This window comes from Malaclemys terrapin, chromosome 21 (assembly GCF_027887155.1).
Source record: "Malaclemys terrapin pileata isolate rMalTer1 chromosome 21, rMalTer1.hap1, whole genome shotgun sequence".
Lineage (NCBI taxonomy): Eukaryota > Metazoa > Chordata > Testudines > Emydidae > Malaclemys > Malaclemys terrapin.
Window position 1 is genome coordinate 13,687,037 of NC_071525.1, and position 134,926 is coordinate 13,821,962.

General features: G+C 55.6%; 4 protein-coding genes across 5 annotated transcripts; 1 reads left to right on the top strand and 3 right to left on the bottom strand.

Moving 5' to 3' along the window:
* The first annotated feature begins 408 nt into the window (after positions 1-408).
* Positions 409-36,484, top strand: KMT2B (lysine methyltransferase 2B). Its single transcript, XM_054010758.1, has 37 exons — positions 409-545; positions 6,579-6,654; positions 7,860-9,844; positions 16,541-16,639; positions 16,835-16,997; positions 17,492-17,738; positions 18,062-18,117; positions 20,981-21,229; positions 21,437-21,531; positions 21,990-22,088; positions 22,755-22,868; positions 23,128-23,274; positions 23,999-24,094; positions 24,212-24,329; positions 24,669-24,782; positions 25,158-25,342; positions 25,771-25,863; positions 25,978-26,085; positions 26,377-26,450; positions 26,570-26,691; positions 27,087-27,193; positions 27,431-27,568; positions 28,361-28,519; positions 28,745-28,865; positions 29,041-29,119; positions 29,678-29,832; positions 30,230-30,448; positions 30,737-32,120; positions 32,384-32,482; positions 32,574-32,671; positions 32,951-33,088; positions 33,266-33,340; positions 33,605-33,782; positions 34,040-34,147; positions 34,277-34,360; positions 34,651-34,780; positions 35,419-36,484. The coding sequence occupies exons 3-37, from the start codon at positions 7,967-7,969 to the stop codon at positions 35,692-35,694; spliced, it is 7,605 nt and encodes a 2,534-aa protein (XP_053866733.1). The 5' UTR covers positions 409-545; positions 6,579-6,654; positions 7,860-7,966; the 3' UTR covers positions 35,695-36,484.
* Positions 36,485-36,584: 100 nt separating this feature from the next.
* On the bottom strand, positions 36,585-40,591 carry IGFLR1 (IGF like family receptor 1). Its single transcript, XM_054010759.1, has 8 exons — positions 40,487-40,591; positions 39,912-40,127; positions 39,324-39,513; positions 39,018-39,123; positions 38,748-38,907; positions 38,491-38,595; positions 37,877-37,969; positions 36,585-37,803 (listed from the first exon to the last, which is right to left on the bottom strand). Exons 2-8 carry the CDS (start codon positions 40,084-40,086, stop codon positions 37,493-37,495), a joined length of 1,140 nt encoding a protein of 379 aa, XP_053866734.1. The 5' UTR covers positions 40,087-40,127; positions 40,487-40,591; the 3' UTR covers positions 36,585-37,492.
* Positions 40,592-45,814: 5,223 nt separating this feature from the next.
* On the bottom strand, positions 45,815-51,269 carry U2AF1L4 (U2 small nuclear RNA auxiliary factor 1 like 4). 2 transcript variants are annotated; one of them, XM_054010867.1, is made up of 8 exons: positions 51,220-51,269; positions 50,877-50,964; positions 50,613-50,679; positions 50,326-50,375; positions 49,901-49,999; positions 49,567-49,700; positions 47,074-47,169; positions 45,815-46,227 (listed from the first exon to the last, which is right to left on the bottom strand). In XM_054010867.1, exons 1-8 carry the CDS (start codon positions 51,261-51,263, stop codon positions 46,143-46,145), a joined length of 663 nt encoding a protein of 220 aa, XP_053866842.1. In that variant the 5' UTR covers positions 51,264-51,269; the 3' UTR covers positions 45,815-46,142. The 2 variants fall into 2 exon arrangements, with proteins under 2 accessions (XP_053866842.1, XP_053866843.1); XM_054010868.1 differs by lacking the exon at positions 49,901-49,999.
* An 8,552-nt stretch (positions 51,270-59,821) lies between these two features.
* Positions 59,822-77,679, bottom strand: LOC128827334 (IgGFc-binding protein-like). The gene is made up of 11 exons (XM_054011193.1): positions 77,667-77,679; positions 72,421-77,537; positions 70,802-71,378; positions 68,929-69,518; positions 66,818-67,385; positions 65,836-66,437; positions 64,711-65,284; positions 62,485-62,684; positions 61,616-61,996; positions 60,685-60,973; positions 59,822-60,334 (listed from the first exon to the last, which is right to left on the bottom strand). The coding sequence occupies exons 1-11, from the start codon at positions 77,677-77,679 to the stop codon at positions 60,324-60,326; spliced, it is 8,922 nt and encodes a 2,973-aa protein (XP_053867168.1). The 3' UTR covers positions 59,822-60,323.
* Positions 77,680-134,926: the final 57,247 nt, after the last annotated feature.

Below are 134,926 nucleotides of genomic sequence, written 5' to 3' on the forward strand. Positions count from 1 at the left end.
GTCCCGCGGCCGGGCCAGGAGGGGAACCGCAATGCCTGATGGGGGCTGTAGTCCCCGCCCCGCTTTGGCCAATGGGCGCCACCCCCGCCCGAACTCCATTCCCCAGGGAGCCCCACGGCCGGCCCGGGCAGTGAGCGGAGCCGCAATGCCTGCTGGGAGCTGTAGTCCCGGCCCCGCTGTGGCCAATGGGCACCGCCCCCGCCCGGACTCCATCCCCCATGGTGCCCCGCGGCCGGGCCGGGCTGTTATTGCGGCGGCCCCGCCCCCCCAGGCCAGGCCCCCCCCAGTGGTTAAAGATGGCGGCGGCGGCGGCTGCGGCGGGCGGCGGTGGCTCCGCCTGGGCTCGGGGCCGCTTCCCCGGGCGGCCGGGCGGGGGCCGCCCCCTGCCCCGGGCCGGGCTGCGCGCGCGCCTGCCCCTGCGCGGCGGGTCCAGCGGGGACGGGCCCGGCCTGGGGGACCCGGCGCTTCGGAGCCTTCTGGGCCTGGGCTGGAGCCTGCGCCGCCTGCGGGGCCTGTTGGGCGGGGGCAGCAGCGAGGAGGAGCCGGTGAGCGGTGGGGCTGGATGTGGGGGCAGGGAGTTGGGGGGCATGAGCTGTGGAGGGAGCTTGGGAGTGTTGGGGGAGGGGCAGGGAGTTGGGGGCATGAACTGTGGGGGGAGGGAGTTGGGTGGTTAGCTGGAGCGGGGGGTAGGGACTGGGGGGATTTGAATGGAGGAGTTGGGGGTTGGGGGGCTTGAGGTAGGAACTTGGGGGGTTGGGGCTGGGGAGAGCAGCTGAGCTTGGGTAAGTCTGGAGCTGCAGCCTGGAGGAGATGAACTGAGCTGGGGGTTGATGCGCCTTGGGGTAGGAACTTGGGGGGGGGGGGAAGCTGGGGGGATCCGATAGGAAGGGAACTGGGCCGGGCTGTGGGGAGAGGGCTGGAGCTGGGAGTCGGGTTGTAGCTGGGTAGTATGTGGGCATGCAGGAGAGGTTGGGGGATGTTCTGGGGCAGTAGGAGGTGGAGCTGGGGGGGAATGTTGGGGAAGCAGTTGGGTGGCTGGGAGTCTGGGGTGCTGCTGGGGCAGGGAGCTGAGGCCCCAGGGCGGGGGGGGGTGAGGTTGGGGAATGGGGTACTGGAACCCTAGGGCTGAGTGGGGACTGAACAGTTTCCGGAGAAACTGGGAAGTATAGGGAGAAGCTGCAGAGAGCATCTCTATGGGGAAAGGAGCTGGGGCCACAGGGCTGGAGGTGTGGGGAAGGTTGAGGGGTGGGAGATCATGGAGGGTCTGTGATTCTGGGGCAGGGGGCATCTTGGGGGTGAGCTGGGTGACCTGTGGGGGTGGGTCCCTGTGGGAGGGGTGTGCGGGTGCTGGTGGGAGAGGGGAAAGTTAGGGGGCTTGGTGGACTCTAGAGCTGGGTTGAGGGGGGACCCTATGTGGGGCTGGGGCAGTGTTGGGGTTCTGCTTGGGGGCAGAGGTTGCTGTTTGTGGGGCTAGGGAGTTGTGGGTTGCAGCCCCCCAATGTTTAGAGGGGTTTGACTGCTGCATGATAGGAGGTGGTACCTGGCCAGGGGAGCCCATCCTGAAGGAGTTCTGGGTGCCCCCTTGCCTGAACAGTTCTTTTGGGCTGGGGTGGGGCAGACAAGGGTCATTGGGGAGGAGCCCTGCCCCACATGGTGTGCGTTGGGAAGCAGGAGGCACACACAGTGCCCATTTCACCCTTGCTGACTGTAGCCAGCACTGGGCTGAGCTCATCCCGACTTTTCCATGCCCCCCTCTGGAGTTTGACTTCAGAGTCTGGGCGGCAACTGGCAACGCCACCCTCAGCAGCTTCCTGACCTGCCCCGGGCATGGCACCACTCGGAGCCCTCCCTGGAAAGTCGCTGTGATCCAGTCAAAAACAACAAGGAGTCTGGTGGCACCTTAAAGACTAACAGATTTATTTGGGCATAAGCTTTCCAGTCGTGATCCAGTCGGCATCTGCCCTGGGGTCACATTTGGTTCTTTGCCCGCCCCCTCCTCAGTGCATGGGGCCCCTCTTTGTGGGCACATACAGATAGTCTCCCCCTCTGGGTGGGCCTGTGTGCAGTGAAGGGTGGGAGGTTCCCCTGTCCTGAGGAACCTCTGTGAACTGCGTGATGGTGTGGCTAATGGCCGGCAAGGTGCCTTGTTTCGGGAGCGGGGCGAGTCTCTGGCACCAGCATTCTCACCCCTTGCCACGCCCCATGCTCCTCCTGCCCGGGGCTAGTATGGCATGGATGCGCTCTCACTGTGGGCAGGCTGGCTGGTGCTGGGAGGGCTGGGTTTGGCTCTGACCTGGCCTCCCATGCAGCGCGGCGTTGAGAGCCCTGCTGGCCACAGTCTTGCACGTGGGGCAAGAGCTGCGCTGGAATCAGGAGTCGAACCCCCTGCTTAGGGAACAGGTGGTTGGAGCACTGCCACTATGGAGACTTGGGGTCCAGCCCCGGCTCTGCCACTGGTCTGCTCCCCCTCCATACCTCAGTTTCCCCACCTTTCTAAGGGGGCTGCTGACTCTGCCCTCTTTGGAAAATGATTGAAGTTTATGGATGGAGATGTGGGGCTGTCCTGGCACATGGGGTTCCTGGCCTGAACAGGCCCTTCTTTGCTAGATGCTGAACGTGCTGATCTCTGCCCCGGAGCCCGAGTCATCACTCTTGTGGCTCTCCGTGTCCACTGGGCCAGGGAACTTGCCTTTCCTGTTTGGAGAGGAAAGCTCTGCGTCTCGCCTGGTCACGGGACTCCAGGAGCCCGGCCTTGGAGAAAGGTGCCAGCCTTGCCGGAGTGGGCAGCGTTTGGGGCTGGGCCAGCTGCGGTGAGGGCAGCCATCTGACAGGGATCCCACGGGGTGGGAGGGGGTCAGCGCTGGATCAGCCTGCCCTGCAGAATGGGTTGTCTGTCTTCTGTGGATATGGGGGAGCTGGGTGCCCCCAGCCCATGGGCCTCGGGTTGCCCGGTTGCAGGGGCCTTCGGACAGGGGAGTGCAGCTGTCTTCTGCAGGGGTTACTGAGAGATGAGACCCTTGACTTGCCTGGAGCCGCAGACTCCAGCAAAGGCACTTGGGATAAAGCCACTACAGACCTGGGGCCCAGTTGGAGCCGGTGCCCCCTAGAGGGGAAAGGTGCCATGACCCATATCTTTCCCCCCTGAGCCAGCCAGTCCCTGCCCTGGGACCCGCTCAGAGCCGGAGCCCCTAGAGGGAAAGCTCCCTGCTCCGTTCCCTGCTCCTGCTATTTCTTGGCTCCATTTCGCTGTAGTTCTGCCAGTGAAAGGTTCCTGACCTAGCTGGTGCTCTTTCAAGGGGCATGTGGAGGTGGCCGCCAGTCTCCTGCCCCACCAGCAAAGGGGCTGGTTCTGTTTCCTCCTGGGGCGGAGTTACCCATGTACCAGCAGGTGGTGTGGTCTCTTGGCACCCATCCCGAGGAGTTTGTCCAGCCGTAGCTTGGCCTTGCTCTCCTGTTGCCCAGTGAAACGCTGGGTGCATCTGACCTCAGGCAGGCCTCGGCTTCCCCAGCACACAGGTGAATGTTGTCAGTGCTGTCTGCTGCTTGGGGCGGCACGTGGAGAGGGAGAGCCTGGAGGTATGAGCCTGCACAGCCCTGCATGATTGTGGCAGGGACCCAGCAGTCCCCATGCTGTGTGCCCTTGAGCTGGCAAAGCAGCCCATTGTGCTGCCCATTGTGAAGTGCCCACAACAGAGGGGCAGCACCGCCTGACTGGCAGAGAGGAGTAGGCACCGCTATGCAGGGTTCACACCCCAGGGCTGCTTCTAGCTTCTCAGTGTACCTAACTGCTGGGGCTAGTTGAGCTGAAGCATGTTATGCTGGGATGGCTCGTCCAGTGCTGAGATGCAGCCACCTCTGGGGCGGGGCAGCTAGAGAACAATCGCACATAACTACACGAGGATGCCTTGTCCAGGACTGGACAATGAGATGCAGCCACCTCTGGGGGACGCTGGGAAATAGCCACACAGGGATGGCTCATCTGGCGCTGAGATGGGGCACCTGGGGAACAGTCTCTCATGGCCCCGCTGACATGTTGCTGCTTCTGGGGTGGGGTAGCTGGTACGGCTACACGATGATGAAGTGCTCGTGTCCTTGTGTGCCTGCCATGCTCTATTGTGAAGGCAGCTGCATCTAGCGCTGGGCAAGCCTCCCTGTGTGGTGGTGTATACAGCTGTTCCCCAGCTGCTCCGCCCTAGAGGCGGCTGCATCTCAGTGCTGGGGGAGTGTAATCCGTTAAGGCCCTTGCTATCCTTTGGTGCATCTATCAAAAGCTGCTAGTGAATGGGCAACATTTCTCTTTAGGCAGGGGATGCTCCCATCCCACTGGCTAGTTGTGTCCCCCCAGCACCGCCTGATCCCACATGGTCCTGGGTACGGTGGCATGGCAGCCGGTGTGTGCACAGCTAGGGGCAACGTGCCACCAGTTCCCAGACTCCGTGTGGGACCTTGGCCGGCGGCTGCATCTCTCTGTGCCTCAGTTTCCCCGTTCTGGGGCAGCGGCTCCCCTCGCTATGGATTGCAGACTGGCTGGGGCAGGGCTGTCTCTTGGGTGTCCGAGGGGCACTGATTGTGCCTGCCGCGGGGGTCCTATGGGCGGCGTCTCAGTGTGCAGTAAGGAAGCCGGGTGAGCCTGCGCAGGTACAGCAGGAAGCCAGCGAGCCGAAGTTACTTAGTGGTTAGTTGTCAAACCAATCTGATAGCTTTCTTTGATAGGATAACGAGCCTTGTGGATAAGGGTGAAGCGGTGGATGTGGTATACCTAGACTTTAGTAAGGCATTTGATACAGTCTCGCATGACATTCTTATCGATAAACTAGGCAAATACAATTTAGAAGGGGCTACTATAAGGTGGGTGCATAACTGGCTGGATAACCGTACTCAGAGAGTTGTTATTAATGGTTCCCAATCCTGCTGGAAAGGCATAACGAGTGGGGTACTGCAGGGGTCTGTTTTGGGACCGGCGCTGTTCAATATCTTCATCAACGACTTAGATATTGGCATAGAAAGTACGCTTATTAAGTTTGCGGATGATACCAAACTGGGAGGGATTGCAACTGCTTTGGAGGACAGGGTCATAATTCAAAATGTTCTGGACAAATTGGAGAAATGGGCTGAGGTAAACAGGATGAAGTTTAACAAAGACAAATGCAAAGTGCTCCACCTAGGAAGGAAAAATCAGTTTCACACATACAGAATGGGAAGAGACTGTCTAGGAAGGAGTACGGCAGAAAGGGATCTAGGGGTTATAGTGGACCACAAGCTAAATATGAGTCAACAGTGTGATGCTGTTGCAAAAAAAGCAAACATGATTCTGGGATGTATTAACAGGTGTGTTGTGAGCAAGACACGAGAAGTCATTCTTCCGCTCTGCTCTGCTCTTCTCAGGCCTCAGCTGGAGTATTGTGTCCAGTTCTGGGCACCGCATTTTAAAAAAGATGTGGAGAAATTGGAGCGGGTCCAGAGAAGAGCAACAAGAATGATTAAAGGTCTTGAGAACATGACCTATGAAGGAAGGCTGAAAGAATTGGGTTTGTTTAGTTTGGAAAAGAGAAGACTGAGAGGGGACATGATAGCAGTTTTCAGGTATTTAAAAGGGTGTCATAAGGAGGAGGGAGAAAACTTGTTCACCTTAGCCTCTAAGGATAGAACCAGAAGCAATGGGTTTAAACTGCAGCAAGGGAGGTCTAGGTTGGACATTAGGAAAAAGTTCCTAACTGTCAGGGTGGTTAAACACTGGAATAAATTGCCTAGGGAGGTTGTGGAATCTCCATCTCTGGAGATATTTAAGAGTAGGTTAGATAAATGTCTATCAGGGATGGTCTAGACAGTATTTGGTCCTGCCATGTGGGCAGGGGACTGGACTCGATGACCTCTCGAGGTCCCTTCCAGTCCTAGAATCTATGAATCTATGAATTAGTGCTGGGTGGGCTCCACTGCCTGCCCCACCCAGGGGCTTCTGGGAGCACGGCGGCTGGGCTGCTGGAGGAGGGATTGGTCCCAATGGCCTGTCCAGGCCTCACCCTGGGTACAATCCCACTGACAATGGGTGAAGCGCTCGCCCCATCTGGTGGCTTGAGGGAAGTCTGTGTCCCTGTGACAGGGAGCCCCCACCGCTGTAGCATGGAGCTGACCGGGCTCATCTCTTCTCCTCATGCTGGCCTGGCAGTGCCCCAGTGGCTCTTCCTGATCCTTCACTGTCCCATGGCGGGGCTGTGCAAGCCTCCCCGTCTGGGCACTTGCTTCCAGCTGTGTGGCATGTCAGTAGGTTGGGGCCAGTGGAAGGGGTGTGGGGGGATAGCTGCTGGGTGGGTGGGGCCTAAGGGGTGTGGGCATGGCCACCTCTAGTTGCTCCGAATAGGTGTGTTGGATGGGGTCTGGGGGGTATGGCTGGGGCCAGGTGGGTGGCGTCATCTTGGGGGGGAAATGGGAGGGTGGGACCTGGGCCTATGGGTGGGCCCAGCTTGGTGCTGCTTGGAATAGGTCTGTGTAGCAAGGGGTGGCTGGAGCTCATGTTGGGGGGCTGGAGCTTGGTACCCTCCATCTAACCACAGCCCCTTTCTGTTTTTCCCCCCCTGCAGGAAGAGTTCCAGGGCTTCCCTCCCGATGAGCCTGTCTCGCAGAGTTCCTTGCGCGCTGCCCTGCGCTCCCAGAGAGGTGAGGGCACCAGCCGGCCTGACCCCATGCGGATGTCCCCTCGATCTGGCACCGGGGAGGTGTCAGCACTGGTGTCCCGTGTCCTCAGCCTCCTGTCACATCTCCTGTGCCATGCTTCTTCACAGGGCCCTTGGGGTTCCCTAGCCCCCTTGGCTGGCACCACTGCAAAGGGCCTGGCTGTCTCTGGCTGCAACGGGGCTGCTGCTTGGACACTACCTCTGACCCACAGGGGTCAGCCTCGCAGCACAAGGCCTTGCATGAACACCGATCTTGTGCATTATAACGGTGTCTCTTGGGCTCCCCCTACCTACCGCCATAGGGTGGGTCCAGTTACACCAGCCATAGCTCATGCCTGCAGGGGACAGGGAATTGCTTCTCTTCTGCCTGAAACTGCTTGGCCACACCAGCTTCCTGCAGTGCCCAGGGCGCCTGGTCAGGGCGAGGGCCCCTCCTGGGGACGCAGTGCTGGCTCCAGCCAGTGAACGTGGGATTCACTTTGTCCAGTGCCCACAGCTCCTCGGCTTTCCGGCTCTGTGTTCGCAGCACATTTCCATCGTGGAACGGGAGGGAGAGATGTGTAGTGGGGGGTGGCTGGGAGGAGGGCTGCTGGACACGCTGGGGCTCTGCCGCTGACTCCTGGTGTCACCCTGAGCAGCTCACTGCTTCTCCCTGGGCCTCAGTTTTCCCATCTGTGGAATGGGGATAATCCACCTCTGGCTGTTCAGACTGTGAGCTCTTTAGGCAGGGCCTGTCTCTCGCTGTGTCTGTGCAGCACCTGGCACAATGGGGCTCTGGTCTCAGTGGGCAGGGCCTGTCTCTGTGTGTCTGGGCAGCGGCCGGCATGCTGAAAGAACCTCGCTCTAACTGCTATGGGGGTGTCTGTGCAGTGCCTGGCACAGTGAGGGGATCTCATCTCAGTTGGGGTGCCCTGGTACGAATGGGGTCCAGTCTCTCTACTGCAGGGCACACAGTGCCACCCCCAGTGGTAAGCCAGGTCTTGGTTGGGGTGATGGCTGCTGTCCCCCCAGGGTTAAGCCAGGCCTTGTGGTGATGGCTGCTGTCACCCCCCAGCATTGGGGGCCTGGGATGGAGTTGCCACATGTTAACCACCCTTGCTAGCTGATTGGCTGGGTGTACGGTGGTGCATGGGTGGGATCCCGAGTCCTAAACCCCCTGGTTCACCCCCCTCCCATTTCTCGTTGCAGGCGTGTCGCCCCAAGCCAGTGGCAGGAAGAAGAGGGACGTATCCCTGCTTGCAGTCCCCTCCAAGGCACCGGCCAAGCCAAGGAAGGGCGAGGCCCACCGGGAGCGCATGGTCAAGGCCCTGGCCGAGCTGCTCCAGAGATCTAGGCCCCCACTGGCCAGGCCCCCTCTGGGCGCCAACCCCACCCAAGCCACCAGGACGCCTTCTGAGCAGGACCCAGGGCCCTCTGAGGCCATGCCCCCTTCCCCATCCTCCAGCAGCCCCTCAAGGGGGCAGAGCCACGACCCCATGGTGCCCCACCGGCCGCGGGGCCGCCCCCGCGGCTCCTTCAAGAAGAAGCCGGGAGCCCCTCAGCGGGGTGCCAAGGCTCCCAGCACTGCCCCAGCGCCCCCCAGAAAGAGCCGGGGGCTGGCCTCAGGTGCCAGCCCGAGCTCCCGGAGGAAGGGCCCTGGGCGTGGGCGGAAGAAATTGCCCTTGCTGCTCAAGTTTGTCTCCAAAGCAAAACGGCTGAAGTCGGGGCGGGTGGCGTTGGCCCGTGCCGGGCTAAAGCCCCCCGTGGGCAGGAAGAGGGGCAGCAAGAGGAGGAAGAGCAGCCCACCAAGGAGGAGGGATGTTTTGCCGGGGGACTCCCCCACTCCCCCTGCCCCCCCTCCAGAGCAGCTGCCGCATGAGGCACCAGCCGAGCCGGCCTCTCCGACCCAAGCCCGGTGGAAGCGGCGGAGACGGGCGCGGTGGCCGGCCCGGCGCGAGGTCGCTGTGGAGGAGAGGCCGGCATCGCCCCTGTGTCCGGCCCAGGCAGAGGAGGAGTCAGCTGCCCCGGCCTCCATCGCCCAGTCCACACGGGCACAGTGTCTGAAACGGGGGCGGGGCCGGCCGCCCCTCACCCCCAGTCAGCGGGCCGAGCGGGTGGCAGCTGCCCAGCGGGAGGGGGCTGGCACGGTGGGTGAGGAGCCCCCTGGGCACAAAGCCACCTTCCTGAAGAACATCCGCCAGTTCATCATGCCCGTGGTGAGCGCCCGCTCCTGCCGCCTCATCCGTCCTCCCCGGCGCTTTATGGACGAGCCCCCCCGACGAGCCCCCCGGGCCAAGGCCCCTGAAATGGGGGGGCCACCCCGTGGGGAGCCCCTGGTCCCACAGCAAGCCCCTGGCCAGGAGGTGGGACCTGGCCAGCCCCCCCGCTCGCCTGACGAATACCCCTCCCCCCTCTCGTCACCCCCTCCTTCCCCTGGCCTTTCGCCCCCAGCTTCCCCTCCTCCCACCCTCCTTGGCAAGCGGCGCTCTATCCTGCGGGAGCCCACCTTCCGCTGGACCTCCCTCAGCACCTCGCCACCTCTGCCCCCTGAGGCGGGCAAGTCCCTCTTCCGGCTGCCCCCTGAGGAGCCCCACCTCTTCCCGCCTGGCCCCCTCCTTTCCCCTTCCCCGCCGGCCAGGCGGCCCCCACTGCTCCGGGCCCCTCAGTTCACCCCCAGCGAGGCTCACCTGAAGATCTACGAGTCACTGACAGTGTCGGCTGAGGAGCAGGAGCCTGTGTGCCTCAGCGAGGCTGGGAAGGACCCCCCACTGTCCCCTGTGCCCCGGCCAGAGCCCCCCTCTCCCCACTACGAGCCCGTGATGACCCGCAGTGGCAAGCGGCTGCTGGGCCGAACCAACCACCTGACCCTGCCCCTCTTTGGGGAGTCCCCCCAGCACCTGCCTGGCCCCCCGGACACGGAGCTGATCAAGATGGAGGACGTGGATGTGCCAGGCGTGGTGCGTAAGGTGGCCATCCGCCGCGTGGCCTCGCTGGCGAGCCATGAGTCCGAGGAGGAGGAGGGTTCTGGGTGCGAGGCCGAGGAGCAGGTTGCTGCGGCGCCCACCCGGGAGGAGGCAGCGCCGGCTGCACAGCCGGCCCAGCTGTCGGGCATGGACAAAGTTTACAGTCTGCTGACTCGTGCCAAGGTGCAGCTCTTCAAAATCGACCAGCAGCAGCTGCTCAGATTGGCCCCGGTGAGACCGAGACCCCCGTTCGGGGGGGGGGGGGGGGGGCGGCACTGGATCTCTGGGTGACTGGGGGGGGGGGGGGGGCTGCATATGCTGACCTGTCAGCCTGCCTTAATAACAGTGCTTCCCGTGGGGCTGAGCGGTGGGGTTGGGAGTCAGGCCTCCTGGGTTCTCTCCCCAGCTCTGGGAGGGGAGTGGGGTCAAGCAGTTAGAGCAGGGGCGCTGGGAGCCAGGACTCCTGGTTTCTTTTTCGAGTGCTTGCTCATGTCTATTCCAGTATGGGTGTGCATGTGTGACATGCACGGTCACTGTAAGGCTTTTTCCCCCCTAATCGCTAGTAGTATCCGTTGGGTCGACTCTGGTGCCCCCTGGAGTGGTGCCTCCATGGCGCAGTCGATAGGCACCTGCTGTCTCCTCAGTTGCTTCTTTCTGTCTAGAACAGTCTTCTCTTGCCCAGCAATAGATCCCCTCATGGTGGTCTTCCTGAAATAGATTGTAGATAAGTGTAAATAGTTCATTAGCATAAGTATAGTGCTAGTCATTTTTCTAGTAAGCACCCACCCTGGCCCCAGGGCGGAGTTCGAACAGTGCAGCATGCCAGGCACATGCCAGTTAGTGACCCTCACATGTGCTGTTTGAAGTGCACGGGAGAGGGTCTCATCCAGGGTAAGTGCCAGATCTGTAGGAACTTCAAACCAAGAACCCAAAAAGAGAGAGAGAATCGACTGAAGTTCCTACTTACGGAGATGGCACTCTGTCCTGCTTCAGAGTGGTGACTGGACCCGGCACTGAGCGCTCCCTTTCCCAGGAGCGTCCCTTCGGCTCCCCGGCACACTTCTCTGGCACCCAAGAAATCTGCACCGATGACACAGCACTGTTCCCCATTACCGGGCCCGAAAAGAAGTCTGATTGGGGGCATTGGGGGATGAGTGAGCTATAATGAACCACTGTCAACCGGGTGCAAAATAACCGGCCTATTGACGCCCCTCCCGGGGGTGGGGGACCTGTCAAGTCCAGTACCAAGGAGCTCCCCATGTAGGGTGAGCCAAGAAAAGGACACGAAGCTGGCAGCACCAGAGGCGTATGGGGCAGTGCAAAACCTCTTACCCCTCCAGGTAGCACTGTCTCCAAACTGGGGGCCTACAGGGACAAGTCAGGCCGCAGGGCCCAGCCTTAAGAGGGCAATCACCAGTCCTGGACGAGCCTGCGAAGATGGCGATGCACCGCCTTCCGTCTCACTTGTCGTTGGGAGACTCAGCAGCCAGGCCATGCTTGCTGCAGCGACGCCTTGCCTAGATGCCGGTCTCATCCCTGGCATCCGGCTAGTAGTTGCGGCGCCACTCCCTATCAAGGCAAAGTCATTTGGCACCATGAGGCACAGTGCCACCCTGGTCACCTAGGAGCCAGTCCTTGAGCTCCAAATCTCAGGCAGAGTCATGTGCCTTGCGAGGGACCAGACCTTGGGCACATCAGACCCCCCCAAGGGTATGGCCCAGGGACTTGTCCCACCAGCATGGGATACCGGCCAATGGCAGATGCTGGACCCCTTGGCCGCACATGGTCCAGGGCTCCCATGGGGGATGCTCCTTTTCGGCACTGTCAGAGACAAGGGCACCCCCTCCATCCCTGTTGGAAAGAGGATTGGTTCCTGGGGCTGCAATCAGGGATCCTCAAGTGACACCGGCAGGAGACTGCCAGGGCTGGAGGAGGACCAGGCACCGTGAACAGTCCAGATCACTTTTGTCACCCTCCCCTGACGAGGCAGTGGTGGGCATGGCTGTAGCCCCGACACAGGATGCCTACAAAGCCCACCAGGAGCTCCTGCGTTGGATGGCTCAGAACCTTAACCTCCAGAGAGAGGAGATTGTGGGGTCAGCCCAGCATTGGAGGACATTGACTGCTTCGGGGCCAGCAAGAATTGCCCTGCCCCTGAACGAGGCCATTCTGCAGCCCATGAGGGCCTTGTGGCAGACCCTGGCCTTTCTCCAGCCTACGGCCAAGTGGGTGGAGAGGAAGTATTTCCTCCCCCATAAGAGTTACGAATACCTTTATACTGGGCTCCTTGGTTGTCGCTGCAGCCGACAAGAAGGAGAGAAGAACAGGAGTACTTGTGGCACCTTAGAGACTAACAAATTTATTAGAGCATAAGCTTTCGTGGACTACAGCCCACTTCTTCGGATGCATATGGAATGGAACATATATTGAGGAGATGTATATATATACACATACAGAGAGCATAAACAGGTGGGAGTTGTCGCTTACAGACAACCCCCCAACCTAAAGCAAATACTCACCAGCAACCACACATCACTGAACAAAACCACTAACCCAGGAACCTATCCTTGTAACAAACCCCGATGCCAACTCTGTCCACATATCTATTCAAGTGACATCATCATAGGACCTAATCACATCAGCCATACCATCAGGGGCTCGTTCACCTGCACATCTACCAATGTGATATATGCCATCATGTGCCAGCAATGCCCCTCTGCCATGTACATTGGCCAAACCGGACACTCTCTACGCAAAAGAATTAATGGACACAAATCTGACATCAGGAATCAAAATACTCAAAAACCAGTGGGAGAACACTTTAACCTGTCTGGTCATTCAGTGACAGACCTGCGGGTGGCTATATTACAACAGAAAAACTTCAAAAACAAACTCCGAGAGACTGCTGAGCTAGAATTGATATGCAAACTAGACACAATCAACTCCGGTTTGAATAAGGACTGGGAATGGCTGAGCCATTACAAACATTGATTCTATCTCCCCTTGTAAGTATGCTCACACTTATCAAACTGTCTGTACTGGGCTATCTTGATTATCACTTCAAAAGTTTTTTTTCTCTTAATTAATTGGCCTCTCAGAGTTGGTAGACAATTCCCACCTGTTTATGCTCTCTGTATGTGTGTATATATATCTCCTCATTATATGTTCCATTCTATATGCATCCGAAGAAGTGGGCAGTAGCCCACGAAAGCTTATGCTCTAATAAATTTGTTAGTCTCTAAGGTGCCACAAGTACTCCTGGTCTTCTTTTTGCGGATACAGACTAACACGGCTGCTACTCTGAAAGAAGGAGAGAGGCGAGGGCAGCAGGGGGCCAAAGAGGCAAAGAAGTTGGACCTCCTGGGGAGGAAAATCTACTCCACAGGGGGCCTCCCGCTTAGGGTCACGAACCACCAGGCTCAGTTTAGCTCACGATTTTATTTCCTGGTCAGCGGTGCAGAAATTTAGAGAGCTCTTGCCCTCTGACTCTAGGGCTATGTCTACACGACACAGCTTTTAGTAACGTGGCTGTGTTGCTACAGCCATGCCGCTAAAAGTTGGGCTGTGGAGCCGCTGTTTGTCAGCTATCCTGCTGACAAAAAACTTCCACCCCCAATGAGCAGCGAGTGCGTTGTCGGCAGGAGAGCGCTTCTGCCGACAGTGTGCTGTTCACACTGGCACTAAACTTTTCTTTCTTTTTTTTTTTTTTTTTTAACAGCTCTGAAAGACAGAAGTTTTGTCGTTCAATTGCCAGTGTATATAGCCTAGAGCAGAATTTGCTGCCATGACTGAAGAGGGCAGGGCCATAGCCAAGGCATCCCTCTAGCTGGCCCTAGACGCAGACGCAGCGGCCTGGGTGATGGCTACTGAAGTTCTTGGCTTCAGTCATCAGGCCTCCCCCATGAATCCAGTCCTTATTTTCAGAACAAACTGATTCCCAGCTGCACAGCCTGAAAGATTCAAGGGTGACCATAAAAAGCAACAGAGGGTCCTGTGGCACCTTTAAGACTAACAGAAGTATTGGGAGCATAAGCTTTCGTGGGTAAGAACCTCACTTCTTCAGATGCAAGTAATGGAAATCTCCAGAGGCAGGTATAAATCAGTGTGGAGATAACGAGGTTAGTTCAATCAGGGAGGGTGAGGTGCTCTGCTAGCAGTTGAGGTGTGACCACCAAGGGAGGAGAAACTGTTTCTGTAGTTGGATAGCCATTCACAGTCTTTGTTTAATCCTGATCTGATGGTGTCAAATTTGCAAATGACCCGGAGCTCAGCAGTTTCTCTTTGGAGTCTGGTCCTGAAGTTTTTTTGCTGTAAGGTGGCTACCTTTACATCTGCTATTGTGTGGCCAGGGAGGTTGAAGTGTTCTCCTACAGGTTTTTGTATATTGCCATTCCTGATATCTGACTTGTGTCCATTTATCCTCTTGCGTAGTGACTGTCCAGTTTGGCCAATGTACATAGCAGAGGGGCATTGCTGGCACATGATGGCATATATAACATTGGTGGATGTGCAGGTGAATGAGCCGGTGATGTTGTAGCTGATCTGGTTAGGTCCTGTGATGGTGTTGCTGGTGTAGATATGTGGACAGAGTTGGCATCGAGGTTTGTTGCATGGGTTGGTTCCTGAGTTAGTCATTATGGTGCGGTGCGTGGTTGCTGGTGAGAATATGCTTAAGGTTGGCGAGTTGTCTGTGGGCGAGGACTGGCCTGCCTCCCAAGGTCTGTGAAAGTGAGGGATCGTTGTCCAGGATGGGTTGTTGATCACTGATGATGCGTTGGAGAGATTTAAGCTGGGGACTGTAGGTGATGGCCAGTGGAGTTCTGTTGGTTTCTTTTTTGGGCCTGTCTTGTAGCAGGAGGCTTCTGGGTACATGTCTGGCTCTGTTGATTTGTTTCTTTATTTCCTTGTGTGGGTATCGTAGTTTTGAGAATGCTTGGTGAAGATCTTGTAGGTGTTGGTCTCTGTCTGAGGGGTTGGAGCAGATGCGATTGTACCTCAGTGCTTGGCTGTAGACGATGGATCGTGTGGTGTGTCCGGGGTGGAAGCTGGAGGCATGAAGGTAGGCGTAGCGGTCGGATTTTCAGTATAGGGTGGTGTTAACGTGGCCATCGCTTATTTGTACGGTGGTGTCTAGGAAGTGGACCTCCCGTGTAGATTGGTCCAGGCTGAGGTTGATGGTGGGGTGGAAGCTGTTGAAATCATGGTGGAATTCTTCCAGGGTCTCCTTCCCATGGGTCCAGATGATGAAGATGTCATCAATGTAGCTTAGGTAGAGAAGGGGCGTGAGTGGACGAGAGCTGAGGAAGCGTTGTTCCAGGTCAGCCATAAAAATGTTGGCATATCATGGGGCCATGCGGGTGCCCATAGCGGTGCCACTGGTCTGGAGGTATATATTGTCACCAAATTTGAAATAATTGTGCGTGAGGATAAAGTCACAGAGCTCAGCAATAAGTTGTGCTGTGTCATCATCAGGGATACTGTTCCTGACAGCATGTATTCCATCTGTGTGTGGGATGTTTGTATAGAGCCTCTACATCCATGGTGGCTAGGATGGTGTTTTCTGGGAGGTCACCAATGCACTGTAGTTTTCTCAGGAAATCTGTGGAAATCTCTGGACGTTAGACGCAGGACTGGCTCGATCATTTTTGCCGCCCCAAGTGCAAAAAAAAAGCCACTCGGACTGTGCCGACCCAAGAATAGACGGAATGCCGCCCCAGGCACGTGCTTTCTCTGCTGGTGCCTGGAGCTGTCCCTGTTTAGAGGTGCTCTGGCCTTTTACATAGAAAGGACCAAACCCTTTTGAAAGTCCACCCAGTTATTTGTTGCTGTTGCAGAAAGGACGAAAGGCAGTGTGGTCTTGGCATGGAGGATCTCCTTCTGGATAATGTCCTGCATCTGCACATGCTATGGCCTGGCGAAGGTGGCTCCCCCCATGCTTAACAGCACACTCCACACGGTCCCAGGCCTCACCAGCAGCGTTCATGGCTCATGCTCTGGCTGTAGATATCTGCAAGGTGGTGACCTGGTCCTCTGTCCGCACATTAATGGGCAGTTCGCCCTCACCCAGCAGGCAAGGAATGATGCAGCCTTCGGGGCAGTGCTCTTTCACTCTGTCTCACAGGAACTCCGACCCCACCCATTGACAGAATGCGTGGGAGTCCCCTATGCTGGGATGGCCATGAGCAAGCACTGCAAGAAGAAGAGATGGTTACTAACCTTTCCGTAACTCCTGTTCTTCAAGATGTTGCTCACGTCCATCCCCCAACCCACCCACCTGCCCCTCTGTTGAAGTTGCTGCCTCCTCAGTTCCTTCTTGCCAGCAGTTGCCTATCTACCGTGCCATGGAGGTGCTACTCCAGGGGGCACCAGAGCCAAGCTGATGGATATCAGTAGGGGAAAAAGTCTTCCAGCGGCGATGCGCACAGGCCCATACTGGAATGGGCATGAGCAAGCACTCGAAAAACCACCGTTACGGGAAGGGCAGTAACTGTCTTTTTCTCCCCAGCTCTGGGAGGGGAAGTGTGTGTGTGTGTGTGTGTGTGTGTGTGGGGGGGGGGGGGGTTCTGTCCCTAACTTTGGGAGAGGGAATAAGTAGAGGCGGGGCTAGGAGCCAGAACTCCCGGGTTCTGTCCCCAGCTCTGGAAGAGGAGTGGCATCTATTAGAGCATGGGCGACGGGGGTGTAGCTGGGAGCCAGGACTCCTGGGTTCTATCCACGGCTCTAGGAATCCTGGCTCCCAGCCTTCTGCTTTAACCCACTAGACCCCACTCCTTTCCCACAGCAAGGGAGAGAACCCAGCAGTGCTGGGTACCCAATGCCTTAACCAAGCCCACCCACGCCTCAGAGCCAGGGACAGGTGTCTGGTGCTGGGTCCCTGTAGCTCTGGCTGTGCCATCATAGCTCCGTCTGTCTGTCTCCTGCCTGCAGCCATCACCCAGCGTCAAATCGGAGGAGACTGCAGAGGCTGTGCCAGGGGAGGCTGAGCCAGACCTGGCCAGCACGGACAGGAACGAGACCAGGAAACTGGTATGCTGGGCTGGGAGCTGGATCGCTACCACTGTGTGCGCGTGTCTGTGGGGGGGGAGGATATATCTTCTCCAGCCCTGCTCTGTATACCCGCTTCCAGTGGTTGGGGAGCGGAGCAGCCTCTTGGCCCCGTGATGCTCCCTGCAGGAGGGTTTCTCTTCCCCTGGTACCCACCCTGTCATGATGTCCCCGCAGGGCCAGGAGTCCCCAGTGCAGGGCCCCCGGATCAAGCATGTGTGCCGGCATGCGGCAGTGGCGCTGGGCCAGTCGCGTGCCATGGTGCCAGAGGACGTGCCCCGCCTGAGCGCCCTACCCCTGCGCGAGCGGGAGGAGATCGCTGCCTCACCGGCCGCCGAGGGTGAGTATGGAGGCAGTGCCCACTCCTCCGGGGCAGAGCTGGGGCACGGCCACCGGCCCAGCCGGGATGCGTGCCATGCAGGGCTGTCCCTGGGAGAGAGACTGTGAGTGACTCTTCCATCGCCATCAATGCTGGCCTTGAGGGGGCGCCAGGGGGTGGTGGGCTGCGTTGGGGGAGGGGCGGGTGGGGGCTGCGCTATGGGATGGCTTGGCAGGGTGTGTCATGCTGTGGGGGCGGGCTGGCAGGTCTCCGGGAGGGGCAGGAGGGGGTGGCTTGGCAGGGTGTGCCATGCTGCGGGGTCGGAGTGGAAGGGCTGGGGGGGGGGGTGCTGTGCTATGGGGTGGCTTGGCAGGGGATGCCATGCTGTGGGGGCAGGGTGGGAGGGCTTGGAGGGGGACGCTGGGCTACAGGGTGCTGTCCTGTAGGCAGCTCTATGCTGCACAGGGTGGGGCCCAGGGTGCCCCCCGGTAATCCCCCTGCTGTCTGCCCCGCAGAGACCTCCTCGGCCTCAGAGAGTGAGGGTGGGCGAGCACGACGGGGGAAGGTGGAGCCAGTGGCAGTGAAAGCCCCGCCCTCCACGCGCCGCCCTGCCACCCACCACCATCACTCAGGCAAGAAGAACCGCATGACCCGCTGCGGCAAGTGCAAGGGTTGTCTGAAGCTGCAGGACTGCGGGGCCTGTGTCAACTGCCTGGACAAGCCCAAGTTCGGGGGACCCAACACCAAGAAACAGTGCTGTGTGTGAGTGTCCCCGGGGCGGGGGGGCGGGGCGCCCGGCTGCCAGCCTGGCTTTGGGCAGGGAATGGGGCGTGGTGGTTAGAGTGGAGAGTTGGGGGCCAGGACTCCTCTGCCCCTGTGTGGCTTAAGGCAAGTCAGGTCACCTTGCCGGAGCTCCCTGTATAGTGCTCCCCCAAAGCACTGTGTGAATGCACTCGCTCCTCTGCTAGCTCCCCTGCACATCACATGTGATAGACGAAACACATACATACATACACCCTGCGTGTTGCTGCCCCCTCCTGCACCCGTGGCCCCCTCGCTCTGATTGGCTCTCTCTGCCCTGCCAGGTACCGCAAGTGCGATAAGATTGAGGCGCGCAAGATGGAGCGGCTCTCCAAGAAAGGTAATGCCAGTGCTGCTGCAGCCTGGGGGGCGGGGGGCATGGCCTGGGAGCCAGGACTCCTGGGTTCTCTCCCTGGCTCTACCAGTGTGTCTCTGAGTAACCTTTAGAGGGTCCTGGGGCTTGCCTGTGTGCTGCAGACCCCCTCTACCCTGGGTTTGTACCCTGAGCGCTGCAGGCAGTGTGTGTGGGGGGGGAGGGGTGGTCCTTTCTCTTCCCGCCCACTCTCATCTGGGGCCCATACCCCATTCTACTACAGCAAAACCGCCATGGCAGAGCCTGGAGCTCATCCTGAGGCTCTGAGCTGCATGTTCCAGGGACCTTCAGAGCTCCCCACCCTGCCCCCTGCAGCCCAGCGCCCCCTAGCATCGCCCTGGGGCATTGGCCCTGCCCCTGCTCCCTGCAGCGTGGAACCGCCAGTGGCTTAGGGGAGAGCAGCCTGCATGCTTGCCCCCTTCCCCTCCTCTTCTCCTCTCTTCCCCCCCCCCCCCCCCCCATGGGCCAGGCTGTGAATCTAGAAGCTGTCCTTGCAGAATTCTTGGATTTAGTGGATGTTGGTGCAGGGTGGGGTTGGAATGGAGCTGCAGTTCTCACTTGCTAGATCGCCAATGTCATCTTCATGTGTTTCGCAGAGAGGACCCTGTCCCCCTCAGGAGGGACACCCCTTGTTCTGCATATGTCTAACCTCCCCGGCTAGCTCCATTCCCCTGACCCTGTCCAGGAAATGCTCAGAGGTCGTAAGTAGCAAGGGCTGCAGTGGCATCTCATTAGAGTTCAGAGTTAACACAATGACAGTTAAGGTTCAGGGTTAACACAACCTGAGGTTGCCAGACTGTTATCATCATTCATGGATATTGGACTTGTTAGGGTTCAGAGTGAACACAGCAGCAAAGATGACACATGTTGATTAAGGTTCAGAGTTAACATAGTGTTGAAGTTGATGCATCTTTCTTAAGGTTCTGAGAACTTGCTGGCAAGGATGGTGCGTGAGTGGCCAGTCAGGGTTGGGGTTTACCTGGCCACGTGCACCACGCAATCCTTGTGAGGAAAGGCCCTGGGCACCCTGGCCCTGTGACACTGCTGGGCCCAGCGGGGCTGCGTGTCTTCACCAGGGCATGGCCAGGAAACTCACCAGAGGGTGTTTGCTCTGAGGCCAAGGATTGCTGAGCTTGGGGAGGCAGCGTGGCCTAGCGGATACAGCCCTGGGCTGGGACCCAGGAGACCTCTGCTCTGTTCCCAGCTCTGCCACTGGCCCGCTGGGTGAGTGGGTAAGTTGTCATCGCCCCGTGCCTCAGTTTCCCCACCGTGTGGGGTGCTTTGAGATCTGTGAATGGGGGCGTTGGAGGAGAGCTGGGTGTTCAGTGCTGCTGGGACCCCTTTGACTGCTTAGATTGTAGGGGCTGTTGCATCTGTGTGGCACCTGGCCTGTCAGGGGAGGGGGAAGCTTTTAAGATCGGGCAGGATCTGTGGGCGCTGCACCCGACCCATCCTGCTGTGGGTAGCCCAGCCCTCCCCACCTGTCCTGTGGCTGAGGAGGGAAACTGGCCCAGCCCCACCGCCTTGTCCTTTGTCCTCCCTCCCAGCTCACCCAGAGCCGGGCAGGGGGCCAAACCCAGCTCCGTGGGGCAGCAGCGAGCCTGCCAGGGGGTTCCCCTCCAGCACGGTGGGGCAGGGAGAGCTGGGGGGCAGGAGGAGGCTGCAGCAGGTACCTGGGGGGGAGCTGGGGAGGGGGCCTGAGCTGGGGGGCAGTCAGGCTGCTCTGTGCTGCTGTCAGTGGGGGAAGGCTCAAGGTGGGTGGGTGGGTCCCAGCCCCTTGGGGAGGGGGAGTGGAATGGGGGGGCTGCATGTACTTGGGGGAGGGGAAGGGGGAGATCTGTGTGTGGTTGTGAGCCATGTGTGGCGGGGGGGGGTTGAGAGAGAACGGGTGGGGTGGAGTCTGGTGCTGGGTGTGTAAATGGGGGAGGGGTGTTGAGGATGTGTGAATGCGGGGAGAGGGGAGTCCTGGGGTGTATATCAATGGGACAGGGGAGGGGAGCCCTGCAGGGCGTTGGAGGGGAGGAAGCTGTTCACAAAACCAGACCTGCTCCAGCATTAGGCTGGGAGCCAGGACTCCTGTGTTCTATCCTGTCCCTTCTCTCCCCCACTTCCCCATGTGGGGCCCCTGCCTCCTCTGTGCTCTGTCTGCAGGTCACAGGCTCCTGGGGCAGGGCCCATCCCTACAGCATCTGGGTCAGTGTTTGGGGTGGGGGTGGAGGGGGTGTACAGAGCCCAATGGGGTGGGGTGTGATCTCTGGTCCCAGCCCAGCATGCCGAGCATTCACTCGGGTGCCTGGTCCCATGGGGGGGTGAGGGGAGATCTTGAGTGTGGGAGGCAGGCATGAGCTGGGTGGTCGTGTTGGCTGGAGGTGGGTGCTGAGAGCAGCCACAGTGGGACAGTTCAGGAGGCTGCTGCATATGTGGTGCTCGGTGGGGTGGATGGGTCTGCGACCTCCTGAGAGGCGCCGGGCTGTGTGTGTGTGTGGGGGGGGGGGGGCTGCTGCAGCACTGCTGCGTATCAGTGTCTGGGGCCTGTCTGTGTCTCTGAGCTGCTCCCATGGCGCATGGGACCTGTCTGTGTTTTGGTTGCCCCCTGTGGTTTGTGTGGTTGTGGAGCTGGCGGTGGCGTGATGCTGTAGGGCTGTGTCTCTTGGCCACCCTGTGGTGGGACTGGTGCCTGCAGATCACACAGTGACAGGGCCAGCGGTGCCATGGGCCCCCTGCTTCAGTGTCTCTTGGCCGCCCACAGGTCGCATGGCGGTGGGGCTGGTGGCTCCATGGGGCTGGCGGTGCCATGGGCCCCATGTCTGTGTGTTTCTGCTGCCTGCAGGTCGCACGGTGGTGAAGCCGGTGGTAGCGCGGGACTCGGAGGACTCACAGGAGGAATTCCCGGCACCCTGGGAGCTGATGCTGGGTGCGACAGAGACAGCAGAGCAGGAGGCCCTGCTGCAGCGCAAGTCGGCCCGACGCTGTGTCAAGCAGAGACCCTCCTACGACATCTTTGAGTCCACAGACGACTCGGACGCCGAGCCCCGGCCCGGCTCCACCACACCCCGCAGGAAGCCCTCCCGCGACTCGGGTGAGCCGCCCTGCTGGGACCTCTGTCCCCCCTCCACCGCATAGGGGCTGGTTACCTTCTCCCCATGCCAGGTTGCTGGTTTCCCCCACCTGTGTATTGGGTGCCTGGCTCTGGCGTGCAAAGGGGCCAGGGCCAGGGAGGTGGCTGTGGCAGTGGGTGGGGGCTGGGGCTGGTTGGCCCTCTAACCATCTCTTTGCCCCCCCCCAGACCTGCTCCCCATGGAGGCAGAGGAGCAGAGCCGACCGCGGAGAACGCCGCTGCAGCCCGTCGTACAGCTCAAGGCGAGGAGGCGGTTGGAGAAGGTGAGGTGGCCCCGGCCACAGAGTGGGCAGTGTATGGGTTTGATGCCCCAACACCCCAGCACTGAAAGGACCCAGGCCCAGAGCAGAGGGAGAGGAGCTTGCATGGGGCACGGGGATCCCAGTTCCGCCACAATCATGGCTAGTTGTGGGTGGGCAGGCAGGGGTCTGCCAGGATGGAGAACCCCACCTTGTTCCATCCAGGCCTCCACATGACTGGTACAGCTCTCACTGGCTGGTTTCCTGCCCTATGAGCCAGCCACTCTCCTGTCTTGTGGCTGGATCGGGGCCAGCGCCCCCCAGAGTGGAAAGGCCCTGTGTCCCTTTCCCCACCCCTATGACCCAGCCAGTCCCCTGCCCTGGAGTCAGATGGGCGCTGGTGCCCCCTAGAGGGTGCAGGTCCCCTGCCTTCTCCTCCCCCCCCCCATCCCCCACACACACTGACTCCCTGCTCCCCCCAGGACACTCTCTCCTCCGGCTCATTCCCTTCCTTCCCCAACGGCTGGAACGGGAAGCAGAAATCCACTGACGGTGTCCACCGGCTACGCGTTGACTTCAAGGTGAGGGGGCAGCACTTCCTCGTCCCCAGCATCGGGCAGAATCCGCACCCAGTTTGGCCCCGCTGCGGGAGGGGGGTCCGCACTGGCTCCACACCTCGGAGCGAGCCTCCAGCCCCCTCCCCTTGAGGTGTTGACACAGGGCAGCTCAGTCCCACATGGGTGATGGGGCAAAGGAATGAAGCCCCTTTCTGCTGCCGGTGCCCCCCCGCCGGGCAGGGCTGGAGGAAGGGCTGGCAGGGGACTGGGGAATGGAGGTGATCAGGCCCCTCTGGGAGCTGGCAGGGTGCCACCCCCTCCCTCAGGTGTCCAGAGGGTCGCCATGCCCTGCCCCCCCTTCAGGTGTGCCCATTGGCTGTTCCTCACCCCATGGTTGCATTGGGGGTGGGGAGGCTGGTCCCTGTGCTGCCAGGGCCCTCGTGTGCCACTGCCCTCTGAGCTGGGGGGCGCCGCTGAGCCATGGGGTCGGCGTAGGGGAGTGTGAGTGAAATCTTCAGCCTTTGCCCCACGGTGTGACCGGGATCCTGTGGGAGGGGGGGGAGGGGGGTCCAGAGGGTGGCATGGCTCTGTGCCCCTGGCTGCTGCCCCAGCTTATGTGGTCCCAGCCAGCCGTCTGTGGGCAGGGCGAGAGGCTCACAGCTCTGGTGGGGTGGGCACTGTCTCTTGCAGGAGGACTGTGACTTGGAGAATGTGTGGCTGATGGGGGGGCTCAGCATCCTGACCTCTGTGTCCGTCACTGCCCAGCTCATGTGCCTGCTCTGCGCCAGCAAGGGTTTCCATGAGGTGAGCACGTGGCGCCCAGATGCCGGGGTTTTCTCCCTGCTCTGGGGGCAGGGGGTCTAGTTGTTAGAGCGGGCAGGGGGTGCTGGGTTCCTCCCGCTCTGGAGGTGGGGGGGTCTAATAGTTGGGGCGGGGGAGGGCTGGGAGCCCAGACACCAGTTTCCCTCCTCCTGGCTCTGAGGGCAGGGGGACTGGGATCCAGGACGCCTGGGTTCCCTCCCGCTCTGAGCGGAGCCATCTCATCGGCCCGTCCCCTCCCCAGCTGGTGTTCTGCCAGGTTTGCTGCGACCCCTTCCACGTGTTCTGCCTGGAGGAGGACGAGCAGCCGCAGCGGGAGCAGGAGGAGAACTGGTGCTGTCGTCGCTGCAAATTCTGCCATGTGTGCGGGCGCAAGAACAAGGTCTCCAAGGTAGGTGCCCTGGAAGAGGTTGGGGCCCTTCCCTCCAGGCAGCGTTAGCCTGTGCCCCAGAGTGGTGCTAGGGGGCACTGTACTGCAGGGAGCAGGGCAGGGGCTCTCCCTGGCAGTTGGGGCTGGCCCTGATGCCCTAGAACGGCGCTAGGGGGTGCTGTGCTACAGGGAGTGGGGTAGGAGCTCTCCCTGGCAGTCAGAGCTGGCCCCAATGCCCCAGGGCAGCGCTAGGGGGCGCTGTGCTGCAGGGGTTGTGGTGGCTCTCCCTGGCAGTTGGGGCTGGCTCTGATGCCCAGCGTTGAGGTCCGTCTTTCCCCTGCGCTGTACACCCACCACCTGAGTCCTCTGGGTTACATACAGTCCTTTGCCGCCAAAAGCCGGGTGTGAAGCCGTTAGTCTCCCCTTGGGTGATCCCATTCTGCTCCCTGAAATCCCCCACATTGGCAAAGTGACCAGGGCTCTGCTTTGGTTTTTGCCCAAACCTGGCAATGCTGGGCAGCAGGGACATGTCTTAGTGCCAGGTGAAGGGTCCCTGGGTGACCAGCCCTCTGCCCCACCCCAGAGGGAGCCGGACAAGGGGGCCCTGGGTGACCAGCCCCATTCCTCACCCCAGAGGCAACTGCATCTCAGTGCTGTCCATACCCGGGCAGCGGGGGGGAATTGAGGAGGGGAGCGTAATCCATCTGTCTCTCACACCTGCCTTCTCCTTTCTGCCCTGTCACAGCCACTACTGGAGTGCGAGCGCTGCCGCAACTGCTACCACCCAGCCTGCCTGGGCCCCAACTACCCCAGCAAGCCCATCCGCAAGAAGCGGGGCTGGGTGAGCGCAGGGGCAGGACCATGCCAGGGTGGGGAGGAAAGGGGTGGGGTCTATCCTGGGATTTGGGGGGGGTGGGGTAGGGGTTCCCCACACACTAATGCTTTTGTTGGCTCCTAGATCTGCTCTGCCTGCATCCGCTGCAAGAGCTGTGGGGCTGCCCCAGGGAAGAACTGGGACACGGAGTGGTCCCACGATTACAGCCTCTGCCCCCTCTGCTCCCTGCTCTATGACAAAGGTGTGTGGGGCGGGGAATGGGGCACGCGGGGCCTTTCCCCTCTAGGCGACGCAGGGTCCCATCCAGCCCCAGAGCAGGGACTGGCTGGCTCGGGGGGGGGGGGGGGGGTAATGGGGCGTGGGGCCTTTCCCCTCCAGGGGACACGGGCTCCCATCCAGCCCCAGGGCGGGGACTGGCTGGCTCAGGGGGGCAGGGAATGGGGCGTGGGGCCTTTCTCCTCCAGGGGGTGCTGGCTCCCATCTGGCCCCAGTGCAGGATGCTGGCTCGGGGTGGGGAATGGGGCCTGTTCCCTCTGGGGGTGCTGGCCCCGTGTGCAGCACTAACCCCTCTGCCCCCCAGGTAACTACTGCCCCATCTGCTCTCACTGCTACGAGGACAACGACTACGAGAGCAAGATGATGCAATGCGCTAAGTGCGAGCACTGGGTTCACGCCAAATGCGAGGGGCTATCAGGTCAGTCTGGGGACTTTGCCCAGCGAGCTGTGCTGGGTGTCGGGGCTGGCCCTGATGGCTGGGGAGAGCCCTGCAGCACAGCACCCCCTAGCGCCCCCATCCTGACCCCTGCAGCATAACGCTCCCCACAGTGCCCTCTAGTGCTGCCCTGGGGCATCGGGGCTGGCCCTGCTGGCTAGGGAGAGCCCTGCCCCCTTCATCACAGCACCCCCTAGTGTGTCCCCTCAGTATCTGCCGCACACCCCTTTTGCCTTGGCTGCCATCTAAGCCCTGGCCCTGCTTCACTGGTCATGGCTGGCCCATTCACTCCCTGCCCCGGGGATGGGAGGCTGCGTGGGGCTGGGGCTGCCTGACCTGCTCTGCTCTCTTCCCCAGACGAGGACTACGAGATCTTGTCCAGCCTGCCAGAGAGCGTGGTCTACACCTGCCGGCCCTGCTCTGGCAGTGACAAGGCCAAGTGGCGGGATGTCCTCACCTCGGAGCTCCGCAAGGGGCTGCGCAACGTGCTGCAGGGGATGCTGGCCTCCCAGCACGCCGAGCCCCTGCTGCAGTGCGCCCAGGTACGGCCCTGCGCCCCGGAGCCAGGAGAGACCTAAGCCCCTGGCTCCCAGCGCCTCCCCTCTAACCCACCAGTCCCCATTCCCCTCCCAGCACGCCTGGAATCCACAAGTCCCCTTACCCTTCCCAGCGGGGGGGATAGAACCCAGGTGTCCTGGCTCCTAGCCCCCCTTTCCCGTTAGTCCATGTTGTTGCAGTGACACTGTCTGGTGCGCCCCCCGCCACCCCTCCTCCCCCGGCAGCCGGCTGGGAGCTGATCGTGGGGGCGTGTTTTTGGGTGCCAGGCGCACAGGGCCCATGCCAGGCGGATCAGTCTCAGCCTGTGCGGGGGGATCCTGGTCTGGGGCAGGGAACAGACTCTGGGGGGAGCAGACCCTCCCCTGCCAGCGACCTGTGGCTTTCCGGGGTGCTGACCCCTGTCTCCCCGCAGTGCTGCCCGGACGATGGCGTGAAGGTGCACCGGCGACCCTGCAACCTGCGCACCGTCAGCAAGCTCTTCGAACAGGGCCACTACAGCTCCGTGGTGAGGGGGCCGTGCGGGGCACAGATGGGGGCAAGGGAGGTGGGGGGCGGTGGGCAGTGCGGGGCAGTGGTTAGGCCCTGACCCCACGGTCGCTCTCCCCCCCCCCCCCCCCAGCACGGGTTCAGCGAGGACGTGGTGGGCATCCTGCTGCAGCACCTGGAGGAGCGTGAGGGCCTCGAGGAGGAGCAGGGCGGTCCCTCTGTCAAGGCGCTCTACATTGAGGTACCGCAGGGGAGTACCAGGGGGCGCTGCACATGGCATGCACCCAGCATGGGAAGCGAGACAGGATTCCAGGTCAGCTGGGCCCCCTGTGGGTCCGGCTGGGGGGGCAGCAGCGGTGGGCAGGGCCCCAGGGGGTGGATGCTGGGGGGGTGGCAGCAGAGCCCCGTGGGGGTGACTCAGGGGCACAAGTAGTGGGTGGGGTCCCATGGGGGTGGCTGGGGGACCCTGTGAATGTGGCAAGCATTCCCCGGCACCCCTGTGCAGCCCCCACCACTCGGCTCTCTCCCGCAGCTCATGGCACGCTCGTTCAGCTGGTTCAATGCACAGGACGCCAAGCGCTGGCAGCGGCACAGCTGCCTTCCCAAGTGAGTACCGGGGGGAGGGGTGTGGGCAGCAGGGACCTCTTGGGGTTCTGGGAGGGCTTGCGGGACTCCCCTGCCCCCGGCTCCCCTGCCGTCACGCTCTTACTCTGCCCCCCCCCCAGTGGCATGCTGCCTGACGCCGTGCTGCCCCCCTCCTCCGACCACATGTATGCACAGTGGCGCCGGCCCGAGGAGCCCAGCGCCACCGAGAACGGCCAGCTGGCACCCGGAGCCATGGGCACCAGTGAGTACGGGGGAGCTGGGAGCCAGGACTCCTGGGTTCTGTTCCTGGCTCTGGGAGGGGAGGGGGTTACAGTGGGGGCTGGGAGCCAGGACTCCCATGTTCTCTCCACAGCACTGGGAGGGAAGTGGGGTCTAGTGGTTAGAGTGGGGGGAGGGAGGGGTGGTGGTGGCTGAGAGCCAGGACTCCTGGGATCTGGATCTGGCTCTGGGAGAGGAGTGGGGTCTGGTGGGTTAGATTGGGGGAGTGGGGGCTGGGAGTTGGGCCAGCTGCTGGGTGGGTAGGAAGGAACTCCGTGATCCCTCTCCATGTGTGTTGCTAGGGCCTTTCTCCTACCCCCCCATCCCCTCCCCGCCATCGGGTCTCCGCCCCAGCAGCTCTCACCCCTCTCCCTGCAGGTGGGAAGGACCAGGAGGTGGTGCTGGCGAAGCAGGGGCTGGGCAGTGGCGCTGAGGACAAGCGTCAGTGCGCCCTGTGCCTCCAGTACGGGGACGCCCCCTCCAAGGTAAGCCCTAGCCTGCACCAGGGCTGGGGGAGTCCTCAGCCCTTGAACGTATGGCCTTGGGCCACTGGGGATCCCGTGGGGCTCTGACACCTGGGTTCAGTCCCCTGCTCGGGGTGGGGGAAGTGGGGGCTAATGGTTAAAGTAGCGGGGGCTGGGACAGAACCCCATTTTTGCCCTTTGCTCCCCCTGCTGGCTGGTGGTGCTGACCCTGACCCCTCGCTCTCCACCCCTCCCCAGGATGCGGGACGGCTCCTGTACATCGGCCAGAACGAGTGGACCCACGTCAACTGCGCCATCTGGTCGGCTGAGGTCTTTGAGGAGAACGATGGGTCCCTGAAGAACGTGCACGCCGCTGTGGTGCGGGGGCGCCAGATGGTGAGGGGGCAGGGCCCTGCAGGAAGGGAGTCGGCCCTGGCTGGGTGAGGGGGCAGGGCTGAGGTGCTGGCAGGGCTATGGCGTGGGGGAGCGGGTGAGGACTGTGGCTCTCCCATTGAGGTGGGTGGCCTGTTTGCCGGGGGGGGCTAGGGCTGAGACTTTTTGGAGGGGGGCTGTCTGCGGGGTGGGGGGGGTGGGGGACAGTTGGGGTGGGCAGGGCTGAAGCTGCCGGGGCGGGCTGAAGCCGTGTGTGGGGAGGGGGGAGACGCGGGGCTGAGGCCGGGTGGGGCAGGGCCTGTCTGCCACCGGGGGGCGGGGGCAGGGCCTGTTGGCCGGTGGGGGGGTGGGGACAGGGCCTGTCTGTCATTGGGGGGGGGGGTGCGGGCTGAGGAGCCGGGGGGGGCAGGGCCTGTTGGCCGGTGGGGGGGTGGGGACAGGGCCTGTCTGTCATTGGGGTGCGGGCTGAGGAGCCGGGGGGGCGGGCAGGGCCTGTCTGCCACTGGGGGGTGTGGGCAGGGCCTGTTGGCCGGTGGGGGGGTGGGGACAGGGCCTGTCTGTCATTGGGGGGGGTGCGGGCTGAGGAGCCGGGGGGCGGGGGCAGGGCCTGTTGGCCGGTGGGGGGGTGGGGACAGGGCCTGTCTGTCATTGGGGGGGGGGGGCTGAGGAGCCGGGGGAGGGCAGGGCCTGTCTGCCACTGGGGGGTGTGGGCTGAGGCCGGGGGGACTGTTTCCCCTCTGCACTGGCACAGGCCAGGCTGCGAGCACTGCCCCCTTACCCCTGCTGTGCCCCCAGCGCTGCGAGCACTGCCAGCGCACTGGCGCCACGGTGGGCTGCTGCCTGTCGGCCTGTCTCAGCAATTACCACTTCATGTGCGCTCGCCTGCGCCGCTGCACCTTCCAGGAGGACAAGAAAGTTTTCTGCCAGAAGCACACGGACCTGCTGGATGGGACGGTGAGGGGCCACACCAGGGGCACCTGTGGGGCGGGGCTATGGGTTGTGAGCCAGGCGGGTTGGGCTATGAGGCGCTATCCCCACTGGAGATTGAGGGCTGGGGCCCCATGGTGTGTTTGCGGGGGTCCCTCTGGCTAGGCTGGCCCTGGCGGGGGTTCCCCGCTAAACGGCTCCCAGGCAAGGGCACACTGCCCAGCTGTTGACCCGTCCCCCTGCCCACCCCAGGAGATCGTCACCGAGGACGGGTTTGACGTGCTGCGCCGGGTCTACGTGGACTTCGAGGGCATCAGCTTCAAGAGGAAATTCATGGTTGGCCTCGAACCCGACACCGTCAACATGATGATTGGTGAGTGTGGGGGGGCTTCTCCCTTCTAGGGGGCGCCGGCTCTCATCCGGCCCCAGAGCAGAGGACTGGCTGACTGGGGTGGGGAATGGGGCATGTGGCCTCCCCCTCCACGGGGCGCCAGCTCTCATCTGGCCCCAGGTGTGTGCGGACACCCTCACTTTGTCTCCTATTCTAGGTTCCATCAAGATCGACAGTCTGGGGCTGCTGACGGACCTGTCGGAGTGCGAGGGACGTCTCTTCCCTGTCGGCTACCAGTGAGTATTTGGCCCCTGGTGCAGTGCTCCCCTGGCTCCCTACCATGCAGTGTGTGTGCTACAGAGGTGAACCCCCCCCCACCCTGGGGCTGCCTGTGTACCCCACCCCAATTTCCAGCCCCCCATTCCCCTCTTTGGGGGGCCAGGCGGGCGGCTGGGGCCATGCTGGAGCGGCCACGGGAGGGTTGAACTAGCAGCCCAAGGGAAGGGTGGCATGGATGCGTATGGTGCTGACCCAGCACCGTCTGAGCCAACGTGGAGACCCGTCTGGCCGCTCCTGCTGGGAGCACAGGTGTCCAGCCTGTGGGACGGTGCCCTGGCAGGCGCATTGCACTCACTGGCTGCACCATCTGGGAGGGGGCAGCCAGTGGGAGAAGTGTCCAAGGCATGGTGCAGCAATCTGGCCCGGCCACCTTTCGGGGAGGTGCTTTAGCCAGACACCTGCAGCTGGGCTTGGGGTCTCTGGCTTGTGTCGTCCCAGAGCTCAGGTGGCTCTGGGTGGTGCCAGGGCCCCCATGGCCATGCTCTGGCAGCTCACCAGCTGCCCTCTCCTGCTAGGTGCACCCGGCTGTACTGGAGCACGGTAGATGCCCGGAGGCGCTGCTGGTACAAGTGCCGAATCCTGGAGTGCCGGCCCCAGCTGAGCCAGAAGGAGCCAGACCTGCTGGGGGGGCTGGAGGAGAACCAGACCATCGCGCACAGTCCTGCCACAGGTGAGGGGTGAGGTGGGGGGGGCTGACCCTGTTGGGGTTGAGTGGGGGGCACTCTGCCACTACACAAGGGAGCTCTGTGGGCCCTGCACAAGCCAGGCCTGTTCTGGGCGGGGCGCTCCCTCCCTCGGGGGCGGGGCTGACCTTGGTGCACCAGCCCCTATGTCCTATCTGGGAGCCATCCTCTCACCCTGGCAGAGGATAAAAGACCCACTGCTGCTGCAGATAGGGGAGACTCCTTTCAGCTCAAAGTGTGGCGTTATGTGCGGCTGTTCCCCAGCAGCACTGCCCCAGAGGTGGCTGCATCTCCGCGCCAGGCACATGTCCTGGTGCTGTCTCCGGGGCCGTGCAGTCGGGGCTCCCTGCTCTAGCTAGCATGTTGTCTTTGCTCCCATTTCAGACTCTCACCTCGGGGACCCGCACCTCCTGGGCGCAGCACCTGCCATGCTGGCACCAGAGTGCCACTCACCTTCACGCAACCCAGGGCCCCTGCCTCCCCCCGAGTCAGCCACCGCCTCTGTGCCCCGCTCCCTGGCTGGAGCACGCATCAAAGTGCCCAACTACTCACCAACGCGCCGACCCCTGGCTGGGGTCTCCTCCCGGCCGCTGCCGTCACCCGGTAAGTGCCCTTGCCTGGCCGTGAGGGGCAGGGCCGGCTGCCCTATGAGGGGAGGGAGAAGGGTGGGCTGTTGCTTGTGGCCCGGCCTCTCAAAGGATTCTGGGAGACAAACACTGTGTGTAAGGGGGGGGGAGCTGTGGCCCAGGGGATTCTGGGATGCGCTGTGTGGGGTTTGGGATGGGGAGGGTGTTATTTTCTGGAGGCTGGTGGCCTGATCCTGTCTGGGAGGGGCATGCGGGGTGTCCCCCCACCCGGTGCCAGCGTCTAACCGCTCATCTCCCCTCCCAGGCAGCACGTCGTCCATGGCCCACCACATCCTGACAGTGGGCGACCCGGACTTCACACCACTGCGCCGCCCCCGGCGCCACAGCCCTCTCTCACCGCGCCCACCCCCCTGCCGGGCCCCCTCCCCCCCACGCCCCGCCAGGACTCGGCCGCCGGGCCCCACCTCTCTCAGGGCAGGAGCCGCTCCCCCAGGGAGCAGCCCACAGCACCCCCCTACCTCAGCCAGGCCCGGCCCACCTACCTCCCCCCCGGCGCTGCCCCCCGAACTGGCCTTCGATGAGCTCAATGTCTCGGACCTGGAGTTCGACGACAGCCTGCTGGATGAGACCTTCCACGAGGGGGGTGAGGGGCGGGGGCCTTGCTCCTCGCCCGGCCTGCCCCTGGCTGGCCCCAGCGACGAAGATGAAGAGGAAGAAGGGGCCGGGGGCACTGGGCACTACTTTCGCTTCCCCCCCACCGTGGTCACACGGGACCTGGACATGGCGCCGTACCCACTGGACCTGCCGCTGCCCCACATCGACCAGCTGGATGGGGTGGACGATGGGGAGGGCGAGGGGCGGGGTGCCAATGGCAAGAGGGTAGAGCCAGGAGTGGAGCAGGGGTCGGCTGGCCCCGCCCCCCCACCTGAGGACCTGCCCTCGGAGATCGTGGACTTCGTGCTGAAGAACCTGGGCGAGGGCAAGGCCCCGGAGCCCAGCGTGAATGGCAGCGAGGCAGGCCCCGCGCCTGAGCCGGCCCGTGCCTTGGGCTGGGTGCCAGGCAGCCCGGGGGTCCGGGTGCTGGGCCCCGAGGTGCCTGCCCCCCCCAAGCCTGGCTCCAAGGTCATCCTGGTCAACAAGCTGGGGCAGGTGTTTGTCAAGATGCAGGGTGGGGAGGAGACGCCGGCTGGGGGCAGCCTGGAGGGGCCGGGCGCCCCCGCCAAGCCAGGCCCAGCTCTGCCCCCGCAGCCCCCAGCCAGCCTGGGCACAGTGATCTTCCGCGCTGCAGCCCCGCTGGGCATGGCCAGGAGCCCAGTGCCCACCTGGACCATCCGAGCGCCAGTTCTCAGCATGGTGCCCATGGTGAATGTGCTGCAGCCATCAGGTGCTGGGGGGCAGCTCACCCTGGGCCCCTCAGCCCTGGTCACGCCCTCGCTGGGACTGACCCAGCCCTGCCTGCTGCAGCGCTTGGCCCTCAACTCAGGTCTGCTCCACCTGCCTGTCCCCCCGCCCCAGCCGCACCCCCACCAGTTCCCCAACAGTGCCAAGAGGGTTTCTGCCGTCGCTGGTGCCCCCCCCAAGAGGCCCAAGCTGGAGGAAGATGAGGAGCCGCTGCCCCCTGCGTTGCCAGCTGGTGCCCCTGACAGCCAGAGCAGGAACGGCTTCGCCGGCCCCCCGCAGGGCCCCGGGTAGGTGACCCCACCCCCCAAGCCGTGGGGAGCAGTGCATGCTGGGACATAGCCGCCCAGCACATGTCTCTTTGTAAGGGCGTGTCATGGGGTGCTTCAGCCCTGCCCCCCTGAGCTCTGCTGGTGCCCCTCAATCTCAACCCACAGCCCCTTCCTATCCCACCCCTGGGCTCCCCACAGTCTGCCCCGCTCTGCCAGGGCCCCTTAGTCCCAACCCACAGCCGCCACTGCCCCCTAAGCCCACTGCTGTGCTGGCGTTGCAGGCCCGGCCGGGTGCGGATGAAGACCCCCTCGGTGAAGAGCGTCCTGGACCTGGTGGCACTGAAGGAGCAGGCGGAGCTGAGCGATGGGGGCAGCACAGGGTGAGTGTGAGCCCTGCTGGCCCCCCACCCTGTCCCATCTTCCTGGCCGGTGGCCCATGTGTGCTGAGCTCCCTCTGACTGCCTCCTGCAGGTCACCCTCGGATCCCTCTCTGGCCCCGGAGTGCAGCCCCCGCATGCCGGATCCCAGCCTGGAGCCTCTGCCGGAGCCCACGTGGCATCGCTACACAGGTATTGCCTGGGCGGGCAGCGTGGGGCTGTGCAGCGGGATGAGGGGGCGCTGTGCCACGAGGAGCAAGGCAGAGGGAGCGGATGCTGTGGGGAGGTTGGGGCATCGTGCCATGCTCTGAGGGGGTTTGGGGGATGCCGTGCTGCAGGGCTTGGCTGGGGGGCAGAGTGGGGCCTGGGATTGGAGCAGGGTGCCCGTCCTTCATTGTGGAAGGTGTCTTGGAGATGTGAGCCAGGGCCAGCCGTCCTCCGCCCTGCCCCATCCTCACTCTCTGCCCCCAGGGGAGCTGTCGAGCTCTGATGAGGACACCCTGTACTGTGAGGATAAGGAGAACGAGGCGCCACCCAAGAGCCAGCCGCACCTATGTTTCGAGATCAGCAGTGAGGATGGGCTCAGCGTGCAGGCGGACAGTATCGATGGTACGGGGGTGGGTGGGCGCATGGGACACGGGACCTTTCCCCTCCAAGGGGGTGCTGGCTCTGAGCAGTCCCCAAGGGAGAGGACTGGCTGGCTTGGGGGCAGGGAGGGGCAGGACTTGGGGCTGTGGGAGTGCCAGGCAGCCCAGGGGCTTATGCTCTCCCCTGCTCTCTCCCCAGGTGCCTGGAAGGCCATGATTGAGAAGGTGCAGGAGGCACGAGCCAATGCCCGCCTCAAGCACCTGTCATTTGCTGGTGAGTGTGGGGAGCCTTGGCCTGGGGTCTTGTGGACTAGAGCAGGGAGGCTGGGAGCCAGGACTTCTGGGAGTGCAGTGGGGTATAGTGGTTAGAGCAGGCGGCGCTGGGAGCCAGGACTCCTGGGTTCTCTCCCTGGTTCTGGGCAGGAGTGGGGCTCGTGGTTAGAGCGGGGGTGGGGGAAAGGTGCTGGGCGCCAGGACTCCTGGGGAGGGGGCAGGGCTCATGGCCAAGCTGGTCTCTGATGCCTGGAGGTCTCCCCAGGCATGAACGGGGTGCGCCTGCTGGGCATGCACCATGATGCCGTCACCTTCCTGGTGGAGCAGCTGCACGGCGCCAAGTCCTGCCACAAGTACAAGTTCCGCTACCACCAGCACGAGGAGGAGGAGGAACCGCTGCCCCTGAACCCCAATGGCTGCGCCCGCGCTGAGGTCTACGTCAGGTGGGGCTGAGGAGACGTGTACCTGAGTGGGGCAGGTTCGGTCATGGGGGGTGGGGGTGGGGCGGGGGAGACACCTCAAACTAGGAATCCAGCCTTGGGGGTGGGGCTGGCGACCTGGCTGGTAGGAGGGTGAGGGGTCTGTCAGGAACGGGATGGGGGTTGGTGGGGGGTGCAGGGTTGATCCAGGCAGGGATGTGGGTGGGAATAGGGTAGGGGTCAATGGTGCTTTAATCCTGCCCTCCCACCCCCCCTCCCAGGAAATGCACCTTTGACATGTTCAACTTCCTGGCGTCACAGCATCGCACACTGCCTGAGGGCGGCACCTATGATGAGGAGGAGGATGAGGTGCAGCTGAAATCCACCAGGTAATGGTGCAGGGAGCCAGGATGCCTGGGTTCCCTCCCTGGCTTGGGGAGGGGCTAGGAGCCAGGACTCCTGGGTTCTGTGACCGGGCGGGTTCGGTTCTGATCCGCTCTGTCTCCTGCTCTCCCCAGACGAGCCACCAGCCTGGAGCTGCCCATGGCCATGCGCTTCCGGCACCTCAAGAGAACTTCCAAGGAGGCTGTGGGCGTGTACAGGTAATGGCCCCAGCCAATCCCAAGCCCTAGCATATGGCCCCGCTCTTACATGGCATGTACAGGGGGGCAGAGATGGGCATCTGGCTACAGCTGGTGCCCCCACTCACCCTGCTCCGTTTGCCCTGGGGATGCTCGCTGCTTGGCTCGCGCTGCCTGCCCCGCTCGGTGGGGCGTTTCCTTGTGGCGCTTGGCTAGCACTGCCTGCTCCCCCACCCCATGTTCTGCCTGTGATCCCAGGTCTGGCTCCTGCACTGACCTTGTGTTGTCTCGTGTCCCCGTCCCCCCCCAAGGTCGGCCATCCACGGACGCGGGCTGTTCTGCAAACGCACCATCGATGCGGGTGAGATGGTCATCGAGTACTCGGGCATCGTCATCCGCTCAGTGCTGACTGACAAGCGCGAGAAGTACTACGATGGCAAGGTGCGGGGGGGCTGGGCTGGGGGAGCTTTGCTGCGAAAGGCTCTATCTGCGGGGTGAGGGATGGTGGTGCTGGGGGGAGGTTGTCAGCGCTGGGGGAGCTGGTTGGGGACTGCTGGGGGGCTGGTCCATAGGGGCTGAGGGCAGGAGGGGAGCTGCTCTGTGGGGGTTGGTGCTGGGGGTCAGGTAGGTGGAGGCTGGGGCTCAGGTAGGTGGAGGCTGGGGCTGTGGGGGTTGCAGGGAGTGGGTTGCCAGCTTGTGGGGGCAGGAGCGGCTGTGGGGGTTGCTAGGGGCAGGTTGGCGGCTGGGGGGGATGGGTTGCTCGGGGTGGGTTGCCGCCTCAGGGAGGGGATGCTGGGGCTTGGTGCTGGGGGCAGGAGAGGGGCAGCTGGGTGGGGGCTGGTGGCCAGGGGGTTGCTGGGGGTGGGTTGCTGGTTCAGGGGATCAGGAGGGGTTGCTTCAGGGGGCAGGAGAGGGGTGGCTGGGGGGTGGGGAGGAGTGGCTGGGGAGGGCTGCTGGGGGCTGGTGCTGGGGGCAGGAGATGGGTGGCTGGGTGGAGGCTGGTGGCCGGGGGGGTTGCTGGCTCGGAGGCCCAGCAGCAGCCATGGGGCGCCCCGCGACCCATCCCCCCCCCCTTGCAGGGAATCGGCTGCTACATGTTCCGCATTGACGACTTTGATGTGGTGGACGCCACGATGCACGGCAACGCTGCCCGCTTCATCAACCACTCGTGCGAGCCCAACTGCTACTCGCGCGTCATCCACGTGGAGGGGCAGAAGCACATCGTGATCTTTGCCCTGCGGCGCATCTTCCGTGGCGAGGAGCTCACCTACGACTACAAGTTCCCCATCGAGGACGCTGGCTCCAAGCTGCCCTGCAACTGCGGGGCCAAGCGCTGCCGCCGGTTCCTCAATTAGCGCCCGCTGGTCTACCTGGGGCGCCCACCTTTGGAAGCTGGGATCAGCCCTCTCCAGAGCCCCCTGGTTTCCTGCTACCTCCCCCTGATCCTCTCCTTTTCCAGGCCCCCAGCAGCCCAGTGCTGGGCTTTTGGGGGGCAAGGGAGCCCAGCTGCTCGACACCCCCAGACACTGGCCTGGGGAGGAAGGGCCCCTAGTGTCAGTGCTGGGGGCAGGGCCCGGTGCCCCAGACTCCTCTGCTGTGATCTCCCCCTTTCCCCCCACCCACCCCCCGTTCCAGGGCAGCTTGTGGCTCCTGCCCCTCAATTGCCCCACTTGCCTGGGTGGGGAGGAGCAAGACTTGACTTGGGGCAGGCCCCTTGGGGAACACGGTCTTGCCCCCTTTTTCAGAGCCCATGTGGGCTGGGCTAGTGGGGTTTGCCCCAGAGCAGGGGAGCACAATGACCCCCCCCGCTGATCTGCACTAGCAGAGGCACGAGGTGTGTGTGTGTGTGTGTGTGTGTGTGTGTGTGGTGGCGGGGGGGGGGGTGAGTTTGTCCAGCCCCCACCTCCTGAGTCTGGACTCCCAGCTCTGGCCTGGGGCCTGCTTTCCTTTTTGTACGGGGAGGGTGTGAGTGGGGGGCGGGGGGCCAGGGCAGGCCCCCCAGTGGTCCCCCAACCCTGTAGATATTTGTACAGATGTTTCTAAACCTGTTTATTTTCTATGCACTTTTTTATTTAAAGCGGTGAGTCAGCCCCACGCCCCTGGCCCCGCCCCGTTGGTATAATTTTAAATAAATGGCCATTTTCACATGCTGCGCTCTTCCTTGGGTCAGTACGAGGGGAAGGGGGGATGCTGACATGAGTGGGGGGAAATGGGGTCTGGGCACACTGCCCCCTGCTGGGAAAGGCCTGCACCAGCTCCTGCCCCTGCTCTGTAGAAGGGCCTCCTCTTTTCCATTGGCTTATGCCTGGAGCAGGGGTAGCCACAGCTCCCTGCTGCTTCCCCAGCTGCCACCTCCTGGCTCTGGCCAAAGTCACCATTAACACAAGCAGGAGGATGCTGGGCGAGGGGGGTGGGACCTATTTCCATTCCTCCCTAGTCTCACGCTTCCAGGCAGCGTCCGTTCACTCCCGAGACACCTTCAGGGCTGGTGCCTGCTGCTCGGGCCAGGTTCATTGGAGGGACTGGCCCCATGTGCCATTATGTGCAGCTGTTCCCCACCCCAGAGGTGGCTGCATCTCAGTGCTGGGTGAGCTGTCCCCCTGGTTTGCTGCAGTGTGGCCGTTATCCAGATGCTCCTGTCCTGTGTCAGTTACTGTCTCCTGGGCTGGGCAGCAGTGTCAAGGTCTCCAATGTGGCTTTGGTGCCTCCTGCTGGCCTTTGATGTGACCGGCTGCACCAGGGGCTCTGAGACTAGGTTGGGGAGGGCAGCCCCTCTGGCTGATTGATCCTCAACCCTCCTCCAGTGTAGTTGCCAGGCCTGCTCTAACATCTGCCCCCAGCCACCTGGGAACCCAGGTGTCCTGGTCTTCAATGTAACTACACTCCTTGATGGTTCTTGGTGTACACCCCCCTCAGGGAGAGGCTAGCAGCTGAGAACCCAACTGCCCTGTGCTCTGTGATTCTTGTGGAGGAGGATAGATGGGAACCCCAGTGGCCTGCCCCCCCACCCTGGCCATGGGGAGGGGGGCTGTAGCAGTAAGGTGGCGCAGCTAGAGAGTGGAGGGCAGCATGAACAAGGTCCTGGCTTGTTTCCTTCCTGTGGTTGGCAGGGGGGTCTGAATGAGGGGTTGTGTGTCAGTCCAGGCAGGCAGCTCACACCCCCACCTGCACCCCTTCCAGCACCTGTAGGGCATCTTTGCGCCCCATGGCAGCCAGCAGCCCAGCCAGCTGCCCCAGTGTGGCATCGGGCTGGCGGGCAGCCACTGTCTCTAGGGTGGCGCGCAGGGGGCTGCGTGTGCTGCGCAGGGAATAGGCATAGTCAATCCACGTGGCTGAGAGGCCGTAACGGGCGGCCAGGTGCCGGGTGCCCCCCCCAGCCTTGCCCTCGGGGTCCAGCAGCATGATCAGCTCCTCCAGCACGTCCGCGTCGTCCAGCAGGTGCTGCAGTGGTGCCCCCCACAGGCCTATGGGGCACAGAGTGGGGGTGAGCTAGGACATGGGGAGGGGTGGGTGTAGGGGGAAGGGAGCCACACCTACCTGCATGGCCAGTGGTGGGTGCTATGGTGCCAGATGTCTCCTCTGCACTCTGGGGGTGAAGCAGCAGATGGGGCTTAGCCATGGGGCTGGAGGCTGGGGGGGCAGAAGGAGGAGGTGAGGGTTGGGGCCCTGGACCCCTAGCCCAAGGGGAGCACTGCGCAGCTACCAGAACCCTGCCCACTGCTCATGGAGCAGAGCTTCACACATGCACCGCCCCCCCCCACCCCCCCGCTAGGCCCCAGCTGCTGTCCAAGGAGCATTGCCCCTAGCATATGGGCTTCTAGTGCTTAGAGCAACCCTTCCCTGGGGGCAGGCCCCTCCCCTCTTCCAAGGAGCTCCTCCCAGAACAGATGTGTTAGTCTCTAAGGTGGCACAAGTACTCCTGTTCTTTTTCCCAGAACAGAGTAGACCCTGCCCCTTCCCAAGGGGGGCAGGCTCCTCCCAGCCTCTGCCTCAGGAGTTCAATGAAAATGGGAGTGGGGGACGGGGGAGGAGCCTGATGGGCAGTGGGTGGGACCTGCTCTCTGGGGGGGGGCCCTCAGTAGGGGGAGGGGCTTGATGGAGTTGGGGGTCTATTCCAGCACGGACAGCCGTGGGGCTGGTTGGTTACTCACCCTGGTGGGGGCACCAGCCACGCTGTGTCCAGACAATGAGAGCGAAGGCCCCAGCCAGCAGCACCAGTAGCAGCAGCATCAGAACAGCGACATACCCACCGTAGCCTGCAATGGGGGCGCCAGTGGGTCACGGGAACAGCGCCTGGCTACTCTGGCCGTGGCCAGCAGGGGGCACTGTGGGCACAGGGTGTGGGGGGAGCGCTCTGTGACTCCAGCCCCGGTCTGGCCCAGCAGGGGGCGCTGCAGACCCCACGTACCTGCCGTGTCGCTGCAGGATTCGGGCCCTCCAGGGGTCCCAGAGGTGGGGGCCGAAGCAGAGCCCGGGGCGTGGCCAGAGCCCCCCGGTACCTCTGAAGACATCGGGGAGGCCCCAGGCCAGCACGGGGGGAGGGAGGCAGGAGACTCGGCACCGGGAGCCTGAAAGGCAGAGTCATGCAATAGGGAATGAACACATCTGACACCCCCCGCCCAAGTCCGAATAGAACCCAGGAGTCCTGGCTCCCAGCCCCCCCCTCCCCGGCACCTACCTCCGCTGGTCTGTTGCAGTCGATGTTAGCCAGGAGCGCAGTGGGACACTGCTCGGCAGGGAAGCAGCACCGGGGCCGGCACCTCCCATCCGGCCCCTGCCGCTGCCTGCGGAGCCGAGAGCAGGCTTGTCAAACAGGGCAAAGAGCAGCGCCCCCTTCCCCCCCCCATGTGGAGAACCCAGGTGTCCTGGTGCCCAGCCCCCCAGCTCTCTAACCACTAGGCCCCACTCCTTCCCAGGCCCAGGAATTGAACCCAGCACCCTGACTCCCAGCCCCTGCTCTAGCCAAGGTGGGTCCCTGCCATACCCGGGGGGGCAGCACCGGGCATCCTGCAGGCGGGTGCAGGGGGTGAGCTCAGCGCCGGGCGGGCACTGGGAGCAGGGCTGGCACAGCAGGAATCGCCCATCGTTGAAGGATTTGGAGGGACACTCCTGGCTGGGAGTTGCGAAGCGGCCGCCTGTGTCCCTCATGCCGCAGTTCACAGTGAACTCCAGTCCTGGGGAGACCGTGGAGTGAGTCAGAGCCCCCGGACCCACACCCTGCACCCCACTGCACACCTCCTAGGGTCCCCAGCTGACCACCTGCCCCACAGCACAGTGCCCCCTGCCCTGCTCTCTGCAGCACGACGCCCCCCTACCCTGCACCCTGGGGCCCCCTGCTGACCACCTGCCCCACACCACAGCACTCCCTACCAAGCCCCCCATCCCACAGCATGGCACCCCCTGGTGAGCCCCTCGCCCCGCAGCATGGTGCTCCCTGGTGAGCCCCCCGCCACACAGCATGGCGCCCCCTGGTGAGCCCCCCGCCCCGCAGCATGGTGCCCCCTGGTGAGCCCCTCGCCCCGCAGCATGGCGCCCCCTGGTGAGCCCTCTCTGCTTCCCCCCCCCCACTCACCGTGCAGTGGGACATGGTTTGCGAGGCCGGTCTCACAGGGGACACAGGCCTGGGTCTTCTGGTGCCAGTACTGCAGGTGGCTGCACTTCTTGGACATGGAGTTCCGGGCCCTCGTGGAGGTGACAGGGGGCAGCAGGGCACTGGGCAGGAGGCAGAGCAGCAGGGGCAGCAGCATGGCAAGGACCGTGTGTGGGGAGGGCTGGGATGTGCTGGGACCTGGGAGAGGGGAGAATGTGGGGCGGGGCTGTAACCCCCACATCACAGCTACTCCCTCCCCCAGCCGCAGCCCCTGCCCTACTGATACCCCCCAGCTGACCCTGAGCCCAACCACCCCCTGCCAGCTGCCCATAACCCCCTAGCTCATGTCAACCCTCCCCACCTGTACTCCTTCCCCACAGGTCCCCTGGCTGCTTCAGCCCCTGCCCCAGTAATCAGACCCCTACAGCCTGTACCCCTCCCCCCCCCAGCTCACCCCTTTGGCCTGTACCCCTTCCCCACACACCCTCCATAATCCCACCAACTGTGCCCCCCCGATATCCCACCCTACCAGCCCCAGCTGTCCCCCAGGCTCTCACTCCTGCCCGGCGTGTGTATCCTCTTTCCTGCTGTTCCCCCACGTTCGTATGGGCTGGCGAGTTGCACGTGTGTTTGCTTCGCTGCTCACCTCTGTAAGGCATGTGGACTCTGTGGTGCTGCCTCCCCCCAGCCTGCCCCCCATTTCCCGTCTCCACCCTGCACACTTCCTGCCATCCTGAAAAACACTAGTCAGCTGAGGCAGATATAGCCAGTCAACTCAGCACTACTAACCGCATGGGGATTACCCAGCCAGTGCTGAGACGCAGCCACCACCAGACCGTGGCTGCTGGGGAATGGCTGTATGTAACACTGGACGGGACAGCGCATCTGGTGCTGTGATGCAGCCCCATCTGGGGTAGGGCAGCCAGGGAACAGCCACACATAACACCACATGGACAGCTTGCCCAGCCCTAGGTGACCAGACAGCAAGTGTGAAAAATCGGGACGGGGGTGGAGGGGTAATAGGAGCTTATATAAGAAAAAGCCCCCAAAATCGGGACTGTCCCTATAAAAGTGGGACATCTGGTCACCCTACCCGGCACTGAGATGCAGCCAGGTCTGGATTAGGGTAACTTGGAAACAGCTGCACGTAACACTGCACGGGGATGGCTCACCAGGTGCTGAGATGCAACTACCCCTGGGGCGGGGCAGCTGGGGAACGGCTGCGCGTAATGCCGCACAGGAATGGCTCACCCGGCACTGAGACATGGCCAGCTCTGAGGTTCTTGCAGCTGATGAATCTAGACAAAATACAGGGGATGAGAGTGCAGGAAAAGACAGTGACACTAAATGCTACAGAGTTCAGGGTGTGTGGGCAGGATTGAGAACTGGTGAGATGGTTCTTGGTAGAATGAAGTTCACTGATTGGAAAGCTTTCATGCCTATAATCCTGGGGGTGGTACTGTGCAGCTGTTCCCCGCCCTCAGAGGTGGCTGCATCTCAGTGTTGGGTGAGCTGTCCCTGTGTGGCGTTATGTGTGGCTGTTCCCTGGCTGTCCCATGCCAGCGGTGGCTGCATCTCAGCATTGGGCACGCCACCCCCCTGTGTCTGTTACAGTTCCTGTGGGAGAGAAAAGCTTTTTACCATCAGAATTTGGGATGCAGTTTATGGGGCAGGTGCAGAGGGAACATTTTTTGTCTTGTGAGCCCAGTTCTTTCCAAATCGCGCCACTGCTTGGGAGCTGAAAAAGCCAGAAGCTTCTTTTCCCTCTTTCTGTGAATCCAAAGCAGTTGGGAGAAGCTGAGAGCTACAAGTTCTACAAAGTCACAAGGCCAGCGTTCAACAGGGGTTTAAGAATCAAAAGGTGCAGATAGTCACCTCGTTGGAATGTCAGATTCCCAAGTTAAGTTTGTGATGTTGGCTGTGCCAGATGCCAGTCCATGCCCGGGCTGCAAGCATTAGCTAGGCCCTAACAGACTTGTAGCTGAAGCCCAGACCAGGTCACCTGTATGCTAGTTTCGCTCAGCATAGGTATTAGTCTAATGAGAATGGATTTAGTGTTTAGACTCTATGACATGCCTGTAAATTGCTGCCTGTGTTCATCTCACTTGCAATGTCGGTATGCCCGGCGAGAAGGAAAGACATGAGTTTTGCTTTAAAACTCTGAAAACGTTTTGCAATGCGAAGGATTGTCCCACCGGAGAACTGCTCTGTGCAGGGAAGCTCGGCTGGGGGCTTAGGATCTGAATGAAGGAAATCAAACAAACTCACAGGAACAATTTCCATCTGGGCTGGTTGACCTCGGACAGGGCCAGAGGCTGTAGCTGAAGCCAGAGCTCCCAGGGGGGTCCGCCCCAAAAGACAGATCACTACAACCTCAGTCACTCTTCAGATCCGCTGGTAACTCAGCGGTGTGTTGTTAGGAGAAAGTAAAGTAAATAGGGGAGAGACTAAAACAATAATAATCTTGCTTCTGGCTTTGCTTTTAAACAGGCTAAATAAGCAAGTAAGAGAATGTAAGTGAAAGCACAAGGCTGCACCCCACTCACCTTCCCCCCACAGCCGGTAGCCTTGAAGATAAGGGGCAAGGGGTTGCAATGGTTACCAAGTAGCTGGAGGGGAGGGGAGGGTGTAAGGAGGAGACGCGGAGTCTGCAAAAGAGTGACCATGACCAAAAGAATCCCTGCTCCGTACCCCTCCCATCAGGTACAAAAGAGACGGTCTTATCGACCCCCGGAATGGAACATGATCATGGATTGGAAGGGGTGGTCCTAGGGGAGGGGCACAAGTATAATTAAGTTTGCCAAGAAGGGGGGGGAAGAGGGGGTTAGGGGTTAGGAGAAGAAGGGGGTTCTAGAGGCATAGAGACCTGTAGTTGGGGGAGGGGAAGAGGAACACTCTCTCAACTGGCGCGAAGAGCTTCCTAACATGCTTGCTTGTTTAGCCCCAATAAACCCATCGAATTGCCTGCAGGCTGCGCTCTGGACTGTTACTTTCCAGCGAACTGCGTCTGGGAACTAAGAGGGAGGAGGGAGCTGGACCCCCACCAACATACGTTTGCTTGCTTAACTTGTAAATAACTCTTATTCCTAATTAATAGATGGCTGATCCTGTAATAAACTACAGGCATCGTCTTTGGGGGAAGATCTAGGCCAGTTGTTTTCAACCTTTTTTTCCCATCTCCAGACCTCTAAAAAAGTTTGAATGGCGGTGCGGCCCCCGTTGGAGAGTCTGCGGCCCACATGGGGTCCGCGGCCCACAGGCTGAAAACTGTTGCTCTAGGCCAGGGGTAGGCAACCTATGGCACGCATGCCAAAGGCGGCACACACAAGCGGATTTTCAGTGGCACTCACACTGCCCAGGTCCTGGCCACCGGTCCGGGGGGCTCTGCATTTTAATTTAATTTTAAATGAAGCTTTTAAAAACCTTATTTACTTTACATACAATAATAGTTTAGTTATATATTATAGACTTATAGAAAGAGACCTTCTAAAAACGTTAAAATGTATGACTGGCATGCGAAACTTAAAATTAGAGTGAATAAATGAAGACTTGGCACACCACTTCTGAAAGGTTGCGGACCTCTGCTCTAGGCTCCCATGGATCTGGGGTGCATGGTCTCTTGGGACTGGACGTGACCTGAACGTGTCAGTGATCACTAAGTCCAGCTTGTCTGGGTGGCGAGATGGACTGGAGAGCCCAAGGGGACTGTCTGGGACTCTATGCCATAGTCCAGGCATTCTCAACCATTACTGGCTCAGGGAAATCTAATTACAGACTATACCACCAGTCTGGGTGTATCTGCTCTGTGTGTGGGAGCCACTCCGGACAGTGTGACAGTTAAACACCCACCCTGCTGTTGTAGCAGCCCAGCTTTGTGACAAGTTTGGAGATCCGCTGCTGGGAAGCACTAGTTAAGAGCGAAGGTTTATAATTACCCGCCTCATTAGACCCCCAAACCCGGCTCATTGTGCCCCCAAACAGCCCCCGCAGTCCTATGTGAAGTTCACACTTACTGCAGCAGGTCGTTTTAAAGGCCAAAGGTTTTGATTCACGTCTGACTCCAGCCCATTGAAGGGCATTTTCTTGAAGAAAGAAGAAACCCTTGGAAAATATCGTGTTTGTGCCTGGAACTGCCCTTGCTACTCCTGGGGGGATTCGGCACCAAAAAATTAAAAATTCTGCACACAATATTTTAAAATTCTGCATATAAAATTCTACATAACCCAATATAATCACACCAGTTTCAATTATTTTTGGTCATTTATTTCAAAATACCTGTCAGCAAGTATGTCTGTAACAATACTTGAATCTTTTTTGTTGTCTGTAATGTTTTTTGACAAATAGATTCCTTACTAGGCATATTAATACAGAACTCTGAGTAATAATTCATTTAAACTACAACCCTGAACTGTATTTCCCGCCCCCCTCTGACACAGTGCAAAGGCTCGGGGGAGTCAGGGGTAACGGAGGAGCTGAGGGAGAGGGAAGTAAATTGCTGGGAAGAAGCCTGCATGTGAACTTGGGTTTTTTGCGGGGGTGGAGGGAGGGACTGGTAGGGAGCTTCCCCCAGACAGACCCTGAGCCTCTCCCATTCAGTCAGGCACATCTGCCCCTGTCCCCATGTGTCCCTCCACCCCCACTCAGACACCCACTACCCTCATCCCCAAGTGGCCCTGCACCCCCTCCCACTGTCCCTATGTGGCTTTGTACTCCCTCCCCCATCCCTGTGTCTCTGTCCCCCCACCCAGCCACTCCCATCCCTATGTAGCTCTGCACCCCTCCCTCATCACCATATGTCTCTGCACTTCCCTCCCCCGCATGGCCCTGCGCCTCCATTCCCATTGAGCTCCTGCCCCAATCTGTCCTCCCCATTAGCTCCTGTGAGCCCATCTGACCCCCCAGCACCCCACGCTGTCTGTCTCCCCATAGCCCCTGTCTTCTGGCCTGACAGGCACTGTGAAGAAGGCAGGCGCTTACTCTTCCTTCACTGGTGGGGAGCTGCAGCTTTGTCCCAGCGCCACAGTGCCCTATAGTGGGCAAAAGTCAGAACTGCAGCAACATTTCAGCAGAAGCTTTTTTCTGCTCAAAAATTTAGAAATCTGCAGGACTTGTTAATTATGAGCACACGCAGTAGCGCAGAATTCCCCCAGGAGTAACTTGGCAGCGTAACATGAGCCCAGCGTAAAAAGCATGGATGCAGAAACAAGGAAACGCAGCAGGCCCGGTTTTCTAACATTGTTAAAAAGGTCAAAATTCAGACGCTGATTCACTGGTTGTGCCGCTCTACAGCTGGGTAAATAACCAGGCACAGAGATGGGCAGCATCCTGCTTAGCCAAAGGAAGCACCAGGTTCGGCGGGAAGGTCAGACGTAGCTGCAAGACAACACATTTTACAGGAACGAACCTCATTTCGGGACCGGAACTCAACAAGACAAATGCAAACCACGACTCAGTTCCCCTCCTGCGCTCCCTGCAACACGGCACCCCTTGCCCTGCTGTGTGCTATGGCTCCCCCCCACAGCACAGTGCCCCCCCCCACTCCCCGCAGCAGTGTCCCCTGCCCTGCAGCACAGCATGCCCCCTGCTATGCCCCCCACCCCACAGCACGTGTCCTCTGCCAAGCCCCCTGACCAGCTCCCCGCAGCACGGTGCCCCCCACGCCGCTGCCCTGCAGAATGGCGCAGCCTGCCAAGCCCCCAACCCCACTCCCCGCAGCACAGCACCCTTGCCATGCCTCCAACCCCGCAGCACAGTGCCCCAACCCTGCTCCCTGCAGCACAGCACCCCCTACTGGTCCCCTGCCCCGCTCCCCATGGCACGGTGCCTCCTGCTGCCAATCAATGTAATCCCTAGTCCATGCTGCACCCAGAGTGAATGAGACGGGGTGGGGTGGATCATGTCTAGTTTATTCCAGCTCTCATCATTACATCCCACACGGGGGGAGGGACAAAGTTCAGACCATCACTCCCTGAGCAGTCCTCCCCGGATGCCTGGGTCCTACCGACTCCGCAGCCAGGGAGAGGCCCCCCCCAGTACACTCATGGGCTACGCAGGGTTAGACTACTAGCAGAATGTAAATAGAGAGGGGACTTAGGGATCCCCAAACCCGCCCACCGTGGGGACTCCAGCAGCCGCACTTCCGCTGGGTCTATGGCAGGTCAGGTGACTGGTGGCTGGCGGGGGGCTAGGTGAAGCAAGGAGCCTGGGGAGAGGTCAGAAGCGTCCATAGCGATGGTCGGGCGAGCGCTGGCGTTTCTTGCCACGGGGCCGGTCGTAGGAACGCGAGGGGGACGGGCCCCTGGGAGAGAGAACAGAGTCAGCATGGCCATGGCTGGCCCCCAGGGGGCGCTGCGTCACCCCCCGGCCCCTAGAGTTCCCCCAGGGGGCGCTGCGTCACCCCCCGGTCCCCCAGGGGGCGCTGCGTCACCCCCCGGCCCCTAGAGCTCCCCTGGGCCCCCAGGGAGCGCTGCGTCACCCCCCGGCCCCTAGAGCTCCCCTGGCCCCCCAGGGGGCGCTGCGTCACCCCCCGGCCCCTAGAGCTCCCCAGGGGGCGCTGCGTCACCCCCCGGCCCCTAGAGCTCCCCAGGGGGCGCTGCGTCACCCCCCGGCACCTAGAGCTCCCCCGGCCCCCCAGGGGCGCTGCGTCACCCCCCAGCCCCTAGAGCTCCCCTGGGCCCCCAGGGGGTGCTGTGTCACCCCTCAGCCCCTAGAGCTTCCCTGGGCCCCCAGGGGGCCCTGCGTCACCCCCCCCCCCCGCGCCCCTAGAGCTCCCTTGGGCCCCCAGGGAGCACTGTGTCAACCCCTGGCCCCGAGAGCTCCCCCGGGCCCCCAGGGGCACTGCATCACCCCCCGGCCCTGAGAGCTGCCCCGGCCCCCCAGGGGCGCTGCGTCACCCCCGGCCCCGAGAGCTCCCCCTGGGGGACACTGCCCCCAGCTCCTATACCTCCCCCACCCCCGTCATCATTCACCCAGCACCCCGACCTCTGCTACCCATTCTGCCCCAGCACCCCCCAACCTCATTTGTACAGCCCATGGACTTCCCTACCCTGCCCCCACAGGACCCCTGCGCCCCCCGCTCTGGGAGAGCAGCTGCCCCCACCCTCCAGTCACCCCCCAGGGGCCCAGGCCCCTTGCCCCCACTTACCGCCCGCGCTGGCTCCGCCCGTAGAGCTGCCGGCGCAGCTGCCGGGATATGGGCCGCAGGTGCATGAAGTTGCAGAACCCGCCGCGTGTGCACTCTCTGGGGGGCAGAGAGCAAGGGGGTGAGGGCCGCCAATGGGGGCACCTCGTGCTGGCCAAGGGGCACTGACCCTGAAGGGTTAACGGGACCAGGGCACCTGGCAGGTGCCTGCCAGGGGAGAGGAATCCCTGAGGCTCCACGTTCCCTCAAAACTGCGCAGTCGCACAGCTGCCTATTAAGCACCGTGCAGGTGCTTAGGGCTGTGGTGGGGAGAGATGCCTCTTCCCAAGGCCCGGCCCTGCCACGGCACCCCTACCCAAAGCCCAGACCTGCCACGACATCCCTCCCCCGGGCCTGACCTGCCACGGCACCCCTCCCCCACCCCAGACCTGCCACGACACCCCTCCCCCACCCTGCCACGGCACCCCTCCCCAAAGCCCAGACCTGCCACGACATCCCTCCCCCTCCCCCGCCCTGCCACGGCACCCCTCCCCAAAGCCCAGACCTGCCACGACATCCCTCCCCCAGGCCAGTCCTGCCACGGCACCCCTCCCCAAAGCCCAGACACCCCTCCCCCGCCCCAGACCTGCCACGGCACCTCTCCCCGGGCCCAGACCTGCCACGGCACCCCTCTCCCGGCCCAGTCCTGAACCTGCCCGCCCCTCCCCAGGCCCAGTCCTGCCACGGCACCCCTCCCCAAAGCCCAGTCGTGCCACGGCGCCTCTCCCCAAAGCCGAGACCTGCCACGGCACCTCTCCCCCGGCCCAGTCCTGCCATGGCACCTCTCCCGAAAGCCCAGACCTGCCACGGCACCGCTCCCCCGGCCCAGACCTGCCACGGCACCCCTCCCCCAGCCCAGACCTGAACCTGCCCACTCCTCCCCGGGCCCAGTCTGGCCACGGCACCTCTCTCCCGGCCCAGTCCCGCCACGGCATCCCTCCCCAAAGCCCAGTCCTGCCACAGCACCTCTCCCAAAAGCCCAGACCTGCCACGGCATCCCTCCCCCGGCCCAGTCCTGCCATGGCACCTCTTCCCAAAGCCGAGACCTGCCACGGCACCTTTCCCCAAAGCCCAGTCCTGAACCTGCCCACCCCGGCCCCAAACCTGCCGCTAGTAACAGGCGCCACTCCCCCAGCCCAGCCCCGAACCTGCCGCAATCGGGGGACAGGCACCGCTCCCCCAGCCCAGTCCTGAACCTGCCGCAGCCCGGGGACAGTCCTGAACCTGCCCGCCCCAGCCCAGCCCCAAACCTGCCACATTCAGGGGACAAGTGCCTTCCCCAGCCCTGACCCAGCTCAGAACCTGCCACATCCGGGGGAGAGCCGCCTTCCCCAGCCCTGACCCAGTCCCGAACCTGCCACAGCTGGGAGACAGGCGCCACTTCCCCAGCCCAGTGCTGAACCTGCCGCGGCCGGGGGACAGGTGACCCACCCCTGGCCCAGCCCAGCCCCTAACCTGCTGAGGCTGGGGGACAGGCGCCCCAGCCCCGCCTGGCCTGGACCTGCTGTGGCTGGGGGAGAGGCGCCTCTCCCCCCCAGCCCAGGTGCTGCTGCTGGGAGAGAGAGATGGGGTGAGGGGGGAGTCTTCTCTCCCCACTGTAGCCCCAGGGAGCCCCAGTGCACCCCAAATCCCTCATCTCCAGCTCCACCCCAGAGCCCATACCCCCAGCCGGAGCCCTCACCCCCCCCGCATCCCAACCCTCGGCCCCAGCCCTGAGCCCCTCCCGCACTCCGAATCTCTCGGCCCAGCCCCGAGCCCCCTCCCGCACTCCGAATCCTTCGGCCCCGGCCAGAGCCCTCACCCCCTCCCGTACTCCGAATCCCTCGGCCCCAGCCCCGAGCCCTCACTCCCTCCCGCACTCCGAATCCCTCGGCACCAGCCCCGAGCCCTCACCCCTCCCGCACTCCGAATCCCTCGGCCCCAGCCCCTCACCCCCTCCCGCACTCCGAATCCCTCGGCCCCAGCCGGAGCCCTCACCCCCTCCCGCACTCCGAATCCCTCAGCCCCAGCCGGAGCCCTCACCCCCTCCCACACTCCGAATCCCTCGGCCCCGGCCAGAGCCCCCTCCCGCACTCTGAATCCCTCGGCCCCAGCCCCGAGCCCCCCTCCCGCACTCCAAACAGGTGCACCAACACGGAGGTGATGTGTTACAAAATTCATTCCGCACATGGGTGGGAAAAATGAGAGGGAACACTGCCAAGGGTTAATGGGGCCCAGGCGCCCAATGGGTACTAGCTGGGGAAGGGAGGTCCCCGCGGGGTTAAGAGGACCGGGGAGCCTGGTGGGTACTGGCCTGGGGAGAGGGGGGTCCCTGAGGAGTTAGAGGGCTGGGGTGACCGGCAGGTACCTTCCTGGGGAGAGGTGATCCCGAGGGATTATGGGGCCAGAAAGGAGGATCCCCAAGGGGTTAACAAGGGCAGAGTCCCAGAGGTGCCACCCCTGTGCCTAGTCACTTACCCCATCTCGTACTGACGGCAGCAGGACTCGCGGAAGTCGGTGACTGGGGACAGCTCGGCCCGCACGGCCTGGCCATTGAACCAGCGATTGTTCAGCTCCCCCACGGCCCGCTCGGCGTCCTCCTCCCGCCGGAACTGGGGAGGTACGAGAGTCAAAAGGGCCTGCCTCTAGGGGGCGCTGGCCCCAATCTGGCCCCATGGTGGGTACTGGCTGGCTCAGGAGGGTGGGAGGAATGGGGCACAGGGCCTTTCCCCTCTAGGGGGCGCTGGCCCCAATCCGGCCCCAGGGCAGGTACTTGCTGGCTTGGGAGGCAGAGAGTGGAGCTGGGGGTTACCTTGACATAGACGTTGCCGACCAGGTGGTCTCCAAGGTTGTCACAAACATTCATCTCCTCAATCTCCCCATACTTCTCCTCCAGTTCCATGAAGACCTCCTGGCGCAGGGACAGAATGAGCTTCATGGGGTGAATACACACAGAGACGGCTCGCCTGGCCATGGGCAGCTGGGGAACCGCCACACATAACGCTGCACAGGGATGGCTTGCCTGGCCCTGGGATGCAGCCACCTCTGGGGCAGGGCAGCTGGGGAACAGCCGCACAGTGATACCACGTAAGGATGGCTTGCCTGATGTGAGATGCAGTCACTATTTCTGGCTTCTATTCCCAGCTCTGAGGGGAGGGGAGTTTTGTGGTTGTGGAGTGGGGGGACCTGGGAGCCAGGACTCCTGGGTTCTATCCTAGCTTGCTTTCAGTGACTTACCTCAAAGAAATTGTCATAATGCTCCTGCACTTCCACATCGCTGACATGACCTGGAGGAGAGAGACATGGACTCACTGCTGTCGGACATTGGGCAAGCTGCATGCGGTACCCCCTGTGCCTCCTGTCACCAGGAGTGAGGGGCGTCTCCAGAGGCCACGAGCTTCCTCACAAGCAAGGCAGTGCCCAGGAGCATGGACGGAGACCTGGGCGTTAAGGGCTGGGAGGCTGTGCACTTCCCCAGACAGTGTCCCATGCAGCTGGGCCAGGAGGGGGTAGCGGGTACTCACAGTGCGAGCCGTCTGCCGACTGGGCCGTGTTCTGGGGGTTCCGATACAGATTCAGCAGCACGATGGTCTACAAACAGAGATGCAGACACAATGAGGTGTCCGTGTTCCCCAGCTGCCCCTCGCCCAAAGGTGGCTGTGTCCCAGTGTCAGGTGAGCGGTCCCCATGTAGCGTTATGTGTGGCTGTTCCCCACCTGCCTCGCCCCAGAGGTGGCTGAATCCTGATCCCCAGACGCTGCGCCCCGGAGCCCCATTGCCAGGCTCACCTGGCTGAAGGTGGGTCTGTTGTGGAGGCGGGAACACCTGTCTCCGTGCCGACAAGCCCCGATCTTAAAGTAAAAAGAGCAGTTAACCCTGGAAAAGGGCCAGAGACGTTTAGTGAGCAAGGGGCTGGCAATGCCAGCAACCCCCAGAGTGCCTGGGACCCATGGGTCCTGACTCCCAACGCAGGGAGAGAACCCAGGAGTCCTGACTCCCAACCCCCGAGCCAGGGAGAGAACCCAGGAGTCCTGACTCCCAGACCCGCCTCCCCCTTAACCCCCTCCCCGAGCCAAGGAGAGAACCCAGGAGTCCTGGTCATCTGACCTTTGCCCCCCTCCCCCCACTCACTTGTCTTTCTCGGTGCCGAAGATGGAGGCCAGGTATTCGGCCATCTTCCCTCTTCCACCCGCCCCGGGTCACGCTGGGAGTTGTAGTCCCCACCCCCAATAGATCCCCCTCCACAGACTGGGCTGCTTGACTTGTACTGAACATGCGCACCCGGAACGAGCATGCTCAGTAACACCTGCTGAAGCCGTTGCCCTCGCTCTGCCCTTACTTGGAGTGGGCGGGGGGATGGGCTGGGTCTGGGGTGGAAACTGGATGGGGGCGTGAAGCAGCTGGAGGCAGGGTGGGGAGGGGGGAACCGGACCCAGGGGTTCAGCCCAGGGAGGAGGCACTGCCAGAGGGTGGCAGGGGGAAAAGCCCCAGCACAGGGGTGCAGGGCACCTGCCAGGTTTGCAAAAATAGAATGCAAGCAGGTTTTTTTTTAATTTCCCCTCTCCCAGGCCAGCACGTCACAGCACCCGCTGCTCAGGGCTGCGCTGTGCAGGGCGCCTCCCAACCATGGCACCCTGGGCAGTCCAGTTGCCCGCCCCTAAGGTGTGTTTCTTTTGGTAACAAGCATGGGGAGGGGGGAGCGTGGCCCTTCTGGCCCCCCCGGTTCCAGCGCCCTGGCTGAGACACACCGTCGCAGTGTTTTAAGCAATCTGAAAATGTTTTTGTTGCAGCCCATGCGTCTGGGTCCTCAGACCGCTATGGGTAGCGCACCCTGGGCCCGGGAACATCCCCACCATAGGCGCCGACTCCATGCCCAGAGCACCCACAGGGAAAATTTAGTGGGTGCTCTGCACCCACTGGCAGCCAAGCTCCTCCTCCCCATGCACCACATCCCCACTCCTCTGCTGTTTGGCAGCATGCTGGGAGGGAGGGGGAGGAGCGGGAACGTGGCGCGCTCAGGGAAGGAGGTGGGGATTTGGGGAAGGAGTTGGAATAGGGGCAGGGAGGGGATGGAGTGGGGGCAGGACCAGAGGGTGGTCGCGAACCCATCGGCGGGAGCAGAAGTTGGCGCATACGATCCCCACTGTAATGTCAGGAAGGTGAGGGAGACAACGCTGAATCTGGATGTGCAGCTCTCCTGAGAACATGTGTAACCATAAGTGTGCACACGGGGTGTGCTGGGTGTACCCAGGCACACCCTAATGCCCACGGGCTGGATCTGGCCCCTCGGGGCTTTGGATCCGGCCCGCGGGATTTGCCCCCCCGTGGTGCCGCAGGCCCCGCGCCGCTCTCAGAAGCGGCCGGCATGGCACCACGTCCCTGGAGGGGTGGGAGCAGAGGGCTCCTTGCGTTGCTCCAGGCACTGCATCCGGCAGCGCCCATTGGCCGGGAACGGGGAACCGCGGCCAATGGGAACTTCAGGGGAGGTACCTGGAGGCCATGGCAAGGGCAGCGCACGGAGCCCTGTACCCCCGCCCCCAGGGGCCACGCAGGGATGTGGTGAGCGGCGCGGCGTGGGGCCAGGGCAGGCTACCAGGAAGCACGCCGCTGCCACCCCGAGCTGCTTTAGGTAGCGGCGCCGGGCCAGAGCCCGAACCCCTCCTGCACCCCGCCACCCAACCCCCTGCCCTGAGCCCCCTGCCTGCACCCCATACTCCTCTTGCACCCCAACCTCCTGCCTTGAGCCCCCTTCCTGCACCCTGCACTCCTCCTGCACCCCAACTCCCTGCCCTGAGCTCCCTGATGCACCCTGCACCCCCATGCACTCCAACTCCCTGCCCTGAGCCCCTTATCACACCCCACACCCCTCCTGTACCCCCAACCCCCTGCCCTAAGACCCCTGCCTGCACCTCACACCCCAACTCCCTACCCTGAGCCCCCTCCTGCATTCCGCATCCCTCCTGAACCCTAACCCCCTGCCCTGAGCCCCCTCCTGCATTCCGCATCCCTCCTGAACCCCAACCCCCTTCCCTGAGCCCCCTCATACACCCTGCACCCCTCCTCTGCCCCAATCCCTTGCCCTGAGCCCCTTCCTGCACATAGCACCCCCTCCCACACCCTGCACCCCAACCTTTATGAAGTTTGCCTTAAAATAAATAAATAAATAAATAAAATTCCATGGCTGCACACCCTAATGAAAAGTGCTGTGCACACCTATGTGTGTAACACCAACAGACCCTGGTTGTTATTGGGCAGGATTGAACCTGGAGCCTAGTGTATGAGCCTCTATGCATGAGCTAACAGCCAGCTCTTAGCTAAGGCTGTAGAGCAAACTCATTTTCTCTCTCTCTCTCTCTCTGTAAGTCAGCAGTTCCCAAATTGGGGATCAGGACCCCTCAGGGGGTCATGAGGTTATTACATGCATGCACTTTGCATCCAGCATTTATAATAATGTTAAATATATAAAAATGTGTTTTTAATGTATAAGGGGGTCGCACTCAGAGGCTTGCGGTGTGAAAGGGGTCACTAGTACAAAAGCTTGAGAATCACTGTGCTAAGTGGTGTCAGTGCCACTAGATAGGACAGAGCACCACACCCAGGAGGTGTGTGGGTTACACACATACAGCAGAACTGCAGAGTTACGGAAGGGAGGGGGAGGGGTTCATAACTCTGGTTCTTTCAAAAGTTTACAACTGAACATTGGCCTAATGCAGCTCTGAAACTTTACTATGCAGAAGTAACCATCTTCATTGAAATGAAACAAGCACAGGCAGTTTCCTTACCCTGTCAAGTCTTTTTTTAAACTTGCCCTTTATTTTTAGTAGTTTAACACAGCACTGCACTGGATTGGCTTTTTTTTTTTTTTGGTCTCTTCTGCTGCTGCCGGTTGCGTATTGCTGGTTCCCTCTGAGGTGTGTGGTTGACTGGTCAGTTTGTAACTCTGAGGGTCGATTGTAGTAAAAGGGTAGGTTTACATCACGTGTGGTGATAGCCCCCTGCTATCCTAGCCCCCTGCTCCACACCCAGCAGCTCTGCCGGTGCCTCTCAATCCTGGTCTGCAGCCCCGGCTATCACAGCCCTGGACTCCTCCCCCCCAACCAGCTCTGTTGGTGCCTCTCACTCCAGACCCACAGTCCACTGCTATCCCAGTCCTGGGCTCCATCCCCCACCCCCAGCTTTGCTGGAGGCCCTCAATTCTGACCCATATCCCTCTGCTGTCCAGCTCTGGGTTCCCCCACAACTCTGCCAGTGCCCCCAAAAGCCTGACTGAGCACCGTCTCCACACATTTCAGGGGCTGGAGTCCTGCTCTAATCCTGTGCCATTGACAGGGGATGTGGGGCGATGTTGAGTAACAGGAACATTGAGGCCTGTTGCTGACAGGGTCTCACTGCATCCCCGCAGTCTGACCCCAGCCAAGGCCATCAAAGAGTGGGCAGGAGGCCAGCTGTGAGTGCTGGGCTCTGGAGCTGGCTGGGGGCTGGCAGGGAATGCAGAAGAGGGATTTGTGGGGAAGGATGGTGTGTGGATCTGGGGGGGGGTCACAGGAGGGCAGGTCTGAGGGGGAGCTGAGGACATGTTCGGGGAGATGTTTCAGAGTAGCAACTGTGTTAGTCTGTATCCGCAAAAAGAACAGGAGTACTTGGGGCACCTTAGAGACTAACAAATTAGGAGATGGGTACCTGTGAGGGTGCAGCAATGGTTGGGTTTTGCCAGCAGGTGGCGATAACACTCTGTCTGCAGCACCCAGCTGGGTGCAAAGAGAAGCCAGGGAGAGCTCTGCAAAGGTTGGGGGTGTGTGTGTGTGTGTTTGTCTAGGGGGGCGAGAACAGGTGTGAGGGCTCAGAGGAGCCTGGTTTTTGAAGCAGAGAGAAGAAAACAGGATTTTAGAACCAGAACGGGCTGGGCTGTTCTGAGAGACAGAGCAAAACCCCACTGGAGTTTCATTCAGGAAACTTCCAAGGGGCGTCTTTAACCACCTCCTCCAGGAGCCATTCGGTGCCCATGGAGCAGAGAGATTTCTGGGGAAGCCCTCAGCCCTGCAAACCAGCCGGGATTCGCAGGGTCCCAGTGCAGAGACAGCTTGTGCCAACTAGATCACAAACACCCACTGGCCAGAGTACCAGCTATTCTGTTCCCACTTGTTTTTGTTGCACCAACAGTCCCTTCCCACCAGGGAATCTCCCGTCTCAGGGCAGCATCAGGCACTACAAGCAGGTGACCTGGCAGGAGCCTAGGGATGGCCAGCCTGGGTCAGCCCAGGGAGGTTTGGGGGTAGGGGTTGGTGTCTGAGGTACATGCTGGGGGAGCCCCAGGTGTGGGTTTGGGGTTATTTCCTTGTTTCACCCCCCGACAGGTGACCAGGTTTCTTTGTTTGTAGGACGCTCCTTTGCTTTCGCATCGCGATTCTCCAGGATTCACCCCCCCAGGTTCCAGGGCAGACGCTTCCTTCCCCTCCCTGGAAAGACAAACCAAGCACATTTCTAGCTGGGATAGGTGGTTAAGAGGAGGGGTCAGGGGTGGGATAGTCCCAGAGTGAGCAGTGGGGCCAGTTGTTCTGTGGGCCGTTGGGTAGCAGGTTTGGTTGAGGGTCCAGAACTTCTCCTGCCTCCAGCTGGCAGCCCACACTTAACAACCTCACCTGGCCCCTCCCTAGTCCATTGTCCTCCAGCTGGTCACACCCAGCCTGCTTCCTGTGGAGGGTGTGTGACAGGTTTCCCCCGGGGTGCCACCTGGAACTGGGGTACCACTGAACCTCTGATCCACCAGCCTGGGCTCCCTCTCGCACTGTGCTGCTGTGCCAAGCCGCAAAGCCCTCTCTGGCCTGCACTTTCACCAGCATTCACACAGGTAGGGACACACCCAGCTGCAGTGACATGCAGGTGTGGAAGTGGAGAAAGGGATGTGAATATAGAAATCTTAGTTTCTAGAAATAGAATAAGAGTCAGGCTAAGAAGTCAGGCTGACACTGGCTCTAATAACGAGATTTGAAAGCAAGGCCTAGGCAGAGAAGCAGATGAGAACAGACTGTAAGAGTTACTGTTTTGACTTTGTCTTAGATAAGAATGGAATGGAGACTGTAGCAGAAAAATAATGAGAAAGGTGAGATATCAGAGAGAAGTATGTATAACAAAATGGCTTGTTGCTTATTCTTGTATGTGAAAAAGGTATAAAAGCTTGCTCTAATTGTTTATCTTTAGAGACCTACTTTGGGAGGGGAAACTCTGCCCGTATGTACTCTCCCGACTAACTAAAGTTGCTTGAAAATAAACTGCCCCTGGCTTGTTGCTTTAACCCCAGAGAGTGAGAACTCGTTTTTCTCCCACATAGGCTCTCTAACCACCAGATTCCCAGCCTGGGACCCCAGAGCAGTGCCGTCCTGCTCTGGTTTAATACCCGGTCCGCCTCTCCCTCAATATGAAGAGAACAATGCACACTTGTGGTAACCATGCAGAGATTTTACCCAAGCACTCCAGTCAAAGCTCAGTGGTTTAGATTAAAACAAAAACAAGTTTATTAACTACAAACAATAGATTTTAAGAGATAGCAAACAGATCCAAGCAGATTACGTTGCAAATAAACAAAAAATGCAAACTAAGCTTAATATATTACATAGATTGGATGTGAAAAGCAGATTCTCACTCTAACTGATGGTACAGGACATTTGTAGATTCTTAAGGCACAAGCTACACTTGCTTTGCAGATTGGAATCCCTGGGTGTTTCATACACAGGCAGAAATCCCTTTAGCCTGGGTCCAGCACTTCCCCCACTTCAGTCTTTGTTCCTCAGGTGTTTCCAGGAGTCTTCTTGTGTGGGGAGTGAAGAACCACAGATGATGTTACTCCCTGCCTTATATAGCTTTAGCATATAGTGGGAACCTTTTGTTTCAGACGTCTGATGAAGTGGGTATTCACCCACGAAAGCTTATGCTCCAATACTTCTGTTAGTCTATAAGGTGCCACAGGACTCTTTGTTGCTTTTTACAAGCTGTTAACATTACATAGCACATGTGCTTTCGGTACAAGGTCGCATTTTGCCTCTTATATTGAGGGCCTGCTGGTTTAGTGTGAGAGATCACACACACAGGGCTGGGCAATGGAATTCTGCTTGGGCAGCCATGGTAAGCCACAGTTTTTTGGCTTCTTTAACCTTCATAACATGTGGGAATGGTTTCAAACAGCAGCACCCTTATTTCCCATACCAAGCACCCATTGGGTTGGCCATTTAAAAGGAGAGGCTGCGGTTTTCGGGTTAACGTGCAGCACAAACCCAACTAAACCCCGCCTCACACCCATTTCTCTGGGATGATCGCTTCACCCCTCCTCCCATTGCGTGGCTAACAGCGGGGATGATTTCCGCCACAGCAGCAGGAACGGTCACCTCTGAATGTCCCCTTAATAAAATTCCCTTCTTTCAACCAGGTGACCATGAATGATATCACTCTCCGGAGGAGAACACAGAGAGATGACGAACAGATGTTGCTTGACTGCTTTATTTTCTTGTGACCATCTCCACCTTCATTTGTGTTTCCTCGGTGTCACTGAACCGATGTCCTTTTGTTAATCAACTTGTCATATTTTAGTTTTCAGAGTAGCAGTCGTGTTAGTCTGTATCCGCAAAAAGAACAGGAGTACTTGTGGCACCTTAGAGACTAACAAATTTATTAGAGCATAAGCTTTCGTGGACTACAGCCCACTTCTTCGGATGCATCCACGAAAGCTTATGCTCTACTAAATTTGTTAGTCTCTAAGGTGCCACAAGTACTCATATTTTAGTCTAAACCAACCCAGTGCTGCCTTGGAATGGGAGTGATGGTTAATTCCAGTCAACATGGTCTCTTCCAACCTCAATCTTCTAAGAGTCTATGATCTTTTCTAAATTCCTCACTGTGCTCCAACGTTTCAAGGGGTTCTGGGGCTTCACCCTTCATCTTTCTGCTCCTCAGCCTCGAAGCGTTCAGCAGTCACATCATTCCCGTCACAGATTCATAGAGTCCATGGTCAGAAAGGTCCACTGTGGTCATCTAGGCTGACCTCTTGTACAGCACAGGCCAGAGAACTGTTCCCAGATAACCCCTAGAGCAGGTCTTTCAGAAACATCACCTATCGAGTTAAAAATTGTCACTGATGGCGAATCCACCACTACCCTTGGGAAATTGTTCCAATGGCTAATTACTCTCACCATTACAAATTTCCACCTTAGTTCCAGTCTTTATTTATTGAGCTTCAACTTCCAGCCATTGGATCATGTTAGACTGAAGAGCCCACTATTAAATATTTGTTCCCCATGTAGGTACTGCAATCGAATCACCCCTTAGCCTTCTCTTTGTTAAGCTAACTAGAGTGAGCGCGTTGAGTCCATCACTATAAGGGAGGTTTTCAATCACTGCTCCCTTTAGGACATGTATTTACTATCGCAGGCCATGGCTATACCTGCTTGTGCCCTGATGTGCCTGGGGCAGCCGTCACTGAAAACATCAATGGCAGGGCAGACTGCAAAAAGGAGAGCAGATTCTCCCAAGACTGGTGGGTCACACTGAAATTAAACTCCCCAACCAGTCACACACTGTGCTCCTGATCCCCCTCACTGGTTATTGAGAATCTGAAAAAAGAACTCACCCAGCCCCCTTCATTGCATTCCAGTTCTCTGGCTCCCAATCAGCACCTAGGTCCAGTACAGTGAGGAGTTAGTTAAAAAACTCTGCTCACTATACTAAACTTTTAAACTCCTGGTTGGATGCTTTGTGAACAGATCTGCTCACGGGATTATTGTGGGGCAGGTCTTTGGCCTGTGTTATCCAGGAGGTCAGACTAGATGGTCACAATGCTCCCTTCTGGCCTCGGACTTTGTGACCCTATGAATCTGCCTCCTGGCATAAGCTTTCCCTCCTTATTCAATACATTTCCCTGAATTTCCTTCTACGATGCCCAGGGGTCAGTGTGATATTGCTTTTCACCAGTCCATCCATCGCTCCATCCTTTGGGCTGGTCTACACTGAGGGGGGGTCGTCGATGTAAGATACGCAACTTCAGCTACGGGAATAGCGTAGCTGAAGTCGACGTATCTTATTTCGACTTACCTCGGGTCCTCACGGCACGGGATTGATGGCTGCGGCTCCCCCGTCGACTCCGCTACCGCCACTCGCCCTGGTGGAGTTCCGGAGTCGACGGGAGCGCGTTCGGGGATCGATATATCGCATCTAGACGAGACGCGATATATTGATCCCCAATAGATTGATTACTACCCGCCGATTCGGCGGGTAGTCTGGACGTACCCTTTGGTGCATCTACCTATTGTTCCATCCACCATCCACTGCTCTCTCTTTCTCTCTATTTATCTATTCAGAGAGCAGGATGGGGGCTGAGTAGGGGGCTCCAGGCTGCAGAGAGCAGGGCAGCGGGGGTCAGAAGGAGACTGTTTGTCTATTTAGCCACATGCAAAGAGAAATGGCTAACTAACTAAGATGTAGGTGGGAGAAAAATAACGACACAGAAGCAAATCCAAAGCCTTTGCCAGAAGCATTTATTGATTCATAGATTCTTAGAGCGCTTTCAGTTGAATTCAGGATTCTCCTTCACTTACTGTCCCAAAGTGTTGCTGTGCATCTGTGTGTTAAACACCTGTTGCACCCCACCCCAGAGGAGGCTGCATCTCAGTGCTGGGCAAGCCATCCCCGTGCGGCTGTTCTCAGTTGCCCCACCCCAGAGGAGGCTGCATCTCAGCGCTGGGCGAGCCATCCCCATGCAGCTGTTCCCAGCTGCCCCACCCCAGAGGTGGCTGCATCTCAGTGCTGGGCTAACCATCCTTGTGAAGCATCGCTGTGCGGCTGTTCGCCAGCTGCCTCCCCAGAGGTGGCTGCATCTCAGTGGCAGGTACAGCGACCTCAACATAAATAATTTGCATAACACTTTGAGACAAAAAGGGGCTTGGTAATATTAGTAAAAAACACAGAGAGTTTTGAAATCAGGCATTAATTTGCAATCTAGACTAAGATCTTCAGCTGGTGGAACTCCATTGCTGGGTCTACGCTGATTAACAGCAGCTGAGGACATCCACCGCCATAGCGTTTAAACAGCATCTCTGCATTGCAAGCAATCCACAAAGTCAGCTGCTCTGCACAGGGATCTAGGGAAGGGAATTTAGTGCTTGTGCTAAGCTGGGATCCGTTGTGTCTTAGAGCCTGGTGGATTTCCCGAGGGCGACCTGAATCCTTAGAGGGCTTCAGAAATTCGTATCTCAGTCGTAATCTAAAAAAAAAAAAAGGGTGGGGGAAAGGTTAAATAAAGCAACCACTTAACTTCCTCTTCGTTTGAGAGTCAAAAATTCTGCTATTCTAAAAATACAGGGCTAGATGGGCCCATGGTCTGAAGTGGGGCCATGGTGGGGGGGATACTAGGCCCACTGATCTGATCTGGGGTGGCGATGGGGGTTGGGGGAACAATACGAGGGTAGATGGGCCCATGGATGGCAGGGTGGAGGTGGGATACCAGGTTAGATGGGCCCATTGATCTGATCTGGGGCAGGAGATACCAATCTGGGACACTGGCCCCTTAGCTCCTTTGGACACAGGCTCTTGGTTCTGCTCTGCCCCACGTACCATCCTGGGGGTTCTCGGAGAATCTCCAGTAGCTGAGGACCTCGCCGATGTTGTCCAGGACTGTCCCATCGGGCAGGCGCAGGTCGTCGGCACTGTTCCCGTTGTAGTTCCCGCAGGCGGCTTGCACCTTCCTGGCAAGCTTCCCATTAATTCTCACGGTCACGTCCCCACTGGTGCTGAAGAGAACCCGCAGTGCCGAGCCCTGGGCCACGGTCACCACATTCCCTGCCCGGCTCACTGACACGATTCTGGAGGGCCTGGCCGGGAGCCGCACAGGGCGCCCATTCACCTGGAACATACAAATGGAGAGGTCACTGCCAGAGATGCCAGACAGACAAAGAGAGGGGATAGAGAAACACCTCAGACTGTGGATAGAGAGTCTGCGTCGGGTGGGTACAGAGACAGACACTGTAAGTGCCAGGGATGGAGGGATGGATGGACAGACATTGCAGATGGCATGGATGAATGGATGGACACTGTAAGTGCAAGAGTTGGATGGACGGATAGACATTGTAGATGGATGGATGGATGGATGGATGGACACTGTAAGTGCTAGGGATGGATGGGTGGATGGATACTCCAGGTACAATAGACAGATGGATGGTTAGATGGATAGACAGATGCTATAAGTGTTATGGATGGATGGACACTAGGTGCTATGGATGGATGGAAGGGTGGCTGGCCATTGTACGTGGCATGGACGGTGATGGGAGATACAACAGATGGTTAGATGGATGGACAGATGCTATAAATGCAATGGATGGAAGGATGAATGGATGGGAGATACAATAGAGGGATGGTTAGATGCTATTGATAGATGGATGGATGGACAATGTAGGTGATATGGCAGATGGATGGACAGACACTGTAGGGGCAATAGTCAGACAGACTGACAGGCCCCCATTGGCACCTCCCCAGCATTCCCCCTTACCAAGACTCTGCCGTTGCGGTTGACCAGGATGGTGAGCTTGTGAAAGTAGACGGTGATGGCCGTGACTCTGGGTGCACGGCACTTTTTGCAGGTCTGGAACTCTACCACCACCCGGAACCAGCTGGGGGCCCTGGTGTCGATGAGCGAGGAGATCTCATAGGTGCCATCCAGGGGCACCTTCCCTGAGACCCCATCGTAAGAGGTGAAGACGTCGCCTCGGGTGACGGTGCAGTTCCCGTCCCGTCTCACACAGCCCCATCGGCCTTGGCTCAGCTCGCAGAGTTCCCCTGCTGGGCACTGGAATGACTGGCACACCACCCCACCTCTTGGGATGCACCTGCACCGCTGCCGGCACCGTGCCGTGAGCACCCTCTCACCTGGCTGCCAGGAGAGACAGATACATGGTCGGACAGAGAGCAGACTCCGGGGTTCTATCTCCAGCTCTGGGAGGCGGGTGGGGGCTGGTGCTTAGAGCGCGGGAGAGGGGGCTGGGAGCCAGGATTCTTGGGTTCTGGGAGGGGAGTGGGGTCTAGTGGGTTAGACCAGGGGGGCTGGGAGTCAGGACTCCTGGGTTCTAACCCCAGCTCTGGGAATATCCAGAATGAAATGTTACTTCCTTTCTGATTTCATAATAGCAGCTTCAGACTGAAGGATTCCAACGTTAGGGTATTTGAGCTATCCATCCCCATTCACACCCCTCCATCTCCCCACAGCCCCCTATCTCTCTCTGTTCCCCTCTCACACATCAGTCCTGTGCTGAACCCCTGGTTCCCCAGCTCTGTGTGGGGCAGCCGTGGATTCTCATTTGGGTCCTTCTCTGCCTCCAGATGCCTACCGCACTGGGCTTGCCCTGTCGGGCAAGGGCTCACCTTGTAATACCTGCCCTTGCGGAAGCAGTGGCAGTGCCGAATGGAGACGCATTCGTTGCCGGCCCTGAAATAGCCTTTGTTGCACTGGCACCCTTCAGCGCAGATCTTGGGGCACTTGGTGATGTTGGCCACTCCTTTGCAGCCACTGGAGCAGGGGTTGGCACAGAGTTTGTAATGGCTGTTGGCTGGGCAGTTCATGGCTAGAGGGGAAGAGAGGAGAATAGAGAGGGTTAGTGCATAGAGGATGGATGGGGAGGGAATGAACAGTAGGAGGATGGAGAAGGGGTTTTATAAGAGTGTCCTCTTTCTGCGACTCTTGGATGAATGGGTGGATGGATGGACAGATACTGCTGATGGATGGAAGGATGGAGGAGGGGATGGACGGAGATACTGAGGATGGATGGATGGAGGAAAGGAGCAGTGGAGATATTGCAGATGGATGGATGGGGATACTGCTAGATGGATGGAGGCAGGGATGGATGGATGAATGGATAGATACTGCTGATGGATGAGGAAGGGATGAATGGATGGACAGAGATGCTGATGGATGGATGGAGGAAGGGATGAATGGATGGATAGAGATACTGCTCATGGATGGATGGAGGGATGGATAGCTAAACAGAGATACTGCTGATGAAGGAATGACAGAGATACTGTAGATTGATGGATAGATGGACAGACAGACATACTAGGATGGATGGAAGAAGGGATGGGTGGATGGATGGACAGAGATTCTGGATGGATGGATGGAGATACTGTGGATGGATGGATGCATGGATGCAGCAGATACTGCTGATGGATGGATGGAGGGATGAATGGATGAATAGATACTGTGGATAGATGGATGGATGGTCAGAGACTGCAGATGGATGGATGGAGGTATGGATGGGTGGACAGCTACTGTGGATGGATGGTTGGACGGACAGAGATATTGCAAATAAAGGGATAGATGGATGAATTGGTGGATAGATGGAAAGAAAGCTATTGTGGGTGGCTAACTGGACGTATACTGCAAACGCATAAAAGGATGAGGACAGAGATATCATGGATGGTGGAATAGATACTGTGAACGGATGGGTGGATAAATACTGTGGATGGAAGGATCTGTGGAAAGATAGATCCTGAACAGGGATGGAGGGACTGAGAGAGAGATTTCAAACAGATGGATGGATGAATGTGGAGGGAAGGATACTGAGGAAGGACGGATGGACAGTTGGGTATAGATATAGATATTGTAAGTAGATGAATGCTGTGGATGGAGTGGAAGGAGAGAGATATAGATTCTGAAGAGAGGTGGATGCTGTGAATGGATGGACCAAGAAAGAAGTGGATGGAGGGATGCAGAGACAAGCTGTGACGAAGTTGGGAATTTTTGTCATGTTTTACATGACTAGTGTGCGTGCACCTCAGTTTCCCTGTGTGCTGCATGTTTAACAAGGTGGTGGGAGAGAGTTTGTTGTTGCAGAGGACCAGGTGTGACCTCGCCTATCAGCCGGGACCCCCAGACAATGGCCTGGAGATGGGAAACCCTAACAACTGGTGACCTGGTGACTAAGAGGCCCACCCCAGCTTGGCAGTCAGCCAGTTCAGGCCAGTGGGAGGACAATGGGCTGAGGAGAGAGGACCCCGGTGACCTGACCAACCAGTTCCAGCCAGAAGGGAACAAAGAACTGAAGAGAGAGGGCCCCAGCGACCTGTTTACCTGGACAGAAGACAAAGGATGGGGAGGAGCTGTTGGGGCTGGTGATATCCAATGCCTAGCTGGACTGGAAAGAGAGCAGGCAGAGCCTACCTGGATGCGGGAGAGACTTAGATGTGCTGTGCTGAAGGAGGCCAGGCCTGAGGGCCCTGAGAGTTTCCTGTGCTGTGTTCAGACACTCAATAAACCCTCCTGTTTTACGCTGGCTGAGAGTCGCTCCGGTCTAGAGAACAGGGTGGCATTATTCCCTCTGGGAGTGGAGGCCTCGGGGATCCAGAGCGAGTGGACTCCCTGAGGGGGCCAACGGTAAGAAACAGGCGTGCTATGGCTCAGAGAGGTGCGGTTCCAGGAGGTGGAGGGGCTTAACCCCCGAGAGAGAGTGGACCCCCGAAAAGGGCATTGCAATAAAGGGGGTATCCCCGAGGTACCATACGGGGCCAAGAGTGGGCACGACCTGTGAGTCTGTGACACAAGCAGAGGGATATCGAGGAGGGATGGACTGGGTTTCAGCCATGGGCAACACTTACGGCAGAACTTCTTGGTCCTCCAGGGCTTGATCTTGACACCAGCGGCCTGGCAGGCAGTGACGTAGCTGTGGATGGACCTGCACATCAGCCGCCGGTTCCCCCCAGCTTTACACAAGTCGTGCACACAGTTGTTGAAGAAGACGGTGGGGTTGAGGGTGGAGTAGCAGGCACTGAAAGGTCCATAGGGTGCCCGGATGATGCCGCAGTAGTTGTTGTGGACGTAGCTTGCCTTCCGGGACTCCTGGCAGGCGGGGCAGACCAGGCTGGCACAGCCGTGGTCACACACCGCCCCGGGGACTTTCACCCTCCAGGAGACACCCAAGTCCCGCAGGTCTCGGGCCAGGTGGCCGTTGGGCCGCAGGAGATCGTCGTGTGGTTTGCCATTGTAGTTGCCACACAGGCCACAGGTCTGGCTACGGTAGCTCTTGGGCACAGTGATGGCCAAATAGTAGTTCAGGTCAAAGGAGATGTGCAGGCCAAATTTGGTGTGCAACACCACATTGGCACCATGGTAGTAAACACGCACCAAGCCACTCTCCAGCTGGAAGGGAAGGTAGTAGGAGATGCCATCCACCTGGGGCAGGGGAGGGGAGAGAGTGGGTTTAATAGGAACTGTGGCATTTACTGTGTAAGGCAGCTACTGCCTATGATAGGTCCTCTTACATATCCTTCCATCCATCCCATTCCCCTTGTCCATCCATCCATCCATCCATCCATTCACACCCCCCTTGGCTGTCCAGCCATCTACCTTCTCCATCCCATCCCCCTCGTCCGTCCACCCATCCACCTTATCCATCTTGCCACCAATTCACCCACTCACCTTATCCATCCATCCACACACATTCCCTTCCTTCCATCCACCAGTATCCACCCACCCAATGATCTGTATCGATTCATCCATTAATATCCATTTATGCATCTCCTTATCCACCCATTAATCCACCTATTCACCAGTCTAGTATCTATCTCTCCACCCTTCTCTCTCTGCATCCCCTTATCCTTCCACCTATCACCCTCCTGCATCCCTCCACCCCTCTTCCCCATCCCGCCTTTCCCTCATGCCCTGCCACCTTTGGCAGCCAATCAGAGACAGAGGCTCCCCAAGAGCCCTATGTGCGCTCTTACCAGGACAATGCCGTTCCTGTTCCGCACTAATGTGAATGTGCGTCTGTAGACGATGATGGACACAGTGTTGGTGACAGCAGCTTTGCTCCTGCCCAGCCGTTCATTCTTCACGTGGATGGCAAAGGAAGGCAGGTAGCCCTTTCGGACACAACTCTTGGCAAGGACGTAGGTGCAGTTGCCTTGAAAATCGAAGGGGAAGCCGTCGAAGGTCAGGTAGTGGGGGTCACCAGCGGCATGGCATGTGCCAGTCCTGGGCACCACTGGGTGGCACTTCTGTATGCCGTCCACTACCCGGCACTCCTCGTTGGGGCCGCAGGAGAAATGGTGGCATTCCACGATCCCTCCGGCCTGGCATGAACACTTCTGCTTGCAGAAGCCGTTGGGGTAGAAGGTCTCGCCTGGCTTGTAGTAGAAGCCCCGGTGGACGCAGCCGCACTGGGAGAGGGGGACGCACTGTTCACCGCTCAGCACAAAGCCTTCGTCGCACACGCAGCCCTCCCGGCACTTGCTGGGACAGCGGGTCGGGACATAGAGACTGCGGCAGGTGGCTGGACAGCTGCTGGAGCACATCTCGTAGTGGCTGTTCTGGGGGCAGGGTGGCCCTACGAGGAACATCAGAGGGATGTGGATGTCCCAGCTTCCTAGTGCTGACCCTGACCCCTATTCCCGTGATCCTCTCTCCATCTCCTCTATGCTCCCAAACTCTCTTCCCCTCTTTTCCATCCCCCAACAACCCATCCCCTCCTCCCACATGTCCCTGCCCCTCTCCCACCCAACCAGAGACTGGAGAGAGGACCTGCCCCTTGGATCCCACCCCATCCCTGGGCGGCTGGGACCATGGAAGTGTCACCAGCTGGCTTGTCCGTGGGAATGTATTTATACAGAGTGCTCAGTGGGAATCAAACCTGGGACCCTTGGATCTAAAAGCACGAGCCCCAGGGGTGAGGGAAGAGATGACACACCATGCAGTGGGCACACTCACGGCAGAATTTATTGGTCCTCCACTCATAGACCTTGATACCAGCTGCTTGGCAGGCTGCAGCGTAGCAGGCGAGGATGTGGCAGACCACAGTCTGGTTGTCCTTGTGGGAACAGCGGTCGAAGATGCAGTCTTTGAAGTACCCCTCTGGGTTCACCTTGTTGTGGCACTTCTTGAATGGGCCATCCCTGGCCAGGAGGAGCCCGCACTCTTTCTTGCCCTTTCTATGCTGCTTCTCCACCCTCGCTATGTCCATGCAGTCTTCCTTCTCCATCTCCATGCAGCCTGGGATGTCCCGGACCTTCCAGCTCCTTCCAAAGTCCGATGGGGTGGGCGCTGGCAGCAGGTTGCTCATGGTCATGTCATTGGCATCTTCCCCATCAAAATTGCCACACAGGCCACACACTGAGCGGCCATAGGTGGCTGGCACCTTCACCCGGATGTGGTTCTGGCCATCAAAGGTCACTGTTAGGCCAAAGGCCGTCTTCACTACTATGTCCCAGCCCCGGTGGTAGGCAGAGATCTTGTCATAGTCGATATTGTAGGGGAGGTTGATCTGCAGGCCGTTCAGCTGTGGAGGGTAGCAGTGGGATACAAGAGGAGAGAGAATACTCCAGGATTAAAACTGATCTCTGGCCATGGAAACATCTTTAGCCCAGGAGAAAACACCCTTCGGTGTCTAGGTGAATACAGATCCCGCTCAGTGGGCACAGGACCGAGACTGGAACATCTTGTACATCTTTGACTCACAGAGCCTAATCCAGAGTCCTAAGTATTTAGTCAGTAGTTTTTATTAATTACTCATGATTCATTCCTTACTCAGGAGTTACTCATTCCCTACTCACTACCTACTTATTCCTTACCCCTTAGTAACTAAGGGATGGGCAAACTTTTTGGCCTGAGGGCCACATCTGGGTATGGAAATTGTATGGCGGGCATGAATGCTCACGAAATTAACAATTAATGTTCAAACAAGGACATAAGAACATAAGAACGGCCCTACTGGGTCAGACCAAAGGTCCATCTAGCCCAGAATCCTGTCTTCTGACAGTGGCCAGTGACAGATGCCCCAGAGGGAATGAACAGAACAGGTAATCATCAAGTGATCCATCCCCTATCGCTCATTCCCAGCTTCCGGCAAACAGAGGCTAGGGACACCATCCCTGCCCATCCTGGCTGATAGCCATTGATGGACCTATCCTCCATGAATTTATCTAGTTCTTTTTTGAACCCTGTTATGGTCTTGGTCTTCACAACATCCTCTGGCAAGGCGTTCCACAGATTGACTGTGTGTTGTGTGAAGAAATGCTTCCTTTTATTTGTTTTAAACCTGCTGCCTTTTAATTTCATTTGGTGACCCATAGTTCTTGTGTTATGAGAAGTAGTAAACCACACTTCCTTATCTTAACAACACAAGTTTGTTTCAAAATCAACACTATTAAAATAATTCTGTTGAACAATGCGCTGTTAGAAAATTACATTACTGAGCTGTTTGTTGATTACTCACTCCTTACTCAGTAGTTACTCATTACCTACTAAGAAGTTATAACTTCCTTGCTCCTTACTCAGTATTTGTGCCTTATGCTTTCCTTACTCAGTATTCACTACTTACTAAGAAGTTATGCCTTCATCAATGTTTATGCCTTACTTTGTACTTACTCACCTCTTACTCTGTAGTTACTACTTCCTTTCTCCTTATTCAGTACTTACTCATTCTTTCTCAGTATTTACTTGCTATTTACTCATTCATTATCCATGACTTACTCATTCCCCACTAGTTGCTCAGTAGTAAATTCATTTCTTGATCCTTTGTCAGTATTTATTCACTTGCTCACTCCTTACTCAACACTTGTTCCTTATTTAGTAGCTACTCGTTACATATTCCTTACCCACTACTTATTCAATACTTATTAGCTACTCGCTAATAACTCTTTACTCATTCCTTACTCAGTAGTTTCTCTTTACTCATTCTTTATTCTGTATGTATTCACTCTTTACTGGGTAGTACTCCTTGATGTCAAAAGAAGGTGCCTGCATCTGCGCAGCTGCATGCAGTGACTGCACACTTACCCTGCAACAACTGCACACTTACCCTGCAGTGACTGCACACTTACCCGGACCTTTCCGTGGATAATGACAAGCTTCACTCCGTAGACCTGGATCTCTACCACCTTGGTGCCAGAGCCATTCTTGCTGCCCTTCCTCTGGTACTGCACCAGGACCTGGAACTTCACCAGGTTGGAGTTCTTGTGGCACAAGCCAGCCAGGAGGTAGACACAAGTGCCGCGGAAGTCGTAGTGCAGCCCGTCGAAGGTGATGTAGTGCGACTCCCCCAGGGCGGAGCAGGTTCCGTAGCGGGTGGGGTAGCAGCTCCGGATGCCGTTGGCCACCCGGCACTCCTCACCCTCCTGGCACCGGGAGATCTGGCAGGTGACCTTCCTGCTGTGCAGGTTGCACTGGCACTTCTGCCGGCACGTCTTATCCCCCCAGAAATGCTCTCCGGGGGCGTAGAGACGCCCCTTGTGGATGCAGCCGCAGCGCCCCTTGGGGATGCACTGACCCCCGTCCAGCATGTAGCCCTGCTTGCACTGGCAGGTCTCCATGCAGGGCAAGCGGCACTTGTCCAGGGATGCAAAGTCGTTACACGTGGAAGGGCAGGCAGAGCCACAGAGCTGGTACTGGCTGTTCTCTGGGCAGGGCAGAGCTGTCAAAGGGACAGGACACCAGCGTCAGTGGTTACTGCTCCCTAACAAAGCCATGGCCACTGGAGTCTCTGCTGCATTATACGCGTGCCCCGGGGTCTTCTTCTGCTGTGCAAACACAGGCCTGGGCCTCCTGTGCTAAAGTGGAATTGCTCTCTGTTGACAGCAGTATGGGGGGTATGACACACAGCTGTTCAAATCTGATTCCATCCAGCAGTGGGTGCGGGCACACACACACACACACACACACAGACCAGATGCAACACATCCTGCGGGAGGTGGTAGTTATTACACATGCACACTGCAGACAGTATATTCATCCATCCAACTAGTTACAGTCCATCTCCATCCACAGCATACATCTAACCGCCCTTCTGCAATATCTATCCATCCATCTTCCATCTGTCTCCATCTCTCCATCCATCCGTGGTATCTATCATCCAGTCTATCCAGGTATCTTCCATTTGTCTCTATCTATGTGTTCACCTCTCCATCCATCCATGGTATCCACCCATCCATCTAATAGATGTGTCTGTCCATATATGCATCTACTCTGTCTATCCACCCTTCTATAGGACCTATACCTATCCTTCCATCCAGACATTAACACCACATTCCATCATATTGGGACCCAGAGCCCCATGCTGGTGGAAACCCAACAAAATGCACCCATTGGACAGAACACCCATGTCCTCAGCCCTTCCCCACACTCCCAGCACTCAATGATATGGCTGCCCATGGCCCCAGGGCCGGTGGAAGGATGTTTCGCACCCTAGGTGAAACTTCCACCTTGCACCCCCCCATCCCCGAGCCCCCGCCCTGAGGCGCCCCCCCCCGCGGCAGCTCCCCCCTCTGCCCTGAGGCAGCTCCCCACCCCCTCACCCTGAGGCACCCCCCTCGCCCCAGCTCACCCCTGCCCCGCCTCCTCCCCGAGAACGCCGTGGCTGCTTCACTTCTCCCGCCTCCCAGGCTTGCGGCGCCAATCAGAGCTGGGAGAAGTGAAGCAGCAACGGCGTGCTCGGGGAGGAGGCGGGGCAGGGGTGAGCTGGGGTGGGGAGTTCCCCTGCGTGCCCCCCCCCTTGCTGCAGGCGGCCCTACCTGCGCTCCACTGCCCCAGCTCCCTCCGCCTAAATGCCAGCGGCGACCAGGGCAGCCAAAGATCCAGCTGCCGCAGTCACTGCTGAAGAAAATGGCGCCCCCCAAATCCTAGCACCTTAGGCAACAGCCTAGGTCGCCTAAATGGTTGCACCGGCCCTGCATGGCCCCATCTCCTCTCATTACTCACGGCAGCCGGCCTGCTTCCTCCAGTCTTTCACCACTGCGCCCTCCCGTTGGCAGGCGTCCGCGTAAGTCTTGAGCGCCCGGCACAGGATCTGCTTGTAGCCATCGTAGGTGCAGAGGTCGGCCACGCAGTCATCCAGGAAGGCTTTGGGGTTGATCAAAGCATGGCAACGCCGGAAGGGGCCATTTTGGGCTGTCTTGGTGATCAGACCACAGTAGGCCTCTCCGCGGTAGTGCCTCACCAACTCCGGTGAGCAGCCCCCACACTTCCCCTTGCAGGCATGCCGGCACTGTCTGTCACCATCCTCCACCTTCCAGCTCTTGCCAAACTCCAAGGCATTGGCAGCTGGGTGCCCCGAGGGGGTGAGGAAGTCATCACTGGGGTCCCCATTGTAGTTGCCACACAGGCCACACAGCCGGCCCAGGAAGGCCTTGGTGACTTTGACCACCAGATAGTAGTTCCAGTCGTAGTAGACCTTCAGGCCAAACTCAGCCTCCACGACCAGCTGGCCTCCCCGTTGGTGGAGCCAGAGCTTCCCGTCGTGCAGGGAGACAGGCAGGCGGGTCCGCTGGCCGTTCACCTGGGGAGGGTTAAGGGAACAGCCTCCATCATGCTAAATGCCGAACACCAGGCTGAGGGGAAGAGCAGCCTTGTGGCTAAGGCCTTGGCTGGGGTCTTTGGAAACCTGAGTTCAAGTCCCACCTGTGTCACTAGGGCTTTCCCTCAGCATTGGCTTGGGAGCTGGGCTAGGCCTCAGCAATGTTGATTCCTGGCTCTGTCCCTTGTACTAGGGTGGGATTTTTTCCCACCACCCTTTACAAGGGATCTGGATGCCAATTTCCCTTGGGAACCAGGCAGCCTACCTGGCAGAACTCAGCCATAATCTCCCAGTGCCAGGACCTCCTCCACTGGAGCATCTAGGCCCCTCGCAAGCATTAACGGATCTAACTTCACAACCCCTGGGAGAGAGAGCAGGGCCATTATCCACAGAATACATGGATCAAACAGAGAATCTGTGGCACAGCAGGGAATTGTAAACCAAGATCTCCTACCTTGTATGCTAGCGCTGCAACATCCTCCCATTTCTGTTCAGCTTGTGAGATCTTGGGGGGCAGGGAGTGTCTCTCGCTGTGAGTCTGGGCAGTGCCTGGCACAACAGGGCCCTGATCTCAGGAGGGGCAGGGACTGTGTCCTGCTGTCTGGGCAGTGTCTGGCAAAAAAGGGTGGCTACTGGATGCATCTGATCCAGGGCCGGCTCCAGGCACCAGCTTAACAAGCAGGTGCTTGAGGCGGCCAAGGGAGAGGGGCGGCACCTGCGGCAATTCAGGGGCGGCAGGTCCCTCACTCCCTCTAGGAGCGAAGAACCTGCCGCTGAACTGCTGCCGCCGCCAATTGCGGCTTTTTTTTTTTTTTTTTTTTGCTTGGGGCAGCAGAAATGCTGGAGCTGGCCCTGATCTGATCCACTCTGTTATAGTCAGTGGAACCTGATTCTCCACTCGCACACAAAGGTGTAACTCCATTAGCTCCAGTGGAGTCACTCCGGATTTACATTGGGTGAGTGAGAAGTGACTTAGCCCCATTGACCCCAATGGCATGGCTGTGGGTTGCACTGAGTTCCTTACCCTGGCGAGCCCATACTCGTACTTGACCATGGTGATGTTGTAGTGGTAGGCCTTGACGGTGACCTGGCTGACGAAGGAGACCCGTGTGTTGCCGCGCTTCTGGCTCTTGGCGATGATGTGGAAGGCAGGGAGCTTGGGCTTATGGCTGCAGGTCTTGACCACAGTGTAGCTGCAGGTGCCATGGAAGTCGTAGCTGTGCCCGTCAAAGGTGTGGTAGTGGGGGTGGCCTGAGGCCCAGCAGATGGGCTGGGAGCGCGATGCTGGGACGCACTGGGGCCAACCACCTGCCACCTCGCACACCATCCCTTTGCTGCACTGGACAGTGTCGCAGGACTTGTGGGTTGGCACGCACTTGGGCCAGCCGTTCACCACCTGGCACAAAGTGCCTGGTTTGCAATACACACCATCACAGGAGGGTTTTTTTGGCACGCACTTGGGCCATCCATTCACCATCTGGCACACGGTACCTGGTTTGCAACGGATGCTGGCACAGGAGGGTTTCCTTGGCACACACTGGGGCCAACCATCCACCATCTGACACAAGGTATCCGGTTTGCAGAGGATGGTTTCACAGGAGGGTTTCTTTGGCACACACTGCGGCCAGCCGTTCACAATATGGCACACAGTACCTGGTTTGCAACGGATGCTGTCGCAGGAGAGCTTCTTTGGCACACACAGAGGCCAGCTGTCCACCATCTGGCACACGGTGCCTGGTTTGCAATGCACACTGTCACAGGAGGGTTTCTTCGGCACGCACTTGGGCCAGCCGCCTACCATCCGGCACACGGTACCTGGTTTGCAACGGATGCCATCACAGGAGGGTTTCCTTGGCACACACTGGGGCCAACCGTCCACCATCTGACACAAAGTATCTGGTTTGCAACGGATGTTCTCACAGGAGGGTTTCTTCTGCACACACTTGGGCCAACCATCCAGCATCCGGCACACGGTACCTGGTTTGCAACGGATGCCATCACAGGAGGGTTTCTTTGGCATGCACTTGGGCCAGCCATCCACCATCTGGCACACGGTGCCCGGTTTGCAGGCAGTTTCAGCACAAGACGGTGGAGACAATGGGGCAGCTCTGAAAAATCGCATACACTTGGGCCAGCCATCGATGGCCTTACACACAGTCCCTTCCTTGCAATGTACTCCCTCACAGGCTGGTGGGGTGTGCACACACTCTGGCTGGCCATTCACCAGTTTGCACACAGTGCCCTGTTTGCACTTGAAGTGGTGGCAGGATGGCACTGGGACACAACTGGGCCAGCCGTGAACGATCTCGCACACAGTCCCTGGTGGGCACTGGAAATTCAGGCAGGATGGTGGCACGGGAACACACCTGGGGCCATCCTTCCCCATCTCGCACATGGTCCCTTCTTGGCACAAAAAGGCAGCACATGATGAAGGCGGGGAGGAGACACACATGGGCCAGCCTTGAAGCATCTCACACACCATGCCCTCTTTACAATGGGTGTTCTGACAGGACGGCACAGGGAGGCAGTTGGGCCAGCCGTTTACCATCTTGCACGCTGTTCCTTCTTTGCACTGGATTTCTTTGCAGGATGGTGGGATGTGGACACACTTGGGCCAACCATCATCAAGCTTGCACACAGTCCCCTCTTTGCAGCGGGTGTTCTGGCAGGATGGCACAGGGACACACTTGGGCCAGTCACCTTCCTCCCGGCAGAGGGTCCCTTCTTTGCAATGGGTATTCTGGCAGGATGGTACAGAGACACATTTTGGCCAACCATCTTCAACCTTGCACACAGTCCCCTTTTTGCACTGTGTGTTCTGGCAGGACGGCACAGGGACACACCTAGGCGAGCCATCTACTATGCTGCAAAAAGTCCCCTTTTCGCAGTGGGTGTTCTGGCAGGATGGCACAGGGACACACCTGGGCCAGCCATCTGTATCTTTGCACACTGTGCCCTTTTTGCACTGGGTGTTTTGGCAGGACGGCACAGGGACACACCTGGGCCAGCCATCTGTATCTTTGCACACTGTGCCCTTTTTGCACTGGGTGTTTTGGCAGGACGGCACAGGGACACACCTAGGCGAGCCATCTACTATGCTGCAAAAAGTCCCCTTTTTGCACTGGGTGTTTTGGCAGGATGGCACAGGGATACACTTGGGCCAGCCGTCTACGACCTGGCACATGGTTCCCTTTTTGCACTGGATGTTCTGGCAAGATGGCACAGGGACACACCTGGGCCAGCCATCTACTATGCTGCAAAAAGACCCCTTTTTGCAGTGGGTGTTCTGGCAGGATGGCACGGTGACACACTTGGGCCAGCCATCTATGATCTGGCAAACTGTGCCCTTTTTGCATTGGGTATTCTGGCAGGATGGCATGGGGACACACCTAGGCGAGCCATCTACTATGCTGCAAAAAGTCCCCTTTTTGCAGTGGGTGTTCTGGCAGGATGGCACAGGGATGCACTTGGGCCAGCCATCTATATCTTTGCACACTGTGCCCTTTTTGCAATGGGTGTTCTGGCAGGATGGCACAGGGATGCACTTGGGCCAGCCATCTATATCTTTGCACACTGTGCCCTTTTTGCAGTGGGTGTTCTGGCAGGACGGCACAGGGACGCACTTGGGCCAGCCATCTATATCTTTGCACACTGTGCCCTTTTTGCAGTGGGTGTTCTGGCAGGATGGCACAGGGATGCACTTGGGCCAGCCATCTATATCTTTGCACACTGTGCCCTTTTTGCAGTGGGTGTTCTGGCAGGATGGCACAGGGACACACTTGGGCCAGCCATCTATATCTTTGCACACTGTTCCCTTTTTGCAGTGGGTGTTCTGGCAGGATGGCACAGGGACGCACTTGGGCCAGCCATCTATATCTTTGCACACTGTGCCCTTTTTGCAGTGGGTGTTATGGCAGGATGGCACAGGGACGCACTTGGGCCAGCCATCTATATCTTTGCACACTGTGCCCTTTTTGCAGTGGGTGTTATGGCAGGATGGCACAGGGATGCACTTGGGCCAGCCATCTATATCTTTGCACACTGTGCCCTTTTTGCAATGGGTGTTATGGCAGGATGGCACAGGGACGCACTTGGGCCAGCCATCTATATCTTTGCACACTGTGCCCTTTTTGCAATGGGTGTTATGGCAGGATGGCACAGTGACGCACTTGGGCCAGCCATCTATATCTTTGCACACTGTGCCCTTTTTGCAATGGGTGTTCTGGCAGGATGGCATGGGGACACACCTAGGCGAGCCATCTACTATGCTGCAAAAAGTCCCCTTTTTGCAGTGGGTGTTCTGGCAGGATGGCACAGGGACACACTTGGGCCAGCCATCTATATCTTTGCACACTGTGCCCTTTTTGCAGTGGGTGTTCTGGCAGGATGGCACAGGGACGCACTTGGGCCAGCCATTTACGACCTGGCACATGGTCCCCTCCTTGCAGTGGGTATTCTGGCAGGATGGCACAGGGATGCACTTGGGCCAGCCATCTACGACCTGGCACACGGTCCCCCTTTTGCAGTGGGTGTTCTGACAGGATGGCACAGGGATGCACTTGGGCCAGCCATCTATGATTTGGCACATGGTACCCTTTTTGCAATGAGTGTTCTGGCAGGATGGCACAGGGACACACTTGGGCCAGCCATCTATGACCTGGCACACGGTGCCCTCTTTGCAGAGTGTGTCATGGCAGGATGGCACAGGGATGCACTTGGGCCAGCCATATATCATGTGGCATACAGTTCCCTTTTTGCAGTGGGTGTTCTGGCAGGATGGCACAGGGACACATTTGGGCCAGCCATCTTTATCTTTGCACACTGTGCCCTTTTTGCAATGGGTGTTATGGCAGGATGGCACAGGGATGCACTTGGGCCAGCCATCTATATCTTTGCACACTGTGCCCTTTTTGCAATGGGTGTTATGGCAGGATGGCACAGGGATGCACTTGGGCCAGCCATCTATATCTTTGCACACTGTGCCCTTTTTGCAGTGGGTGTTCTGGCAGGATGGCACAGGGATGCACTTGGGCCAGCCATCTATATCTTTGCACACTGTGCCCTTTTTGCAGTGGGTGTTCTGGCAGGATGGCACAGGGATGCACTTGGGCCAGCCATCTATATCTTTGCACACTGTGCCCTTTTTGCAGTGGGTGTTCTGGCAGGATGGCACAGGGACGCACTTGGGCCAGCCATCTATATCTTTGCACACTGTGCCCTTTTTGCAGTGGGTGTTATGACAGGATGGCACAGGGACGCACTTGGGCCAGCCATTTACGACCTGGCACATGGTCCCCTCCTTGCAGTGGGTATTCTGGCAGGATGGCACAGGGATGCACTTGGGCCAGCCATCTACGACCTGACACACGGTTCCCTTTTTGCAGTGGGTGTTCTGGCAGGATGGCACAGGGACGCACTTGGGCCAGCTGTCTATCACCTGGCACATGGTCCCCTCCTTGCAGTGGGTATTCTGGCAGGTCGGCACAGGGATGCACTTGGGCCAGCCGTCTATGACCTGGCACATGGTCCCCTCCTTGCAGTGGGTGTTCTGGCAGGTCGGCACAGGGATGCACTTGGGCCAGCCGTCTATGACCTGGCACATGGTCCCCTCCTTGCAGTGGGTCTTCTGGCAGGATGGCACAGGGACACACTTCGGCCAGCCATCTACGACCTGGCACATGGTCCCTTTTTTGCAGTGGATGTTCTGGCAGGATGGCATGGGAACACATTTAGGCCAGCCATCTATGATATTGCACACTGTCCCTTCCTTGCAATGGGTGTTCTTGCAGGATGGTACAGGGATGCACTTGGGCCCACTGTCTGCCATCTGGCAAAAGGTCCCGTCCTTGCAATGAGTGTTCTGGCAGGATGGCACAGGGACACAGCTGGGCCAGCCATTCTGAAGTTTGCACACAGTCCCCTTTTTGCATTTGATGTGATGGCAGGACGGCGGGCTGGGGACGCACCTGGGCCAGCCGTGTACAATATTGCAAGTAGTCCCTTCTTTGCAGTACACTGAGTTGCAGGTTCGAAAGTCAGGGATGCAATCTGGCTCTCCATTCTTGTCGATGCACTGGTGCCCCCTTCGGCACTGCACCCCACTGCAGGGATCTGGGTGCTTGGGATGCTCGAGACTAGCAGCTGAGGAAGAAAAATACACACAATCATGCTCATGGCAAGACCTGTCACTTGGGTGGTATCTAGCGGGAGCTGGAAACGAAGCTGGTTTCTGCGAACAGCAGTGTGAGACAGGACGGCACAGGTACCCACCTGGGCCAGTCATCTATGGCATTGCACATAGGCAGCCTGCATCTGTCCCCATTATTTGACTCTAATTAAGCCTGCGTGTCTGTCACGGAGGTCATGGGAGCATGGGTGGCACATCTAATAAGCAGGGGAAGGCTGTGCCTCCACAAACACCCCCGCGTGGCCCTTCTTGCTGTTTGTTGGCCCCAGCCCAGGCAGGCTGCTCCTCTTCCAGGAAGGGAAGCCTGCTGGGGCTGGGGCTTGGGTGGCTGGGACTTGGAGTAGCTGGGACTGGGAGGGCCCCTGGCCCAGGGGCTGCGCTGCTCAGTGCTCCAGGGCTGGGGGGGGGCACATGCCACCCGCCTGCCCAGTGCTCCGCGGCTGGGGGCTGTGCGGTGTCTGGTGCTCTGAGGCTGGGGGGGTGGGCCGCCGGCCTGGTGCTTTGGGTTGGGGGAGGTGCATGCCCGCCCAGCGTTCCGGGGCTGGCGGCCACCTGCCTGTCCAGTGATCCAGGGCTCAGGGCTGCAGGGAGTGTGTCTGGGCTTGGGGGGGAAGGAGGAGGGAGGGACGGGGCCTCAGGTGGGAAGGGGTGGGCCAGCCCGGGGGCTAGCCTCCCCAAGCCACTAGTTCACCCACCGCCCATGCACGCAAGTCATGGATTTCATGACTTTCCGTGACCTCTGTGACTTCTGCAGCCAGTGTGGCTGGCTAAGGGGCTGCCTGAGCTGGGCAACCTCTGGGCCAGCAGCAACAGCAGTTTGGGTGTGGGAGGGGGCTCAGGGCTGGGGCAGGGTGTTGGGGTGCAAGGCAGCACTTACCTGGGGGTGGCGGGGGAGAAGCTCCCCGGCTCCCACTGGCATGTCCCTGCAGCTCCTAGGCGGAGGAGTCAGAGGGCTTCGCGCACTGCCCACGCCTGCAAGTGCTGCCCCTGCAGCCCCCATTGGCTGCGGTTCCCAGCCAATGGGAGCTGCGGAACTGGCGCTTGTGGTGGGAGCAGCATGCAGAGCCCCCCTGGCTTCCCCTCCCTCGAGGAGCATCAGGGACATCAGTGGGAGCCAGGAAGTTCTCCCCCTCAGATAAGCATTGCCCCCACCCCAACACCCTGCCCAGCCCTGAACCCCCTCTCCTCCCAGCACCTGTGGGGGGTCCTGGGTTGTGTGCCACTGCCCGTCCCCCACCAGCACCAGTGGGGGTCCCGGGTCACGTGCTGCCGCCTGCCTCCCCCCAGCACCAGCGGGGATCCCGGGCCACCCCTGCCCAGCACCCGAGGCCCCCTGGCCCAAGTTTTATTTAGGGGTATATAGTAAAAGTCATGGACAGGTCATGGGTTGTGAATTTTTGTTCACTGCCCGTGACCTGTCCATGATTTGTACTAAAAATACCCATGACTAAAATGCAGTCTTAACTCCAATATGTAATACATCAAGGGGATAAATGTCTGGGAGGGGGAAGATCTATGAAACTGAAGGAGAACATTGGCACAAGAACCAATGTGGAGAAACTGGCCATGGCTGGAAATTTTAACCACTAAAGGAGAGAGGCTGTGGAACAGCCTCCCACTAGGAATTGTGGGGGCTGTGATCCAGGAACTTCTTGATTCCAGCTGGTGGGGGACCCTAGAGTTTCACAGTCAGAGGTATGCATATTGAGTTTACCAAAAGGTGGCATGTGAGGTCTCTACCAAGACCCCCAAAACCACTGGTCATCTTAGTTGTTGCGAAATGTATGTATGGATCATGTTTAAGGAATTACATATCTGTGCTGAAAATGATGTTCTGAAAGCCTGTGAAATATGGAAGGGCCCCATGTTATGAGAGAATTGGACTTGACATAATGTGGTTGTGTATTGAGCAACCATTACTTGGAAGTGAGAACACCATGGAGTCAGGAATAATTTGGCCTTTGTCTAAGTAGTGCAGACAAAACAGCTGCACAGATTCAGTGTTGCTAACAAGGATAGGGGATGGATAGCTCAGTGGTTTGAGCATTGGCCTGCTAAACCCAGGGTTATAAGTTAAATCATTGAGGGGGCCACTTAGGGATCTAGGGCAAAATCAGTACTTGGTCCTGCTAGTGAAGGCAGGGGGCTGGACTTGATGACCTTTAGGGGGTTGGACTAGATGACCTCCTGAGGTCCCTTCCAACCCTGATATTCTGTGATAGATAAAGTAACAGATTCACAGGAAAGGAAGGGAATGTGAATAGCTGACCGTGAATTTGGGTGTCTCTGACTATGAGTGCTTTTGTTTGGGAGTTGCTTTACTGATAAGTAGAATGATTAGTTATTTTTGGTGTTGCTAGGGAAATTGTAAACCTATTAGGGGTTATTATAAGTTATGTGCTTGGCTTTGAACAACCTCTACAAAGATTAGAGTGTGTACTTGGGAGAAGTTTGGAGAGAGATTTCAGCAAGCTAGGAGACTGGCATCCAACTCCCCAGCGGCTAGGAGGAAGGCTGGCCACGGAAACCTGCTGCTGACCACTCCACACCTCCTCAGATTTGGGATAACTATAGCTGGGGTGCTCTAGAGCAATGGTTCCCAAACTTTAACAACCTGTGAACCCCTTTCACCAAAATGTCAAGTCTCACAAACCCCCTCCTAAAAATGAATATTTCCAGGGATTTTCTCTTTTACCTGAGTATAAATGATAAAAGCAGTGATCTTGGAAATATAAAATTTGTTTTTATGACATGCATATTACACACTATTATTAATTATTATTTATCATTACACTATTTTTATTACATTATTAAAACGGCAACACTCTTCTAGGATCTCACTTTCATAGCTTGTATCACTTTGAATAAGCCTGTTATAAGACAAGGCTCCTATGTTTCATCAAGAAGTATCAGATGTGAAACAGCATGAAGGTATCTAAGAAGCCAACTCAAGAGTTCCTCTTACACAAGCATTCAGGTCTTGAGCAGTTCAGGCAAACAATGCATGTTTCAACAAAGCTTAAACTTGTTCTTCATAATAATTTAAAAACAATGCTAGCAGCCTATTTAATTTTAAAAACAGCAAAAAATATCCACCTCCCTTTCCATTTCATATAAGGGGTCTTGAAGTTTAAATCTCCTCAGTGTAATCGAGATGCTTGCTTTGATCTGCTTAGCTCTTGGAAGTCCAGGGGCTCCGGGCTGCTGGTCTGTCCACCATTAGGGATTTTTTCCCCGAGAACTCCCTGTAACATTTTGTGAACCCCCAGGGGTTCACGAACCCCAGTTTGGGAACCACTGCTCTAGAGTAATGTTATTTTTTATGTATGCTTTAGACCCAATAAAAACAAGGACTTGGGGGTGAAAGCACTCTTGTGTGTACCAATCATTTATCAGACGGAGGAGCTGTGTCCCCAGTGATTTATGTCCCGAAACTGCCGGGAAACAAAGATTACCATAGTTTTGGGTTCAGAAAACCCTGGGTAACACCAAGAGGGCGATAAACACGCTTCTGTCAGGTAGGAGGGAAAGATGCTTCTTTCTCTCTGGCTGGCCATTATTGGATCGGGGTTTGTCCACTGTCTACAGACCCAGCTGAGTGCTAATAAAAAGATTGTGGAATCGACAGGAAAGTCATGAGTAAAGACAATGGTTTGGGGGGCTATGACCCTGATACACCCTGGATCTTTTCCACTGGAGAGGTGAGCTGACAGAATGGAAAATCACAGCCAAGTCTGTCTTTAAGATGCTGGCAGGATTTTGGGTAAGCTTTGCCCTATGAGACACAACAGTAACTAGTTCATAGATTCATAGATTCCAAGGCCAGATGGGACAATTGAGACCATCTAGTCTGAACTCCTATGTCCCACAGACCAGAGAGTTACCCCCAAATAATACCTAGAGTAGATCTGTTAGAAAAACATCCAATCTTGAGTTAAAAATGGTCACTGATGGAGAATCCGCCATGCCCCTTGGTAAGCTGTTCCCATGGTTAATTATTCTCACTGTCAAGAATTTACCCTTATTTCCAGTCTGAATCTGTTTAGCTTCAGCTTCCAGGCACTGGATCGTGTCAGACCTTTCTCTGCTAGATTGAAGAGCCCATTATTAAATATTTGTTTCCCATGTAGGTACTTATAGATGGCAATCAAATCACTCCTTAACCTTCTCTGTGTTAAGTGAAATGGATCGAGCTCTTTGAGTCTATCACTATAAGGCATGTTTACTAATCCTTTAATCATTCTCGTGGCTCTTCTCTGAACCCTCTCCAGTTTATCAACCTCCTTCTTGCAAAGTGGGCTCCAGGACTGGACACAGGATTCCAGCATCGATCACACTACAGCCAAATACAGAAGTAAAATAACCTCTCTGCTCCTACTCAGGAGTCCCCCATTTATGCATCCCAGGATCTCATTAGCACTTTTGGCCACAGTGTCGCACTGGGAGCCAGGGTTCAGCTGATTATCCTCCAGGAGAAGTAAGTCTAGTTATGCAAGTCTGAAATGATCTGAAATGTGTGTTAGGTTTTTCTTTTGTATGTAACCATCTGTTTCCAATATTTCTACTTGCTGTCATTTGAATGTCAGTGCTTTGTTAAATAATCTTGTTTCCACTATAAACATATCTATGTGCTGTTTGCAGCATTGGTCCCAGGATATGAGAGAGATAAGATGGATGAAGTACTATCTTTGATTGCACCAACTTCTGGTGGGGGCAAATACAAGATTTTGAGCTTCCCAGAGCAGAAGATGAACTCTATGAAGCTCAAAAGAGTGTCTCGTCCACCAACAGAAGTTGGTCCCGTGAAAGATATTACATCACCCACCATGCCGCATAGACTTTAAGGTCAGAAGGGACCATTGTGATCATCTAGTCTGACCTCCTGCACGCTGCAGCTGACAGAACCTCACCCACCCACCCTTGTAGACACAATTTATAGATTCATAGATTCTAGAACTGTAAGAGACCTCGAGAGGTCATCGAGTCCAGTCCCCTGCCCGCATGGCAGGACCAAATACTGTCTAGACCATCCCTGATAGACATTTATTTAACCTACTCTTAAATATCTCCAGAGATGGAGATTCCACAACCTCCCTAGGCAATTTATTCCAGTGTTTAACCATCCTGACAGTTAGGAACTTTTTCCTAATGTCCAACCTAGACCTCCCTTGCTGCAGTTTAAACCCATTGCTTCTTGTTCTATCCTTAGAGGCTAAGGTGAACAAGTTTTCTCCCTCCTCCTTATGACACCCTTTTAAATACCTGAAAACTGCTATCATGTCCCCTCTCAGTCTTCTCTTTTCCAAACTAAACAAACCCAATTCTTTCAGCCTTCCTTCATAGGTCATGTTCTCAAGACCTTTAATCATTCTTGTGGCTCTTCTCTGGACCCTTTCCAATTTCTCCACATCTTTTTTAAAATGCGGTGCCCAGAACTGGACACAATACTCCAGCTGAGGCCTAACCAGAGCAGAGTAGAGCGGAAGAATGACTTCTCGTGTCTTGCTCACAACATACCTGTTAATACATCCCAGAATCATGTTTGCTTTTTTTGCAACAGCATCACACTGTTGACTCATATTTAGCTTGTGGTCCACTATAACCCCTAGATCCCTTTCTGCCGTACTCCTTCCTAGACAGTCTCTTCCCATTCTGTATGTGTGAAACTGATTTTTTCTTCCTAAGTGGAGCACTTTGCATTTGTCTTTGTTAAACTTCATCCTGTTTAACTCAGACCATTTCTCCAATTTGTCCAGACCATTTTGAATTATGACCCTGTCCTCCAAAGCAGTTGCAATCCCTCCCAGTTTGGTATCATCTACAAACTTAATAAGCGTACTTTCTATGCCAATATCTAAGTCGTTGATGAAGATATTGAACAAAGCCGGTCCCAAAACAGACCCCTGCGGTACCCCACTCGTTATGCCTTTCCAGCAGGATTGGGAGCCATTAATAACAACTCTCTGAGTACGGTTATCCAGCCAGTTATGCACCCACCTTATAGTAGCCCCATCTAAACTGTATTTGCCTAGTTTATCGATAAGAATATCATGCGAGACCGTATCAAATGCCTTACTAAAGTCTAGGTATACCACATCCACAGCTTCACCCTTATCCACAAGGCTCGTTATCCTATCAAAGAAAGCTATCAGATTGGTTTGACATGATTTGTTCTTTACAAATCCATGCTGGCTGTTCCCTATCACCTTACCACCTTTCAAGTGTTTGCAGATGATTTCCTTAATTACTTGCTCCATTATCTTCCCTGGCACAGAAGTTAAACTAACTGGTCTGTAGTTTCCTGGGTTGTTTTTATTTCCTTTTTTATAGATGGGCACTATATTTGCCCTTTTCCAGTCTTCTGGAATCTCTCCCGTCTCCCATGATTTTCCAAAGATAATAGCTAGAGGCTCAGATACCTCCTCTATTAGCTCCTTGAGTATTCTAGGATGCATTTCATCAGGCCCTGGTGACTTGCAGGCATCTAACTTTTCTAAGTGATTTTTAACTTGTTCTTTTTTTATTTTATCTGCTAAACCTACCCCCTTCCCATTAGCATTCACTACGTTAGGCATTCCTTCAAACTTCTCCGTGAAGACCAAAACAAAGAAGTCATTAAGCATCTCTGCCTTTTCCAAGTTTCCTGTTACTGTTTCTCCCTCTTCACTAATCAGTGGGCCTACCCTGTCTTTGGTCTTCCTCTTGCTTCTAATGTATTGATAAAAAGTCTTCTTGTTTCCCTTTATTCCCAACTGACCCCTAACTTCTGGCTGAGTTACTGATGTCCTCAAATCATGTTTAAAGACTTCAAGTGACAGAGAATCCGCCATTTACACTAGTTCAAACCATCAAGTGACCCATGCCCCATACTGCAGGGGAAGGCAACCCCCCCCCAGAGTATCTGCCAATGTGACCTGGGGGGAAATTCCTTCCCAACCCCAAATCTGGTGATCAGTTAGACCCTGATCATATGGGTGAGACCCACCAGCCAGACACCTGGGAAAGAATTCTCTGTTGTAACTCAGAGACCTCCCCATTTAGTGTCCCATCACTGGCTGTTGGAGACATCTACTGCTAGCAGTCACCAACGGGCTACATGCCATTATAGGCAGTCTCATCACACCATCTCCTCCATAAACTTATCAAACTCTGGCTTGAAGCCAATTAGGTTTTTTTGCCCCCACTGCTCCCCTTGCTCCAGAACTTCACTTCAAACCTTTGCCTAATTTCAACCCTAAACTTTCTGATGGCCAGTTGATATCCCTTTGCTCTGTGTCTGTTTCACATGTAAGTGCAGTGTGTTCCGTGAGGCAGTGATGGGAGGTGTAACTGGTAAACTGGAGTGTACTGGTCCTTTGGGAGCAGTGGCTCAGGGAGCACCTGGGGGAGCAGGGGGACTCTCGGCAGACTTGGGGGTTGGTGTGCCCTATTGCTGATTGAAGAGAGGCAGTGGGGCCTGTGTAGGCCGAGAAGAGGGTGCTTGCATTGCCCACAGCTGGGAGAGTCGGGTAGCTGGCCTATGGCCAGAGACGACGTGTAACTCTTGATGGTGGTGGGGCACAATTCTGGGGTGGCACATAACCACCCCACACATTGCCTCTGGGCTGAGGAGCAGCAGCAGAGCCAGGAGCACCAGGACAGTGGTTAGTGAGCATCTCATGCAGATGGGCTCCATGGGCAGGGGTCAGCTCCAAGGGTCCGGCATGGGGCTCCTTCAGGGGAGAGGCAAGAGCATGTCAGGGCAGCTCAGAGCTGTGCTGCTCGCCCTGTCTGAGGGGCGCCTGGCCATGCAGAGGCAGCCTAGCTCAGGGGGCAGGGCAGGAAGGGCTGCTGGGCAGCCAGTCAGCATCCCATTTCCTACAGCGCAGAGGCAAGGGGCCCAAGTGGGCTGGGTGGCTCCCACCAACTTCTGATCTGCCAGCTCCTGGCAGGAGGTGACGGTTTTGGGGCACACCCCTCAGTTTGAAAACCACTGTGCTAAATGGAAAGCAAAAATCTGCGGGGGAGGCATGTGGCCTGGCGTGCCTCCCTCCCCCACACATTTCCTCTGCCTAGGGCAGGCATCATTTATTTCGTTTCGGAGAGATCTTGACAAATTTATGAGTGGGACTGCAGGACGGGGCTGCTTGTCATGGTGGGGGGCAGGGCTTGGCAGCATTGGGGGTCCCTTCTGGTTTATGTCTGATGTTCCTAGACTCTCATGCTTCAGGGCTTCAGACAGTCACCTGCAGGGGTTGGGAAGGCATCCACCCCCATCTCTATTCTGGGTTATGATTTTTCTCCTGTCTCTGAAGCACAGGGGACAGCCACAGCTGGAAAGGGGACACCAGGCTGCATGGACCAGTGCTCTGCAGTGGCACCCAGCATTCTCTCCTCGAGTGTTTGGCTGGCTGGTTCTCACCCACATGCTCAGGGTCTGGCTGATCACCATAGGTGGGCTAAAGAAGGCTCAGATTGGCAGGGATCTGGGGGGATTTTTCACCTTCCTCTACAGTGTGGGGGGCGGGTCGCTTGCCAGGTTATCTGCATATTTCTCACTTAATCATTGCCCTGCTATTGGTGGACCTTGGTCCCTCCTGTTCTCTGCCTGTAGCACATCATAGTCTCGTCTCCTGTGAGGTGTAACTTCGGTCTCATTTTGGTGATTGGGTTGAGCGTGGGGGTGCTGGGGGATGTTGGGGTACTGTGATGTACAGGTGGTGAGGCCAGTTGATCTTGTACCCCCCTGTGGCCTTCAACTCTATGGCTCCAGGATTCTCTATATCAGTGGCTCTCAACCTTTCCAGTCTACTGTACCCCTTTCAGGAGTCTGATTTGTCTTTCAAGTTTCACCTCACTTGAAAACTACTTGCAGACATAAAAATACAAAACTGTCACAGACACACTAATACTGAAAAATTGCTTCCTTTCTCCTTTTTACCATATAATTATAAATAGAGCTGTCGATTAATCACAGTTAACTCAGGTAATTAACTCAAAAATTAATCATGATTCATTGCAGTTTTAATTGCACCGCTAAACAACAGAATACCAATTGAAATGCATTAAATATTTTTGGATGTTCTACATTTTCAAATACAGTAAAAGCTTTGTTATTCGGCATGTTGGGGGAATGGGGGGTGCCGGTAAGTCAAAAATTCCGGTTAACTAAGAGGGATGGAGTTTGGGTGCAGGAGGGGGCTGGGGTGTGGGAGGGGGTGCGGGGCGTGGGCTCTGGGAGGGTGTTTGGGTGCAGGAGGGGGCTCAGGGTACGGGGTTGGGTGTGGGAGGGGTTTCAGGGTGCCAGATCTGGGTGGTGCTCACCTTGGGCGACATATCCTGCTGCTCCTAGGTGGTGTGGCTTCCTGGCCAATGGGAGCTGCGGAGACAGTGCTCGGGGTGGGGGCAGCGCACGGAGCACCCGTGGCCGTTCCTCCTCCCAGGAGCAGCAGGGACATGTCACCACTTCTGAGGAGCCACGCAGAGCAGATAGGGAGCCCCGCGACAACCAGACTTTTAATGGATATCAGAAATGCCGGTTTCTAGAGCTTTCCAGTTGGTAAAGTGCCAGATAACACAGCTTTGACTGTATATTGATTTCAATTACAACACAGAATCTGAGTGTACGCTGCTCACTTTATATTATTTGTGATTCCAAATATTTGCACTGTAAAAGTGATAAATAAAAGAAATAGTATTTTTCAATTCACCTCATACAAGTACTGTAGTGCGATCTGTTTATCATGAAAGTGCAACTTACAAATGTAGAATTTTTTGTTACATAACTGCACTTAAAACCAAAACACTGTAAAACGTTAGAGCCTATAAATCCACTCAGTCCTTCTTCTTGTTCAGCCAATCGGTAAGACAAACGAGTTTGTTTACATTTACGGGAGTGTAGCGTAAGCCTCAAAGGGCTTAAAACAGCCCAGGAGAGGCCTGTGGCTGGGAGCAAGCAGTTCCCAGGCTGATTGGGGAAGCAGGCTCAGCTGTGGCCACGCCCCAATCAGGGCTCAGAGGGCCCTTATAAGAGGGCAGTGGGCCAGGAGCAGAGTCAGTCTCTCTCTGTCTCTAGAGAGAGAAGGGCCTGGCTCCTGGGAAGCTGAACAGGGTACCTGAGTGGGGCAGGGCTGGGGAATAGAGCTGGGGCGCTCCCGACCGGAAAAGCCCCAGGCTGCGGCCTTGTTAAAGGCCAGAAAGGTACTAGGGTGCAGCCCAGGGTAGGCAGACGCAGCCGGTCCAAATCCCCCTTGCCTATGATGAGTGGCTTGTACACAGCAGTCTGCTCCAGTGAATGGGGGCTAGATGGTGACTGGCAGTAGCCTGATAATGGGTGGGGGTTCCCCTGGGTGGGGAGACCCAGAGAGTGGGTGTACTGCCAGGGGGCAGTGCCTGAGGACAAGGGGCACCGGGTCTGGGAGGGACATGAGGGCCAGCGGCAGCGAGGCACCAGCCTGCAGCGGGTGCTCTGGGTCAAAAGAGCTAATTCCCAGGATGACTGACAGGAGGCACCGCAGGGGTGAGTCTCGCCCCCATTTCAGGGAGATAATGTTGCTCACCTCTTATTTACAATGTCACTTGAAAGTGAGAACAGGTGTTCGCATGGCACTTTTGTAGCTGGTGTTGCAAGGTATTTATGTGCCAGATATACTAACCATTCGTATGCCCCTTCATGCTTCTGCCACCATTCCAGAGGATATGCTTCCAGGGGTGGCAGGTTTGTATAATTTTTGGTGGTGCACAGAACGGGTTAAAGTTCCACGTGCCCCTCCTCCCCCCACCTTGTAAGCAGATATATATATTTTTAAAATGTAAAAATGGACTGGAAACAGCAAACATTTAACAGTTTCCCTATATTGACCAATGTGGGGGTGTGGCTGGGGGTGAGGGCTCTGGGTTGTGGGAGGGGATTTAGGGCTAAGGCAAAGGGTTGGGGTGTGGGGGATGAGGGCTCTGGCTGGGGGTGAGGGGTTTGGGGGGGCTCAGGGCTAGGGCAGAGGGTTGGGGTATGGGGGTGAGGGGTGCAGGGTGGGGCTAGGGATGAGGGGTTCATGGTGCAGGAGGGGGCTTAGGGCTAGGGCAGAGGGTTGGGCTCTGGGGTGGGGCAGGGCTGGGAATGAGGAGTTTGGGGTGCAGGCAGGCTGTCCCAGAGAGGACTCCACAGTCCCCCGAGCCCTCTTTCTCTCCCCTCCCCCACCCCGGCAGCACACTCACCCGGCACCAGCACTACATACTACTAGATGCCGGGCCCCGCTCAGGTCCAGGAAGCCCCGCCACCTCCCCTATGGTGGATGCCGGGGAAGGGGTGGGAAGGCTGCCATCATGTGCGTGCCTCCTCCCCTCCGCAGGTGGCGGCTGTGCCTCCACCACCTCAGCCTGCCGCCGGCACCACTCCCTTTTGTAGGTAGCGGCCGGCGAGGGAATGCAGCATGGAGCAGCAGGGCAGCTGCCCACTGCCCTGGGACACTCCAGGGAAGGCATGCGGGGCAGCAGGCAGGGCTGAGGGAGAAACCTGGCCCCAAACATTGGTGGAGCTGGGCTCCCATGACCTGAATTTGCTGGAGCACGGGCACCACGGGCCCATATAACTCGCTGCCCGCATGCTTCCATGCTGATGATGCTCATTAAAAAAACATGCGTTAATGAAATTTGTGACTGAACTCCTTGGTGGAGAATTGTATGTCCCCTGCTCTGTTTTACCTGCATTCTGCCATATTACATGTTCTAGCAGGCTTGGATGATGACTCGGCACGTGTTTGTTTCAAGAACACTTTAACTGCAGATTTGACAAAACGCAGAAGGTACTAATATGAGATTTCTAAAGATAGCTACAGCACTCGACCCAAGGTTTAAGAATCGGAAGTGCCTTCCAAAATCTGAGAGGGACGAGGTGTGGAGCATGCTTTCAGAAGTCTTAAAAGAGCAACACTCTGATGTGGGAAAACTACAGAACCTGAACCACCAAAAAAAATATAATCAACCTTCTGCTGGTGGCATCTGACTCAGATGATGAAAATGAACATGCGTTGGTCCACACTGCTTTGGATCATTGTCAAGCAGAACCCATCAGCAGCATGGACGCGTGTCCCCTGGAATGGTGGTTGAAGCATGAAGGGACATATGTATCTTTACGTATCTGGCACATGAATACCTTGCAATGCTGGCTACAACAGTGCCATGTGAACGCCTGTTCTCACTTTCAGATGACATTGAAACAAAAAGCAGGCAGCATTATCTCCTGTAAATGTAAACAAACTTGTTTGTCTGAGCGACTGGCTGAAGTAGGACTGAATGGACCTGTAGGCTCTAAAGTTTTACATTGTTTTATTTTTTTGTACATAATTCTACATTTGTAAGGTCAACTTTCATGGCAAAGAGATTGCACTACACTACTTGTATTAGATGAATTGAAAAATACTATTTCTTGTTTTTTTAACAGTGCAAATATTTGTAATAAAAATAAATATAAAATGAGCATGGTACACTTTGTATTCTGTGTTGTAATTTTGAAAGCAATATATTTGAAAATGTAGAAAACATCCAAAAATATTTAAATGGTGTTCTATCATTAACAGCGTGATTAATCATGTCATTAATCACAATTAATTTTTTTAATCACTTGACAGCCCTAATTATAAAATAAACCATTTGGAATATAAATATTGTACTTCCATTTCAATGTATAGTATATAGAGCAGTATAAACAAGTCCGTCTCTGTATGAAACTTTAGTTTGTACTGACTTCGCTAGTGCTTTTTATGTAGTCTGTTGTAAAATTAGGCAAGTATCTAGATGAGTTGATGTGTCCCCTGGAAGACCTCTGCATACCCCCAGGGCTACATGTACCCCTGGTTGAGAACCACTGCTCCATATGATCCTAAACTGGAGTCACTCTCTTTGACAGCAGATGGGCTATGTCTTTACCGGTGTGGCACCCTATTGAGATCCAGAGGCGATGGAGGGCAAAAGGGAGGCTGAGGGAAGGCAGGAGCATGTGCTGGGGGTGGGGGAGGGGGGGAGGAGATAAGGATGGCCATATTGGGTCAGACCCATGGCCCATCTAGCTCAGCATCCTGACAGTGGCCAGTGCCAGATGCTTCAGAGGGAATGAACAGAACAGGCAATCATCAAGTGATCCAGCCTGCCCTCCACACCTAGCTTCTGGCAGTCCGAGGCAAGTGACAGCTGAAGCACGGTGTTGCATCCCTGACTCTTCTGGCTAATAGCCATTGACAGACCTTAGCACATTCCTTTTTGAACCCAGTTATACTTTATACCCTCCACAACATCCCTGGCAATGAATTCCACCTGTTCTCCCCTCAGCTTCCCTCCTGCCCCCACATACCCTTGCTCCCCCCTCAACCAATTGTGCATTGTGTGAAGAAATACGTTTGTTTGTTTGTTTGTTTTAAACCTGCTGCTAGTAATTTAATCAGGTGACCCAGGTTCTTGTGTTACATGAAGAGGTAAATAAATAACACTTCCTGATTTACTTTCTCTACACCATTTGTGATTTTTATAGACCTCAATCATATTCTCCCCCTCCCCTTAGTCGTCTCTTTTCCAAGCTGAAAAGTCCCAGATTTATTAATCTCTCTTCATATGGAAGCTGTTCCAAACCCCTCATAATTTCTGCTGCCCTTCTCTGTACTTTTTCCAATTCTATTTCTAATATGTCTTTTCAGAGATGGGGCGACCAGAACTGCACAGAGAATTCCAGGTGTGGGCGCACCATGGATTTATATAGTGGCATTATATTTACTGTCCTTTTTTCCTAACATGCTGCTAATTCTTTTGACTGCTGCTACACATTGAGTGGATGTTTTCAGAGAACTATCCACAGTGACTCCAAGATCTTTCTTGAGCAGTAACAGCTAATTTAGACCCCATCATTTTATATGTAGAATTGGGATTATGTTTTCCAATATGCATTACTGTGCATTTATCAACATTGAATTTCATCTGCCATTTTGTTGCCCAGTCACCCAGTTTTGTGAGATCCCTTTGTAACTCTTCACAGTCTGCTTTGGACTCAACTGTCTTGAGTAATTTTGTATCATCTTCAAACTTGGCTACCTCACTGTTTACTCCTTTTTCCAGTTCATTTATGAATATGTTGAACAGTACTGGTCCCACCACAGACCACTGGAAGGAGCCACCACTATTTGCCTCTCTCCATACTGAAAACTGACAATTTATTCCTACCCTTTGTTTCCTGTCTTTAGGGGGCAGGAGGGAGACTGAGGGGGCAGGGGGATGTGGGAGGCAGGAGGAAGGCTGGGAGGGGAGCAGGGGGTTGTGGGAGGAGCAGGGGGATGTGAGGGTAAGAGGGAGGCTGAGGGGGGAGCAGGGGAGTGTGGGAGGCAGGAAGGAGGCTGAGGGGGGAGCAGGTGGGTGTGGGGGGCCAGAGGGAGGCTGAGGGGGATCAGGAGAGTGTGGGGGTGGGAGGGAGGCTGAGGGGGAGCAGAGGGATGGGGGCTGAAGGGAGGTGGAATGGGATGGGGCAGGAGGGCAGCTGAGGGGGGAATGGGGATGTGGGGGGAAGGAGGAAGGCTGGGAGGGAGCAGGGGGATGTGGGGGCAGGAGGGAGGCTGAGGGGGAGCAGGGGGATATGGGGACAGGAGCGAGGCTGAGGGGGAAGGGGGATGTGGGAGGCAGGGGGATGTGGGAGGCAGGAGGGAGGGAGGCAGGGGGATGTGGGAGGCGGGAGGCAGGCTGGGAGGGGGAGCAGGGGGTTGTGGGAGGCAGGAGGGAGGCTGAGGGGGGAGCAGGAGGTTGTGGGAGGCTGAGGAGGGCAGGGGGGTGTGGGAGGCAGGAGGGAAGCTGAGGGGGGAGCAGGGAGATATGGGGACAGGAGCAAGGCTGAGGGGGCAGGGGTATGTGGGGACAGGAGCGAGGATGAGGGGGCGGGGGATGTAGGAGGCAGGAGGGAGGCTGAGGGGGAGCAGGGGGATGGGGGCAGGAGGGAGGCTGAGGGGAATATGGTGGGCAAGAGGGAGGCTGAGGAGCAGGGGGATGTGGGGGCAGAAGGGAGGCAGAGTGGGATAGGAGCAGGAGGGAGCCTGAGGGGGAAGCAGATAAATCTGGGGGGCAGGAGGGAGACTGAGCGGGAAGGAAGGGTGTCCTAGTTGGGGGGCATGCTGGGGAGAGAGGTAGGGGGTAGAGGGGAGCTGTGTCATGGCAGGTGAGGGGGTCCTTTAGCCAGTGCAGGAGGAAGGGGTGGGGACCCCAGGTACAATGGTGCCTGGTAACTTATTCTAATGAATTGTGAGAGTGGGGAGCATCCCCCCATATATAGCACCTTCTCCCCCTCTCGTATACAGCACATCCCCCAAGCACACAGCATGTCCCCCCCATGTACACAGATCCTCCCACCAGGTATACAACACCTGACCCCTCCTGTATTCAGCACATTCCCCCAAGCACACGGCATGTCCTCCGCCATGTGCACAGATCCTCCCCCCACTGCAGGTACACAGCACCTGATCCCCTCCCCCCTGTATACAACACATCCCCCCCAGCTAGGGCCCTAACAAATTCACATTCCATTTTGGTAAATTTTGCAGTCACAGTTTCAGATATTTAAAACTGAAATGTCTCGGTGTTGTAACCATGGGGGTCCTGATCCAAAAGGTCGCAAGGCTATTGGAGGGAGGTTGCAGTATTGCCACCCTGGTGCTGCCTTCAGAGCTGGGCAGTGGGAAAGCGGCAGCTGCTGGCTGGGAGCCCAGCTCTGAAGGCAGCACCGCTGCCAGCAGCAGCGCAGAAGTGAGAGTGGCATGCTATGGAATTGCCACCCTTACTTCTATATGTCCGCCAGCAACAACCACGGTGCTTCCTGCAGCCAGGGGAGGTTCCCGGAGGTGGCCCAGGCGTGGCCTGTGCAGGGGAAGAGGAAGTCCAATCCCTCCTCAGCCCAGCCGGGACTAGCAGCTGGAGCCCAGTAGGAGCCCCTGGCTGGGGTTCCCCCAGCCCTGCCCCTCACTGGCTCTGGCCCCATCACTCAGGGGTTAAAGGAGCCTTGGGCTGGCAGTGTATGTGTGTGCGCATGGGGGGGTGACCACAGTGCTCTCCCCATCCATGGTGCCCTGGGCGGCTGCCCACATCATCCACCCGTAAGGCTAGCCCTGACAACACCCCCATATCATGCCACCCTCACTTCTGCGCTGCTGCTGACAGCAGCACTGCCTTCAGAGCTGGGTGCCCGGCCAGCAGCCACTGCTCTCCAGCTGCCCAGCTCTGAAGGCAGCACAGAAGTAAGGGTGGCAATACTGCGAACCCCCTAAAATAGACAGATTTCATGGAGGAGACCAGATTTCACAGTCCATGACATTTTTCATGGCCATGAATTTGGTAGATCCTTACCACCAGAACATGGCATAACCCCATATACACAGGCCCTCCCCCCCAGACACATAGCATATGCCCCCCTGTGTACAGCACGAACCCCCATCCTGTATACAGCACCTAGCCCACAGTTCAACTCACCGCAGAGGAGAGCGAGCCAGGCCCAGAGCAGTAGCGTCCGGATGGGCCCCATTTCTGCAACAAACAAGGACAATAAAAAATGGGAACTGGAAAAGAAAGGACTAGAAAGAGACTGACAGCCTCCACTCTAACCACTAGACCCCACTCCCCTCCCAGAGCCCAGGAGTCCTAACCCCCAGCCCCTCCCTGCTCTAACCACTAGGCCCCTCTCCCCTCCCAGGGTTGGAGATAGAACCCAGGAGCCTTGGCACCCAGCACCCCCATGCTTTAACCACGTGACTGGACTTACCTCGTCAGGGCCATCTGGTTGAAACCTCATCTGGATTGTCAGGCTTTTGTACTATCCGCATATGGGGGTCCAGCCAATGGCACAAGGGACATGCCCACTTGGCACCCTCCAGCAATAGTTCATCTCCAGCCCCTTTCAGGGTGGGTGGTGCCTCCTGCTCATTGGCTGCTCAGAGACTCGGTAGGCGGGAATGGTGGGATGGATCCTTCTGGAGAGCCTGTAGGACCCGCCCAGTGCTGTGCTGAAGTACTGCCAGCTGCCACATGGGGGCAGCCATGAGTGCTGGGTGCAGGATGTATCCGTATCTATCTATCTATTGTATGGCCATTCTGCCATCCCTATTGACTAACATTCATTCTCAGAGTGCCCAACGCCTCATTACCATGAAGACAACGGTGAGAAGAATGTCATGCTGGGACCCAAGGGCCATTCCCCAGCAAAGAGGGCTCTGGGTAGCTGGGAAATCAGCTCCCGAGTGGGGTGAAAGCCCCATCACTCAGGATATTAAGCACTAGGACTGTGTAGAACCATGAGGAGCAGCCTGTCAGGAATCATCGGGCCTTGGTTGAAGTTGATTTGCATTCATCTTTTGGCAAATCTCTTTTGCCACTGAGTGCCAGTGGGACCTAGTGGCAATGACACTGCGCTGGGGGGCAGGGCTCCTGGATTCTGTTCCTGGCTTTGCCATTGATGTACTGTGGGACCTTGGGCAGGCCTCTCCCCCTCTTTGTCCCACTTCCTGCCTCCTTTGTCTATCTATATTGTGAGCTTTTGGGGGCAGGGACTGCCTCTCATGTGTCTGGTCAGTACCTGGTACAACAGGGACCTGATCTCAACTGAGGCAGGGACTGTCTCTTGTGTTTGTGCAGCATCTGGCACAATAGGGCCCTGATCTCAGGTGACAGTTAAATCCTGCTCTGGAGATGTTTCTAACGGCAGAATTGAGAATAGAAGCCAGGAGTCCTGATTCCCAGGTCTCAGTGCTAACCACTACACCCCACTCCTCTTCCACAGCTAGAGATATAACCCAGGAGTCCTGACTCCCAGTTCCCCCTGCTCTGACCCACTAGACCCAACTCCCCTCCCAGATCTGGGAGCAGATATCAGGCTGTTGTCAATATCATGAACCCTTCTGAAAAGCATGGCCCATTATGACATGAATGTGCACTCAGTGCCAGCTGGTTGGAGTGTGGTATGTGGGATATGGTGCTTTGTTTGAATGGCTGTGACCCAGAATGGAGCTACCCAGACTGATTTTATCCATTCAGCATTGGGTCAACTCTACACTATTGCTTCTGCCTTTTCTTCTGATAATTGCTGAGCAAAGGAACAGCCGGGACTTAATCATTTTCCAGGACGCAATGCTCCCTATTTATTAGTGAAAAGTGTGATTGTATAAAAACACAAAACTGAGCCAGAAAATGCTGGTTGAAATTTTTTTTTTCCAGGCTGGGGATTTGTGCATCAAAACATTGCAAGACAGATAAGAACAAGGGGGAGGGATAGCTCAGTGGTTTGAGCATTGGCCTGCTAAACCCAGGGTTGTGAGTTCAATCCTTGAGGGGGCCACTTGGGGATCTGGGGCAAAATCAGTACTTGGTCCTGCTAGTGAAGGCAGGGGGCTGGACTCGATGACCTTTCAAGGTCCTTTCCAGTTCTAGGAGATGGGATAAGAATGGCCATACTGGGTCAGACCAAAGGTCCATCTAGCCCAGTATCCCGTCTTCCAACAGTGGCCAATGCCAGGTGCCCCAGCAGGAATGGACAGAACAGGTAATCATCAAGTGATCCATTCCCTGTCACCCATTCCCAGCTTCTGGCAAACAGAGGTTAGGGACACCTGCTCATTCTGGCTAATAGCCACTGATGGACCTAGCCTCCATGAATTCATCTAGTTCTTTTTTGAACCCTTTTATAGTCTTGGCCTTCACAACATCCTCTGGCAAAGAGGTTGACTGTGCGTTGTGTGAAGAAATACTTCCTTTTGTTTCTTTTAAACCTGCTACCTATTAATTTCATTTGGTGATCCCTAGTTCTTGTGTTTTGAGACAGTAAATAACACTTCCTTATTTACTTTCTCCGCACCAGTCATGATTTTATAGACCTCTATCATATCCCCCCTTAGTTGTCTCTTTTCCAAGCTGAAAAGTCCAAGTCTTATTAATCTCTCCTCATAGGGAAGCTGTTCCATACCCCTAATAATTTTTGTTGCCCTTTTCCAATTCCAATAAATCTTTTTTGAGATGGGGTGACCACATCTGCACGCAGTATTCAAGATGTGGGCGTACCATAGATTTATATAGAGGCAGGATGATATTTTCTGTCTCATTATCTCTCCCTTCTTAATAAATCCCAACACTCTGTTTGCTTTTTTGACTGCAGCTGCACATTGAGTGGATTTTTTTCAGAGAACTATCCACAATGACTCCAAGATCTCTCTCGAGTGGCAACAGCTAATTTAGACCCCATCATTTTATATTGTGACAGACCCAGACCAGTGGGGTACAGGAGTCTGGTAGAGGGCAAAGATACTGGTCACTGGATGAGTAGTTTTCTGTTCCCTGAGTGACCAGAGAAGGGGCTGCACTAGAGTAATCAGGAACCTGCTAGAACCAGTTAAGGCAGGCAGGCTAATTAGGACATCTGGAGCCAATTAAGAAGAAGCTGCTAGAATCAATTCATAGAATCATAGAATCATAGAATATCAGAGTTGGAAGGGACCTCAAGAGGTCATCTAGTCCAACCCCCTGCTCAAAGCAGGACCAATTCCCAGCTAAATCTTCCCAGCCAGGGCTTTGTCAAGCCGGGCCTTAAAAACCTCCAAGGAAGGAGACTCCACCACTTCCCTAGGTAACGCATTCCAGTGTTTCACCACCCTCCTAGTGAAATAGTTTTTCCTGATATCCAACCTGGACCTCCCCCAACTTGAGACCATTGCTCCTTGTTCTGTCATCTGCCACCACTGAGAACAGCCGAGCTCCATCCCCTTTGGAACCCCCCTTCAGGTAGTTGAAGGCTGCTATCAAATCCCCCCTCATTCTTCTCTTCTGGAGACTAAACAATCCCAGTTCCCTCAGCCTCTCCTCATAAGTCATGTGATCCAGACCCCTAATCATTTTTGTTGCCCTCCGCTAGACTCTTTCCAATTTTTCCACATCCTTCTTGTAGTGTGGGGCCCAAAACTGGACACAGTATTCCAGATGAGGCCTCACCAATGTCGAATAAAGGGGAATGATCACGTTCCTCGATCTGCTGGCAATGCCCCTACTTATACAGCCCAAAATGCCGTTAGCCTTCTTGGCAACAAGAGTACACTGTTGACTCATATCCAGCTTCTCGTCCACTGTGACCCCTAGGTCCTTTTCTGCAGAACTGCTACCTAGCCATTTGGTCCCTAGTCTGTAGCAGTGCATGGGATTCTTCCGTCCTAAGTGCAGGACTCTGCACTTGTCCTTGTTGAACCTCATCAGGTTTTTTTCGGCCCAATCTTCTAATTTGTCTAGGTCCCTCTGTATCCGATCCCTACCCTCTAGTGTATTTACCACGCCTCCTAGTTTAGTGTCATCTGCAAACTTGCTGAGAGTGCAGTCCACACCATCCTCCAGATCATTAATAAAGATATTAAACAAAACTGGCCCCAGGACCGACCCTTGGGGCACTCCGCTTGAAACCGGCTGCCAACTAGACATGGAGCCATTGATCACTACCCGTTGAGCCCGACGATCTAGCCAGCTTTCTATCCACCTTACAGTCCATTCATCCAGCCCATACTTCTTTAACTTGGCGGCAAGAATACTGTGGGAGACCGTATCAAAAGCTTTGCTAAAGTCAAGGAATCCACTGCTTTCCCCTCATCCACAGAGCCAGTTATCTCATCATAGAAGGCAATTAGGTTAGTCAGGCACGACTTCCCCTCCGTGAATCCATGCTGACTGTTCCTGATCAAGTATCAGGGGGTAGCCGTGTTAGTCTGTATCTACAAAAACAACAAGGAGTCTGGTGGCACCTTAAAGACTAACAGATTTATTTGGGCATTTCTTCGGATCCGAAGAAGTGAGGTTTTTACTCACGAAAGCTTATGCCCAAATAAATCTGTTAGTCTTTAAGGTGCCACCAGACTCCTTGTTGTTTTTGTTCCTGATCACTTTCCTCTCCTCTAAATGTTTCATAATTGATTCCTTGAGGACCTGCTCCATGATTTTTCCAGGGACTGAGGTGAGGCTGACTGGCCTGTAGTTCCCCGGATCCTCCTTCTTCCCTTTTTTAAAGCCTTTTTCCAGTCATCTGGGACCTCCCCTGATCGCCATGAGTTTTCAAAAATAATGGCTAATGGCTCTGCAATCTCACCCGCCAACTCCTTTAGCACCCTCGGATGCAGCGCATCCGGCCCCATGGACTTGTGCACGTCCAGTTTTTCTAAATAGTCCCGAACCACTTCTTTCTCCACAGAGGGTTGGTCACCTTCTCCCCATGCTGTACTGCCCAGTGCAGCAATCTGGGAGCTGACCTTGTGCGTGAAGACAGAGGCAAAAAAAGCATTGAGTACATTAGCTTTTTCCACATCCTCGGTCACTAGGTTGCCTCCCTCATTCAGTAAGGGGCCCACACTTTCCTTGATTTTCTTCTTGTTGCTAACATACCTGAAGAAACCCTTCTTGTTACTCTTAACATCTCTTGCTAACTGCAACTCCAAGTGTGATTTGGCCTTCCTGATTTCACTCCTGCACGCCTGAGCAATATTTTTATACTCCTCCCTGGTCATTTGTCCAATCTTCCACTTCTTGTAAGCTTCTTTTTTGCGTTTAAGATCAGCAAGGATTTCACTGTTTAGCCAAGCTGGTCGCCTGCCATATTTACTATTCTTTCTACACATCGGGATGGTTTGTTCCTGCAACCTCAATAAGGATTCTTTAAAATACAGCCAGCTCTCCTGGACCCCTTTGCCCTTCATGTTATTCTCCCAGGGGATCCTGCCCATCTGTTCCCTGAGGGAGTCAAAGTCTGCTTTTCTGAAGTCCAGGGTCCGTATTCTGCTGCTCTCCTTTCTTCCTTGTGTCAGGATCCTGAACTTGACCATCTCATGGTCACTGCCTCCCAGGTTCCCATCCACTTTTGCTTCCCCTACTAGTTCTTCCCTGTTTGTGAGTAGCAGGTCAAGAAAAGCTTTGCCCCTAGTTGGTTCCTCCAGCACTTGCACCAGGAAATTGTCCCCTACACTTTCCAAAAATTTCCTGGATTGCCTGTGCACCGCTGTATTGCTCTCCCAGCAGATATCAGGGTGATTAAAGTCTCCCATGAGAACCAGGGCCTGCGATCTAGCAACTTCTGCTAGTTGCCAGAAGAAAGCCTCATCCACCTCATCCCCCTGGTCTGGTGGTCTATAGCAGACTCCAACCACGACATCACCCTTGTTGCTCACACTTCTCAACTTTATCCAGAGACTCTCAGGTTTTTCTGCAGTTTCATACCGGAGCTCTGAGCAGTAATACTCCTCTCTTACATACAATGCAACTCCCCCACCTTTTCTGCCCTGCCTGTCCTTCCTGAACAGTTTATATCCATCCATGACAGTACTCCAGTCATGTGAGTTATCCCACCAAGTCTCTGTTATTCCAATCACATCATAGTTCCCTGACTTTGCCAGGACTTCCAGTTCTCCCTGTTTGTTTCCCAGGCTTCTTGCATTTGTGTATAGGCACTTAAGATAACTCATCGATCGTCCCTCTTTCTCAGCATGAGACAGGAGTCCTCCCCTCTTGCGCTCTCCTGCTTGTGCTTCCTCCCAGGATCCCATTTCCCCACTTACCTCAGGGCTTTGGTCTCCTTCCCCCAGTGAACCTAGTTTAAAGCCCTCCTCACTAGGTTAGCCAGCCTGCTGGCGAAGATACTCTTCCCTCTCTTCGTTAGGTGGAGCCCGTCTCTGCCTAGCACTCCTTCTTCTTGGAACACCATCCCATGGTTGAAGAATCCAAAGCCTTCTCTCCAACACCACCTGCGTAGCCATTTGTTGACTTCCATGATTCGACGGTCTCTACCCCGGCCTTTTCCTTGCACAGGGAGGATGGACGAGAACACCACTTGCGCCTCAAACTCCTTTATCCTTCTTCCCAGAGCCACGTAGTCTGCAGTGATCCGCTCAAGGTCATTCTTGGCAGTATCATTGGTGCCCACGTGGAGAAGCAGGAAGGGGTAGCGATCCGAGGGCTTGATGAGTCTCGGCAGTCTCTCCGTCACATCGTGTATCCTAGCTCCTGGCAAGCACCAGACCTCTCTGTTTTCCCGGTTGGGGCGGCAGATAGATGACTCAGTCCCCCTGAGGAGGGAGTCCCCGACCACCACCACCCTCCTCCTCCTCTTGGGAGTGGTGGTTGTGGAACCCCCATCCCTAGGACAGTGCATCTTTTGCCTTCCAATCGGTGGAGTCTCCTTCTGCTCCCTTTCCTCAGATGGGTCATCTAGTCCACTCTCCGCATTAGTACCTGTAGAGAGAACATGGAAACGATTGCTCACCTGTATCTCCATTGCTGGTGCATGGATGCTCCTCTTTCTCCTTCTGGAGGTCACATGCTGCCAAACCTCCTCACAATCCTTCTGTCCCTGCTGCGCCTGCTCTGAATCTTCAGAACATTGTGGCCGTAGAAGCATCTCCTGACGTCTGTCCAGGAAATCTTCATTTTCCCTTATGCAACGCAGAGTCGACACTCGTTTCTCCTGCCCTCGAACCTTCTCTTCCAATATGGAGACCAGCTTGCACTTTGTACAGACAAAGTCGCTTCTGTCCTGTGGAAGAAAGACAAACATGGCACAACCTGTGCAGGTCACAACAGCTGATCGCTCACCTTCCATATCACCGTCCTCTTAAGAGCTTCCTCAACTGTTGCAGGAACTACTCAGAGAAACCTGCAAATGAAAGCCTCAGTGAGCTCTCCCCACGCGAACTCCCAGTCAAACTCCCTCTGTTAGCCTCTGCTGTGCGCCGCTCAGCTGGTTTGCTGCTGACTGCCCTTATTATACCAGTCAGGCCCACTCAAGGCCCACCTGGAACAAAGCACTCCCAATTCACACTTTTCAAACAAACAAGCAAGCAATCAAGCACATGGTCAAACTGACCAACTGTCCCAGCAGCAGACACTCAGATACTCACCAACACAGCCCCCCTAATGCAGCACTTAGTGTACCTCCTCTCGAACAGCTCCCAGGCAAACTCCCGCTGTTAGCCTCTGCTGTTCGCCGCTCAATTAAGGCAGGCTAATCAGGGCACCTGGGTTTTAAAAAGGAGCTCACTTCAGTTTGTGGTGTGAGTGTGAGGAGCTGGGAGCAAGAGGCGCAAGGAGCTGAGAGTGAGAGGGTGTGCTGCTGGAGGGCTGAGGAGCACAAGCATTATTAGACACCAGGAGGAAGGTCCTGTGGTGAGACTAAGGAAGGTGTTTGGAGGAGGCCATGGGGAAGTAGCCCAGGGAGTTGTAGCTGTCATGCAGCTGTTACAGGAGGCACTATAGACAGCTGCAGTCCGCAGGGCCCTGGGCTGGAACCCGGAGTAGAGGGCGGGCCCGGGTTCCCCCCAAACCTCCCAATTGACCTGGACTGTAGGTTCTTCCAGAGGAGAAGGTCTCTGGGCTGTTCCCCAACCCACATGGTGAATCTCTGAGGCAAGAAAATCCGCCCATAAGCGCAGGACCCACCAAGATAGAGGAGGAACTTTGTCACAATATGTATAGTTGGGATTATGTTTTCCAATGTACATTACTTTGCATTTATCAACATTGAATTTCATCTGCCATTTTGTTGCCCAGTCACCCAGTTTTGAGAGATCCTTTTGAAGCTATTCGCAGTCTGCCTGGATCTTAACTATTTTGAGTAGTTTTGTATCATCTGCAAATTTTGCCACCTCACTGTTTACCCCTTTTTCCAGATCATTTATGAATCTGTTAAATAGGACTGGTCCCAGTACAGACCCCTGGGGTACACCACTATTTACCTCTCTCCATTCTGAAAACTGACCATTTATTCCTACCCTTTGTTTCCCATCTTTTAACCAGTTCCTGATCCATGAGAGAACCTTCCCTCTTATCCCATGACAGCTTACTTTGCTTAAGAGCCTTTGGGTGAGGGACCTTGTCAAAGGCTTTCTGAAAATCCAAGTACACTATATCCATTGGATTCCCTTGGTCCACATGCTTGTTGACCCCCCACAAAGAATTCTAGTAGATTGGTGAGGCATGATTTCCCTTTACAAAAAACATGTTGACTCTTCCCCAACAAATCATGGTCATCCATGTGTCTGACAATTTTGTTCTTTACTATAGTTTCAACCAGTTTGCCCGGTACTGAAGTCAGGTAATTTCTGGGATAACCTCTGGAGCCCTTTTTAAAAATTAGTGTCACATTAGCTATCCTCCAGTCATCTGGTACAGAAGTTGATTTAAATCAGGGGTCTCAAACTCAAATGACCATGGGGGCCACATGAGGACTAGTACATTGGCCCGAAGGCCGCATTTGCTGACACCTCCCCCCCCGCCGCCCTCGGTCCCGCCCCCACTCCACCTCTTCCATGAGGCCCGCCCCATCCCGCCTCTTCCCACCCCTTCCCTACCCCCATTCCAACCCCTTCCCTGAAATCCCCACCCCAACTCTGCCCCTTCCCTGCCCCCAGGGGTGTGGCGGGGGCTCAGGGCAGGGAGTTGGTGTGTGGGGTGCAGGAGGGGTGAGGGGTGCGGCAGGGGGCTCAGGGCAGGGGGTTGGGGTGCAGGAGGGGTGTGGGGTGTAGCGGGGGTTCAGGGCAGGGGGTCAGGGTGCAGGGTGCGGCAGGGGGCTCAGGGCAGTGAGTTGGGGTGCAGGAGGGGTGCAGGGTGCACCAGGGGGTCGGGGTGCTGGGTGCAGCAGGGGGCTCAGGGCAGGGGGTCAGGGTGCAGAAGGGGTGCAGCAGGGGCCTCAGGGCAGTGGGTTGGGGTGCAGGAGGAGTGCGGGGTGCAGCAGGGAGTTGGGGTGCAGGGTGCACCAGGGGGTCAGGGTGCTGGGTGCAGCAGGGGGCTCAGGGCAGGGGGTTCGGCTGCAGGAGGGGTTCGGGGGGTGGTCTCCGGCCCGACACCACCGGGGGCAGGGAAGGTTCCCTGCCTGCCTGCCTGCCCTGCCCCCATGCCGCTCCGGGAAGCCGACAGAACCTGGGGAAGGAGGGGTGCAGAGGTGTGTGTGGCTGTTGCTTCAGGCACCGCCCCCAGCAGCTCCCATTGGCCGCAGTTCCCCATTCGCCTGCCCTCCCCCCGGTGCGCGTCGGGCCAGAGCCGCTCTAGGTAAACGCTGGGGGAGGGTGGGGGGGGCCGCGAGGAGCTCGTGGGCTGCAGAAAATAACCCCGCGGGCCGCATGCGGCCCCCGGGCCGCGTGTTTGAGACCCCTGATTTAAATGATAGCTTACAAATTACAGTTAGTAGTTCTGCAATTTCACATTTAAATTCTTTCAGTACTCTTGGGTGAATACCATCTGGTCCTGGTTATTTATTACTATTTCGTTTATCAATTTGTTCCAAAACCTCCTCTAATGACACTTCAATCTGGGACAGTTCCTCAAATTTGTCACCTAAAAAAATGGCTCAGGTTTGGGAATCTCCCTCACATCCTCAGGTGTGAAGACAGATGCAAAGAATTCATTTAGTTTCTCTGAAATGGCCTTATCGTCCTTGAATACTCCTTTAGCATCTTGATCACCCAGTGGCCCCACTGGCTGTTTACCAGGCTACCTGTTTCTTATGTACTTAAAAATATTTTTTCTTTTACTTTTTGAGTCTTTGGTTAGCTGTTTTTCAAATACTTTTTTGGCCTTCCTAAGATGTATTTACTTATTCATATTTCTATTACAGTATCCCTGAGAAGGTTGCCAACTGAGATTGGGGCCCTATTGTGTCAGGCACTGCACAGAAACACAGTAACCGAAATCAGGGCCCCATTGTGCCAGGCATGGTACAGAAACACAGTAACTGAATTGTGCCGAGCGCTGCCCAGACACCAAGGAGAGATAATCCCTGTGCCTGTGAGCTCAAAATCTAAACAGCGATGGCTGACAAAGGATGGATGTCATGTCTATATTCATGGTTGCACTGTTTTAACTTTAAATCAGATTTAAATCAATTTATTTAAATGGCTACAAAATGTGGTGTGGACGTACTTAATCTATTAAACTTACTTTATTATAAGCGTTGCTAGTAGCACTACTTTAGTTAATGTTGCCTGGCATGTCCCATTATAACAGCCTATTTTCAGTTGCTTATAACGTTGCTAAATTTTGTCCATTTGGCTGAAATTTTCCATGCTGGGTGTCTGACTCAGGCTGCTGGGTTTTGTTTTGTTTTTGATTTTGTTTTTAAAGTTTCAGCATAAACAATTTAGCCATTTTCAATGTTAAGGGTGAACACTTTATTTAGGGTGACCAGACAGCAAATGTGAAAAATCAGGATGGGGGTGGGGGTGGGTAATAGGAGCCTATATAAGAAAAAGACCCAAAAATTGGGACTGTCCCTATAAAATTGGGACATCTGGTCACCCTAACTTTGTTTTGCCCGTGTTAATTATTTATTTATTTATGTATTTATTTTTACAGTTGTTGCCTTGAGCAGCTCTAGCACGTCCGTGCTTTGGAGCAGGGACTGGAAATTTGGAAGGGGGTGGTCACCTTGGTGTCGGGGATGTGCCTTTTCCTGTATTTGTGGAAGTCTGCCAGAATTTGGCCAAAAATGGAACTCTCAGTTCTCACATGTTCAATAGAGACATGCTGGCAGCTAAATTAGCCAGTGATTCCATCTGCACTGAGCATGCTCCAGGCTACGGCTCCTACCTGTGCTTGGTCTGCACATCCCTGCGGAACAGGGAAAGCTTCAGCCTAGCGCTGCTGGGTCTCAGCTGGACTTGCCCTGGAATTGCTCCTCCACATGCTGTGGAAGTGGAACAGGCAGCAGCGGCTGTGTTTCTCCCATGCTGCCAGTGCCCCATTGCTGGACCCAGGTAGCATGGGCGAGGGAGTAGCTGGACTTGAATGGAGAGGAGATAACAGCTGGATCTCAGGTGTGGGAGAAGCCTGGGACAAGGAGCCTGGCGGGGGAGACTGGGAGCCAGGGGATGAAGACTGGGACTTGGAAGGTGGCACCTAGAGGGAGAGACTAGGACTGGCTGGACAAGAAGCCTGGGATGAGGAGAGACTAGAACAAGGAACTGGGGGTGGGGAAGGGATAGGACGGGGGAAGGGACTGGCTGGGTGGGGCAGAATAGGTCAGGATTGGGGAGAAATGGACAGAAGGGGCTGTGACCACAAGAACACGCTCCTCTCCAAAGCCTAGAGTGGAATCGAGATGCCCTGAGTCTCACCAGTCCTCTACTGTCAGCCAACATTTGTGGGGGAGGGATAGCTGAGCATTGGCCTGCTAAACCCAGGGTTGTAAATTCAATTCTTGAGGGGGCCATTTAGGGATCTGGGGCAAAAATCTGTCTGGGGATTGGTCCTGCTTTGAGCAGGGAGTTGGACTAGATGACCTCCTGAGGTCTCTTCCAACCCTGATAGTCTATGATTCTATGAAACCTATTAGCAAAGTGTGTGTCTTATCCACCTCTAATGGCTGGTCTGCACAGACCATAACAACCTACTACTGCTATCAGTTACTCATTAGCGCAAGGCTGGCATCTTCTGGAAACAACAGCATATGTGATCTTGTAATCAGATCTGTCTCATAGAATCATAAAATCATAGAATATCAGAGTTGGAAGAGACCTCAAGAGGTCATCTAGTCCAACCCCCTGCTCAAAGCAGGACCAATTCCCAGCTAAATCATCCCAGCCAGGGCTTTGTCAAGCCGGGCCTTAAAAACCTCCAAGGAAGGAGACTCCACCACCTCCCTAGGTAACGCATTCCAGTGTTTCACCACCCTCCTAGTGAAATAGTTTTTCCTGATATCCAATCTGGACCTCCCCCACTGCAACTTGAGACCATTGCTCCTTGTTCTGTCATCTGCCACCACTGAGAACAGCCGAGCTCCATCCTCTTTGGAACCCCCCTTCAGGTAGTTGAAGGCTGCTATCAAATCCCCCCTCATTCTTCTCTTCTGGAGACTAAACAATCCCAGTCTCACAATGCAGATGCCTAAATTAAGGTTGCACAGACAGCATTAACTCTGGCATTTCCTACCTTTGGAGTGCTTGGCTTTGCAACCTTGATCATGTTATTTTAAAAAAATTATGATGTAATATTGATTTTGATTAACTCGATAAGGGCAAGAGGGGGACTAGCTGGGTCAGGAATGGGATGTGGGGCCTTCTGAGGGAGCCAGTTCCAATCTGTGTTGCTGCATCTGTTGCACTCGGTACAGCGCCGCACTATCAGAGCAATTGATTCAGGCTCTCTGCAAACTCAGGCAGCAGCACTGTGTTGGTTACACTTCCATCACATTTTCAAGGCTTTTTTGCAACCATGACAGCTAGAGCATCATGTATTTTTGTTTAGAGGGAACTTAGATTGTGGAGCACAATTGAGGTTTTTTCTGTACACCTCTGGCTAGAGCTTTGTGCCCTGGGAGGCAGCAGGGCAGGGGAGGGGCACCTTGGCTTAGACTCTGGGCTGGGACTCAGGACACAGGGGTTATTTTCTTGGCTCTGCCATGAACTCCCTGGGTGACCTTGAGCAAGTTACTGTCCCACTCTGTGCCTCAGTCTCCCTACCTAACAGTAGGACCATGGGGAGCAAATCTTTTAATGATTGTGAGGCACTGAGATGGGATGCAGATGGTGGCCATATAAGTAGTTAGTGTGATAGAGGGGCACTTCCAAGGCATGGCAGAAAATCATTGGTGTTAGCCTGGGGATATTTGCCAATGCATTCTGACTACACAGAATTCCAGCCACACGAGGATAGTAGAGGACATGCTGTGTCTTTCCAAAGACAATACTTCAACATCATGCTGTGGTTCTGGGCAGAATTTGGATAAAGGTAAAAATGTTGAGGAAGGTCTCTTCTGCGATGTAGTCTCCTGGTTAGAGACAGGGGCAGGGAAATGGGATCCAGGACTACAGGGTTCTATTCCTAGTTTGGGGGCAGGAAGGGAGTCGGGACACTTGTATTCAAGTCCTGGCTCTACCACTAACTTGCATCAGGGGCAGGTTGCTTAATTTCTCTGTGCCTCAATTTTCCCATCTGTAAAATGGAGACAACAACACAGGAGGGTTATAGGGTAAACCCATTAATTAGATTAATCCACGAGACCAGAGATCTCCAAATTGTGGGGTGTGACCCCTGGGGGGCATGGAGGAAAGTTTGGGGAGGCGCAGCGGGGTCTGGGCCAACCAGGGGGTGGGGAGGGAGCGCTACTCAGCCCTGCTCTGTTTCCAGCTCTGCTCTGGCCCTGGGCCCACCCCCAGCCTCAGCCCCCAACCATGGCCTGGCTGCGGCTCTGCACCCAGCCCCAGTCCCAGACCCGCCGCCCCGCTGCAGCCCCAGCCTCAGCCCCTTTACCCCTGTCTGTGACCCCACCTTCCTGGAGCTGCGGCCTGACCCTGGGAGGCAGGGGAGCATGGACAGGTGTAAGAGGGGCACAATCCTGAAAAGTGTGGGGCTGACTGCATTAGACTGTAAGCTCTTTAGAGCAGAGTCTGTCTATCGTTGTGTGTCTGGGCACTGCTTGGCACAACAGGGCTCTTGCACCACCTGGGGGTTATCCCCCTCCCGCTAACTACACCTAATAAGAGTTAATAGCGCCCAAGGCCAGGAGGGTCTGTTGTGCCCACCCACTCTTCTCTCCTGCCTAGCCCAGGTTGAGAACCTCCCCCAGGGATCCTGGCCTTCAGCCCAGATCTGATGATCGAGCTAGAGCTGTGCTTTTAGAGAGGTGCCTGATCACCATGGAAAGACTCCGAGGGTCGGAGACTCTTTCCTTTCCCTGGGGCAGTCATCTGGGAAATCTGCCCCTTATTCCCAGTCTCGATTTGACTGGCTCCATCCCCCAGCCATTGGCTTTTGCTCTGCCCTTGTCTATTGAGTTAATGAGCCCTCTGCTCCCCAAAATCTCCTCCCTGGGGAGGTCAAACAGACAGGGATCTAGTTCCCTCTGAGCCGTCTTTGGGTTAAACGCACTAGATCGAGCTCCTTCAGACCCTGGTTCTTGGGCAGGTTTTCCAGCCCTCGGATCGTTCCTGAGGCTCCCCGATTTCCCGACACTCTGTTTGACTTGTGCACCCCCCCGAGCTGGGTGCAGTCTCCAGTTGTGGTCTTCCTGATTCGACCCCACCTCCCAACTTCAACTCACTATCCCCCTGGTTCTGCAGCCCAGGGTCACGCTCACCCTCTTAGCCACAGCATCGCCTTGGAAGCTCATGGGCAGTTGGCTCCACCAGGACACCTGGGTTCTTGACAGAGTCGCTGCTTTCCAGGGTACAGCCCCTTCCCCCCCAGCCTGTGAGCCTGACTGACAGTCTGTGTCCCCCCATGTATGACCTTCCACTGGGCTGTGTTTTAACACGTGGCTCAGATGAGCCTTGCAAGAAGACTGGGGTGAGGGAACTCCATCATCAATGAGGTTCTGCCTGTGTGTGCTGAGGTTAGAACCTAGGAGTCCTCCCAGCCCCCCTGCTCTAACCACTAGAACCCACTCCCCTCCCAGAGCTGAGGCTAGAACCCAGGAGTTCAGACTACGAGTCCCCCCACTCTAACCCACTACATCCCACTGCCCTCCCAGAGCCAGGGATAGAACCCAGGAATCCTGGCTCCCAGCCCCCCTCTCCCCATCTCTTTGATGATGTGGAATCCAGGGGTGGATGCCCCATCTCTCTGTGCACTATCAGGATCAAAGCTCTGCCTTCCCAGGGGAGCTTGTCTTGCCCCACTAGGTCTGACCCGGACATGGTGTCTCCCGCGCCCCTCAGCTCCTTAGCACGTGGCTGTCTCTGCACATCTCACAGGAAGCACAGGCCGACCCAGCATTGATCCCAATCTGACTAGCAGGGAGGGGGTGAGGGGCTTGGGCGCTGGGGAACCATTTGGACCCTGGCCTGTCTTCTGGGACCTAAGGGACATGGGCTTGGGCTGTGGGCAACTGTCCTGCCAGGAACCGGGCAGAATAAATGGACTCAACTCATCACCCATGGCACCCCCTAGTGGGGAAAGGCCCCGTTTCTCATTCCTTGCCACCCCAGCCAGCCCTGGGGCCAGATCTTTAAAGCAAAGTCCTTGCAGGCTTGGTCGAGATCCCAGGCCAACTGCAGACGCCGAAGGGTGTTCACCTCAGTGTCTTGCTTAGTCAGGAACTTTTCAGTAAACGTTTTTCTCTTGGGAAAAGAGCAAACTCAGTGAAAAGAAAACTTTTTGGGGACAGGTCAGGAAGGCAGAGAGTCTCAGTGCCAGCATGACATTTCTGCACCTAGAAGGTGCAATTGAATTAGCCGGCAGTCTGGGGGGTTAGGGCATTTGGCCGGGGAGTGAAGACATGGGTTCAAGCCCCTTCTCCGCCTGGCTTAAAACTCAAAGCTGGATCTCTCTTATCCCATGTGAGGAAAGTGCTTGATTCTCTAGTTCATAGGTGAGGGCCCTAACCACCCATTGGCTATGCTGGGATGCAGCTTTTTCAATCCCTGCATGAACATTTTGAACGATCTTGGGGGTTTTTTTCCTGCTGAGGAAGAAAAAATAATTTTGAAACCTTGAAACTCTTTGTAAAACAGAATCTGTGTTTTCAGACCAGCCGTAGTCCTGGTTAAATTTGTACCCAGTCCATCTGTGTAAAAACTACCCCTCATGGTTGGATTAGATACAGGGGTCCCTTTCTTGTTGCATCCCAAATTGTGGTGCAGCTGTATGGGTGTTACCCAGCTGTTATGCCTTAGAGGTGGCTGCATCGGAGCCCTGCATGAGTCCTCCCCATGCACTGCTGCTATGTGGCTTTTCCCCAGCTGCACCACCCCAGAAGTGGCTGCATTTCAGCACCAAACGAGCCATCCCCATGTGGTGTTGCTGTGTGGCTGTTATCTATCTGCCTTGCCCCACAGGTGGCTGCATCTCAGTGCTAGGTGATGTGCCCCTGTGTGGCAAGTCATCCCCAGGCACCACCTCTGTGTGGCTGCTCCCCAGCTGCTCCACCCAGGTGGCTGCATCTTAGTTCTGGGTGGGTGCTCCCTGCAGAGTGCTTTGAGATCCTTCTTTCTGGAACACATTGTTCCAAAGCAGGAGGTTGGATCATGAGTCCCAAGCCTGCAAAGGGGCGGAGGTCCCTCAGGGGAGGAGGGGTGTGGGGGATGGTGGGTATGAGTTACCTATTGTTTAAAAGAACAAAAAGATCCTGAGTTAATTCCTTTGCAGCCTCAATTATCATGAGCAAGGGAGCAAAAGAACCTGAGAGGACACAAATGTTCCCCCCACCCCCAGCCAGCGACCAGATAACAATAGGCACCGACACCACCCAACCCAGTCCTTGGGACCCAGCGACACCACAACCCGGATGTCCCTGCAGACACCAGCTGGGAGACGTCGGGAGGGAGGGGTGAATTGTCTACAGGCCAAAAAAATTACAGAGTCTGGGTTCTAGCACACTTCTGGGAGGGGAGTGGGGTTTAGTGGTTAGAGCAGGGGGGCTGGGACTCCTGGGTTCTATCCATGGGTCTGGTGGTTCTAGGAGGGGCTAGGAGCCATGACTCCCAGGTTTTAGTGCTGGAAGGAGAGTGGGGTATGGTGATTAAAGCAGGCAGGACTGGGAGTCAGGACGCCTGGATTTTGGTGCTAGTTGTACCACTGTCTCCCTCGCATAGGGTGACCAGACAGCAAATGTGAAAAATCGGGATGGAGGTGGGGGGTAATAGGAGCCTATATAAGAAAAAGACCCCAAAATCGGGACTGTCCCTATAAAATTGGGACATCTGGTCACCCTACCCTTGCAGGCCTTTTGCAATTCACTTCCCTTCTCCACGCCTGTTTTCCGAGCTATAAAATCACTTCTGTCCTTCACAGGGGAGCACTGATTACTGAGTCCTTAACATGTCTAAGGGGCTGAATAGGAAGCATGCTGCCCTTGAGAAGCAGCCCTGTCTGGGGCAGAGCACTGCACCCAGCACAATGTAACGGGGCTGGGGAGTGGACAAAAATTGGCCAAGGACAGATGGGAAATGCTGTGTCCAGGAAATAGATTGCTTCAGTGCAGTGAGGATTCTAACCCACTATCCTACTTGGGGCGCAGTCTATACTCCTTGGACAGGTCCAGTATTCTCAGGGATCAACGTATTTGAAGACCAACAGGTGCAATGGTGGATTAAGGCATAGGCATTATAGCCTCCAGTCTGGGGCGCCAGGTCCTGGAGTCATGAGAGTCCAGCAGGCTCCCAGGTGCATTAAAAAAATCTGGAGACTCTTGTGCATGTGGTTGTGCCAAAAAAATGACTGATTCCTGCCTGAGTGTGCGCCCATTGTCGAGAGAGTGGGGAGCTGCCCCATGTGTGACCAATGCAGTGACGCTGCCTGCATCTGCAGACAGCCTGAGCCCATCGCTCAGAGAGGGAGGAACTGCCCTGATGTGACTGATGCAGCAACGCTGTCTAAGCATGAGCTCATCATTTTGAGGGGCAAGAGCTCCCCTGTGCATCCCAAAGGGGTGTCAATCTCCCATCCCACTGCCCTTGGGGTCATGCCGGCCCTACCCCAGCAGGGAGTTGGGGGGGCACAAAGGGGGTGGCCCAGCCCCTGACCTAAGCACAAACATCCCAGTTCCAGGAGGACAGAAGTCCCTTGCTCTTACTTTGGAGGGGAAGAAGGTGACCACATTCTGTGGGGGGTGGGGGGGAGGGAAGGGGGGCATGGCACAGGGGTAGGGACTGCAGGGGCCCCCAATTGTCTTAACTCTGCCCTGGCTAGCTACCAGCTGCATAGGACAGGGGGAACTGAGAGCCCCATAGCACAGTACTCCCCCTGTTGAGCTACAGAAGTCAGATCTTTAAGGTGCAGCAGTAGAAGGTTGTTACCTTGTATGTGCTCCAGAGAAGTAGGGGACACACACACACACGGATTCCAACACCCCTCCCCCCTCCAGGATGGCACCCACAGTTCGATTTTCATATAAGAAGGAACTCTGGGAAAGGGAGAAGGTCCCGGGATATGAGCCTGGGTCCACCCTCATCAGCTACTGCCATAGGAGTGTATCCACCCGGGGAAACTGAGCCTGGCAAGCAGCAGCAGCTTGGGTACAAGGTCACACACTGAACTCAAAACAGAACCCAGGAGTCATAATGCCTAGCTCCACCACTAGACCCCACTCTCCTCCCAGAGCTGGGGAGAGAACCCAGGAGTCCTGGCTCCCAGGCCCCCCCAGCACTGGGCCCCCGGTCCGTCCGCACCAGAGCCGGAGCTGGGAGCAGTATGTAGCTGTGGTGTGTGAGCGCTGCCCCCTGCAGGACGGACCATGGCCCCGCCATGGGCTCCCGGAGCGAGCAGTTTCAGGAGCGCCCAGCAGAGGGAGCCCGCCGCCGGGGACCGCGGGCTCGAGGACCCGGGGCGGGGTTCGCCGGACGCGCTAAGCTCGCTGCGCCGGGCACGGGCCGCAGGGAGGGACTCGGGAGCGGCCCGGCGCGCCGCGCCGCGGAGAGTCCGTGGCTGGGCGCCGGGCGGGAGGCGCTGTAAGGCTCTGAATGTGCACCCCAACGTCTGCGCCATGAAACCAGTGTTGTCTGATCCCCCCCCGAGACTGACCCCCTGTGTCTGACCCCCCCGGGTCTCAGCCCCCTGAGACTGAGACAGCCCCTCGAGTGTGACCCCCCCACAACTGACTCCCCCAGTATCTGACTGACCCCCCCGAGACTGACCCCCAGGAAACTGAGCCCCCCAGTCTAACCCACCGTGCCTGAACCCCAACTGTCAGACTGAACCCCCTGAGACTGACCCTCCCTGTGTCTGACCCCCCCCCACAAGTCTGACTGGACCCCCCCCCCCGTGTCTGACAGTCTCAGCCCCCCCGAAACTGACCCCCCAAGACTGACCCCCCCCGAGTGTGACCTGTCCAAGACGGACCCCCCTGAGACTGACTGACCCTCCCTGTGTCTGACTGACCCCCCCAAGATGGACCCCAACGAGACTGACCCTCCCAGTATCTGACCCCTGATGTCTGACCCCCCTGAGACTGACTGACCCCCTTCGTGTTTGACCCCGAGACTGATCGCCCAAGGTCTGACTGACCCTCCCAAGTCTGGCCTCCCCATGTCTGACCCCCTTGAGTGTGATCACCCCTGTATCTGCCCCCCCCATGACTGGTCAATGCTCAAACCACTGAGCTACATTCTCTTTGGAACCCCCTTTCAAGTAGTTGAAGGCTGCTATCAAATCCCCCCTCATTCTTCTCTTCTGCAGACTAAATAACCCCAGTTCCCTCAGCCTCTCCTCATAAGTCATGCATCCCAGCCCCCTAATCATTTCCGTTGCCCTCTGCTGGACTATCTCCAATTTGTCCACATCCTTTCTGTAGTGGGGGGCCCCAAACTGGATGCAATACTCCAGATGTGGCCTCACCAGTGCCAAATAAAGGGGAACGATCACGTCCCTCGATCTGCTGGCAATGCTCCTACTAATGCAGCCCAACATGCCGTTAACCTTCTTGGCAATAAGGACACACTGCTGCCATATCCAGCTTCTCAACCACTGTCATCCCCAGGTCCTTTCCTGCAGAACTGCTGCTTAGCCAGTTGGTCCCCAGCCTGTAGCGGTGCATGGGATTCTTCTGTCCTAAGTGCAAGACTCTGCACTTGTCCTTATTGAACCTCATCAGATTTCTTTTGGTCCAATCCTCCAATTTGTCTAGGTCACTCTGGACCCTATCACTACCTTCCAGCGTATCTACCCCTCCCCACAGCTTACTGTCATCTGCAAACTTGCTGGGGGTGCAATCCATCCCATCATCCAGATCATTAATAAAAATGTTGAACAAAACCGGCAACAGGACCGACCCCTGGGGCACTCCGCTTGATACCGGCTGCCAACTAGACATCGAGCTGTTGATTACAACCTGTTGAGACCGATGATCTAGCCAGCTTTCTATCCACTTTTCTCTCCAGACTCTTGAACCATGCTGCGGCAGGAATCATCTTTGCTTCCTCTCTCTGACTCCTCTCCATCTTCCAGGTAGAGCCCCTGTATATCTGCCAGCTCAGTTCTTTCCCCAGGCACCTTTCCCCTCCTTTCTGCAGCTTGGAGCCTCTGGTCTGCTTCCCTGATGAGCAGTGGGGGGGAATTTCCTGCCTCTTGGTTGTTACTCATTTGGTGGGAACATCCCAGCCACTGGCTTTCCACTATCTTTTCCAGACCCTCCATTCACACGCACTGGCTATATCCCATTTGTTGATGATTCTGGTTTCATGAGGCCAACGCCTTGACCCCCAGCCTTCCCACTCAGTGGACAGAAGTACGAAGCACCAAGGGAAAGTGAGACATGCAGTAGCATGATAAAAACGTGCCCGTGTCCATTGTTCCTATGAAGCTGGGCTGGGTTTTCCCCATCCATGCCCTGACGAGGTGTGAACTGCCTCTCTGTTAGAATCATAGAATATTAGGGTTGGAAGAGACCTCAGGAGGTCATCTAGTCCAATCCCCTGCTCAAAGCAGGACCATCACCAACTAAATCATCCCAGCCAGGGCTTTGTCAAGCCAGGTCTTAAAAACCTCTAAGGATGGAGATTCCACCACCTCCCTAGGTAACCCATTCCAGTGCTTCACCACCCTCCTAGTGAAATAATGTTTCCTAATATCCAACCTAGACCTTCTTGGAGAGTTTTTGACTGGGCTCGCTTTAAGCCATGAGGATACATTTTCAGCCTCATAACTATATACATGAAATTATAACCTATAACAATTACTATAGCATCACTATAACAACAATGCTCAGTGCATTATGAGCCTTCCGAAGACACTCAACATAACAAACTTTGCACTGGATACCACACAATCATTTTATAAAGATAAACATGGGGGTTTAGGGTGTTGCCCTGCGGTACAGAGCATCACACTGGCACATTCAAGATCCTTACAGCCCAGTTTCTAAGCAATCAAACATACTGTTTTCCTAGCATGCTATCAAGCGGGTTCACATCCTCCTGGAGAGCTTGTCCTTTAGATGACACTCTGGGAGGGTGGGGTTCCAGAGCACCCTCATTCTCCTGCCACCCCAAAGCCTTTTTGGTTTGAAATTGGGTTGGAATTTCCCATTTTCCCTTCATCTCCCAGGGGTTTTCTAGGCATAAGCAAGAAATCTCCAGTGCTTAGCCTAGGTTAGCTCTAAGGGGCATATGGCACTTGCTTATTATAGATGCTGCTGTCACCTATTGAAATGTAAAACTAACGTGTGTGTGTGTGTATTTACCTGCGTTATCCTTGGAAATAACTCTTATTTCCTTTTCCTAGTTAATAAATCTTTAGATAGCTTGTTATAGACTTGACTATAAGCATTGTCTTTGGTGGGAGATCTAAAGTGCAATTGACCCAGGGTAAGTGACTGGCCTTTTGGGACTGGGAGTAACCTGAATATTCCTATGATTTTTGGTGTCAGGGACCATCTATCACAATGGCAAACTTGCTAGGTGGCAAGATGGACCAGAATACCTATAGGCATAGTTTGGGGGGACAGGGAGGGGCATTGCCCCTCCAAACAGAGGCAAAGCATGAGGGGGTGACATGTCACCCCCTCATTTCTGCACACACTGAGCTGCCTGCAGAGCTTGCTCGGCTCACCTGGGGGGGGGGGGGAGAGGGCGGAGGCGGCTTTGTCATTCCTAGGCTGTACCCCCCCTCAGTGCATTTTGGCTTGTGGGGAGCAGACCGAGCAGCTTTCCCCCTCTGCTCTGGGTCCTGCCTTAGCAGCTGGAGGCCGCCTCCTGGGTCCTAGTGACTGCCTGTTTACCCTACAATTATGAGTGCCCATGGGAAGCGGGCAGAGCAAGGGGGGTGGGGTAAGGAGAAGAGACAGTGGGGAAGGGAGGCAAGGGGACGACAAGGGGACATGGGAATGGGTGGGGAAAAGCAGGAGCCCAGCATGTGGCATTCCCTGGGCAGCAGCAGCAGCAGCCCCAGAGCAGTGACATCACTGCAGGAGCCAGTGCCGCAGTGGTCATCATCAGCAGCTGAGGCTCCCTGTTCACTGTCCTGTCTCCCCCAGCACCAGCAGCCCAGGTGTGTGCGCGCTTCCCTCTTCCCCCCAATATAGCATGGGGAGTCCCTATGCCTATGGGAGTTGTGACAGGTTGGATCACAGAAACCCCCTTGGGAGCTGCCATGCGATGGGCCAAGGCTACCCCTGCTCCTGTTTTCCCTGCCAGCTCAGGACTCCAGCACCCTCCCGTCTGCTCCAACACAGACCCAGGGTCTGAATTACTTGCCCCAAAGCTGCAGGTTTACCTGAAAACAGCTCACAGAAGTGTGCTTGTCTTTAGCACTCAGGTGCCCAACTCCCAATGGGGTCTAAACCCAAATAAATCCATTTTACCCTGTATAAAGCTTATACAGGGTAAACTCATAAACTGTTCACCCTCTATAACACTGAGAGAGATATGCACAGTTGTTTGCTCTCCCAGGTATTAACACATACTCTGAGTTAATTAATAGGTTAAAAAAAGTGATTTTATTAAATACAGAAATTATAGGATTTAAGTGGTTGCAAGTAGTAACAGACAGAACAAAGTAAGTTACCAGGCAAAATAAAATAAAATGCACAAATCTAGGTCTAATCAAGCTAAGTACAGATAAGATCCTCACCAGTTCCAGAATGCTCCCTTTTACAGACTAATTTCCTTTTAGCCTGGGCCCAGCAGTTACTCACACCCCCTGTAGTTACTGTCCTTTGTTTCAGTTTCCTTTAAGTAGCCTGGGGGTGGGGGGTGGAGAGGCTCTCTCTTTAGCCAACTAAAGACAAAATGGAGGGGTCTCCCAGGGGTTTAAATAGACTCTCTTGTGGGTGTAGAATCCAGTCACAAAAATGGAGATTCAGAATCACATGGGCAAGTCACATGCTCATGCATGACTCAGGACTTGCAGGTAGCAGCGATTACCCCCATGCCACCTTGAATGTTCTAAGGTAGACTTCTTGTGTGGATTGGAGTCTTCCAAGCTCTTTTGTCTGTTAAGTGCTTCCAGATTGAGCACCTAATTTGCATATTCCTTTCCCAAGAAGTGACCAAATGTTCTAACGACAGGTTTCAGAGTAGCAGCCGTGTTAGTCTGTATCCGCAAAAAGAACAGGAGTATTTGTAGCACCTTAGAGACTAACAAAGTTCTTGGTAACTTTTCTCTTTGCAAAGCAGTGGCAGGAAATAAATCAATGGGGACACGGTTCGTATGGCCGATAGTTGATGCAAGCAGGCAAACAAAAGAGCTTTCACTCAAAGCTTCTACTTTATTTTGCCTCCAGCACTTACACACATCCGCAACAGGTTAGTGGAGCACCCCAAATTAACCCCAGATTAATATTTACCCAAGATCTTGAGGAGGTCTCGAGTGAATATCTGTAGACATCCAGTGGCCAACCTTCCATCTGCAGGGGGACTTGAGAGGTGTCCAAGAAATGTCCAAGAATTCAAGTGTCTACCCAGTTCAGATCTCTTCCTCTTTTTATACCCAATTTGTTAGTATCACATAGCTTGATCATTTGAAAAAAACCCTGCTGAGCAGAAGCTAAGTTAAGTATGGAGTTTTCCAGCCTGTCAGGCAGGGAATTTTCCATCAGTTAACCAGCTGGACTTCACATAGCAATAGCTAACTATTGCCAGACTTCCCATCTTGCACAACTTCATGTTTCAGAAAAATCCCTCAAGTCAGGAGGGCACAGGGGCATGTTTACGCCTTGTGCCCACTCACTTCCCCCTCCCCTCCTGGTCTATTAGTTGGGCTAAAGTTTCAGAAATGGCCTGTCTAGCTGCTTTCAGCCATGAGTATAACTATTAGTATTCCAGCTGCGGGCAGTGGTCTAAGCTTGTTACTAGGCTCTAGGCTATCAAAAATTCCCCCCTCCTACGGGGGGGGCCACACTACTGGGTCTGTGGGCTATGCTCACCCCAGCCCTCCCGCCCAGAGAGCTGCTTGGGCAGTGCTGAAACAGGGGGACATTGTGCTCCAGGAGCTTGCACTGGCGGATGGCTACTGATTGGGGAGCAATCGATTTGGGATTGGCACATCCACAGCATTGCCCTCTGGGTGGGCAAGGCCGTCTCTGGCTGTGTGGACTTGTGACTCTGAGTAAAGTGCAGGAAATAAGAGAGGGATGTGAAGCAATGGGCTGCCCAAAATGCAGGGAGGCAATAGAGGGGGGGCCCTGCCCCACCTTGCCACTGAGCACAGAGGCAGAAAAGGGCTAGTTCTCCAGCCTGTGAAAGCTGGGATGAAGGTGGGAGTTTTCTGTCATATTCTAATGAACCTTACACCTGACTCGGGGTAACCTACCCACTGCGTATGGTTACCCACTAGGGACAGACATATTCTCCTCCCTGGGACAAGGGAGATAACAGCTATGGGGTGGAGGCTGGGTTTGGAATGAGGCAGCTGAACGAGAACTGGCTGGACTTTCCACCCATGCATGGAAAACCTGGTGTGGACAATGGAAGAGCCAAAAAGTGGGCCAGGCTACTGGGGCAGCTGAAAGCTGGCAATTGCCTCCAATGCCCTGCAAGGAAGGAGAGTGAAAACCCGAAAACCAAGGAATGGGGTTGCCAAGGGGGTGTCTTTTAAGGATGCTGTGGTGAACAGACAGACTCACTCAGACAGAGAGCGCAAGGATGGACTTCTGTCTTATGCTTCTCTTTCCCGTGCTGACCTAAGGTCTTTAGCATGCTGGATTCCAGGTGACTGATCAAAGCCACCTGGTTTTGAAAAGTCTGGGCAGCATCACTGCAGATCCTCACACTCTGCATTACTCCCTAGGAAGGACAAGCCCCTATCTGGGGTCCGATTGCAGTTGGACTGTCAAGGTTCCTTCCCCACTCTGAACTTTAGAGTACAGATATGGGGACCTGCATGTAAACTTCTAAGCTTAACTACCAGCTTAGATCTGGTTTTGCTGCCACCACTCCCAAGTGCTAACTCCCTTCCTTGGGTAGCCTTGAGAGACTCCTCCACCAATTCCCTGGTGAACATCGATCCAAAATCCCTTGGATCTTAAAACAAGGAAAAATCAATCAGGTTCTTAAAAAGAAGGCTTTTAATTAAAGAAAGAAAGGTAAAAATCATCTCTGTAAAATCAGGATGGAAAATAACTTTACAGGGTAATCACATTCAAAGAGCCCAGAGGAATCCCCTCTAGTCTTAAGTTCAAAGCTACAGCAAACAGAGATAAACACTCTAGCAAAAGGAACATTTACAAGTTGAGAAAACAAAGATAAACCTAACACGCCTTGCCTGGCTGTTACTTACAAGTTTGAAATATGAGAGACTTGTTCAGAAGGTTTGGAGAGCATGGATTGATGTCTGGTCCCTCTTAGTCCCAAGAGCGAACAACCCCCAAAACAAAGAGCACAAACAAAAACCTTCCCCCCCCTCAAGATTTGAAAGTATCTTGTCCCCTTATTGGTCCTTTGGGTCAGGTGTCAGCCAGGTTACCTGAGCTTCTTAACCCTTTACAGGTAAAAGGATTTTGGAGTCTCTGGCCAGGAGGAATTTTATAATATTGTACACAGGAGGGCTGTTACCCTTCCTTTTATAAACGCCCCCCAAATCAGATAGTGTTGGACAGCCGGTTCCACACTGGCTGTGATTTCTTCTTGGAGCTCTAGGAGAAAACGGAGTTAATAAGACACATGCACCTTTAGGCATACTACTGATTATATAAAAAATAACAATATGTCCCACATTCCAAGAACAATTTTTAACCAGTTGATTCTGGGAAACTTTCCCGGGAGAGTGCATCAGCCACTTTGTTAGAAGCTCCTGAAATGTGTTGTATTTCAAAATCAAAATCTTGGAGAGCTAAACTCCACCGAAGAAGTTTTTTGTTATTCCCCTTGGCGGTATGAAGCCACTGTAGCGCAGCATGGTCGGTTTGTAGTTGAAAACGCCGTCCCCGAACGTATGGGCATAGCTTTTCCAGCGAGTACACAATGGCGTAGCATTCCCTTTCGCTGATTGACCAGTGGCTTTCCCTCTCAGACAGTTTCTTGCTGAGAAACACGACAGGATGGGATTCTTGATCTGGTTCTTCCTGCATTAAAACTGCTCCCACACCCCGCTCGGACGCATCTGTGGTTACTAGGAACGGTTTCTCAAAGTCTGGGGCCCTTAGCACAGGGTCAGACATGAGCGTCACCTTAAGCTGGTTAAAGGCCTTCTGACACTCATCAGTCCACTGAACTGCATTTGGCTGTTTCTTTTTGGTTAGGTCTGTCAGCAATTTGGCTGTAGTGTGGTACAAATCGCCTATAATATCTGGCCAAGCCTAAGAAGGATTGGACCTGTTTCTTTGACTTTGGGACAGGCCACTTTTGGAGAGCATCCACTTTGGCCTGTAGGGGGTTGATAGTTCCTTGACCCACCTGGTGTCCAAGGTAAGTTACTCTGTTTAGGCCTATTTGACACTTTTTAGCCTTAACAGTTAGTCCTGCCTGCCTGATGCGCTCGAAGACTTCTTCCAGGTGCTCCAGGTGTTCTGCCCATGAATCAGAAAAAATGGCCACATCATTGAGGTAGGCAACTGCAGATTCTCCCAGTCCTGCTAGGAGACCATCTACAACTCTTTGGAAGGTGGCGGGTGCATTTCGCAGCTCGAAAGGGAGCACATTAAATTCATATACCCCTGCCTGGGTGACGAAGGCTGACCTTTCCTTGGCAAGTTCATTTAGTGGTACTTGCCAGTATCCCTTGGTTAAGTCTAAGGTAGAGATGAATTGGGCATGTCCCAATTTCTTCAATAGATCATCTGTGCGTGGCATTGGATAGTTGTCGGGACGAGTTACAGCATTTAGCTTACGGTAGTCCACGCAAAAGTGTATTTCCCCATCTGGTTTCGGAACTAGAACCACTGGAGATGCCCATGCACTCTTAGAGGGGCGGATTATACCCATCTGTATCATGTCCTGGATCTCCTGTTTTATAGCAGTTTGGGCATGAGGTGACTCCCGGTAGGGTGGGGTTCTAATTGGGTGAGCATTATCTGTGTCAATGGAGTGGTATGCCCGTTCGGTCCATCCTGGGGTGGCTGAGAACATTGGCGCAAAGCTAGTGCACAGCTCCTTGATCTGCTGCCACTGCAGCTGTCCAAGGGTTGTGGAGAGGTTCACCTCTTTCACGCCACCGTCACTTTTTCCTTCGTAGTAGACACCTTCAGGCCACTCCGTGTCATCTGTTCCCTGGGCTGTAAACTGGGAAACCTTTAATTCTCTGGAATAAAAGGCTTAAGAGAATTAACATGGTATACCTTAGGCTTTATGTTGGAGGTGGGGGATGCTATGAGATAGTTAACAGCTCCTAGGTGCTCCTGGACCGTGAATGGTCCTTCCCACGACGCTTCCATTTTATGGGCCTGGAGCGCCTTTAAGACCATGACTTGGTCTCCTACTTTGAAGGACCGTTCTCTGGAATGTTTATCATACCAGGCCTTTCGCTCTTCCTGAGCATCCTTTAGGTTTTCTTTAGCAAGGGCTAAAGAGTGTCGGAGGTGCTTTGTAGGTTGCTTAAAAAGTCTAGAATGTTAGTTCCTGGAGAAGGCGTAAACCCCTCCCATTGCTGCTTCACCAACTGTAATGGCCCCTTAACCTCGCGACCATATACAAGTTCAAATGGTGAAAACCCTAAACTGGGATGTAGTACAGCCCTGTAGGCAAAAAGCAACTGCTGCAACACTAGGTCCCAATCATTGGAGTGTTCATTTATGAATTTACGTATCATGGCACCCAAAGTTCCATTAAACCTCTCTACCAGGCCATTGGTTTGATGGTGGTAAGGGGTGGCAACCAAGTGACTCACCCCATGAGCTTCCCACAGGCTTTTCATGGTCCCTGCCAGGAAATTAGTTCCCGAATCTGTAAGGATGTCAGAGGGCCAACCTACCCTGGCAAAAATGTCTGCTAATGCCTGGCACACACTTTTAGCCCTGGTGTTGCTTAGAGCTACTGCTTCCGGCCATCGGGTAGCAAAATCCATGAAAGTCAGTATGTACTGCTTTCCTCTGGGTGTCTTCTTTGGGAAAGGACCCAGAATATCCACAGCTACTCCCTGAAATGGGACCTCAATTATGGGGAGTGGCTGGAGAGGGGCTTTGACCTGGTCTTGGGGCTTTCCCACTCGTTGGCACACCTCACAAGACCGGACATAATTAGCAACATCCTTGCCCATTCCCTCCCAGTGGAAAGACTTCCCCAACCGGTCTTTGGTTCTGTTCACCCCAGAATGGCCGCAGGGATGATCATGGGCTAAGATCAAGAGCTTTACCCGGTACTTAGTTGGAACTACCAACTGTCTTTGAGGATGCCAGTCTTCCTGGTGTCCACCAAAAAGAGTCTCCTTGTATAAAAGTCCTTGTTCTACAACAAACCGGAATCGGTTAGAAGAGCTGAGAGGCGGTGGGGTGCTCCGTGCCGCCGCCCAAGCTTTCTGAAGGCTGTCATCTGCTTCCTGCTCAGCCTGAAACTGTTCCCTTGATGCTGGAGACATCAGTTCTTCCTTGGCCTGTGGACTTGGTCCCTCTGGAAGCGATGCAGGTGCTGGGGCTGTTTCCGTTGACTGTGAACCGCTGTCCGCTGGTGCACTATGTTGTATTTCAGGCTCTGGCTGAGCCTCTGGGGTAGGGTTATCTGCTGCTTCTGCCAGTTCAGGCTCGTTAGTGCCCTCTGGCGTTGGAGTCGTAGACGGGTTTGCAAGCGCTGGACTCAGTGCTGGCAATGGTTCTGGTGCTGGTTGCGTTGCCAGTTCCGGTTCTGGGACTGGCTTTGGCTGGGTCTCTGGGATTGGATCCACTACAGCTGTTGCAGTCGTTGGCAGGGGATCCGGTTCCACCACCTCTGTCTGGGTCTCTGGTAACACAGACGGGGCCCTGGTGGACGGCTCAGGAACAGGGATGGGTGTGAAAGCTTGCTTAGCCTGGCTGTGGGTGACCATTCCCACCCTCTTGGATAGCTTCACATGGTTGGCCAAGTCTTCCCACAGTAGCATCGGGATGGGATAATTGTCATAGACTGCAAAAGTCCACATTTCTGACCAGCCCTTGTACAGGACATGCAACTTGGCTGTAGGCAAGGTTAAAGCGTGTGACATGAAGGGTTGAATTGTCACTGGAGCCTCTGGGTTGATGAGTTTGGGGTCCACTAGGGATTGATGGATAATTTATACTTGTGCCCCAGTGTCCCTCCACGCGATAACCTTCTTTCCGCCCACTCTCAAGGTTTCCCTTCGCTCCAAGGGTATTTGAGAGGCATCTGGGCCTGGGGATCTTTGGTGTGATTGTGGTGTAATGAACTGTAATCGGTTGGGGTTCATGGGGCAGTGGGCCATTATATGTCCCAGTTCATTACATTTAAAACATCGTCCTGCTAAGGGTATCACCAGGGCGAAGTTGGTTAGTGGAGACTGGTGTGGTGGGGTGAGAAGGCGTCTGGGGTTTTCCTTAGGATTTAGGTGGGCCCTTGGGTTGCCCCCGGTGGTAGGGTTTTGTTTCGGGTTGCCCCTTCTGATATTCGCTCCAACTGCTACTAGTTTTTTTTCTTTTCTGCCACCTCCACCCATTTGGCTCCAATCTCCCCCGCCTCTGTTACAGTTTTGGGCTTCCCATCTAGGATGTACCTTTCTGTTTCCTCAGGAACACCCTCTAAGAACTGCTCCATTTTCACTAGGAAAGACAGATCTTCCAGAGATTTAACATTTGCTCCTAATACCCAGGCATCACAATTTTTGTCAATGTGGTAGGCATGTTGGGTAAATGACACATCTGGTTTCCACCTTAGGGCTCTGAACCGCCGACGGGCATGCTCGGGTGTTAGCCCCATTCTGAGTCTGGCCTTGTTTATAAAAAGTTCATAACTGTTCATGTGTTCCTTAGGCATTTCAGCCGCCACCTCTGCTAAGAGTCCACTGAGCTGCAGCCTCAGCTCTACCATGTACTGGTCTGTAGTGATGCTGTATCCAAGGCAGGCCCTTTCAAAATTTTCTAAGAAGGCCTCAGTATCATCGCCTGCCTTGTAGGTGGGGAATTTTCTGGGATAGGAAGTGGTACCTGGAGAGGGATTTTTAGGGTTGGCTGGTATATTCTGCCTAGCCCTTGCTAATTCCAGTTCATGCTTCCTCTCTCTTTCCCTCTCCTCCCTCTTTCTTTCTTTCTTTCTTTCTTTCTTTCTTTCTTTCTTTCTTTCTTTCTTTCTTTCTTTCTTTCTTTCTTTCTTTCTTTCTCCTCCATCTCTTTTTCTTTCTGCTCCATAGCTCTGTTGTGGGCAGTTTCTTCGCTGGCTTTTTCTGCATTAATTTCTAATTGTTTTAGTTCCATCCGTCTCTTTATGTTCGTTTTCTTTTTCTGTTGCTTCCAGTCTAGCCAGTTCTAGTTTGTTAGCTGCTTCACTGGTAGTCATTTTCCTGCTTTCTTGTGCTGGACCACACCCCTCTGCAGTTCACTGAAACTGGGATGCACTCAGGGCAGGGCTGCTTAGTTAACAGAGACTTTCTAACTAGCTATCCCCGAGAGGTAGAAAGAAAAAAAACCAGAACAATTCAGCTTGTAAATTCCTTTTGCTGTCTGCTTGTTCACAGCTTGAAACCTTCTCTTAACAAAGACCCTTGTTAAAAAAAAAAACCTAACACCTCTGCCTTCAGGCAAGGAGAGATAAGATATGCATCTACATTCAGCTCTGCTTTCTAAGCAGCTAGAAAGGAGAAAAAAAATCTTACTGGCTTTTGGTTTAAAATGATCCCACCGCGCTGCCACCATGTCAAGGTTCCTTACCCACTCTGAACTTTAGAGTACAGATATGGGGACCTGCATGTAAACTTCTAAGCTTAACTACTAGCTTAGATCTGGTTTTGCTGCCACCACTCCCAAGTGCTAACTCCCTTCCTTGGGTAGCCTTGAGAGACTCCTCCACTAATTCCTTGGTGAACACCGATCCAAAACCCCTTGGATCTTAAAACAAGGAAAAATCAATCAGGTTCTTAAAAAGAAGGCTTTTAATTAAAGAAAGAAAGGTAAAAATCATCTCTGTAAAATCAGGATGGAAAATAACTTTACAGGGTAATCAGATTCAAATTGCCCAGAGGAACCCTCTCTAGCCTTAAGTTCAAAGCTACAGCAAACAGAGATAAACACTCTAGCAAAAGGAACATTTACAAGTTGAGAAAACAAAGATAAACCTAACACCTTGCCTGGCTGTTATTTACAAGTTTGAAATATGAGAGACTTGTTCAGAAGGTTTGGAGAGCATGGATTGTTGTCTGGTCCCTCTTGGTCCCAAGAGTAAACAACCTCCAAAACAAAGAGCACAAACAAAAGCCTTCCCCCCACCATGATTTGAAAGTATCTTGTCCCCTTATTGGTCCTTTGGGTCAGGTGTCAGCCAGGTTACCTGAGCTTCTTAACCCTTTATAGGTAAAAGGATTTTGGAGTCTCTGGCCAGGAGGGATTTTATAATATTGTACACAGGAGGGCTGTTACCCTTCTCTTTATAGTTATGACATGGACTAACTGCAGAAAGCCCCGGTCAGACCCAGGAGTGCTGGAGCCCAAAGGCCTGGTCTCTGAGACACTGAGGCTGCATGGCAGCTGGTCTGGGAAGGTGCGTGGCACTCACATCTTTGGGCACACAGAGCTTTCCCCAAAGATGCAAGTAGGGCCATGGCATATTCATATCAGGGTTCATAGATTCCAAGGCCAGAAGGGACCGTTGTGATCATCTAGTCTGACCTACATAGCATAGGCCAGAGAACTGCCCCACATTGACCTCCTGAGGTCCCTTCCAACCCTGATATTCTATAATTCCTAGCTTAGATCCTGGGTCACCTGATGTGATGAAGTGGGGTTTTATTCATCTTGTTATATTGCATGTGAGTCTTACTGTCCTATACTAATACTGTGTGTACCTTAGTTTCCCTGTGTACTGAACCAATACTTAGGTGGTGGGAATTGGGTGTATGATTTTGCTGAGGCTCTTGGGGCAGGTGAGACTGCCCAGCTATTTGCACCTGTGTAACCTGAGACCCAGGAGGGGGTGCGACCAGGTGACTCCTTTGGCCCGGGAAAAGAGACAAAGGCCAGAGGAGGGGCTGGAGAGTTTCAGTCTAGAGCTGGCTGGGGAAACAGAGGGAGATCCAGAACCGGGGTCTGGGCTCCCTACCCCCGAAGATGGACCTGACTGAGGGGTCCTGTTCTCTGTACCTACAAGCTCTGTTTTAGACCAAGTTCCTGTCGTCTAATAAACCTTCTGTTTTACTGGCTGAGAGTCATGTCTGACTGCAGAGTTGGGGTGCAGGACCCTCTGGCTTCCCCAGGAGCCTGCCTGTGCGGACTTGTTGTGGGAAGTGCACGGTGTGGAAGGGGATGCTGAATGCTCCGACATCAGACCCAGGAAGGTTGAAGTTGTGTAATCTTCTTGCCCTGGAGACAGTCTGCTTAGAGCGAAGAGACTCCCCCCAGAGTCCTGCCTGGCTTCGTATGGAGCAGTTCCAGAGCATCGCCCGGTGGCTCTGTGACACCTGGCCTACCCTTTGTTCCCTGGTTTATGGAACCCTTCACTGGACACCTGGAAAGCAACAAGGAGAGGTTTAGCTTTTGTATGGGCAGCTGCAGGATGGCTGCAGAATGCGGGTTTGGTAGACTGAAACGGGTGCTTGGTGATGCTTTCTGGCTACCCTGGGGCACAGCCAGGCAGCTGTTCTCCTTGGTATTACTGCATGGTGTGTAACACTTCATAGCTGTGAAGCAAAGTGGGGAATCATGGAGAGGTCAGGCTGGAAGGAACCATGAGAGGGCATCTAGTCCAGCCCTTTGCGCTGAGGCAGGACCAAGTAAACCTAGACCTTCCCCAACAGGTGTTTGTCCAACCTGTCCTTAAAAACCTCCAATGACGGGGCTTCCACAACCTCCCCTGGAAGCCTATTCCAGAGCTCAACTACCCTTAAAGGTTTTCCTAATATCTAACCTAAATCTCTCTTGCTGCAGATTAAGCCCATTCCTGTTTGTCCTGTCTTCAGTGCACATGGAGAACACTTGATGCTTTTTATAATGGCCCATAACATATTTGGAGACTGTCATCAGGTCCCCCTCAGCTTTCCCTTTTCTAGACCCAGCAGGCACAGTTCTTTCAACTGTTCCTTTTCTAAACCTCCGATCATTTTTGTTGCTCTCCCTAGGACTCTCTCCAATATGTCCTCATCTTTCCTAAAGTGCGGCAGCTGGAACTGGACCCAGGACTCCAGCCGAGGCCTCCCCAATGTTGAGCAGAGCGGGACAATGACCTCCCATGCCTGACCGATGACATGAAGAAGAGCTCGGCGGAACTGGAAAGCGTGTCTCTTTCACCAGCAGAAGTTAGTCCAACAAAAGATATTCCCTTGCCCACCTTGTCTCTCCAATACTACGCTCCTGTCATGCTCCTGGATGGGTGGATGGGCAAAGTGGAAAGGCAGTCTGCCGATTTAGGACAGCCAGATTCATAGATTCTAGGACTGGAAGGGACCTTGAGAGATCATCAAGTCCAGTCCCCTGCCCACATGGCAGGACCAAATACTGTCTAGACCATCCCTGATAGACATTTATCTAACCTAATCTTAAATATCTCCAGAGATGGAGAGGGCAGGAATCAAAGCCCATGGAGGAGTGGTAGGGTGACGGTGACCTTGAAAGATCACTTTGCTTATGTGCCATAAAGATCACTGGACCCATAGAGCACAGCACTGCTGTGTGCTGCTTTGTGTAGTGTACTTCATTGGGGGATGTGTGTGATTTCGTCGAGAGAAGAGAAGGCTGAGGGGGGACGTGATAACAATCTTCCAATATGTCATTGGCTGTTATACTGAGTGTGGGGATCAATTGTTCTCCACGTCCATCAAGAGTAGGACAAGAAGGAATTGGCGTAGCAAGTTAGATATTGGGAAAATCTTTCTAACTCTAAGGCATGGGTGATGAGTAATGGAGATTGGGGGAGGCTACATCTTCTCAAACTTCCGCTAATGCTCCCCACGGTGGCCCCCGGGCCAAGCTGCTGTGGGGCTCAGAGCTCCTTTGGGCGGCCCGGGCTTAGGGCTCGGCCCTCCAGACTGCTCCAGGCACCAGCAGGCTGGCTGGGGTTCAGGGCTGCTCCGGGCACTGGCAGGGGTTCAGGGCTGCACTGGTGGGCCAGCTGGCAAGAGCAGAGTGGGGGAGGGGCCTTGGGTGGAAGGGGAGGGGCAGGGGGCTAGCCTCCCGGAAGCGGGGTGCATGAGTCGTCCATGCTTTCAGGCTAGGTCAGCACTGGGACAGGTGACCTAGGGAGGTTGTGGGAGGTTTTAAGAACAAGTTAGACAAACACCTGTCAGTGTGGTCTTGGTTTACTTTGTCTTTCTTGGCGTGGGGGACTGGACTAGGTGACCTCTCGAGGTCCTTCCAGCCTGACATTTCTATGATACTATAAATGTCTGCTGTGAATGTGATAGCTGGCATGGTGGGGGAGGAAGGGCGGGGGACACGGGAGATTTGGTTTGGGACACGTCTGACACCCAATAAAACAAACAAGAGATTTTTCAAAAGCAAACTTTATTGAGTGCAAAAAACCAGACTGCTTAAGAACAGCAAACACTGAGGGGTATCACCAGCTGGAAAACCACACCTGCAGCCTTATTAAAAGGTAGACCCACTGTCCGCGTTATTTGGGGTCAGGAAGGAATGTTCCTCCAGGTCAGATTGGCAGAGACCTTGGGGTTTTTTCGCCTTCCCCTGCAGCATGGGGCATGGGTCATTTGCTGGTGTAAACTAGTGTAAATGGTGGATTCTCTGGAACACAAAATCTTTAAATCGTGATTTGAGGACATCAGTAACTCAGCCAGAGGCTAGGGGTCTATTACAGGAGTGGGTGGGTGAGGTTCTGTGGCCAGCGATGCAGAGGAAGTCAGACTAGATGATCACGATGGTCTCTTCTAGCCTTAAAGTCTATGAATCTATTACACACACCAAACCGAAACGCACTGGGAGCTCATTGTCTGATCAGGAATGGTTCACAGCGTTCATTGTGGTAGTTCTCTACCCATCTATCTTCCATCCACATGGAATGGGAAGCCAGCCATGCAGGCGCCATGTGCATGTATGGCATGAATGGCTCTGTGTACATCGCACCATCCATGGTGCAGGGATATTTGGGGGTGGTTTGCTCCATTATGTTCTGCAGCGATTGTTTGTGCTGCTTGAGAAGAGTCATGGGGGGCTTTATGTAGCTCTCTGTCCCCTACCTCTCTGCTTTTCTTGGACACTTGCTTCTTTTACTCCTGGTTGTTCCACCTGCTGTCCAGCGTCCAGGTCTTCCAGTCCTTGCTGTCCCAATTGGCAGCCTCCGAGGTCTGGAGAAGCATAGCTAGGCCGGCACAAACCCCTTGTGTAGATCCCAGCAGATGGAATTTTTCTGGTGGGGTAGGAACGCCATGCCACCAAACGCCATTCACTGTGTTGACAGAAGTGCTCTTTTGTCAGTGTAGCTGGGTCTACACTGGGGTTTTGGCCGGCACAGCTATACCGCGAGGGTTTTCTCACTCCTGACCAACCTAGCTAGGCCTGTATATGGTTTGAGCGAGACTAGGCCATCCTCATGTGTGCCTTGTCCCCCACTCCCAGCTTTCACACCCGCCAGCCCTGTGGAGCAGGAATTCCCTCTTAATACTTTATTTGCCAGCTTCATGTTGAAACTGCAACTTAATACGAGGAGAGCACTTAGCAAACAAATGGGCCTTTCTCAGAATCCCAGCTCAGGGGACAGGGTAAATGTGGGCAGCAGCCGTGGAGAAAGGAGATGGCTGATTTAATTCAGTGGGGCTTTTCCGCATCTGTGATTTTGAGGCATAAGGAAGACCTTGGTTTTAACTTGCATGTGAGAATAACCTCTTGTAGCAGAAGGTTCCCAAGCAGCATACTGGGGAATGGTGGTGTAATCCTGGCTCTGGGAGAGGAGTGGGGTCTAGTGGCTAGAGTGGGGCTGGGAGCCAGGGCTCCTGGGTTCTATCCCAGCTCTGGGAAGGGAGTGGGGGCTGGTGGTTAGAGCAGGGGGGCTGGGAGCCAGGACTCCTGGGTTCTATTCTGAGGTCTGCTACTCAACCTATGGCTGCATTACTCCTGTGATGTGTGAACCAGCTGCAGCCCTGGCTCTGTGCCCTAGGGTGTTGTACGCTGTAACGTGAGTAGGTAAAGTGCTGGGGGATTATCAGATTAGAAAAAAACTGAGTTTGCTCCAGGTCATCAGATAAATGCCTGAAATCTGGCAGATGAGGTGTCAGTGTACTGGAGTAGCTGCACCCCCAGCCATAGGGATGGAATAAAGCAGTGGGGCCGGATCCCAGCTGGGGTCAATTGGCTGTAGCTCCACTGAAATTAATGAATCCTTTTTTATTTACCCCAGCTGGGGATTTGGCGCTGGTTCTCATGGGGGACTTCAATCACCCCAATATCTGCTGGGAGAGCAATACAGTGGTGCACAGACAATCCAGGAAGTTTCTGGAAAGTGTAGGGGACAATTTCCTAGTCCAAGTGCTGGAGGAACCAGCTAGGGGCAGAGCTCTTCTTGACCTGCTGCTCACAAACAGGGAAGAATTAGTAGGGGAAGCAAAAGTGGATGGGAACCTGGGAGGCAGTGACCATGAGATGGTCGAGTTCAGGATCCTAACACAAAGAAGAAAGGAGAGCAGCAGAATACGGACCCTGGACTTTAGAAAAGCAGACTTTGACTCCCTCAGGGAACTGATGGGCAGGATCCCCTGGGAGAATAACATGAGGGGGAAAGGAGTCCAGAAGAGTTGTCTATATTTTAAAGAATCCTTATTGAGGTTGCAGGAACAAACCATCCCGATGTGTAGAAAGAATAGTAAATATGGCAGGTGACCAGCTTGGCTTAACAGTGAAATCCTTGCTGACCTTAAACGCAAAAAAGAAGCTTACAAGGAGTGGAAGATTGGACAAATGACCAGGGAGGAGTATAAAAATATCGCTCAGGCCTGCAAGAGTGAAATCAGGAAGGTCAAATCGCACTTGGAATTGCAGCTAGCAAGAGATGTTAAGAGTAACAAGAAGGGTTTCTTCAGGTATGTTAGCAACAAGAAGAAGGTCAAGGAATGTGTGGGCCCCTTACTGAATGAGGAAGGCAACCTAGTGACAGAGGATTGTGGAATAGCTAATGTACTCAATGCTTTTTTTGCCTCTGTCTTCACGAACAAGGTCAGCTCCCAGACTTCTGCACTGGGCAGCACAACGTGGGGAGGAGGTGACCAGCCCTCTGTGGAGAAAGAAGTGGTTCGGGACTATTTAGAAAAGCTGGACGAGCACAAGTCCATGGGGCCGGATGCGCTGCATCTGAGGGTGCTAAAGGAGTTAGCGGATGTGATTGCGGAGCCATTGGCCATTATCTTTGAAAACTCATGGCAATCGGGGGAGGTCCCGGATGGCTGGAAAAAGGCTAATGTAGTGCCCATCTTTAAAAAAGGGAAGGAGGATCCGGGGAACTACAGGCCAGTCAGCCTCACCTCAGTCCCTGGAAAAATCATGGAGCAGGTCCTCAAGGAATCAATTCTGATGCACTTAGAGGAGAGGAAAGTGATCAGGAACAGTCAGCATGGATTCACCAAGGGCAAGTCATGCCTGACTAACCTAATTGCCTTCTATGATGAGATAACTGGCTCTGTGGATGAGGGGAAAGCAGTGGACGTGTTATTCCTTGACTTTAGCAAAGCTTTTGATACGGTCTCACACAGTATTCTTGCCACCAAGTTAAAGAAGTATGGGCTGGATGAATAGAGTATAAGGTGGATAGAAAGCTGGCTAGATCGTTGGGCTCAACGGGTAGTGATCAATGGCTCCATGTCTAGTTGGCAGCTGGTTTCAAACGGAGTGCCCCAAGGGTCGGTCCTGGGGCTGGTTTTGTTCAATATCTTCATTAATGATCTGGAGGATGGCGCGGACAGCACCCTCAGCAAGTTTGCAGATGACACAAAACTAGGAGGAGTGGTAGATATGCTGGAGGGTAAGGATAGGATACAGAGGGACCTAGACACATTAGAGGATTGGGCCAAAAGAAATCTGATGAGGTTCAACAAGGACGGAAGAATCCCATGCACTGCTACAGACTAGGGACCGAATGGCTAGGGAGCAATTCTGCAGAAAAGAACTTAGGGGATACAGTGGACGAGAAGCTGGATATGAGTCAACAGTGTGCTCTTGTTGCCAAGAAGGCTAATGGCATTTTGGGCTGTATAAGAAGGAGCATTGCCAGCAGATCAAGGGACGTGATCATTCCCCCCTATTCAGCATTAGTGAGGCCTCATCTCATCAAATATCAGGGTTGGAAGGGACCTCAGGAGGTCATCTAGTCTAACCCCCTGCTCAAAGCAGGACCACTCTCCAAACAGATTTTTACCCCAGTTCCTTAAATGGTCCCCTCAAGGATTGAGCTCACAATCCCGGGTTTAGCAGGCCAATGCTCAAACCACTGAGTTATCCCTCCCCCCAAGGAGTACTGTGTCCAGTTTTGGGCCCCACACTACAAGAAGGATGTGGAAAAATTTGAAAGAGTCCAGCAGAGGACAACAAAAATGCTTAGGGGGCTGGAGCACATGACCCTGGCTGGCATGATTTAGTTGGTGTTGGTCCTGCTTTGAGCAGGCTCTAGATGACCTCCTGAGGTCCCTTCCAACCCTGATAGTCTATGATTCTATGATGGTAAGGTGACTGGTCCCCGAATAAAAATTTGTATTGAGAACAAGTAGAAGTCGGACTTGTGGGATCTGTTCCCGCTTCTAGGAGGGGGTTGAGGATCTAGTGTGTTTAGAGTGGGAGGTTGGGAGCCAGGGTTCCTGGGTTCTAGCCCCAGCTCTGGGCAGGAGGGCAGGGAGGGAGGGATGCTCCTTGGTTAGAATTTGCACTAGTGGCAGAGCTGACATCAGCGAGTGTTTTGCATACGGAAGTACCATGCCTCTGAAGGTGCCATGAGGGGAAAAGTATCTGCAAATATTGGATTAACACCCTGGGCTAACAGGGGTGTAGTGTGTGCACAGGCTGTGGGCGGCTTACACACATGGAGCCCCAGGCTGAGTTTGGGAGCAGGAGCATGACAACGCTCAGCATGGCTCTTCTATACCCCAGTGAATACAGCCCCCAAGTCAGTTACACTGCAGGAATCAGGAGTCACTGGGTCCAATTCCCCGCTCAGCCACCCTGGTGTAAATCAGGAGTAACTCCCCTGGGATCAATGGGGCCAATTCCCCGCTCAGCCACCCTGGTGTAAATCAAGAGTAACTCCCCTGGGATCAATGGGGCCAATTCCCCGCTCAGCCACCCTGGTATAAATCAGGAGTAACTCCCCTGGGATCAATGGGGCCAATTCCCTGCTCAGCCACCCTGGTGTAAATCAGGAGTAACTCCCCTGGGATCAATGGGGCTCATTCCCCTCTCACTTGCCTTGGTATAAATCAAGAGTAACTCCCCTGGGATCAATGGGGCCAATTCCCCGCTCAGCCACCCTGGTATAAATCAGGAGTAACTCCCCTGGGATCAATGGGGCCAATTCCCTGCTCAGCCACCCTGGTGTAAATCAGGAGTAACTCCCCTGGGATCAATGGGGCTCATTCCCTGCTCATTCATCTTGGATTAACTCTCTAGTAATTCATTCAGTTAGCTAGTGCATCTCTGGACGGAAGTCAAGGTCATGGAGATTAGCATCTGGCGCTACTGCTACTGGGGTGAAAGGGGTGAGGCCAGACTGATACCAGCATAACAGACATCAGAATCTGGATTAAAATCTGTGGAGTTCCTCCAGGCAAAGCGTGACCCCATCGCAGTCAGTGAGCTGCACCAGATTTTTCCTGTGCGATTGAGAGCAGAATCCGGTGGTGGCTCCATTGCGATCAGTGGTGAGGGATGACTCAGGAAGCTGAGCCCAGGGTCTGTCTGTCCTGTTGGCACACAGCAGTGCTAACTGCACTGAGACAGCGGTGCCTGGATGGGGCACAGGCAGGAATCGGAAGGCGATAAACGGTAATTGGGCATTTGCTGCCCTCGCTTTGTGCCTGTGTGTATCTAGCTGGGGGAGATAAAAGTTACTGGCCTTTACAGGAGGGTAAATAGAGAGTGGAGCGAGATGTAACACTGACAAATCCTTGTGTAAATCAGGAGTAACCTATTGAGGTCACTGGTCCTTATTCCCTCCCGCTCACCCAGGCGTAAATCAGGAGTAACCCATGGGGGGTCACTAGGGCTCATTCCCCTCCCGCTCACCCTGGTGTAAATCCGGAGTGACTCCATTGGGGTCACTGGGGCTCATTCTCCTCTTGCTCATCCTGGTGTAAATCAAGAGTAATTCATGGTGGTCAGTGGGGCTGATTTGTCTATTGTCACTCCTGATTTACACTGGGGGGAGCGAGAGGGGAATCGGCCCCAGTGATGCCTGTGGAGTCACTCCGGATTTACCCCAGGGGGAGCAAG

Coding starts and splice junctions, on each gene's coding strand:
- KMT2B (XM_054010758.1), top strand. CDS start 7,967: ATGGTCAAGGCCCTGGCCGAGCTGCTCCAGAGATCTAGGCCCCCACTG. Junction 21,230..21,436: donor GAAGCCCTCCCGCGACTCGG/GTGAGCCGCCCT, acceptor GCCCCCCCCCAG/ACCTGCTCCCCATGGAGGCA. Junction 28,520..28,744: donor CGGACCTGCTGGATGGGACG/GTGAGGGGCCAC, acceptor TGCCCACCCCAG/GAGATCGTCACCGAGGACGG.
- IGFLR1 (XM_054010759.1), bottom strand. CDS start 40,086: ATGCTGCTGCCCCTGCTGCTCTGCCTCCTGCCCAGTGCCCTGCTGCCC. Junction 39,514..39,911: donor AAACCATGTCCCACTGCACG/GTGAGTGGGGGG, acceptor CGGTCTCCCCAG/GACTGGAGTTCACTGTGAAC. Junction 37,970..38,490: donor TGGCTGGTGCCCCCACCAGG/GTGAGTAACCAA, acceptor CTGCCCCCCCAG/CCTCCAGCCCCATGGCTAAG.
- U2AF1L4 (XM_054010867.1), bottom strand. CDS start 51,263: ATGGCCGAATACCTGGCCTCCATCTTCGGCACCGAGAAAGACAA. Junction 50,376..50,612: donor GTCGGCAGACGGCTCGCACT/GTGAGTACCCGC, acceptor TCTCTCCTCCAG/GTCATGTCAGCGATGTGGAA. Junction 50,000..50,325: donor ATTATGACAATTTCTTTGAG/GTAAGTCACTGA, acceptor TCCCTGCGCCAG/GAGGTCTTCATGGAACTGGA.
- LOC128827334 (XM_054011193.1), bottom strand. Junction 71,379..72,420: donor ACGAGTATGGGCTCGCCAGG/GTAAGGAACTCA, acceptor AACCCTCCCCAG/GTGAACGGCCAGCGGACCCG. Junction 66,438..66,817: donor GAGGACCAATAAATTCTGCC/GTGAGTGTGCCC, acceptor TGTTCCTCGTAG/GGCCACCCTGCCCCCAGAAC.